General features: G+C 38.0%; 1 protein-coding gene across 3 annotated transcripts; it reads left to right on the top strand.

Annotated features, from left to right (window-relative positions):
* Positions 1-25,054: 25,054 nt before the first annotated feature.
* On the top strand, positions 25,055-143,795 carry ANKRD28 (ankyrin repeat domain 28). Of its 3 annotated transcripts, XM_069007224.1 has the most exons (29): positions 25,090-25,131; positions 49,240-49,333; positions 70,285-70,368; positions 91,300-91,378; positions 101,532-101,602; positions 104,444-104,644; positions 105,300-105,387; positions 108,509-108,651; positions 109,720-109,932; positions 116,522-116,600; positions 117,015-117,129; positions 117,552-117,634; positions 120,058-120,121; positions 121,417-121,485; positions 123,020-123,160; positions 126,366-126,477; positions 127,104-127,130; positions 128,032-128,106; positions 129,115-129,316; positions 130,747-130,834; positions 131,232-131,349; positions 131,940-132,159; positions 133,174-133,261; positions 133,358-133,441; positions 133,942-134,087; positions 134,258-134,340; positions 134,475-134,557; positions 136,810-136,901; positions 142,039-143,795. In XM_069007224.1, exons 2-29 carry the CDS (start codon positions 49,292-49,294, stop codon positions 142,323-142,325), a joined length of 3,177 nt encoding a protein of 1,058 aa, XP_068863325.1. In that variant the 5' UTR covers positions 25,090-25,131; positions 49,240-49,291; the 3' UTR covers positions 142,326-143,795. The 3 variants fall into 3 exon arrangements, with proteins under 3 accessions (XP_068863326.1, XP_068863325.1, XP_068863324.1); XM_069007225.1 differs by lacking the exon at positions 49,240-49,333 and having other exon boundaries at positions 25,055-25,131; XM_069007223.1 differs by lacking the exons at positions 25,090-25,131; positions 49,240-49,333 and adding an exon at positions 67,796-69,182.
* The last annotated feature ends 384 nt before the right edge of the window (positions 143,796-144,179 follow it).

Below are 144,179 nucleotides of genomic sequence, written 5' to 3'. Positions count from 1 at the left end.
AATACATATGAGGCATCCTTGTACAAACAAAAAGTTGTAGGCAGTGTCTGTACTACACAGCTTGAAATAGAGGTAGATCAGATATAAATGGGGTAAGGAATGAAGTATAATGCATAAGCAATGAGGTTCACAGGAATGATGGCAAAAATTAGGATGTTTGCTTCACAGGTGTTCATCCCCTCTTTTCTGAAGGGTTGAAGCAGAAAGAAATCAGATAAACAGAAAGGAAATTGTGAAATAAGGATGACTAAATAGGAAAGGTGAAAAAAGGAAAAGAACAGATCGACGAATGAGTGATACAGAGGTAAAACAATCATGACAGAGGTAGCACACAGCAGAGAAAGAGTGATACAAAAGTGAAACATCTTCCAGGAATCCATAAAACCTTGATTTGGTGGTTCTCATCAGCTGGAGTCTCAGGCTGGCTTCTTCTGGCAGTTTTTCTGTAAGAGTGGGGAAGGGAGAAGACCACCACCCAGGTCTTTTTGCCCTAAAAATTATGTGTGCTGAGGAAAGACAGATGGTAGACTCAGATGCCTCAGTTGTGGGTGAGGGTATATAGACCTATAAATCATATAAAACTTTGTATCAGTTTACTCTGCAAAGTTGTGCATAAAAGACAGCAATGTTAAAAATCAATAAAACCCTACTTCATACATCAAAGGATGGTGGTAACATTATGGCTTTTAAATAAAAAAAACAAACCAACCATTGTATATTAACCAATTGACTAAAATTTCCATGTTGGAAAGTAGATAATAGACCTTTGGGGAGGTTAATAGCCTGACAGAGGCTGGGAGAACCAGCAGCCTGGAAAGCTTTCAAGCTCTGTGAGCTCCTTTGCCTCAGGATACCCATGACTTTGAGCGCAGGGTATCTTGTTAAGCCAAAGAAATAACTTGACCAGTTACGAGAGAAGGGAACCAAAAAGGAACCCAGCTGGCAACACATCACATTTCTGCTTCTTCATCCATTTTAAATTTTACTTCCTGCTCCTTTTCTTTCTCCTCATTTTTTATGTGCCTCTTAAGGAACATGTTTAGCCTTACTGTCCAACATTAAATCTTATTCCAACAGAGCTCTGAACCCATGAGAAGAAATGATCCAAAAAACCCCAACAAAAACCCCTTTGCTTCAGTGGGATTAGTATATATTATGCAATGGATGAACTGACTGTGCTATGCCTTTGCTTTTCTTCAGCCTTTGACTGCAGGTAAATGCTAAATCTTTGAAAATCTGAAATACTGTCTTTGGAAATATTTGAAATCTCTGGTACCAGACCAGGAAGGCTGTACAGTCATGGTGCTCTCCAATGTTAATTAGTCTTCTTTAGACAGGTTACACTACACAATGCTGATGTGGCCTTAATGTCAGCTCAAAGAAAAGATCCCTTTGCTACCTGCACTTTCCTTTTCTTTGCCTCTCTTCCAAGTGTTTTATCTCTTCTCCTTGTCAAAACCAAACACCAAAACCTGAGTATTAAGAGTCACTTCACACTCCCAAAATAAATCTTTTACCATCTCCATCACTATCTAAAAACTATTGCACATCTATCACTAAGCAGAAAAAAATCCCATAAGGTGGTAAGAAAAAAAGAGGTATTGTTTAAATGAAAGCTCAGGTCCTAGTTCTTCCTTTGACTCCTGACTTGACTTTGACTCCTGTATCTTCCTCAAAAGATTCAAGGAATTTTGATGATGTGAGGAAGCAGCTCTCTCCAGCCTGACTGGAGAGCATCATGCTCAATCCGTACACAAGTCTGCTGTCAAGCAGCCATCTGGACTGCACTCCCACCCTGACACCTGAGAAACACCCCAAAATCCAGACTCTTTGCATCATAGCTCGATGTCTCGATAGTCTGCCCACAAGAGAGGGAAGCCTGCAATATTTCAGGCATTCACAACCATCCTTTTGTTGGATTGGGGCCCAGTGCCAGGATTTGTGCTATCTTCTGCTGGCATGGACCAACATTTGAATCCAACCCTTGATATTTAATTAAGAACAGTATTTGGAGCATCTGTTTGCAAAAGCAGTCAGAGTGTATTCAGATAATGAGCACTTTGCAGCATGTTGTGAGGCCCTGCAATTTATTATTTAGAGCTTTCATGGAACTAAATGCCCTGCAAATACACACAGGATGAATTAGAAATAGAGTCTAAATGTTCTTTCTTCTTCTGATCCCCAGCACAGTAATGCCTGTATGGAAATGGACACTGCAGAATCACAGGGAAAATGTCTTGTGGGCCATCTGATCAACCTAAAATTAGAGCACTAGTTTATCTAAAGAATTGGCTCAGGAAGTTAAATCACTTAAGCAGAACAAAAAAGTGTAGAAGGAAGGATGCCAGAGCAGTAAGAAACTAAAAGCATAGCTTGAATTATCCTTCCTTAATCATTATCAGAGCTTTGATTTGGTGGGGTTTTTTTCTGAGAAGTGAGTGATCCTTCTTCAAAGTACAAGAACATAATTACTGATCTACCCAGTGAATATAACGTTTTACACTATGAAAGTCCTACAAAAATTAAATGAGAGTTATTTCAAAGTACAAGACATTAAACTCACACATTGTAGAATAATGGAAATGGTCTCATCTAAGATTTTGTTTCTGATTATAGCTTTTGCTGAGCAACAGAACCTGATGGACTTGTGATCAACCCCAGAATCAGAAAATGCTGGTTAGTGGCTGAATAAACCCTGCTTACACCCTTAAATAGCTATTAGTGAATGCTCTTTGACATCTAACTTTGATTCTTACATTCATTCTTTGGGAAATTGTGGTGGGGACCCTTTTCTTGTGCTACAATGCATAACAAAAATGAGGAGCTGGTGAATAAGGTAAAAGAAATCTGACAGATGAGATGTAAAAACATTAAATGCTTTCAGACAGGACTTTCAAGAACTGGGTGTGATGATAAACAAGAGATGCAGTAGCATTTTTGTTAATGATAAAGGACAACCCATGATGGGAGTTTAATGGACTTCATATTCATTTCATCAGATGTTTTTATGTCCCCAGCTGGTCTCTTCCACAAGGCTGGCAGCTCTTTCAACATGCTGAGGGAAATCCAATCTGCAAAGACCAACCATTTACAGAAAAGAGCGTTGATGAGGTGCAGAAACAAAAAAATGCAGAAAGACAGGATGTAATGACTCCAGCTTCACGGCTGGGTAGGAGGAGGGAGGGGCGGCCATTATCCAAATACAGTTCATCACAAAGGACAGAATGAAAGTAGAGGGCCCGACCTCTTGGGAAGGACAACCCAGGAAGGTATCTGCAGGCAGGAGAGTATGGGACTGGCAAGTTTTTGGGAACACTGAGAAGGGCTCTTTGTGCACTGATGTCTGAGAACCACCTGAGTGCCTGTTCTCTACAAGGACTGCACGCAGTGACAGCAAGGGACCGCTCAGGTGGCTGCACTGCATCCTCAGTCTCCTCCAGGAGCAGGGGGAAGGCTGATAAGCTATGGTAGAGCCTTTCTTTCTGTCAATAAATTACAGGCTAGGATGTGGCATTTAAAGTGCTCTGTAGGAAGGAAGATGAGAGATCATTATTTTCAATTATGTGGAAATGCACACAGCAGTTTTCTTATTTAAACTGGCATACATTCATGGAGGTGGAGGAATAGGAAATTGAACTCCCATTAAGAGTGGCAGAGTACTTCTCTTCAAGGAAAATACATGAAGATGAGAATTCAGATAAAGGAGGTTGTTCTTGGAGTTCAGGGATCAGCAACATGTAGAGCAGCTCTTCCTAGGCCTAAATTTCATCTGAGGTTCTTGTTTTCTTGTATCTGAGAGACCAAAGAAAGCACCAGCTCAGTATGTTCATATGTAGGCATTCCCTTTTGCATGCCACTGGTCTGTATTCATGGTTTAATGCCAGGGAAACACTCCCTTGCACATAAGGAACTATTTTCTACAATAACATAGGTATCTGGGAATATAACTTCACGTTCCTTTCTCCTCTGCATGCCTTGAAAGCTGTATTTACTGTCAAGGTTAAACTGCTTCTTCTTTAAGCAAATCATCATCTGTGGTAAAAAAATTAGCTTCATTATGATGTAGTGTCAGTATTTGACCTTTTTATTACTATTAAAGTTATTTGCTTACCATTTGTATTTTACTTACATGGACAATTAAACTATATCTGCTACTTAATTTGTTTCCAATCGATTTAATTCCATGATGTGACTAGCATAACAGCATGTTATTTAAGGGTACACACTATGAAAGAATGGAAGAAAGTTCATACATTATTTAAAGATTTGTAAAAAGTAGCTCTATTAATGTAATAAAAGTTTTTTGGGGTTTGTTTGTTTTGTTTTTTTGTTTTTTTGGCATAAGCAAGCCTCTCAGTGACCCTGGAGGCTACAGAAATGAAACTACTGCTGGGCATCTAGCCTCTAACCTTTGAAACATTGAAATAAAACAGATGGTTCCCAGTAACAGGGCTCTTGATAACTCCCGAATTTCTTGAACTAGACCACACCACTCTTTTATAACTAAGAAACAAATGATAATAAAACGATGCATGCAGTGTTCCACTCCTCAGAAAACTTCTATTCCCATGTGCTCCTGTGTCCCATGAATAATGTGGTTTTGATAGGGGAATTACTGCTGGTGGACAACATAACTATAGAAAAGCTTTCCAATATGATGAGTCTCAGACTCACAGCAGTGAGAGCTGGAAAGGAGTCTGAGAGCTCATCTAGTTCATCCTTTTGCCTTGTGGCAGAGCCAGCCAGACCTTTCCCACATCCAGCAGATGTTTTTAAGGCCACTTTCTGGTGATAAATGCACAGCCCCTCCAGGCCTCCTAGTCCTGTCTCCAACCAGCCTTTACAGTTAAACCCTTTTTCTCCTAACATGTAACCCAAGTCTTCCTTGTTGCTCATGAAGCCCTTTAGGTCTCATCCTCTCCACAGGGAATATTCTAATAAATAGTACTTCATTCCACTTCTCCAACCACTTACACATTTCAGAAGGCATCACATTCCCCCTCTAATTCTTCTCCTTGCCTGACAAGATAATTCCAATTCTTTTAACCTGTGCTTATGAAGCACAGTGTCTGATAACAGAGGGATATATGTCGCTCTCATCCCCCAGATCCATCCTTTCCTCAGTCTGTTCTCCCACCACTCAAGAGTAAGTTTGACTTTTCCATTAAATTTGTGAGATATTTTAATTAGAAATGGTGCATGTTAATTAGTTGATTGCAATTCTTGTGGTATGTAAAGAATGTAAATTATTAAATACAAGTGATTATATGCAAAACACCTCTTTTTTGGCTCACTTGATAGTGGAACCTACCCTGTGGTGTTCAGTTTTTCTATTTGTATAGAAAGAATATGCTGTTACTTCAATACTTGAATTCCTGGGGCTTCTGAGGGCTGTAAATTTTTGTTTTCTCTCCTTTTGTCAGGGCAGATAGTGCCATGATCCTCCAAGTGTAATATCCCAGTAAGGATCTGCTGAAGTAGATCTGAATATTCTAAACTTATTCAAATTCATAATTCTTCTAATGTCAAAAAATATTTTATCTCATTCACAAAAACTGAGATGAGAAATAAGATATTTAATGTAAACTAGCCTGTAATATACTCGCTTAAAAGAGGTTTCCCATGTGTATTCTCATAGAATCAATCATAGAATCCCTTAGGTTGGTTTTTCTGTATTGCATCTTACTGCAAGCATTTAGTGTAAAAAAAAAAGCAGACAGTTTTTTCAGTAGATGTCTAAAAATAAAATGCATTTGGGTTCTTATGTTAAAAGATTCCGAATCTTCATGCAACTTCTTGGAAATATTAAAGAATCCAGACCCTAGTGGGATATTTCCAAGTGCTGAGCTGCCTAATTTCATGAGAATCAAGAGGAGCTTGGTAGCTAAATACTTAGGCATTTTGGAAAGTCTCTTTGGCACCTGTCAGTGGTCAGGGCAGATGTCCAATGCCATTCTTTGAGCAATTAGATTGTTTCGGTTCTGCTCAGTAAGATGAAAGGGCAAAGGACCAAAAGACTTTTCTTAATGATTTCTTATGCCTCAAAGGAGCATTTGGCCCAGTACTGCTTTTTTTTTTCCAGAACTCAGCAATACACTATACCTTACTTGGCGGATTCCAGAGAATTACTAAAAAATTCATAACCCAGAAGCATAAAAATGTAAACAGTAATGCTGAATGCTGCACTATGCATGAAAATAACTGATGCCAATTCTAAATGTATAATGCTAATCAACGTAACTAGATTTGTAGACACTAAAATGACATCTTTGTCTTTCTTCCAACATGGGAAAATGAAACTACAAGAGGCAAAACCATCTCACAGCAGAAAACAAACTCAGTGTTGAAATCGGTCAGTAGTGCTTTCAACAGTCACTTGCTTAATTGTTTCTTGCTTTCCTTGTGCTGCTGCCAAGAACAAAGGTCATATTTAATGACTGCCTAAATAATTTGCAATATTTTTCAGACTTGCCCTAGAGGTGGCTGATGTGGATCCTTTTGTACTTGCTAGGAAAGTCTCATATGGATTACTCTGTTAAAGAAGCATTATCCTTCTAAACTGATTCAAATCCCTTCACATCCTCCAAAATACACGTCTTCTTTTCTGTTTCATGTCAAATGCTGTAGTGACAGCTCAAACAAGGCAACACTGTTTGTTTCAAGATTATAGAGCACTCAGGACATCCACATCATCTTTGAAGTAAATTTTTGAAGCCATAATCCTCTGCCAAACAAAGAAGAATATGGGTCATCATAGCATCATTGTAATGGCATGACCTTAGCCAGGGGTCAGAGACAATAACAAAAACTGAGGACCTAAGTCTTCTCTGTCTTGTCCTTCAAGTAGAAAATGTCATGGCTCCATCACTTAGAAGTAGTGGTTTACCATCTCTGGTCTAGAAAGTGAAATTCAATGCAATCTCTTTTTTTTTAATGACAGGACACTCCTGGTATTTACACACCCTTCTCTTCTTGCTTTATTATGGGCCAGTAGTTGGGCAGTAAACAAAAGGAAAATATGTTGTAACAAAGCACTTCATGGTGAGGTGGAAACAGAAGAAAGAATAGAAGAAAAGGGACTATTAATTTCCTAATATCAAGGACAGCCTGAGAGAGACTGTTAGGTTCTCCCATCTGGCCCAAAACTGGGGCACATGTGCCCTGTTGAGGAGGGTTGGTAGTGGAAAGCACTGAGGCTCAAGATAATAATTTCATTCCATCTGAGGGACCTCGGTCCTATTACAAAGGTGATCCTGTACTTTCTGTATTTTTGAAAATACCTCATTAGGATAGAAAGTGATCACAGAAGTAATGCCTACACCAGCATTACACCAATGCCAAACCAGTTCTCTTCTCCCATAAATAAAGGTGTTCCTGCCCCAGAGAATTAATGGGAGTCCCACATTTTTTAATATTTCTTTGAAATATTAAATATATAATATTTTAGTATTTCTTTGAAATATTTCTTTGAAAACTGATCCTTGAAAACACAGATTAACTACTTCAATCTGTCTTGCTGATTAAAATACAGTGTTTAATGTTTAGTGCATGATGGTTACTTTTCAACACTGCTGGAGTCTGCCCTTGCTGTCACTGAAGTCCATAGCATCGCACCACCATAGAATCACAGAATCATAGAATATGCTGTGTTGGAAGAGACCCATCAGGATCAAGTCCAACTCCTGGCCCTGCACAGGACACCCCAAGAATTACACCACATGCCTGAGAGTATTGTCCAAATGCTTCTTGAACCCTGTCAGGCTTAGTGCTGTGATCACTTCCCTGGGGAGCCTGTTCCAGTGCCCAAACATGCTCTGGGTGAAGAATCAATTCCTAATATCCAGCCTAAACCTCCCCTGACACAGCTTCGTGCCATTTCCACAAGTCTTGTCACTGGTCACGAGAGTGAAGAGATCAACGTCTGCCCCTCCTCTTCCCCTTGTGAGGATGTTGAAGACCACAATGAGGTCTCTCCTCAGTCTTCTCTTCTCCAGGCCAAACAGACCAAGTGACCTCATAAGGCCTCCCCACTCAATGATCCTGATGGATCCCTTCCAAATCTGCATATTCCATGATTATATGATTCACTGTCCTCATGGCCCTCCTTTGGATGCTCTCTAATAGTTTAATGTCATTTTATATTGTGGCACCCAAAGCAGTCCCCAGCACTTGAGGTGAGGCCACTCCAGAGCAGAGCAGAGCGGGACAATCCCCTCCCTTGCCCAGCTGTTCATGCTGTGCCTGATGCCCCCCAGGACATGGCTGGCCCTCCTGGCTGCCAGGGCACTGCTGATACGTATTCAACTTGCCATCAACCAGGACCACCAGGTCCCTTTCCACAGTGCTTCTCTCCGGCCTCTTGTTCCCTGAGCTATATACACAACCAGGACTGCCCCATGCCACATGCAGAATCCGGTCTTTCGCTTATTGAACTTCGTCTGGTTGGTGATTTCCCACCTCTCTAATTTGTCAAGGTCTCTCTGCAGGGCCTCTCTGCCTTTGAGGGAGTCTACAGCTTCTCCCAATTTAGTGTCACCGGCAAACTTTGTGTCCGGTGTCCAAGTCATTAATGAAGATGTTGAAGAGAAGTAGGTGGAGGATGGAGCCCTGGGGAACCCCACTAGTCACTGGACACCAGCCTGATGTCACCCCATTTCCTATAACTCTTTGTACCTGACCCATGAGCCAGTTGCTCACCCATTGCATAACACTGTTATCCAGCTGTGTGCTGGACATTTGTCCAGAACGATGTTGTGAGAGACAGTTTCAAAAGCTTTGCTGAAGTCCAAAAAGATTACATCTACTGGTTTATGAGGTAATCTAAGTGGAAAGAGACCTCTGGAGGGCTCCTATCTAACCTCCTCACAAGGCAGGGTCCACTGTGAGTGTAGACCAGCGTCCTCAGGGCTTTGAACAGTCTGGTTTTTTAAAACCTCCAAAGACACAGACTGTACAATCTCTCTGGGCAGCACTTTCCCATGGTCAATTTGACTCATGATGTTTATATCTAGTCAGAGTGTCTCCTCTTTCAAGCTACACCTGTTTTCTCACATGCCCTTGCCATGTACCACCACCACATGAAAACCCTGGTTCTGTTTCCTCAAAAACCTCCTTATAGGCACTGGAATTAAATGATGTGCAAAAGCAGAAGTAAATCCTAAACAGGCTACAATTTGTCCAAAGTAAGATCAGACCTTCGTATCAGTGTCTTTCCCATTTCCTCTCCTTCTCAATCCTGACTGAGCATTAGCTCCCTATCCCTCCCCAGCACACTGATCCAGCAAGGTGGGACAAACACGGGTTCAGCTGCAAGGACACCTGTGCAGAGGACCACTGACTTAAGACAAACTTTCATGTGCGTAAACAGTGTCTCAGAAGTATGAGTGGCTACAATGTCACATCTTCATACACATCTTCGGTATCATTCTTGGCTGGGAGCTAGGATTAACCATCCACTATCTCTCCGTCAAAAAAGCTGGAAACTAAACTTGAATTTATGTTTTAAATGCAAACTGATATTCTGAAATCATTCCTTGGCCCGGGAGTATGTGCTGGTAACACATTAACCAATGTGAGAACTGGTAACACTGCATCTATACCTAGGCATGTGCTTTCAGACCTTGCCAGACAGAGGGAAGAGAGAACAGCTAAGCCTTGCATATGCTCCCTGCTTCCCTCAACAAGACCATAAACCAGCAAATTGTTACACTAACCTTAACTTGCATATCGAGACATTCCATTGAAATGATATGCTGTAAGCTTGTGATTAGCTATCAACAGATTGTCACTTAAATGTCATCCGTAACGAGTTATTTAAGATGAAATAAATTTAGCAGAGAACCAAGCCACACTGGGGGAAGTTTAGCCTGTAGAAATCTGCTGTCCTATTAGGTCTGAGCCACACTCATTTTTAGTAGTGTAAGTGACACATGAAACTTACCCACATTTTGTATGATGGAGACACAGCACATGTTAATAATTATTTAATTAGCCATTTGTAGTGACAGTAAAAATATCCACAATTACTCTTACTAAGCCCAAACTGGAAGACTGCCTTTCATTCCCAAGGGAACAGGCACACTACCAGATCATGGGAATTAGGAAGAATGTGCTTTCCAGAGTGCATTCCACTTTTGTTCACTGTTAATGCATTTTTCATCCTCAAAAAGCATGACAAGAGATCCAAGTGCAAGAGGAAGGCATAGGGGAGAGAGAGAGAGACTAGTCAGTGTATGCACTTGCACTTACTAGCACTAGCCTGGCACTTCCTAACACACATCCATAAATTCCACTGGTAATAAATAGTGTGAATCCTCAATCCAGAATTCGAAGTTTTACTTATAGGGGGCTCTTCTGAAGTTTGTTGTACTGTTTTCAGCAATGTCTAGTCTGCCAAGGAATGGCTTGCTTATTTCACATCTTTTTTTCTTGGGTACTGCCTTATCAAATTCCAGGTCCTTCTCACCCACGTCAGAACACAGGTTTCTATTTCAATGGGCGTTATTATTTCGGAAAAAAACCAAAATTGTGGTAACACCTGGTGGCAGCAGTGAGTAGCAAGGAAACAACGATGAAATCGATACTCAAGCTTCAAGGAGCATAAGGTATGGGCAAATTCCATACAACTGTCGAGTTTTCCATGCGCCCATCTGTATACTTCTGCATTCTTTATGTGTATCTTTGCAAGTCCAGGTCTGACTATGAGGTTTTTCTGAGGGCATTTTATCCCACAGTGTGTGTGTATCTGAATGCTTTCAGTGAGCAGTTCAGATGGTAGACAGAGAACCAGATGATCCTTAGAAACACAGGAGCAATGTAACACAGCTGTTGCTGCTTAGCCTGCTCCTCAAGCCTAGGTTGCAGCAACTGCTCTTATAATATCTAATGCCAGCTCAGGGCTGAGGATGGGACACTGAAGTCAACACTGAAATGCAGAGAGAAGGGTGTGCCTTGCTCTTCTGGGGTGTCAGGTCCTTGCTCCTCTTCTTCTAGAGTACTGAGAACAAGGCAAATCTAATTAAGTTAAAATAGAGCTGTATGTAAAAAATAAATAATAATATAGAACCAGTTAAGCAAATAATAACTGTTTAATATTTTCAAAATTTTTCTTGAAGAAAAACAAATATTAGTTATCTGAACATTGTCAGCAGCACTATGTGGCAATGTCAGTGTCAGGAGACTTAATTTTGGAAATTACTTTGTGTTTGGGACATCTGAGCACCCTAAAGATCAAGTATCAGAGCTAACGTCTCTGGGCTCTGACTCAAGAAAAGGCACAGTAAGTGTCATGAAACACGACAAGATTAGTATTTCTACCTCATTTTGGGACCTGTAAAGCTACATTTTCAAATGACAGGCTGCAAATGGCAAGGATTTAGGAACTGCTTCATGAACTCATCTGCAGCCTGTGGAGCAGGAGCGGAGCAGGTGACTCCTGTGAGCTGAAGGACCTCCCCCCTACTGCCTTTGCTCTTCAACCAGTGCCCTGGGAAGTCAGGGAGGAACATCAGCATGGATTTGCAGGCATGCCAAGGAACGAAGTCTATCCCCAGAAAAGCTGCCAGCCATTAACTACAACAGTAATTCCAAGCATCCCTCAGCTATCATGGAATTAGTGTCATTAGTGAGATGTCCCTTTGAAGGCAGATGAGACGATGGGAAAACATGACAGCATATTATTGTTTTATAAACTAAGCAAAAGGTTAACATTTGTAGGTTTTCACTGCTTTTACAAAAATGTCATGGACTGCAATTTTCATGATCCACAAAGTGATGACAGAATTAAAGGCAGATGCACTTGAAGCAACAATGATTTCAAAGCTTATTTGTAATAAGTGTGCATGAAGAAGGGATGAAGCGCTGTTGAAACACAGCAGTCCTGAAACCATAGGTGGGCTGATAGGATTTAATGTGGAAAAAAATAGTAAGGCAGGACTTCCCACTGATGAGAGAAGTAATAGCCCAATAATGTAGACTGGTCAGCCTTGCATTGCCATTTTCTTTATCCTGACTAATCATGTGTGAAAGCTCTTACTCCTGATGAATCCATATTCCTGTCTGTGTCTTCTCATGGTCTGTATTAACTATTCCCACCACACCCTAAAAGTGTCCTCAGCAGGATTTTACAATAGCCTTAATACTGCTGTTCACATTGGCTGATTGGTACCTTGGCCTGTGCTGTGCTGCAGAGATGATTATAACATTGCCAGGCTGTAAAGACAAAGGGAGGGAGGACACTTTAATATATAGACTTTGAACCCCCCACTTGCTGCCTGGGAAGAAGAGTCATCCTTGCCACAGTAGGGCTGTGTGAGAGAACGCAAGACAGGAAAGCAGAAACCACATGTGACTGGTCCTGCCTGAGACCAAAGAAATGCCTTGCCAAGGCACAAGTGAGTTTATCTGGGAGAGATCCTACCAGCCTGAAAAAGGAAATGGAGATGAGATGTTAAGGATGTGTCTTGGGTTTTCTCAGGGCCGCTATGTTTCCCAGTGCCTCCTCCTCAGGATGGAGCATTGCCTTGGAGGGAAAGAGGGAGCAAGAAAGGAGGGCAATGTAAATATTATTTGCATTAGCCTTGCATCTTCTGGAGATGTGAATACAGGACAAGTAGAAAAGTGAACAAAAAAAATCCCAGATTTTCTGCAGTTACCTGTTGCCCTCTTTGTGTTCTTAGCACGATTAGGTTTGGGGAACATGTGGCATCGCCTCCACCATGCAGCAAATTTCAGTGTTCTGTGAGGTTGTATGCTACAAAAATTTAGTTGCTGAGTGTGACAGTAATTTTACAGTACTGTTAAAGGATGGCAAGAACCACAGGCCCATTGCAGTTCCATTAGCATAATTGGCACCCGCACTTAGATGGATTCAGCATTACTGAAGCAGTTTCAAAGGGACTGATTATGTGCTGTATTCCTTGGAGCAGTATTTTAGCCGGAGATCCCACTGGGATGGAGCAGACACGAGAAAGAGCCCTAAATTTTATAGTGCTGTGTCAGTATTACTACAAGAAAAGTGTAGTAACTAAAATAAATTTATCACACACAGGCAATTACCAGCTTAATGGATTTACATTGTTCTTTTAGATTTATCTAGATCAGTTCTCTGTTAGAGCTTCCCTTGATCATCTAATAGGTTTGCTCTTTCCCTAGAAACTGAACTTCAGTGTTTTCTGTCACATTTGCATGCAAAATGTAGTCACTCACTTTGTGATCTAGAAAATAAGGTGTAGCAGCACTCTAACAGCATTAAACTACATGTTTCTGCTAGCAGCAGATTGCTCAGTTTCTTCTTTTCCTTTTTGAAGCAGATGCCAAAATGCAACTGCACAGCCAGCAGGGCAAACCAGCAAGCAGGGTACAACATCATGCACTTGCTTGTCCCTGAGTCTGAGGATATTGACTAGAACAGCCAAAAAATTTCTGACGATGGCAACACTTGCTGAGAGCTCCAACCTGTACTTGGATATTGCTCAAGTTTCAAGGATGTCCCCGCTACCTTACAGCTCTTACTCCAGCCAGTCTTGCAATGCAACATAAAATCATCAGGATTCTACACTTCTTTCTTTTTCTTTTTTTTTTTTTTTTACCCTGGATGTGCCAGAAAGTGGGTGTACTCCTCCAGGATAATTTTGCACTGGAAATCTAGTGCAAAGATGCAGAAGAGGGTTGACAAACCTGACTTGTACCTTTTTTTTTTTAAGCCATTTCAGTTGTTAGATAAATATAACATTTTTTTTAACCTATATATATTTATATACATACTTATATATCGGCTATGCAGATTTAACATCATAAAAAAGTGTGTGTATTATGCAATAAGGAATAGTGAAATTATGGAAAATTATGTTTTTGCTCGTGTTACAGTATGTGTACCTGCAGCTGTGCACAACCTATGAGACCCAATGGCTGCCAGCTCTCCTGCCCAGTTGGGGACAATGACAACCTACAGACAGTTAACAAGGACAGAAGCTAATCCAGTGCTGACTTAGGCTTCTGCAGGTAGAAAGGAACCCAGGTTCTCATTCTGGAGGGCAGCTGTGATATCTTTCTGGAGAAAGGTCTCCAACACCAGGTCCCTGCCATTCAATTACCCAAGAATTTCAGGGATCTGTCCTGAAGTCTCGGGGCTTAGTGGCTAAAGGATTCTAGATTTGTCGTGTGCTACAAATGAAGAGAGATATGATAGCAATGAAGAGCCAGTAGTTTTTTAGATAGTCCTGTATCCCTTGCCATCCCAAGTTAGTTTACCCCTTCCCATACCTTGACCATGCAATTAAATTATTTGAATATTATGTTTTCAAATTAAGGAGTTTGTATTTTTTCTTAACCCAAAGGGGATCAGAATACTGAGTGTCAATATTAAATATAATCACAGAAAAGACTACAGGTTCCCTTAAATTAAACATGGAGGAGAAAATTGTTTTCTCTGTTTTCTTCCTTAGACTGCTGTGGGAGACAGCAAAGAAAGCATCACATATTTCTTTTGATATACAATAGAGAGTAAGCTGTGTGGTGCTGTAAAACTGTTAAATGCAAATATATTTTGGGAAGGATGATTAGACTTAATAGGGGTATTTAAAAACAGCACTAAATATGTCAGTGTGAATACAAATAGTTCTGTTATTTTTAAATTAAACTGATGTACGTATTTACATTTCTTTTAATTTTTTTTTCCTTTTGGATGAAGGGAAAGAAAATCTAGGTTTGCATGACAAAAGGGACAGTGAGGATTTCCCTGTTTGCTCTCCAGAGTTTTCTTAAGCCTGATATTTTGAATCAATTAGTTGAACAGCAACTGGATAGCTGTGGATCACAAATGAGGAACTAGATACATGTGGAATTGATGAGGTGATTAATATCACTTTCCTGTACATTTCCAAGGAAATCTGTCGTGTCCTGCACAAAAGTGCCTGTTTTGATGGGAACACACACCACCTATCCCACAGCTTCTTTACATGGTTTCAGTAGGAAAAAAAAATTACAGTTTCTATCTATAGATAGTCATTAAAAATCACATTTAACAAGGAACAAAGGGCTTTAGGTCAAGCTGTGCATGCCCAGAGACATCCCAGCCTCGCTAACAGGATGTGCTTTCACACGTGCATTTGGGAGCAGCCAGTGGAAGCAGTCCCAGACTCCCACCCTTCTCTCCCAGCCCCGTGCTGTCCTTGACCATGCCTTGTAGGATTATTTCGGTGACTGTGCAATGAGCTGGCTCAGTGGACAGGTCTTAGTTAAAGATCATTCAGGGGGAAAAAAAAAGAAAAAAAAAAGAAAGAAAAAAGCCATTTTTCAGCCTGGCTGCCCAGGTAGCAGAAGCAGGTGCTTGGCAGGGCATCCAGGGATGCTCACATCCCCAGCTGCTTGCACCAGCTTCTGTGAAACCACAGCCTCACTGCAAAACTCCTCTGTTGAGGAACAGCAAAGAGTGAGGGTCATGCTGTTAGCTCACTTTATCCACCCCGGTGTTTCTTGACATGGAAAAGCACCAAGCTGGTTCAGGGGAGCTGGAAAAGGGACTGTGTGATAATGGAAATGAAAGCAGTGCCAGCCCCAAGCATTCAGAAATCCTGAGCTGGGCTGGCAGAAGTAATGAGGTCTTTGAAAATAAGAAAGGTAGTATTTATTTTAATTCTTGCTGCAGTCTTAACCTTTAGGGTACATGAGATACTGAATGCACATCTTCTTAGGCTTTTCAGAGGGGCTAGATTGATAAAATCATAAACTAAGATTTACATACTGCTCAGAAAATGTACTCAGCCTTTTCTTAGTGGCTCTTTATCTACCTAGCACACCCAACACTTGTGTATCAGAAAACCAAATCTGACCCTGATAACTTAATTAAAACTTACCAGGCTGCTGTGGTGGGCATGTTCTGCTTAGGGCTGGTCATGATTCCTCGCTGCCAGCTCCAGGTCCCTGAGCTGCAGGCACTGCTGGCATGCAGCACTGGCAGGTGAGCTCCTGGGCCACTGACCTGCTGGTGTGCCAAACACACCATTTTGGGTCACGTCCTGCTCTGGAGCCTGCCAAGTAAGTTGTCATCAGGAAATAGTTTTCCCCTGCACTCTGCTGATTTAATTTGCCAAATCCTCTGAAGATCAAAACCTCCTGTGAACCAGTAAAAGTTTCAGATTAAGTATATCTTCTCCTGGGCTTATGGGTGATCAGAGAATGCACATATGCATTATTTATTATGCAGTTGAAGTGTTTTGACAGAGTTAGAAAATCGACTATCAGGAGACCGTTCCAGCTCAGCACTGCTGATGGTCCAAGAGAAATCACAAGAATTATTACAATGGGTGAAAATCCGCAGCTCAGCACATGCAGACCTGCCAATACATACACACAGATCTATATCTGACATTGAGATATGAACTTTTTTACTACCATAATTTAAGTGCCAACTTTCTTCTTCCCTCCCCTCCAGTGTGTCCTCACACTGCTTGGCCTCATGCAGGCCTGTCCAAAAGCCTGCTAAAAGAAAGCACTGATTTCAGGTGGATGAATATGTGATTCCCAGCCAAAATCGCTTTGCCTTGCACAGTACTTCTGTTTTGCATTGTGAATCATTCTATGTACCTGTGAACAATGGGCTAAGCAGTCACAGCCTGTTTTATGCAGGATCTGGTCACATCAGTGCAGAGGACATTGCTGGGTTCCCATGGTGGGAGGGCAGTGGCGCAGTGTCCTCAGCCCCAAAGATGTAAATGTCTGTACCAGATGTGAGGTGAAGGAGTTTGTGACGGATTTTTCCATGGGGGAGAAGCAAAGGTATCAGACACTAAAGGGACTTTTAGGCTACATTTTGTTTGTATTTGTTTGGCACAAGGAGAAGCACAATTCTAGCCAGTCTATTAATAATCTATTAATAATTAATAATTATTGCTATTAATAATCTCTAACACCTGATACGATCATGCAGTAGAGCTGATCCACTGCTCTCAGCAGATGCAGCGCAAGGCTGGTTCTGGGTGGCTGAGGAAGGTGCAATGCAGGCTGCGGTAACCTGTCTTCCTTTTCTCTCCAAAAGGCTGCCAGAGATCTGTGGATTCAGGGTTCTTTTTGTCCTGTGATGCTCTGATGGACATATTTTCTGGAAGTGTTAAAAGCATAGCCAGATTCATTCACCTTGACTTCACTGGTTGCCCCCAACAAAAATGTCTCAGACGCCTGAAATCCACCTGGGTGGTCAGCAGCTCTGACCTTTGGCTGGGCGGTGATGTAGCCACAGCCTCTTCCATACAGACCCGCAGCAGGAGGCACCCTCAGAAGCCTCCTCTGCCCCCATTCAGGCACTCCTGCCACTTTGCCACGGGTATCGGCAGTCGTGGAGCCCTGCCCGTGGCAGGGAGTCCACTGAAAACTAACCCAGCCGTGGCCTCAGCCCGTCATCACCCCTGCGAGTGCCAGACACCGGTCAGGTTACCCGGGAGCTGGCACAGCCACCGCTGCTGCCTCGTCCCTGCATCCTGCCCCGCCGCCTTAGGCTTGCAGGGTGTGATCTCTGGGACAGAAACTGCATTTTTTTTTCTACCAAAACGGCCTCTTTGCAGCTGAAAGTGTGTTGCTTTGATGCTTACAGAAAGTTGTGAAAGAAATGAACAGCAGGAAATCTTAGCTGGAACAGTAATGCAAATAGTAATAACGCCAATAAAAAGAAAACTTCCACATACAGCAAAATGCCTGCTCTAAATGACAGCAGTAAGGAAATATATGTATTTATATGAGTATAACATATAGTTATGTGTGGGTGGATGTGTCTGAGCTGTAGCGCAGGAAGGATGCTACCTTGGATCCACGGCAGATCTAACAGCGATTCTTGTCCATGTGTCGTATTTTGGAGGGTGTTCAACTTAAAACCAACTGTGATGGTAACACAATTCCCCAGTATGACTGCAGGACATAATTCTCAGAAACATAATAAATAAATTTCAGATTATTTTATAGAATTGGAAAACCTGCAGCTTAGAAACAAAACTACACAGCGTGTGCAGCACTTTCAACACCTGCGCATGTTCTGGTTCACTTACTAATGGGCATGTGGGCAAATGCAAAGCCTTTCCCTAAATCAACACTGTGTTGCACAGACCAGTCGCCTGTACAGAACCATTGCCAAATATGTTACATGGAACTTTTCCAGTATTTCTGTTAAATTATGCTAGTTCAGGGTATGTAAATTTAAATTTAGTGAATTCACCTCATGGCAACGTAGTACTCTACAGTCAGTACTTTAGGGAGTATTTGGTGTTAATGTCTTCAGTAAAAGAGCTTTAATTACCTTCATCCCAATGCTGGCTGATCCGGAGGATATTCTCTCCACTTTTCCAAGGAAAGTATCATACTTTGCTATTTAGAAAATGAAAATACAGGTTATTCAGCATGCTCTACCAGTTAGAAACTCAGGCTGTGGAAGGTAAGGAGGGAGAGCAGTTCACCAGTACAGATTCTGAGCAGAAAACACACCATCTGCAGCTTGTTGGAGCTCAGGGCTCAATCTTTGTACCTACCAAAGGAAAAAACCCCCACTGATTCCAGCGCTGTAGCAGCAGACCCAACTATCAAAGAGCTGAAACGCCTTTCTGATTTCATTTGTTGTGGCATATGTTCTAGGGGAGGGCAGGGGGAGCAAGTTATCAAATCCTAATTAATAATAAAGTTGTAGGTATTTTAATGCATTCCCTCTGTGCACGTCAACTGTCAGGTCCAAAGCAGCTCCAGAATCAGTACTAATGAAAAATCTCAGACTAAAATATCCATATATTAAGTTCTCTAACTGCTGTGACTGACAACAGTACTAACCTGTACCTGTATGACTCCATTTCTTTTTAATATTTTATACAAATGGAAATCCTTTAGCATGAGAATGAAGACAACATCATGAAAACAGGAATAAAGTTGTCTATTAAGATGCAAAGATAAATGCAAACTGTTTGCTTCATTTTCTCTTCTTTGAGTTACAAATTTCTTGCTGTCATGAAAAACCTTTTCATCTTTCCTGAAATTCATCACTGTGGCACTCGGTTGACAAATGTATTCATCACAGTAGTGTATTTCCCAGAGATTCCTGTCTTCTGCCTCAAGCACTTTATTCCTTCAGATGATAAAAGTATTTTTCTGAGAAGAGTTTACATATATATCTGTGTGGCTGTAGGCTCACGCACACCATCAAAGCACTCAAAAAAAATCATACTTCCAAGAAAAAAATCAACTTTAAGGACAGATATTCTTTTTGACAGAATCTTATTTCCACAATGGCTACGCAGTGATCATCCTTCCACTGTGTTTGGACAGTGAAATGCTCTCTGCTGTAGCAATTAAGGAGCATGCAAGTGTATTTTATGAGCTTAAAAGTTTTGTTGGAGGTTCTCAACGTGTGGCAATGCAGCAGCATTACTACATTTGGATGTGTAATAGCCATTTACGTAAGATGGCATCAGGCAACACATTATTACTGGGTGAGGATACGTGTGTATAGCTACTGCATTTTGGTTTATATAGCTGTCCTGAGGGGAATGAGGTGAGAAAGCTGACCATTACTGCAGCAACTGTGGTATTGGAAAAATAAGCTTTTCTTCATCTTCACTTTTCCTTATAGAACACACTCTTCCCTTTTTAATGGCACCTACTTCTGGAGTATTGGGTGTGAAAGGGGAACTTGTGAAAGCAGTACCCCAACTTGTCCTCCTTTGTGAGCTCACACTGTGTTACATGTAGCTAATTTTCAGATGTTTCATCGCCACTGGAATTTGGCTAGTTGGAAAAATATCTTTTCCCTTGTTTCCCCACCCCTACCCTGATGACCACTTCAGTGCTTTATAGCCAAATACGTAAACTATACACTGGAATCACTTCCCCAGAATTGAAACCAAACCACTCTGAAAGCCAAAACCAGAGGATATAGTCAATAAGGGATCTTTATCTCATCAGGAGAGGAAATTTATGTACGCAGAAATACTGCTCTCTAAACAGGCAGCTGGTTGAGATATTAGAATTATATCATCCACCATCACAAAGTCAGGGGTTTGGATGCCCAGAAATTTTTCATTCAGAAGTCAGATCCTTTATTTTGCTTCTCACATGAAAATCAGCATTTTGATTTTAATACTTTCACTACTTCCGCTTAATACTTTGCTAGAGCACTGGTGAAATGCATTTCAACAAAGTATCCCTGTGTAGCAGGTGAAACCTCCCAACAAGACTTCTATGGTGTATAAAGCTTTCAGCTAGCCAAGGTGACTGACCAAAACTCATTCTCTCCTATGCTTCACTCTGAGTATTAGTCCTTAAAGAAGTGTTCAAGCCAGAAAAAATAATTTGCAAAATCACATCCCAATGGAGTTTCCAGTTAGTCAACTGTCCACTCTGATGTACAATGATCCTGAAAAAAAAAAAAACATTTTGAGGCATTTGGTTATTTATATAAACAGAGTGTTTTGTTAAATAAATAAAATATAAGTAAAATATTTTATTTTGTTTCTATAAAGAAATATGTAACAAAACATTCTAGTCTATAAACACTAATTCAAGGTAAGCTGGTGTGAGAATATATAAGGGTGCTGATATTCACTGTGTTTTAAGGAGGAATCATCTTGGGGTGTGCTAACATCAGAAAATATGTTATGTTCTTCTTTCTCTTTCCATGTCTCAGGTAAGTTTAAAGATACAGTTTATTTCTTTAATGGTTATTATATTCATTTTGGCTTTACAGCTACTCAGAACTAAGGGGTTTTTAAGATCACACTCCCCAAAGTATACAATTTCTTTTCACTAATGCTTGGACAGTTTGGAGACATTAAAAAAAGAAGTCATAAGAAGATTTTGGATAAAATTCTGCTCTGTGTCAGCCCAGACCCCAGGGTCCCGTGTACCTTTCTTATGCCTCTTTGAGACTCTATCTTGCTGAAGAAATTAAAATTAATTTATGGGGAAAAAAAAGTTGCATGTTATTCAAACTAGAAGAAATGTGGACAGGATTTCTAATATGCAATTCAAGATAAAATTGCTACCTTTGTAAAAGCCACCTTTGTATCCCCTTGCTTAAATATTTTTACCAGTAATACTGTAAAATTGGCAGCATAAGGACAGACCAAACATCTTGCAAACTTCCTGCAACATTTTTCCTATAAAAAAGCAACTGATGTAATTTCTTGCCATTGCTGCCTCATTCTATATATTCTTAATTTTCTGTTTCTTTTCACTTCTACTTGAATTTTCCTTAGAATACAGGACTGATAGGAACTTAGACCTGTTTTGCTGGCCCCTGTCCCTTGCTGCTTTTACAAAGGACACTCGTATTTGCCCTGCCCTCCTCTGGATATTAAATTTGTTCTTTGAGTAAGGAGGGCACAGGAGTTCTCTTTCCTCCTGTCTGCACCAGACAGGAACGAAATTGGTCAAATGAGCCACCATCAGCATAATGGTGCTTTAGAAGTGCCAATCGATGATATTTGATTGATGATGACATTATGATACTTAATATGTTTCCACTACAATCAGTAACTATGAACAGCCAACAATTCAAAATGTAATCTCTGGGACAGAACTACCAAACCTTGACTGTTTCAGATTTTGATGGATAAAATATGCCACAGAATGTGTAAAAATCTTTATGATGATGCTCCCAGCATACCATTATAAAATGAGTGTGGTTTCCATCTAGCTCCCCAGTAGTGCTGATTCAGGGCCATAAAGAGAAACGCATCCCTCTGTAGGGAACTGTAACATTTATATTGATTTCAGACACCTCGTATTCTGTGCAAAATAAAATTAGCCCTGCTTTAATTTGGGAGTACAGGGCAGTGTTTGGAGGAGAGCAGTGGCAATGAGGACTCCTGGATTCTATTCCTAGCTGCAGCAGTGACTCATGCCATGACCTTGTGTAAGCCTGTTGACCTCTGTGCCTGTTTACCCATGCTGAAGAACGAAAAAGGAATGAATATCTACTTTGCTGGGGTTGAAGCTCTCAGTCAGAAAGAGCTAAGTATACAGGCATTCCTGGCAAAGTAAATAAATCATGAGGATGTTTCAGATGGGTTCAAAAAACATCTCCAGTATGAGGTTTCTATGGTCTCTTCAATTCGATCCCATTATGTATTTCAGTGCAGCACATATGGTCCTATCTTTAAAACACTGGGTAGTGTTACACGCTGTGGGATAAGTTACAGCATGAAGATTTAATATTAACATTAATGGGAGCTGTGCAGTCAAAGCCTATGGCTCTCTGCTGACAGTGTGCCCTCAGGAGAGCCAGGCTGCTAATAATTTACAAATTGTCCAATTAAAAAGTGTTGTGGAAATTTCTAACTTCTGCAGACATATTTTCTGAAGACTATCAGAAATGATGTGGCTTTCAGCATGTTTGTATGTCAGCACTCAGACTTGTGTGAAATATTCTGTCATGTTCCTAAGGGATGTTTGGGCAGTTACTTACCCTTTAACACAATATTTAAAAGTGCTCATTTCCTTGCAGCACTGTAACATTTAACTTCTGAGGTTTCATTTCTGTTCTATTTCTATCACTCTACAGTCAAATACTATATTTTGTGGGACATTAGCAGATCAGACAATACTGTTGGTGATATTTTTGTTTTTCAGTTCTAATAACCATTTGGGCTGTTTTGCCCAGAATAAGGCAGTAATTTATATTGTGACTTGAGAAAAAATATCCACATGCAACTGATTGCTATCAGAGAAACAACACTCAGAAAATCCCCCACTTCTGTGTTATCCACCTGCACGTGTGCAAGCCATCTCAACAACCTCTTAGGCTTAAACTGAAACAAACAGGTATCTCCAAGATCCATATTTTTACTTCTGCACTTTACCACTAGAACTTTTTCATGCTATGTTATCTTATAACCCAGACAGGGGAAAAAACCCCCCAGATCTGTGGTCAGAGATCTGTTGGTTGATGACACATTTAAGTGCAAATGGTACAGCCCACAGGCCTGTCCCAGCTATATCCTGAGAACTGGAGCAAAGAGCTGGGAAACCAACAACATAAAGATCTATCTTCCCCCACTGAATCGGTACCTGGCTCCAAGCTGCACGAGGGGCTTGTGAGACAGGTGAGACATTTTCATGTAGGATGAACTGTCTACATAAACTTCTCGAAATAGCAGGTGAGCTGAAAGTAGATGTTTTTCTGAATAACCCCATAAACTGGTAACCTTCACAGGGGGAAGAAGAACTTTATCAGCTCCCAGACATTCTTTTCACTTCAAAAAGGAGCAGTCTAATTTGGGGACAGACAAAGGCAATATTTCCTGATGTCGTTTTCTTCTTCACTGACTGCATTGATAAAATTATCTCTAATTTCCACAACCATAGGTCTCTTTACCACATTGTTATCACAGTCCTCAACTGTTTTGCACAGGGTCAAAATCTGTTTCATATTTGCACACAATACACTTTATTCACAAACAAAAAAAGAACCACAGGTACGCAAATACACAAATAACAAATTAGAGGGCTATTTGAAATTAATTAAAATATTTACTTATAATAATCAGCATTTCTGGACATATCCAGATGTCAAAAACATTCATTTAGGAAGTGTGACAATGTTGAGGTTTTTTCCTTTGCCTGGTAAAATCGGACTGCAATTCTTAACTGGTTAAAATAAAATAATACAAACACACCCTATCAGATCACTGGTATTCAAAGCTAACTAAAATATCTGTCTCAGCTAGCACCTATCGAAAACCCTTCTGTTCTCATGTTGCCAATCTCCAAAAGAACATGTCCATGTGCCAGGCTCCTACTGGAATCAATAACAAGCACATGAGCGGGGGAAAAACCACACAAACGAGTGTTCACACAGAATACTCTCTAGCTTTATTATTTATTAATTTTTCTTAGGTTAATACCGAAGTCTAAGTAGATTTAACTGTAAGTGGAGCATTAAGAAGTCACAGTCTGTTTTGAAGCGACAAGAAAATCAAGAAACTTGAAACATTCATATCAGCATTGTCTGTAGCAGTATGCAATTCCAGAAAGCCTCAGTCTCTTCAGTCTGCTATTTTTTTGAGGGAAACATCAATATTCAGGAGAAAATAACTCTTCCCAATCATAGTTACCATGCTGGGCCGGCTGGCTGCAGCATTATTTTATGGAAGAGCAGCACAGTCTAATTTCAGTGTTAAGAACGCCGCTTCTCGTTCCTTTCACAAGACGTTTTTCAAGTCCCAGCTGTCCTACCTATCCTAAAATGTTAATTTGTGCTTGATGTACAGCATACAATAAGCCTGTAAATCATGTGTCAAAATACAGTATCACAGCTTTGCAGGTGACATCTCCGCTGGTCCTCTGCCAAAAAAGGTGAACACTGAATATATTGCAAAACCACCTTTCTCTTTTTCGAATTAACCATCTTCTGTATTCTATTTGTACATGTCTGCTCCGTCTGGTATTTTGTCAGAGCGTCTCTCTGTGTGTTTATCTGGCCTATTGACACTACCCAGGACGATGCCCCTCCAGCTCTCCTTCCTTCCTTCCCGGACCCTTCCACTGGACCAGGAGCTCAGAGTTGCCTTTCGTGCCGGAGGAGTCCCGCCTCGGGCCAAGCCGCCTATGCCGGTAACCGCCCATCCCGGGGCTTTCCGCCGAGACCTGGCCTGCGGAAAGCAGGGCGATTCCTCAGGGCCGTGCCCGGCTCCCGAGCCGGTCCCGCCACCCCCACGTGCCCATCCCACCTTATCTCCCCGTGCCGGGCCCGCCGCGCCCGACCCGCCAATCAGCGCCTCCCTTACTCTGCCCCGCCTCCCGAGGGCCAATCAGCACCGCCCTTACTCTGCCCCGCCTCCAGGAGGCCAATCAGCGAGGCCCTTGGTGGTGCGGGCGGGCGGGTTCATTCAGGAAGCTGCTCGGGCGCGCGAGCGGCGGGGCGGGGCCGGCGGGGCGGGGCGGGGCGCGGGGAGGCCCCGCCCCCAGCGGGGCACGGCGCGCGGCCCCGGCGCGGGGCGGCGGCGGCGGGCGAGGGGGGCGTGGCCGGGGGCGCGGCCGGCGCGCGGGCGGTGGCGGCGGCGGGGGGGCGTGGCCGCGCGGCGCGCGGAGCCGGGAGTCGTTGGCGGCGGGCGGAGGCGGCGGCGCGCGCTCGCCATGGTGTTCCTGAAACTCCGCGAGCAGGTGGGTATTCCCGAGCTTCCCTTCCCTTTCCCTCCCCTCCCGGTGCCGCCGGGCGCGCCCTCCGCCGCCGCCGCGGGGTGCTGTGCGTGCGCGGCTGACAGGCGGCGGGCAGCGGGAGGCAGCATGGCTGCTGCCGCCGCCGGGGTCCGGGCTGGGTGGGAGTCGCCATGTGCGCCCGGTGCCCCCGCTGGGCGGGCGGGGGTCGTCCTCCCTCGCAGGTACCGGGCCGAACAGGTGGCCGCGGCAGCCCGCCCGCCCCTCGCCTTGCCTCGCCGGCGGGTCCGTGCCGAGCCCCCGCCCTGGAGCGGAGGGGAAGCCCAGGACGGGTGATAGGGGTGGGTCTGAGGGCTCCCCCCGGGCCAGCCCTGCCTCGCGCCTGTTTTGGGAAGGGAAGGGTCTCTGGACGGGGGGACCTGGGCCTGAGGGACTGGCCGGTGGGAGGGGATCGACCTGGAGACTGCCGGCGGGAGGCGGCGTGCCCGGGAGAGGGAGATGGAGCTGGAGCTGGCGCCGCTCCCCCGGACCCGGACCCGGCCCTGGCCCTGCGCAGTTTCACGTGCCGGGAGCCGCCTGCTCGTCCCTGCACCTTTCCCTTCCAGGCCTTTAAAATCTTTTGTTCGGTCGCCGTGCCTTTCGCCTCCCGCGGTCTTGACAAACCTTCCCTGAACCCGCGCTCCCCTCCTGAAAGCGAAGGAGGTTCTTCGTGCCTTCAGTGGGTTGTTGCTCTCGTCGCATCACACCCTTCTTTGTCTGCCAGGCTCTTCGGTTTCCATCCCAGCTGGTGAAAAATACTTGTCTTGGCTGCTCTGTCCTTTCCTGATGTCTCCCCTGTCCTACCTATTGTCTCCTGTGCGGTATCAGGATACAAAGGTGGGAGGGTCTGCGCTGCCAGTTTGCCGCCTATGAAAAGATGTTTCTTAGGAATGGTGTTTTCTCGTGTTTTCATGTGCGTGAGGCCAAATTCCGTGTAAAAACTCATACATCCTGCTGTGGGTCTCCTTGTTACTCTTCCGCAAAGATAACCAAGTGTAACACTTGAAGACCTCACCTCCTTCCAAAAAAAAAAAAAAAATAGCCCCGAAGAAAAAAAAGCCTGTAGAAACTTGGGGGTGGTTAGGCAGCTGGTATCCTGTGTCTGTTTGTTATGCTGATCTGTATCAGCTCATCCTTACCTGCGAGTCCTTTCATTAGTTACATACTCATCTGTGTTTTCACACTTAGGTTGCATGGTGCCTTAGGATTTTGTTCTAAGGAACATTTGGCGATATGGGGCTGGGATCTCTTATATCCTGCTATATTGTATGTAAACTTTGTGAAGTCTCATGTTGTTTTAGAAACACATCTATGATTGAGCAAGAATTGTGGATCTGAAATATATTTACTGTCCCTTGAGTTAGGTTTCCTTTCAGGCTTTGTTGCTGTTCTTTTATGGGAGACTTTCCACAGAAATAAGTACTTGTTCATCTCTTCTATTTAACAAGCCCTTCTGTTAAAACCAAGGACTACAACTCTTCTGCAAGTAATCATTGTGAATAGTTAGCAAAAACCCCATAATCAACATGTTAACATGAAAGTACTGAATTTCAGAACTTTTCTTCTGGGAAGGATCCTGCTATTGACAAATGTTGAAGTGAAATACTGGACTTTGTGGGACCATTGGTTTGACAGAGTAATGCATGTGAGGCTTTCAGCTTCTGTCGTAATGCAAGTTTTAATCCAGAAGAAGTACAAGGTGAACTTCTTAGACGCTTCACAGATCTGTAAAGGTGAATTGATACACTGGTAATTGAAGTATTCTTTCTCATAAAGGAAGGGGTGCTAGGACAGGGAAGAGAAGGAGAGAAGGAAGGGGTGCTGGGACAGGGAAGAGAAGGAGAGAAGGAAGGGGTGCTAGGACAGGGAAGAGAAGGAGAGAAGGAAGGGAGTGCTGGTTTTGACCAGTCTTTTGTAGAGGGAGTGACTTTTAGCAGCAGCTGCATTTCTGCTGCTGAAGTGTCAGTTGCTTGACAAATCAGTTATTTCAAACTAAATTCTGTTAAAACTGTTTAAGAATGCCAAAAAGTCAGGAAGAATCATGTTAACATGAAATCCCTCAGCTTTGGTAGTTACAGAGCATTCCTGCAGGTCAGTGTTGCAGTGTGCTGCAAGATGTCTCGACTTGAGGGCAGGATGCTGTGCTGAGACTGGAGCACCACCTGCTCTTTATGAAAACCAGCCCCGTGGTACTGTACGGCAGTAGAGGTGTTTCTCTTCAGTAGTTCATGAAACATGCTTCCTGTTTGCTTGAACCATATGCTTTGCTTCACAGTGGTGTGTTTGGTTAGAATAAAACAAATTGTCTCGTGTGTTTGTAGTCCGAATAGTGACTCTGTTTCTTCAGTGGTGGCTGTGCTTCACAGGGAAATGCAAAGGCTGCTCTGTTGTTTGTACTGTTCAGCTAGTATGAAGAAGGGAAGTGATTTGCTAGTTTCTTTCTGCAACAGTCAGAGTAATAACTTTCTGAAACAAAGATTTTACTAAATAAAGTCTTACTTAAATGTAATTATCAAGATTTTTTTTCCAAATTCAACATAAACCTGTTGATTTTGTTTTTTGATAATGTAGAAGGGCTCTGCATTAAGTGTCAGCATTATGCTGTGGACAGGCAGACTTATGGGATACAAGAAGCTTAGTGTTTTCTTACACTTGCTTAGTTTTTCAAGTTACTGCAAGCCAGTGTAAAAGCAGTGCTGAGGAAGTTACAATGAGGTGAGAAATTCTGCTCTGAGGCTCTTAGTTGAGCTCGGAGGGTGAAATCCCAGTTCCGCTTGCTTGATTTAATTTACTTAGTACCTGATAAACAAAACTTTGATCCTGCAGATGCTTAATGTGTTTGTGAAGCTCAAATATTTGTTTGTCTCCGGAGGCTGATTTGACACGCTTAACCTTCACAATACAGGTTTTCCACACACTGAGAAAAGTAGGCCTTTCCTTGGGTTCAACAACCAGCCAGCCAGTACATTATCTATAAATTTGTGTTACTACTTGAGCTTTATTGCTTTGCCATCCTACCAGGTAGGAATAGATTTCAAAGTTTTGACATAACTGAGGGTGTACACTGCACTTTGAGAAGTGACTTATGTTTGCTTTCAAAATATATTAGGTATCAAAAAAAACTAATAAGCCATGTTTGCAAAAATTGCATTTAAAGCTAAATTGAATTGTATTGGGCAAAGCTGATACCTGTAATGCTCAATAGCAAACTTTAACTCAGTCATCCAAGTGTCGATTTAGAAGCTGTAGATTGTTCTCGTTGCTCTTGGGTTTTTGTGCAGTTGTTGCTTAATAAAAAGGAAGCAAATTTGCACATTCTGAAGTTTAAACTATTCAAGGTAGAGATGAAAAATATTGTAAATGTACCTCATGATTGAGGTATTTGCTCTTAAATTTGTTTGCCTTTGTATTATCTTCATATATTGATGCCTGTATGCCAAGCATCAATATATGAAGATGTTCTTCTAGATGAGATGCTGCTTTAACTACAAAAATGCTAAGTGAGATGAAGCCCATAAAAGTTTGTTTCTTCCTGAAATGCTGTGGTACACTGCTGTAAGAAACTGCACTGAAACTCCAATTTAGGTCAAGGGTCGCTAATCACAAAATTTTATCACAAAATCTTTTTTTGTTTGTTTGTGTTTTTGGTTGTTTGAGGTTTTTTTGTGGTTTTTTTTTGTTTGTTTGTTTTGTTTTGTTTTTTGTTTGTTTTGGGGTTTTTTTGTGGGGAGTGTGTGGAAGGGAAGGTATGGGGTGGGAAAAAAAGAAGAAGTAACTTAGCTTGTGGATATCCGTAGTGGTATGCCTTGGTCTTCTGTGTCAAAGCCCTCTCACCTCTGCATAGCTAACTGTGAAAGGCTGAGGGTCTTCGGGGGTGTTTTTGTTATGCAGTCATAGTTTCTAGGTACATTAACTGTTTCCCAGAACAGATAAATTCTTGCTTTAAGGGGTTGTGAATTAGTCTCTCTTACACCTAAGCAGTAATTGACAGCTTAGTTTTTCTTAGTGTGTAGGTGAAATTTGGATTGCCCAATAGCCCAGGGATTCATTCCTTTTCTGTTACAAGCCTTACCTGCATATGTGCCTACAGGTGATCTTTTAGGCTCACATAAGCCTACATCTCAGTTTTGTTGAAAGGTATGTAACTGATCAAAACTGGCTGATTTTTTTTTTCTTTAGTTTTGCAGCTATATAACTATTTCTGGCAAAACTCACAGGATGCAATGTCATTGTATTTGGTAAAGCTTTATTTTTTTCTTTCAGTGCATCATAGTTTTAATTATGTGTTTCCCATTTTCTCTGAATCTTAAATGTGCAATAGGAAGATATCTTAGGGCTAATAATGATGGGCATTTGAAGGGGTTTTGTATGGGATTTTTCTGTATGACTGCTAGACTGTGCTTGAAGCAGTGCATTTATTTCCAGAAGTCAGATATGAGTAGTGAGGATCTGAGGAGGAATAACTGCATGAGGATATTAGAGTGACCGGTTATCTTTAAAGTCCTTGAACAGTGAGAGCACTGACTTCTTTATTGCCCATTTATATCTTTCTCTTAGCTAAGATGGATCTTGTTCAATTGGCAGTTAAACAAATGTTTGCAGTGTCATAGTGAACGCTCTGAATGCCTCTATGGTTGCTATTTTCATTACTGCCAGCGTTAGACTTCATTCTTTTAGAATTCATGCCAAGAATAAATGTCCCAACTAGCTCCTTGTTACACTTAGAGGAGGAATGGTCTCCTGTGGTGATGAAAAGGAGCTGCTGCTGTTCAGTGAGGGAGGGATATGGTGGGAATGGAATTATGTGGTATTGCTCTACAAATTCTGTTCAGATGTAGACTAATGAGATGTGTGTTTTATTTTTTACTTTTTTGGTAGAAGTTACTTTAAAGTTACTCTTCTTTTAAAAAACGCAATAATTTCTTTCATGAGTCTTGTAATAGTTAAGAACCAACTCTTTGTGCTCTGTTGTCCATCATATGTTCTTCCTAAAATTTGCATCTAATATTTTTAAACTGCATACAAGATAATTAAATTAAGAAATTGTAATTTTTACCAAGACACCTGAAGTCATACTGTTAGTTCTCTTGTTCCCAGGCTAAGAACTTACATGTGCTGAGAAGATAAGTTTCTTTAGCTGGTGGACAACTTGGAGTAACTTGAACTCTGTTTATCTTGTTATATGCAGTAATTACCAGCCCTTCCATTAGAATGTGTTGAGAGAACCTGGTTCTACCACGTGTTCGTTTGGGGGGATCAGATTGCCCGATGATAACTTGGGAACTTTTAACTTGTGAACAAGCAGTTCTCTTCAGTCAAGAAAATAAACTTTTTAAAAGAAGAAGGAAAAAAAAGGTGGGGGAGAAACAAAGCAAGCCTTGATTCTGCAGTCGGATCCTTAAGGCAGATCCTGTTAACTCAGCAGCCTTCTGTGAGGATATAAAGGTCTATTCATGTAGATAGCATCGAAGGTTTCTGACCATTATTTGGAGGCAAATATCAGGGGAAAAGTGAGGCAAATGTGCACATCTCTATGAAGAAGTGACTTCCTTAGCACCCACAAAAAAAGATGATTCCTGTAGGAAACTAGTAACTGTTGAGACTGAACTAGCAGTTAGCTATCTGACATGGATTGTTACTTTCCCAGATTCCTATGGTTGTTCCATTCACTGAAATGGGTTGTGAAATAAGATTATTGAAATTAAGTATATTTGGTATTATATACTTCATTTCCTCTACCTCCTCTTTTGTCACTAGTTTGTTTCTCAGTTGCTATACCTGATATTTTTCTCTAATCGGATGGGCCATCCCGAGTTCAAACTATTATCTGATGATTTGTTTTCTTGCTCCTGCCAACTTTTTACTTTGTTCTTACCTCTATTCCTTACTCCTATTTCTGGAAAGTGAGTGGGAGACTCGTTGCCTTAGTTACAGTGACTAACTGTTTCAAAGTTATTTATAATGTTTGTGTTTAAATAACCTGTATTGCAATACAAATCACAGAACATTTCACATCAATAAAAAAGTAAACAAAGCAGTGCATCACTAAGTGCTGGGAGCATGCTTACAGTGCTGATTTTTGGGGGTTTTGTTTTCCTTTCATTGTTGGGGGTGGAGGACAAGTTCTAATCTGGCATTTGAAGATTCATCTGAAATAAGGTGTCTTGGTGTTATCCTTTGTGCAAATGAGAAAAGAATTTTAATGTTTCAACTCCAAATTATCAGGGAATGTTATTCTTTCCTTAGTGAAGACATTAGCACTTGCCCAAAGGGGTGGGAGTATACCCGTTTGACTCTGTTAATTCAGTTGTGATTCTGGTGTTGAGGAATTATACAGCACTGACCCATTTCAGCACAAGAAACCAGAGCTAATATAAGAGTGGTGGGACTGAGTCGTTGGGAGAGAAGGGAAGATGAGACTTGTAGCCAGCTGTGTGGGTGCACAGAGATAAAGAGGAAGCACCAGCAGTGATATGCAAATAAAAGAGGGGCAAAATAGTTAGTTCCTAGCATCCTTGTAGATTGAGAAACTACGTGTTAGATGAAGCACCTGAAGACTTCTGTCCTAAAATAATGAGATGCTCTTTACTGTGAATTGAATATAATCTGAGATTTTAATTATCTCCACAGTAATGTATGTATGTGAATAGAGTGAACAGTACTGTGTAAGTAGATTGCTTTTTACATGAATAAATTTTACCTATTTAGGGCAGCCTGAGCACAAATATTTTTCTCAGTAAATTACTGAAATTGTTTATAAATTGGAGAACAGTGAAGCAGAGGTCTGCCTATTCTAACACTTGGGGTCTGGTGAAACAAAAGGAAAAAACGACTTAAGCTTATGTTGTTAAACTTCTGAAATAAATTTACAGGGATAGGGATGAAAGTGTTTACGAGTAATTGTAACTGACTCATATTAGAACTTCCTGAATGTTCAGGTTTTGTGGCTAACTGCCTGTTTGCATGAGTTAAGTCTAATTCTCACTGTGTCTTGAACTGTTGTGAAGTCATCCAAAATGTTTCATGTTTCCATACTCCCAGACAATGAACTTCACTTAATGGCCTTTCTAATTCAAGATGATGAGCATTTGCTTACAAGTCATTCTTGGTCATTTTGCAGCCATGCAATTATACTTAAGGTCCACTCTCACTTTGTGCTGAAGTCTTGTATTTGCTTCCATCTGGTGCAGAGAAGAAAGTATGGATACATCTAGATTTTTTTTTTTACTTTGGAAAGTGAAGATACAACAGTGTCTTAATGAGGGAAGAGAAGGGAGCACAAGCAAGGACAGTCAGCATGACAAAATGAAAATGAAATTACAGTATTTAAAGCATTGAGACCATTGAGCCTTTTTTAGAGCTTACAAAATTTTTAGCAGTCATGAAGAATCCATGTTTTGTTTCAAGATTTTGCTGTTTGTCCTCCTTTTTGATTGTATTTTGATAGCTCCATCTATGCTGGTCCCCTTGATGAAGGAGGAAGTTGAACCTTCTATCAGGAACCTGGTCATCAAGCAGCAGGCAGCATAATAGACCAGGGATCTACCCAGCTCACAGCTGAAGGAACTACTTGTGTTCATAGAGAGCTCACCTGGGGGCAGTAAAAAACATTTTCAGGAAGTTCTGTAGTTATTAATATACTAACATAATCTATAACTAAAAGTAAGTAATTTAAATCCATCACTGCAGACTGAGTTTTGTACAGTGTTAGGGATAATTGGTATTCTCTCATTCCCTGTCCCATCTTCAGGTCATCTGCTTCTTCTGTTGTGAGAGTGGACGCAAGTCCTTTTTTTCACCCCAAGGACTTGATGTGTCTTTCCTGCCTCAGATCTCGTGTAGTGTCTGCTAACATTTCATTCACTCACCACTGTGTCCCCACAAAGTATTGTTGGTAGGTTCAAAAGAAGGACATAAAATCAGGAGAGGAAGAAAAACAAAATGCTAGCATTGTTTTTCTGGCTACATTATTAGTCATTGTTTCGAATTAGTGCAATGTCTCAAGTCATGGTGGAAGGATGCTACAGAAATAGCATGTTAATGGAATTCCCTACCCTTCTCCTCTGTCCCTTTGTAACTGCAGAGTTTTGTTCAGTTCTTGCTGTGTTTGCTAAAACATGAGGATCAATAGAAAGAGGTCTTATGCTTAATACTGTGTTGCTGTGCAGTCTCTGCCAAATCAGAACCCTGTGTTGATACTGCCTGATGGCTTTTATTTCCTTTGCTCCTGTCTCAGTTCCAGGAGCTGTATTTTGTTTTATAGGTCTGCTGTATTTTGCCTTTTTCTTTTTTTTTTTAAACAGTGCTCTTTCATTCTGGGGGATAATTTTCAGTATTAAGGAGTACTTGTAGAAGAACACTTTCTCTTCTTGTTTCTGCCACCTGCAAGGTTGCAAAGGCCATTAGTGACCTGCAACAGTACTGATCCTGTAGTACTGATCCAGCTCATTTATTTCTTCCACTCCTACCCCATGATATTGTTTGCAGTTTCTTTCCATCCACAAGCATATGGACATTTAAAGTTTATTATCCAACACTACGTAGATCTCAGAATGGTAAATCTATTAAAATAGAACCTTTCAAGTAGTGAGTAAGTAACATTTTATGACTTGTCCATAGACATTTCTCTATTCTTTTTACCATAAGTTTAGCAAATTATATTACTGCAAACAGGGATGTAAATAGTCAAGTTAATCTACTCCATAAGAAACAGAGCTCAAGAGAGGAGTTCTTTGAATGTTTTCATAATGAGAGTAAAAAAGAAAGGTGAAGAAGAGAGGATGTATAAAACACCAGGGAGAACCAGGAGGACAAAAATGGTTAGAGTATCACTGCTAATCAGCACCAGTGAACAGCAATACTCTTCTGATGAACTTCGAGTTTCATAGTCAAGGATCATCCAAAAATCAACAGGTATAGCCAGCTACCCTGTGGAGCTGTGTTTGCAATGACTTCAAGATCTTGATTCCTTTTTCTACCTACTGCACCTTTTTACAGCACAGGAAGGGGACTTTCACAGCATCTATAATCTCAAACTAACACTGTGAATAGTATACAGAAGAGGATGCTTCCTGCTGTTTTTCTACACCCAGAGATGTAAAAAATGTTTTTGGATCATGTATATCAAATTTGTTATTTTGAAAGCACAAATATAGCTGCATGCAGCCACATATTTTGTCTCTGAAAGGCATTTGACTCTTCACATCAGGAAATTGCTTCCTTTTTAAATTTTTTTAACTCTCAACATCTAGCAAGCCAGAATTATTTTAAAAATGTGATATTTTTTATAGCTTTCATTTGAACAGATTATTTATGGGGTTTTCATACCTGAAGGGTGATAAAATTTCTGTAATACTCTGCATGTGTTAAAATTGCTTTAGTAATCATTTAAGTATTAAGCTTACTGCATACATAATTCAAGTGCCATGGCACATGAGTCTGTGTCCACAAGTGTTAGAAGAATTTTGCAGAAAAATTGCCATGACTGTTAAAGACTGTTGATTATATCTTTGCATGCTAACCTGAATGATAAGGTCATCTGGAAGGCTCTCTTTTGCTGTTGCAGTTGCTGTACAAAATACCCCACTCATTTAGGATATCACACTGGTTTCCTGTCTCGACATCCCAATGCTTACATGGGGGAGCAGCAAGATATGTTTCCTTCTATAAAGCTCTCTGCTGGAACTTACATAAGCCGAAGAAACAGTATCTGTTTGAACGACAGGAGGAACAGCAATGCCAGCGGTGCTGTGGAGATTGTCAGAGAAGTTCAGCTCCTCTTCCCTGGAAGTTTGCCACACTGGTATTAGCAGTGAACTCTTCTCCATGTTGATTGGAGGTGTTGCAGCCATTTGGGAACTGTCATTCTGGAGTAAGTTCTTTAGAAAATAAGCTATTTGCCTCTGGAATGGCCACAAGCACAAATAAAACTTGTAGGCCTAAAGCTTGATCTGATGGCAGCAGTTGGCCACAGTGAACTGAACCCAAGGACGGGATGAATGTGCCTGCAGAAGAGATCTCAGAAGTGTCTTCTGGAGCTCAGCCTTCCGTGGTGTGGCAGCCCTTATTACCTCTACTGATATACAGGTGTTTTAGATGTGTCCAGAAAAGCCCTGTTGGGTTTTTTTTAACATGTATATAGTCATACATGTATGACTGTAGTACCCACTAGTGCCTCCTTTCTGATGCCTGACACGCCTTGTTTGTGGGAAAAGTAACCTGTAAAAGTGGGATGGATAATTGAAGAAAAGAGGAGGAATTGCTGGAATTACCTCATTTGACCTCAAGGTTTCGTGACCTGCTCTTGTGTGGAGTGCAGTGATATGTAGCCTGCCTGGGAAGTGTTGTGTTGTCATGGGATGCTTGTTCAGAATGCCAGGTTCTTACTTTCACTGTGTGGCATGGCTGCAGAAGTGAGGTGGCAATTCCTTTGGTGTATATTTTCACTGTCTTGATTTTGTCACTAGATAAGAAACAATAAAAATGATCTGTAACAAGCAAGCTTAAATACTGACAGAAACATTAAGATCTGTTTTCCTTGTAATTCTGTTTTTCTTTTGAGAGGTTAGTTAACAGCCAAAACTATGCTAATTATGAGACTTGGAAATTATCTACCACAGTGAAGGCCAACATTTTCAGCTGACAGATAGGAGAAGGAAATACAGAATGCAAATATATTTCTGGTGTAGGGTAGGACTGTGTGTGTGAGAAATGGACTACATTGCCTGAATCAACCCCGTTCTTTTAAGCCAGTGGTGTAGGTAAATTTCAATGAAAGCTTAGAGTTCAGTAATTTTAGGATGGAGTTTAATGATGTGCTTTTCCTTGAGTCGGTTTGTTTTTTTCTTTTTTCACTTGCAAGGTTTCTAACAATAATGGTTGAAACTCACTGGCTTCTAATCCCCTGCATAAAGCCATGGTTTGATATTAGGCGGTAGCTGAGCTTAAGCAGTCTCTCATTATTTTTTTCCACGCAGTGGTGAAAAGGGAGGGGAGAGGCAAATTATTGAGGTTAGCATAGGGCTGTAAAGTTGTTCCTTGAAAGTTTTCCTAAGTAGGAAGCAAAAAGGAGTGTTTTGTATCAGATAAACTTACTCTAATGTCTGTCTTTGTGTCAGAAGTCCTGTAATCACAGATGATGCATCTTGTGTGTGTCCTTTGGTTTGGGGGCTGGAGGTGAATGGAGAAACTTGAGTGTGGTCTGCCTTTCTCTCTGAGTAACTTTCATGCTGTTGGTCTTAAACTTCTTAGAATGTGTTTTGAAACTCAGAAACAGGCTTGATTTTCTTGTCTGGTTCCTGATTGTTCTGGGGTTTGTGTGTGGTTGTGAATTCCTCTTTAACTGTGGAAGAACCTAGGGTCTTAAGAAGTCTGCTTCTATTTATAACACCCCATGTTGACTTACATTGACTGAAAACTCCGAAAGAAGAAAAGTTCCTCTGTAACATACAGGTTTACCACATTTCAGGATACTCAGCTTTTTCCCATCTCCCATCTGACAATAGCATGTCGGTTTTCCTGCAGCATTTTAAAGTTGTTTCCCCTCTTAGGCTGATCACATGCTCTACCACTCAATTTTGCAACTGGAGCTCTGAAAATGACACCAAAAAGACTTTCTCTTGCCTTCCATCTCTTCTCAAGAGGCTACAGTGAAAGTATAAGACCGTGTTCGGGTAATCCAGTTACCTGAAAACCATATGCCAAAAGTAGTCTGAACTTGCTGCAGCCTTTTTCCTCATAGAAACATGTATGGATAGAAGGTCGTTCAACATTTATGCTTCTTATGTGTGCAGTTTTAATTCCTGGACACCATCCAGTGATGGCTTGGAGTCATGCCTATTGTGATTAGTGATCCCTCTATCTCCCTGCACAGAGATATGTGCCTGGGGTAGGGAAATATCTAGTGAGAAAACGTGCTCATAGAAAAATGCCTAAGTTGAAATAAATTCTACAAATAGTAATTAATAAAGCATGTCAGTCTAAGAGTAAACTGCAGCCTTCTGTAATAAAAGAAAATTTTTCATCTCAGCTCAATAGGAAATTGAAACAAAAAATAGTAGTTAGTGTTTTATATTCCACATATCACCTCATATAGTTGTATGGATACCACAACATAAGCATGTTGGTTGTGCAAATATTTTTATCAGCAGCTAAAGAAGATAACGTTTTGAATTGCCATTAATGAAAACGTTATCAAGGTGGGCTGTTCCTTACTTTATTCTGTTTCTCAGTTTGATTGTGCTGCAAAAACATTTAATTCAGCAGGTTATGGATGAGGCTATTCATTCATCTGACTGGTTTAATTTTCTGGAATAAGCAATGGTAAAACTACAAAGCTTCATTTAAAAAAAAACGAAACAAATTGGGCATGTCTTTTGACTGTGAGAATGCACTGGGAATAATTACCTTGGCAAATAAGGGTCTACTAAAATTGTTCTTAACAGTTTCCAAAAAAATAGTTGCCTACGTATCACCTGTATGCTTGTGAGGACTCAGGTTACAGCCCCTACTTCAGGGTGGTTCTTGAAGCTGGTCATCTGCGCTATTTAATTTTTTTTTTAAATTTTAGCCTGAAAGTCTTAGGCAGCCGTTCAGGGGCTGCCTTCTTAGTAGGTCGGCTGTGTCTGCTGTGGGCTGTAGGGTGGTATTATGCTGCTTCTAGTAGGTGTCAAAACCCACATGGGTGACATAAAAATGTAAAACATAAACAAATGAACACTGGAATGGGGGAGGGTGGGGAGAGGGAATGAGAACGACAAACATTAAATAAAGAACTATTTTGCACAGTGTTAATAAGAAACATATTTTGATATTTAAAACAGCTTACCTAAGTAACAGATTATAGATTTTCTTTGTAAGGGGACAGAATATGAGAGGATAGCAGATTCTTCTTCGCTATGCTGAAATAAATCAAGTTATTAAAGTTTTGAGAATACTTGTAGTATGTAGCTGTTAGTGTTTAAAAATCAGAGTCAATGCTGCAAATTAAATTACATTTATGGCAATTTTCTCGTTATTCTGTACGTAATGTTCCTTGTTTTATAGGAGATACAGAGTACTTTTTGTTGTGCTTTTTGTATTACGTTGTACAAAGGTTCTCAGTGATAAGACTAGACAAAAGGTTAATCTATTTTCAGTGTGGTTTATTGGCATGGATTGTGGGAACTTCAAGGGATTGTTCGAGCTTGAGTACGTAGAGAACAGGACAGGGAAATTTTTGATTTAAAAATTACATTAAGAAAAGATATGAATATAACTTGGCTAAGATTTAAGTATAGCATCTACTTGCTTTCAAAGAATTATGAAAAAATAACACTTAAGTAGTATATATTTGTTGCCAAAGGATTGAATTCAAACTGCTTCATGGACGGAAGTCATGAGCTAAGCACTTGGAACGAGTTTGTGAAAGCTTACTGTTTGAAAGCAGCATTAGACAGTAGCCTCTTCTGGAACAAATGGTATTTTCTTTACAATTACTCCTCTTAATTGGTCTGTTCAGTGCTGAAAACCAGAAGAATCTGGGAAAAAGAAAAGCTTCTCATATGAAGTCTGACAGAACTGTGCTAATCCTAAAATTTTGACAGACTTTGTGGCCAACCCCAAGTCATTGATTCAGCTCATTAACTGTTATTGTGTGAAGGAAATACTGTGGACTACTTAACTCGAGACATTTTTGGAAAATTTTAATTAGTGGCACATGTAATTAAAACAACTTTTTTTTTTTTTGTCTTTGTTAATTGCTCTGATAAAATCACAAATTAAAAAGTATAGCAGAAGTAATAAAAGTGAAGTAATTAGTGCATTAAAGTAATTAATGCGATGTTAAGGTTATCGTGTGCTATTTAAGTGCATCCAAAAAGAAAAAATAGAACCCAGGATAACTCACTTTGATTTGCCCACGTCTGCCCTTCTTCTGAACACAGGTAGAGATTAGCTGAAAAAGTGTTAGGAAAGCAATCAGCTGTCTGTTCTGAAGAGTGTTACACCTGGTGATCTTATTTAGTGGTAGCTTGCTTGTCTTCTCCCTATGGAGGGATTTAAGCAGTCAGGACTGTGAGAAATTGCTGCAACATTGTGTTGCTGTTGTGGAGAGATGCTACAATAATCATTTTATATGGGGTTTCTTTTGTGTCTGGTTGTGATTGTGCTGGATTACACCCTGTTTAGTGCACATCATTTTGCTGTTCTGTATTTGGAAGGTTGTCTTCCTATCATTAGGGTTGGAAATGACCTCTGGAGATCATCAGTCCAACCCCTCCCAAGGCAGGGTCACACAGAGCAGGTGACACAGAAACATACTCAGGTGAGTTTTAAATGTCTCCAGAGAGGGAGACTCCACGACCTCTCTGGGCAGCCTGTTCCAGTGCTCTGCCACCTCAATGAAAAGAAGTTGTTCCTTGTGTTGTGGTGAAACTTCTTGTGGTTTAGTTTATGGACATTGCTCCTTGCCCTGTCACTGGGCACCACTGAAAAGAATCTGGCACCATCCTCCTGGCAGGCACCTTTGAGATATTTATAAGCATTGATGAGATCCCCTCTCCATTTTCTCTAACTTAACAGGCCCAGCTCCCACAGTCTATCCTCATAAGAGAAGATGTATTCTCACAATCTTTTCTCATCTGGCCCCTATCTTCACCTTGAAGAAGTGAAAAACTTTAAATTGCCATGTGGCACAATTCTTGGGTTCCTGTCTGTCAAGAAAACATCTGACTTGTTTTATTTGTTTTTAAGAGCATTGCACCTAGATAATTGTAGGTAGCCAATGTACTTTGGAAGTGAATTATATTTAGTCAGTGTAATGGCACTTTAGATGAGCAAGGTCTTAGTTTAGTTTACATGATCTGCTTTAGATTGATGGCATTACTTGGCTGAGATTAATTTTCCTGGGAATGTCTGTGTCCACCATGCAAGTGAACTTAGCTGTAACAGTTAACCTGTCTTTTTTCTTGTCCCTTGAAGTGTTCCACTGCGAAATGTAATAATATTTTTTTTAAGTATTTACTCTTTTTTTTCTATAATGACCACATCTTGCTGAACTTCAAAACTGTGGTCTTATATGCAGCAGTCCTCAGGTCAGATAGAGAAGGTGACTGACATCTGGCAGTCAGAGGTACCTGATTTTCTTCCCTTTGCAGGCTGTATTGACGTAGTGGAATCTGCTGTAGCACTTGTGCGTGGCAGGTAAGAATGCCAGTTTTCCTTGTGTGTTTATGTGGAAGGGGCACTCATGATTTAAGCTTTAAGCAATTGACAGAGTGCACACATAGGAGATGTGTGGCCGTGTGTCCTGTCCAAGCAACTGGGTTCTTCCCTGGAGTAAGAAAGTCCTAAAGTGTGTGGTAGTACCCTCTATGTTTCTTGTGGAAGTGAACTGGAAAATGCGGCTCTTGTTTTTCACTCAAATATTTGACTTGCCATTGACTGATTTGGGCCTCTTGTAAGTTGAAGTGCTGCTGCATCCATATGTGAAAATATGTCTCTGAGTCTACTGGCCAGTTCTCTTTCAGTGTTTTGCATTTTGGGGAATGAAAGCTGTGTATCATTGAGCTGTGTTAAAAGCTCAAAGCTTTGTTTGGACACACCTATGTGGAATGCCTCTGTTCCAAGTGAATTCTGACTCTTCTCCTGTCCCATCTTAAAAACATGTTTTTGTCCTGTAACAATAGCCTCAAGGCTGATAAGGCAACGCCACCCCATGTGCACTAGCGTTTACAGGAATTTGCAGACTCTTATATCTATTCAAAGAGCTGCTTATTCCATATATTTTGTTATGTTTTCCAGTCTTTTTCTTAAAAGGCCTAGTCAATAGGATTAAGAAGACAACTGCTATTTGCTTTGCTGGCCTTGGGAATAGAGAAATGACCACATGCACTGTTATTCCCTGTGCTTCCCCATTAAAGATCCACTGAGGCCATTTGGATGTACTTCTAGTTTTGCTTTCAAAAATTAATCTAAAAATATTCTTTTTGAAGGTACTAAGGAGGTTTTTACTTACGATGATGATTTGTTCCTGTTAGAGCATGAGTTTAATGTTTCCAGGAGACATTCTTTTTTATGCCTATAACTTAAATTTTGCAAATGCATATGTTTTTGTTAGAAATAGTATTTATGTTTTATCATTCTGTCTGATGGATGTATGTTTTCTAAAATGCTCCTAACCCTTCTTCCTGTTTTTCGTACCCTTGTATTGGGGTAGAGTGGAAATGTTAAAATTCAGACGCATGAAAATTAAATAATTAAAACCCATGAATTAAGAAACAATTTCTTAAAGGTGATATGCTGGTAAAAGATTACCTCACAAACTGCTACCCTGCTATCCTATAAATACTATTGATCAAGTCTAATCTTCGTGCCTTGGCAGATACCTAAAGTATGCAATTCTTTATCGCTCTACTCAATATCCGTTTTAACTGTTGTCTTCCCATAGATGTTCTGAAATATGTCACAGCTGTGTACTAGAAAGTCTCTGTTCCACAGTCATAATCTGAGGGGTTTTAACTCTTCAGTCCTCTTGTGTTTTTTAAACACTGAGGTTTCTGTAAAGCCAGACTGTAGACTTTGAGAGGTAACCTGCTATGGACAAACATAGACTCAGGTAGCTCAAAACCTGTGCTTTCTTCTGATTTTAATATCTACGAACATCACTTCTTGATTTGTATTTCTCTTTGAATGTGACAGGCATCTGTTCAGATTGGAAAGCATTACTCTTTCCTGATCTTATGTACAGTGTTTTTGAAGAGTAGCTGTAGGTTCTAAAGAAGTCTGTCCTGGTTGTGAAGTTTCTTAATGGATTGATTGATATATGAACTGCTGTGACTCATAGCAGGCTACCTTATTTTTATCTAGATAATTACCTTGCTAAAAGATGTGTGAAATGTAGAGATTTCTTCCCTCAGCTTAAGGAGCAATGCTATTGTCTATCTGTCCTTTTGATGTTATGTTTGATCAGAATTCATATTCTGCTTGCTTTGCTTTTTTCCCAAATTTTTAAATGGAAATTATCTCTGAAGTGCTTAAAAAATTGTAAAAGTGAAAATGAAGACCATAATGGTGTCTGAGCTGCAGTAGTTTGTTTGTTTGTGGGTTTTTTTAATGTTGTGTCATTTCCAAGTATATCATAAGAATTTTCAATGTTGATACGGCTTTATGTGTTAGTAGTTATTGTTTGAAATTATACATGTGCACATGCTGAAACAACACGTAGATAAAGGTTTCTGGATTTGTTGGAGGATCTTACTGCTCTTCTGCTTTGATCATTTTTCATTTTTAACAGTGGTGTGAACATCAGAGGATCAACACGTGTTTTCACTTATGTCATTTGGGATGCTTCATAGGCTCACAAGTCTTCAGGCTTGTCAGTTCATGATTTCACCTCTTGTTTTATGCCAGGGAACTGTTCAAGCTCAAGGCTTTTATCTGAGTAGCAAATCATGGGGTAGGATTCAACATCAGGAGAACTATTAAGTCTTTTTTAATTTACTTTTATTTAAAAATGGTCTAATACTTTTGCCATGATCTCTGACAGTTCTGCTGATTCATAATGAAACAGCTTGAATTACTGCTTTGTTTGCCTGTGAAGCTCCTCCGCGTGGCTGTCCTCAGTAAATAGTAGTCACTGAGGAAATAGTATGGGATAGCATCCTCCTACCCCTCAAATCCTCTTCCCTCCCCTCAAATCAGCTCAGCTCACAGCTGCATGTATGTGTTAATGGTATTGATTTTATGTTAGTGTACCTACTTGTGAACTGTGATTATTGGGGGCAGACATCCTTGTGAATATCTGCTGCTGCTAAACCTGCTGGGAGTTGTAAATGCTGTTAATATAACCTCTAGAATGCTCTGAAATAATATGCCTGATTTTAACCAAAAAAACCCCCAGAGGATCAAGTAAATAAACCAACATAAGTGCATCAGTGATTTTTTTTTTAAGATCGTAAACAGTTTTCTCATATAATTAAAAGATGAAGGCATGAAAACAAGGAGAAAGTGAGATAACATTTAAAATTAATTGTACGTTTCATGTTCCTCAAAGCTTGGTATAAATATAAGCAAATCATCACAAGGATTTTGGAACAGCAGATGCATGTCTATTCTCCTCCTTCCGCCCCCCAAGATATCCAGGAATATCTTGGGAAGAACTTGTTGTCCTTCCTGTAAGTACTCTAGTTTATATGTAACCATGATAAATAAACTCAGTAAACACAAATGTGTTTGTGCTACATTGAAACAGTCTTTAGCATCATTTGGTACCACTGACTCTAATCAGATGTAAAAGATGGAGGGTTCAGTGCTAAATATGTTCAAATATGTATCCTGAGATCCAAAGTACAGCTTAGTTTTGTATTTTAAAATATATTGCTTTTATTACAACTAAAATAATGTTGGTAAGCTTAACCTTCTACATAGTTTGACTTTCCAGGACTTTTTAAAAGAAAACGGAAGAAACCTGAACTTGGCACATTTTTCTAGCATTAGTAAATTGTTTCATGATAAACCTTGGTTATGACTTCCATGAGTTTGGGTCCCCCACCCACAGAGCTGTTTTGAGAATAGCAGCTTTCTGTGGCATGTTGCTCTAGACACTGGTGATGGCTTTGTCCGCCCTCACTCAGATACTGCCACGATATCATCTTTTCTTGTCATGAGACTTCCCTCACCTTTGCCAGGGTTAGTCTCACACTGCATCTTTGTAAGCTCCTTGTTTCTTCCAATGTGGTCATTGCTTTTACTCTCCTCAGCACAACTTGCTGCAGAAGGCTGCTTGCCAGTGTTGACTCTGTTGTTTTCATGTTGTTTCTTTCTTAGTCAATGCATTTTGTCTTGTCTCTATAACAAATGGTTATCATAAATAGCTTCTCTCTGAATTATTGATGTTCCACAATGACTTCTTGCTCCAATCTATTTATACTTTGAGCATATCTGCATTTTTCTGTGAGATAGAAATATTAATGTGAAATACAGTGTTAATCAACCACTGCAGTTTTGTTATATGTGAATTTGTAGGCACCCCTGTACTATAGATTTCTGTGTAGAATTCTACAAATAATTATAAATTCACAGAATAAGGTGTTCAGTGTCTGTCACTGTAGGTAGTTCCTAGTTTAACTGCTAAGTCTTCCTCTACTTCCCAGCTTAACTGCATCCATAGCATTAAGAGCAGAGCGTCATATTGCTTTGTGTTCTTCCTGCTATCTTGCCAGACTATCCTTTGAATGTGAGTACAGATGGTATGACTCATTTACACTTGTCCTAAGCAGGCAACGTACTTAGCACCAAGTATGTGCTTCCAGCTTTTGATTGCTGTGAAAAAGAGTGTTTCCCTCCCCACCCCAACGAGAGTTATTTTGCTATGATTTAATCAGATTTTAGTTCACCTTCCTTTTAAAATTAGGGAAGCAGTCTCTTTTTTTGTTTCCTATGACTAAAATACAATTGACACTGTTTTTAAAAGATGCCAGACCTCTGCTGATTTTGCTGAGGCCACTTTTAAATCGGAGAAATGAAGATGAGCAAATGAACGGCTCCATCGTTTGGAGGTAGAAGATACACTGAGGTACTGTAGACCTACTCTGATACTTTTTCAGTACCTCTGTAACATAGATAACTTTTTTCTTAGTGTATGAGGAAGTTAGTGTATTCTGCAACTTGGGACACGGGTAAATGGGCAAACATTTTCCTTTCTGAGACAGAGTGGGTCTGATAGCGCTTCATTGTTGTCTAGACTTTGTCTGGCAGTCTTGAATATGCTGAATGGTTTATCTTCCCTCTATAGGAGCAGGGATAGAAAAGAAATCTTAGAAACTTGTATGTGGTGGTGAGGGAATATTACTTCTTTTTACATGGAATCATTCACCAGTCTTTTCTCCATGCCTCAGCTGAGGATCTGCTCTTACAGGTAATGTTGAGGAGCATGTAGTGTGTTGAAGGCACGTTTGGCACTGAACAGCACCAAAGTGGAGCTGAGAGTTTGGGATAAAGTGCAGGTTGATATATAGTCATGTGCCTTATTTGTTTAGTGTTTCCCTTTTCATTTCAGTCAGACCCAAAATCAAGCTCCATGTTGCGATACAGAATGCTTTTTTTTTTCCTTTTAAGATATTAAGTTTACTGAAAGAAAGGATCCAGGAGCACATTTTTCCTAATTTTTTTTTTAATATTAGTAATTTAAATGGGCAGAAGTTTGAAGTTTTCATTGTTCCATGGCTATGTCTTTCTACATATAAAATAGTATAGCAGCTCTGTTTTTCAACAAAAACTTTGTTTTCTTGCAGCTCTTTCACATATATGCTTTTTCTCAACAAAAATTTGGAGGACCAGCCCTCCCTTAAACCTGTGTAGGTGTTCATAATTGCAGCAGAGCTGTGTGTCTGCTCCCACCTGGAAGCTGACCACTCTTGTTCAAGGCTCGTACTCCCTCTGATGGCAAACTGCTGTGCTTCTCTTGTCTTCTGTGTTCACTTTTATCTCTCTCCCTTGGTCTCCATTTTATCTTCTTGCTGCGATGCTGGATTAGGCTGTTGTTTCGTGTGTGTCCCACTGAAAGTGCAGTTTTAATGAAGCTGATAAAATTAAAGGGCCCTACCAGCCTGCATGTATACTAGACAACAGTAAGCTGTTTGGTTAGGTAGGGGGAAAGGAGGGAGAGCTTATCTCCTCTACTTGAATTTATTATCGCCATCACTCTCCTGTGATATCAGTCACACTTACTTCCTAATGTTTGGCTTAAACTGATGACTTTATCTCCCTGAAGCTTGAAAAAGAGGACTTTCCTCTTTTAAACTCAAATTCTTTGTTCCAAAAAGCAATTGTTTGAATAATATCATCTTAGGTTTGGTACAAAAACCCCTCAGTGCTATAAAGGCTTTGTTAGTTGCTTTTGTATGGGATCATTATTAAGAAATGACTGTTTTAAATCTTGCAGTTAATACTAATAAAGATCTAATATATGGAAAATAGAACTGTGATTACAACTTGTGTGTTAATGATGTGGTAGCATATGGTAATCTTCTATTAGCCATTGGTAAATTTGGCATGTAGATTACAAATAGGGCAAAACAAAGCTGTTTATCGTGGGGTTACAGAAATAAGACATTGCACAGTTTGTATGTCTTTGTACATCTGTGTGTAGAAGACCAGTTTGAGAGAAAAGATAGCGAGCCTGTTGCCCCTTGGATAAACGAGCCTTTGCTACAACATTACTCAGAGAAGAAAGTCAGCAGATATTTGTGTTCTCATTACATCTCTTTCCTGCTTCGGTAGTAGTAGTTTCAAATGTTTCTTGACAGTGTTTGCTAAATTATTTAATTATTATTAAATATTACTAATTTAATTAAATCTAACCTTTGGTTAACATCAATTATTTAAATGGGTAAAGACTATTGGTTCTCGTTCATTGTCACTGACTACAATAGCACTGTTGGGTACTCACTGCATGTGGTATTGCCTTTCATGTGTGATGCTGGCAAGAGTTTCAGCTGGTGGAAGAGATGTTGGACTGTAATGAGTTCTCTGGTGTGTTGTCAGGCCTTTTCTGATGGCATGAAATCCAAATCGATGGTGCATCTGACTCAGAGCCCCCTATTTTGCTCAGTTTGTAGGAACTGTTGGGATGTCAGGCTTTCAAGTAGTGCTTCTGTTTGTTTGCTCAGCCCTGCACCTGTTTGGGAATACTATTTAGCACGTTTCTGGCAATTTTGGTGGAGGTAGGTGAACCTGTAAACATGTCAGAAAGACTGAAGTAAAGCTCTTTTAATTTTGAGCCTTTAGTATCTCCTTGAATCTGAAGTCAGTAGTCTTAAAAATTTAGATGCCTACCTTAAATATGTGAAGGGACTAGAGCCTTCCAGGAATTCTGGAACCTGTAGGAGAGATGTTAAAGGAAGGTAGGTAGGTAGGTGCTGGGAAGAAATTTTGTTGTCTTGCTCAAGTGTTTTGGTTTTCTTTGGTGTGCTGCCACCAAGTGACAAGGCTTGATATTGCTGCTCTTGTTTTTTGTTCGGGTTTTTTTTTTTTCTTTTTAAGAGTGATTTCCACTAATCACTCTCTTTTCTTTCTTTCAAACTGAAAACGTTAGAATATTACTTTACACCCTTGGTACATTCACGTACAATATTCCCAATTATTATTCAGAATGACATGACTGCTTGGAAAATCTGACTGAAAATTTTTAGGATAAAAGAACTGTCAAAACTAAGTTTGGGGGTTTTTCCAGCATTCTGCTGTTCAGTTTAGATATTCTGGATTCTGTAAATTATTGTGGAGTCTCTGTCACTGGAGATAGTCAAGAACCGTTTGGATGCAATCCTGTGCCATGTGCTCTAGGATAACTGTTTGAGCAGGGAGGTTGGACCAGATGAGCCACTGTGGTCCCTTCCAACCTCACCCATCCTGTGATTCTGTGATTGGAAATAATCTTCAGTCCAAAACAATACAATGTAAGCGCACGTCTGAGCATAAACATCAAGCAGAAAAATGCTGAGATCAAAAAACAATATTTGGCAGATGAAAATGTATAAGAGAAGTAATGTTTGAATCCTACATTTAGACATTTCAGGGTATCTTTTGATGAACAATCTTTTAAAATCGGTTTATTAAACCAATACTCTGAGCAATACTCAAAGTGCTCCAAATACTTCACTGTGCTAATCTATGCCAAAATTGCTTTGCTTGTTAAAATAAAGGATGTCTGTGTGTCTAAGGGGAGAGTGTTGCAGGTGGAATGGGGTGGTCATGGGGTTCTGGGTGTGACTTCACATCTGTGCAGCTCACACATCTGAGGTGCGCTGTCTACTCGACCTGCTGGGCACTGTGTGTGGACAGGAATGATGGTGGGTGCAGAAATTAGAGAAAAGATGATGCATTGCCACTGATGGTTTATACTCTTTATCTTCTGATTCTTACAGACTTGAGTGCTATAAAAATTGCTTGGCAGTGAAATTATACTTTCTTTCTAAGAAAGTTAAGATGTTTAAGACTTTAGTTACAGCTTTATTTGGGAATACGATTAAAGGTCTGATTTGTAGATGAGACCAGTAGCCAAGGCACATTTGCAGAGATTAGCAAATCCATCCTAAGTGCTGTTTACAAAGATTTCAAGCCCTTGCAAGAAAAGGCATCTCCCTTCATATCCCTCCCTTGGGAGTTTCCTGGCTGTTTTCTTGCACTGGTGTGCAGCAGATCTTACAGTAGGCAAGTTTGGGGGCTGAATTAGCAAAAAACAGTTTTAGCTTTCTGCCCGTTGGTCTCTGTAGGTCAGCTTATGGGACAGTAAGGTAAATGCAGTGACAGCACAAAGAAATCACTGGGGACACGTAACTACAGCAGTAGTCCCTCTTTGTTCTTGGCTCTGGGGTTGAATATGTCACGTGCTATTCCACCCAGTTTGGAAAGGTGACTGAGGATTGGTTTTTGACCTGAGAAATTAATTTTTTGTTAAGACTCATCTAAACAATGTTGTAATCATGCAGTTATTTTGGATGGTTCTGTAGCTGCTTGCCACAGCTGTTACCTTTCCATTTGCATTCTCTATCCCCTCCCAACTATGAAAGCTGAATCTTTTGAGGTTTGCTCCCTGCTCTCCCCTTTTGCCCCTCCTCAGGTGGAAGAGAGGCATCCATGAAAGCTAGGCTTTCTTTGTAAATATTGTGCATAAGAGGAGGAGGGGAAAAGAGTGATTCATTTGTTTTGATCCACAGAGAGGAAATCCGTCAGTAAAACCCAATAGTAATGAAGACTAAAACTGTTTATATAAATACACTGAAGCTTCCAGAGATCTCCTCTCTGGCACAGGAAACGTCACGTGTTGCTGACTGTGCTGCCAGTTCTGTCCCAAAGTATTGGACTATCAATATGCCAGCTGTGCTTCTTATTTTGCAAAAGAAAAAATTAATAATTACCCAAGGTACAGTTTTGTTTGCCTCAGTAAACCATTGCAACAGTTTTAGCATACTTAAAACGTTTACTTCTAGGGTGACAGTAGTTGTTCCTGTAAAATATATCCAGCATGTGATATTTTGGGTTATATTTAAACCTCGTCAAAGAGGATTTAAGTTCTGAATTTTTTTTCCTGTAAATTAGGAATTAATTTTGCCTGTGGCCATTTCAACTCCAGTGTAAGTGTTCCTGTCTCATGATGCGTAAAGGCTACTACAGTCACATGGCATTTTACAGGGTAAGACGCTTCTGTATAATTTCAATTAATGTTCTGTTTCCTGTTTGTATTTCCTTGTTCTCCTAATGTTCTTCAAGTGCTTGTGTTATTTATAGCAAACTAAGTAAATTCAATGAAATCCAATGTGGGTTCTATGACATAAGTTTCATTGGTCCACCTCACAGAACTGATTCATAAAGGAATATCCAAAGTGTTTAGAGATCTTGGGGAACTGGTATTGTGGATAGACTTCTTAATTAAAAAACACTTATTCCCCAACTTACAAAGTAGTAGGGGTGTGTAATTAAGCACTGTCTTTATTCTGTTTAAGGTAAATATATCAAGGTTGTATGTTACCTTAATTCTGCCATTTTCTAGCTTCGTTTGATCCCGGTTGGGCAGCTCAGCCCTATGCAGGCACTCTCTCACTCTCCACCAGTGGGATGGGGGACAGAATCAGAAACATAAACATGAGAAAAGTCATGGGTTGAGATAAAGGCAGTTTAATAAGGAAAGCAAAAACTGTGCATGGAAGCAAAGCAAAACAAGGAATTCATTCTCTGCTTCGTTCACCACTTCCTATGGGCAGGCAGGTGTTCAGCCATCTCCGGGAAAGCAGGGCCCCATCACACATAATGATGACTTGGGAGGACAAATGCCATCACTCCAAAAACTCCTCTCTTTGTCCTCCTTCCCTCGTCTTTATATGCTGAGTGTTATCTCGTATGGCATGGGATATCTCTTGGGTCAGTTGGGGTCAGCTGTCCCAGCTCTGTCCCTTCTAGCTTTCAGATCACCAGCCTGCTTGCTGGTGGGGCATTGTGAGAAGCAGGAAAGGCCTTGGTGCTGTGCAAGCACAGTTCAGCAGTAACTAAAGCAACTCTCTGTTATTGTTTTCATCACAAATCCAAAACACAGCCCCATTACAGCTACTGTGAAGAAAATTAACCTCTGTCCCAGTCAATACCAGTACACTGAGTACCTTGAGCTAGTGTTTTGTATGCAACATTTCTGTCCTTTGTATGTTTGGACAAAGGTAACAACTGTAACTACCTATTTTGGCATGTTAATAAAATGGATAAGCAAAAAAAAGTGAAACTTGTCAGTATGTGAAGCCTGTAATTTAACTTTGATAGCGTGGAAACAAGTAAACTGTTTGAGGTCATCTGGATTGTGGCAGGTTTTTGTTAACTGTATTTATTTTGATACTGTCTGGATTTTAGAAGGCCATGAGAAAAACTGGTTTAGGTTGATACAGCAGGTGACTGGTGATGGAAGCCTTTAAGAGAACACAGGTAGACTTCCATTACTGTTTTAGTGCCATCGGTGTTTTAGCTTTGTACCTGAAGTTTCATTCACTGTAATTTCTTATATGTTGGGGTTTTTTTGCTTCAGATTCTGAACTCTGTTTTATATGTCCCAGTTTCAAGACTAAACATCACTGTTTAATTTGAAATGACAGATTTTTTTTTTTTTTAATGAAGCTTTTTTTTCCTGTTTAACTGCAAGAGTGACTCTTGACTGGTCTATTGCCTTTTGGTTTAGACTAGTTCAGCTACTTTCTTTCTTCCTCCTAGCATGGGAAAATAGATCAAGACTCTTTACACATAAAAGTAGTTCTGAAACTGTAAAAAGAGCATTAGTGTCAAGCTCTCCCCTAGGGCTAGAATCTCCCTAGAGGAGATTATCCTATGCTACTATTGCCAGTGTAGTATCTATGGATTCTCTGAACAAAGTAGTCTCTGTTGACAAAAGTCTAATTTAGAGTTTGCTTGCATAACTGCTTTGGTGGTATAAAACCACTGTTCTTCCCAATTTACACAGGTTTTCTGTAAAGTTTTTTTTATGTGGGTCTCAAAGAAGTAGTTGCTTTGCTCTTGACGAGGGGCAAAACACTTTTAAGCTGTTACACTCTTTTTTGTTGATTTTTTCTTGGTAAGCTGAAACACTTATGGAGGGAAATATATGTAAACTTGGCATAGTGAAAAAATCATAAGAGCTTAGAGAAGATGTCAGTTCCATCTTTTTCACGTCTATTGAGGAAGAACTGATTATATGTAGACTATTCTGGAGTTTTGGAAAAGTGTTGCAGTTTTTAATGCTTAACTTCAGAAGTAAATTTACTCAAACAGCTAGTGTACGTAATTTGAGATTATTACTGTTGAATAAAAGCTGAGAAGGCCAGTTTTGACCAACAGGCTGCATGTTCATGAGTTCTAATTAATTTGGGTTTTTTTACTATGCTGGTTCTGTATTGAAGAAGACCTCTACTTTGAAAGAAGCAGCGCTTGTGTGGTTTTTCTTCTGTGTTGCTACCACCAGGTTAGAAAATTGGAGGCTGTTGTCACTTAGCATGTTCTTACCCTGTTGCACTTACCTCCATGTAGACTGCGACATAGAAACAAACAGCAGTAGTACTTCTTGCCAGTAATGAAAATGCGCATTGTTCATATTATTTCAGTTTGAAAGCACCAGGTTCTGGGAGCAGTAACAATGATTTTAGGACAATTTTGGTAGAACTTTGCATTCTAAAAGTTCATGATGATGCCTTGAGAGGCCTCCTAGAAACAGAGACTAGACAGGAGTAAGGAAATAAGGTAGGTATTTATTTGAAAGGCCTTCAAAGGTACCCCTTTGGTGGGGAACCAGAGGCTATTGCCAAGATGGACCCCAAGATGGACAGCAGGTCACGAGTTCTTCACACTTTTATAGGTTTGGTTCATTGGCATATCAGGGTTAATTCTCCAGTTAAAGCTTCAGTTTAATGATGAAATTCCCCTCTGCTTGCCCCCCTTTAGAGGCCTTTTGGTTTATACTTTTTGGGCCTAGGACGGTCTGGGTGTCCTTGAAGAGCAGGCCGGGAGAGGCTTTGTTATGTCTACCTAACACAAGAGAGCAGAAATTAACAGGCTACAAGAAACTTCAGAGTTACACACTAAGCAGTACAGAATTTGAAAAATATAAAAGTTAAAACCTAAGGCATCAATGATAGTCTGATAGATTTCTAAGTGGAGGAGTTGTTGCTGGATGTAAGAGGAAGTAGTTGCAGTGCTTCTCTCTCCAGTCATCAGCTTTCTTGTGCTGGATGAGGAAAACTGCCATGAAATGGTGGTTTCAGTTGCTGGAAGTTTTTGTTTTAATGGTGTGGGACATGAACCTTGCTTGGTTCATTAAGACTTTTCATGCTTGTATAGTAATCCTTCTTCATGCATTTCTACTGCTTAAACATGTGGCTTTCAAAATCAAACCCAAAAGTTGTGGTTTGTCTTGGAACTCTGTATGGGCAAGTCTGTTTATAAAACTGAAGCAAGTAGTAGTCACGTGTTTTTCACAGCCCACCCAGAGCTGATCTCACCCTCTTGGGATCTTGGACAGCCTGGCAGTCCAAGTCCCCAGGAAATGGGATACTTCTGGTCCTGTCCATATAGGGCCTGGGTTTGGCTGCTGGGGGCTCCCCAGTAGGGGTGCAGTGGAAGCCATCTGCTTTGTGAGTGATGTTTTGCCAGACCCTTAAATCGCAGTGCTTAAAAGGGTCTTTGGTTGGTAAGTGTTGCTTGTGGGTATTCCTGACTATACTTGCAGCATTTGCAGCAAAATTGTTAAAACTGTTTGATTAAAGCCTCTTTTGCAAGACACATTCCTGTTGAGATTAGATGGGACTTCAGATGGTTCCACTATACTCCTTTTGTTTTGTCTGAATGTTTCTGTACTTGCTATGATTTGCACGGAAGTGTTCAGTTTGTGATAGTTACCATATGGTTAGGATGATTGTCTTTCCAGGGTTTCAAGGTAAATTATATTCAGAATTTCATTTCAGTTTGTTTGTCCAGGAGCTCCTTGTTCATCCATGCAGACTTTCTGGTGTTCTGAGCCTGGAGGAGACAATCTTTGAATATCATCCTGCTCTCTTGGGCTTCCCTCTTCCCTCTAGGGCTCTATCCCATGGCACTCTACCAAGGGGATCCTCGGAGAGACCAAAGTCTGCCCTCCTCATGTCCGAGGTAGTTAGCTTGCTGTGCACCCTCCTGGCTGCCCTGAGGATCTTGAACTCAAGCTCAAATGTACTTTATACCTCTTTAATCATGCTGCTAAATGTCTTTTGGTAGTAATAGTAAAGTGGGTTCTGTTTTGTACTGCTAGTACCAGTTGTATTTTTACAGTTTTGAAGAGCTGTATCTTCTCTTAGTTCCTTAACATCACATGCTAGAAATCTGGAGACCAAGCTGCTTTGTGATGTAGATGTCTCCTATAATTTGGGGCCTGTGTGAAGATGAGGTTCCAGATCTGTCCCCTCATCTGATCTTTACAGTTTTATATGTCTGATGGTTGTTTTTCTTGACTGACCTATCATGGAATCAAACTAGAGCAACTTTAATGCAAATCACACTGTTAGAGGAAAGTGTCCTGACAAACGTCCTGTGGAGAAGTGTTGATTTCCCCCTCTCTTCCTCACATCTTTCTTGGGGTTGAAGTGGCTGTGAAGATGATGGCTTATAGTGGTTTAGTTTAAAAACTGAAAACCATGGTAGCTGGTAAACCTTGTTTTGCTCTTGTGCCAATACAAAAATGATGCACGTCCTTATTTAGAAATATTGGAAATACAGTGCTAGCTACAGTATTTCCAAAATGCACTTGCTGAAAGATGGATGTTTGGGTGTTTACACGCTTTTTGGGTGAAGCATGCAGTCCACTTTTTACATGTTATGGGAATTGTTTATGCCTGGAAATTGTTCTTTTGGGGTAAATTATTCAGAAAACTGGGTCACCAGACAGCTACAAGCTATCCAAAAACATTGGTCATGTACAGATAAGAGACTTTAACAAATCCATTATTTGTGTGTAATGGGTACCAGAATGGTGCATGTTTCTTTCTTTGACCTTTCAGAATTTCAGTACCAGCTATAAAATGCTGTGCTGCTGTATAACACTTAGGGTGCTATAACTTAAATTACTGTAAGTGTGGATTAAACAGATGAAGATAAAATTTATTTTTCTCCTAGTCTTAGTAATACTGGGTGGGTGGAGGTTCATTGTTGGTTTGGGGTTTTGTTGGTTGATTGGTTGGTTTCTTTTTTATTTTTTCCCTTGATTCTGGTACGTGATACAGAAAACCTGAGTCTGAATTTTGGCTGAATTTAAAAGCTGGATGCCTGTGGCAGTTAGTCTGTGTGGTCTAGCATTTGTGCAGATGTTGTGGTAGCTCTTTAATGCAAATAATGCAGAGCAGAATAAGTTTTATTTTTAAGTGTGTTACCTCAGATCCTTTCTCCAGTGTGCACTTCAAGATGACCTCATTTTAATCTTTTATAAATGTGACTATTTGTGACCAGATGGTGATAGTAATGACTGAAAAATAAGCTCCGTTCCATGATGAATGGCATTTATCAGCTGCTGCTTTTTGGCAGGGGTGGGAGGGAATGTGTTGTAAAAGTATGCTGATTGGCAGTTTGCTTCTTCCACCTCTGTTAAAGCCAGGAGTTCTGTGGGATGAGAAGTGGGTTGGATGTTTCTCTGGTATGGAAAGTGAATTTTTTTGTCCTTCTTGATTACGTTTTAATGCTGCAGGAATTCCATTTCAAAATATGTAAAACAAAGCTTGTATTAAGTAAAGAGTAAATGCTTGAGAATCTTTTCCTCTTCCTTCAGGCTTGGAAAAGAGATGGAGTAAAGGCTTATTTTTACATTTGCTTTTGAAAATTTTATTTTTTTAATGGAAAGTTTTGCAGATTTTTCCAAAATATTAATATTGTGCTCATTGATATTATAAATACTTTAGAGAACAGAATTCAAGTGTTCTTTCTTAGAAGGTCAAGAAATTTGAAGTAGCATCTCTAAAGAAATTATATCATGTAGCTGCTTTTCATTTTTAAGACCTAACAATACCATGTAAATGGCTTTGTCTTGCATATTTAGGTAAAGATAAATATTTCAAAATAATGAGTCTTTTTTTCCGTAGATTTTAACATTTCTTGGATAATGTTAATTCAGTTAGCTCTACAGTATTTTAAAAGAGTTGGTAATACCCCTAGCAAATAACATTATAGGCCTATTACATCTAAATTAGTTTTTATTTTTCACAGTTGAAGACTTTATAATTTTGGTTAGCAAGGAGTAGTTTGTCAGATTATCAGTCTTGAGATATGTAGTGTGTGACTTGACTGTTTATATAGATTTGCCACAGAGTTTTTCCTTGATGTGTGGTGTTGGTTTTTTTGTTTTCCTGCCTCAATCAAGAAGCAAGAAATGGCAGAGGTTTGGTGGGTTTTTTTTCATACATGTCAGCCTGTTGGAAAGAGTGAGAAGTAACACACTTCTACTTCCAGAATGAGAATCTGGAGAGAAGCCCACCTTTTGCATTTGTTTTCCATGGTGCAGCATTGCTAAGTAAAGCTTGTTGCTACTTTGCTGTAAATTGAACTGGAAGTAGTGAATTTTGTTAATATTCTTAGGTAATCATGTGTGTAACTATGAAGGTTTTCATGTACTTCAAAGAGTGAAAGGCTTTTGCTTAGTGCCAGAAATTTATCCAGAGGCTGTTTCTGTCACTTGGGGAGGAACATTTTGGGTCTCATTCTTCATATGGCAGTAGTCCTGTTTATCTTCCTGGTCTCTGTTCTGTGAAGAGTTACAGCAGCTGTGGTTGCTTCTCTGCAGTTTGGAGGGTCTGAAGCTGGAGAGAAGAGGTACCTAGTCCTTCTGTCTTCCATGATTCAGTGTTTGTGGGGGGGCAGAGTTCCTTGCTGCTCATCAAAAATTAATGCTAAGTCATTTCTTATTAAGAGAAAATGAGCAATAGACCAAATAATGTCATCTCCATTTCCAAGGAGGACAACGTTTCATTAAAAGAAAAAGAAATTAATTGGAGTTTTTAAAAAAGAGAGGAAAACAGAACTAAGAGAGTGTAGACTTTAAACACTTTTTAAATGGCCATGAGGTGTCAGTGTACCTCCAGGAAGAAACTTGGAGAGCAACACTTCCTTCTGAAAAAATAGTAGGTTGCCCTTATTTTCTAGGGCCTGAAATAATCTCCAGGGGAGAAGGCTACAACAGCTGAGTCAAGGCTACAAAAATTTGTATCTGCATGACTTAAAGGTCGCATTTTCATAGTTGTGTGGTGTTTTTTAAACAAGATGTGTAAGTTTATTGATGTATTTCTAGACTCTGATTTAGTTTGCAAACCAGTTCATGAGTTCAGTGGTATTCTCTCTTCATTGCTCTACATTATGAGCATGCTGGTTGCATGAGGTGTTTTTTGGGGAAGACACTCCACAGCTTGGTATGTAAGACATAAACAAATATAACTATTCCTAACCATATTACTGACTTCTTGTTACTAAATGTTGAAGTATTCCTAACATACATATTTTTTATAGAAACCTGGTATTAGTTTTTCATAATTCTTTTATAAAATAAAAGTTGCTTTTCCAAAAAGTGGTAGAAAACAATTGCATACAAGATGTCCTGTGGCCTCATTTTTGCCACAAAACTAGACCAAATACTTTCCCTTTTTATACCCACTTACTTACTGGATGGGGTTTGGTTATCTGTAGGTTCTAAGATACCTAATCCTAAAAGAGTTTTAGAGGCAAGGATGTATAGAAGTTAATTTTCTTAATATTTTGAATAAGTAAGATGCAGCTCACGTGTATTGTGTATTTTGTATTGTGTTTTGATACAATCTTTCTGATTCTGTATGATAAGATACCTTTATAATGCAATTTGTTGGCTCTTAGGAATGCCAAAATTTACTTTACAAGTTCTCCTCTAGGTGTCGTCTTAATTGAATAAATCACTGATTGAAGCCAGTGATAGGGAGATTTTGGAAGAAATGAAGCCCAAAATAATCCTGATTTAAAAAAAAAAAAAAAACAACCACAAAAAAACCTCCCAAACTCACAAGTTTTAACTCATGTATGGATAATTGTTTAAAAGTTGTAACTACCTTGTTGTGCTTGTATTTAATACATAAATTGCTCGTGTGTGGATTCTGGATACATAATGGGTTTTGTCTGCTTTTTTTGAAGTCTGACCCCTAAAATTCTCTAGTATTTTCTTTATAAAGCCATATGTTTTATAAATACTGTTTGTACTGTAGGGACAGTTTGATTAACACAATATGTGAAATTTCTATGTTACAAAATGCTTTCTTTTTTTTTTTTTTTAAGGAAATTTACTAGGAATAATTTTCATATTGAATCGTGGGAGGAGAAACTTGAATTCTTTGCATAACTATGGTTTTGTGTAATTGGAAAGAATTTAACGAGTAATATACTTGGTTGTAATAGTGTCCAAGTTGGGCAAACTTCAGGTGTCATTAAAACTGTTTTGAGATATTTTAAGGAATACAAGGAATGGAGTAGTTCTGATACATGGTTGATGAAGGGAGCTCAGTTGATGGGTGTGGGTCTGCAAAGCCATCTGTCCGCTGTCTGTTGCAGTGAGCAGTTTGAACGCTCCCACTGCTCTGTGTCAGTGCAGGCCCATGGGGAGCTGGCTCACACCAATTCACCAGCAAAAAAAAAGTAAATAGGGGCAGTTGGGTCATAAAAGTTGCCTGTGCTGGCTCAGGAAAGGGATGTGAATATGCAAGGATCATGTGGGGAAGGGAGGAGTGAAGAGTCTGTCTGGTGACCAGCAGTTAAAATCAGTCACACTTTTTCAAATGTCACTTAAAAAAAAAAAAAAAAAAGGCAACCTACAAACAAACATATTTCTAGGCTGGTAGAAATTTAATTAGCATTCTAAAGTAATGCTCTGTTACATTTTATAAAATTTCATTTGGTAATAGACTTTTTAAGCAAAGTGCTTTTTAATCTTCTAAATACAGAATTGAAAAATTGATAGGAAAAGTAATTAAGGACTGAAGGTTGTGTACATGCTCTTACCCTGCAGCGATGTGTAAAAGCCCTCCTGAGAGCTGTTTCCCTGGTGGGTACTGTGGGGAGGACTTCTTGGAAGGTTTGAAACAGGCAGAGAAGATTCTTGTCTGCAGCTGTGTTTCTCCTTGCTCAGTTTAGGAAAAGTCACATCTATTTTGGCAGCTGCAGAAGTTTTAGATGAGCTCTCTCGTCCTGTAGTAGTGCCTGTATGTGTGCGTGTGAATATGTGGGTTTTATCCAGCTGTGTTTTCTAGAGTGTTTCCAGTTGCCAGAAAGGAGCTTTTTCTTGGACATGAGGGAGGTGTAAGGGGTTCCTGAAAACTTCTAGGAAGTTTAGCTTTTCCCAAGCAGCAAATCCTGATGCTTGAGGCGGCTATTGACACGCACTGTTTTAAAGATAATCAAAATAATTTGTGTACAGTGATGCTGATTGTTTATGTACGGAAGACAGACAAAAAATATGGTAACCATAGCAACTGGGATTCATTTTGCTCACTTATGTATAGTATTTTGGGTTCCTGGTATGTATATGGAAACCAAAATTTCACATGTGAGCAAGCCAGCTGAACTGTGGCTTCTGTGGTCACAGTCTATTCATATCTACCCCAAACTGAATTTAAAGTATTGCACTAGTAGGAATGTTATATGCATAAATATTTATTTAAAAGTTTGTTGAAAATTAATGTATTCAGGACCTTTCTCTCCCAAACTCCGTCCTGGAAAAAAAGCCCTCAACACTAAAGTGTGCCCCTCTTTTCGCCTCCTCTTTCCCCGAAATGACACTCATCCCTGGGTGGAACAGGGAGGGGGAGACTGGGTTGTAGGCATATTGTACCATCACATGACTAATGAGTAGGAAAATCTGAACAGAAACTAAGGCCACAGTTTTAATGTTTTCTTTTGGAGCTATGAAATATTTCAGCCTCTGACTCCCTCAACTTTCTACTAGGAGAGTTTCATTAATGACAGAAAAACAGAATAGGTGTTTTGAAGGAGTAGATTTTGTAGTCTTTTTCTTCTTGACAAAATCAGAGCTTTGTTTTGAATAGCAGAGATTGTATGGTCCTCTTAGAAAATTAATGCTGCTATCGCTCTGTCATTCTAAATAGTTTCCTCTAGATAATGCATTTTAGTTCTTTTACTTATCAGGCTGACTGAATAGCAGACATACATTTGAAGCTGAGTAAACTTTCCTTCCCTAAGATGGTCAGATTTGGAAGTGTTCTCTTCCTGATGCCCTTCTAATACAGGTAAAGCAGCCTGTACTGTGTAGTTGCTCCTACTTAGGGTTTTACCTTTGTTCCTCAGTCCAACCTGTGTTATTTCACCTTATGGTCATTTAACCACTGGAAACCAGTGAGTGCTGTATAACACTTCTTTGAATGCATTGCTCTGCTCTGGTTCTTAGTTTTTCACAGGGTGTTCATTACTTCTCACTCTTAATTGGTTATATCGTCTTTCTTCTGTGATTGGATTAGCATTTTGTTAGTTTTTGCTGCTGAAATAACACAACTGTGAGTTCAAGCAAAACATGGACGAAGATAAAAGCCTGCTAATATTGCTGAAATGAGACAGATAACGGACTGTTTGCTGTAGCAGCATTTCCAAGCTGATTTTTGCAAATAGAGCTAAAATCAAACTTAAATAAGCATAATTATCAGTTGGAAGTCAGTGAGCTTTCTGACCTTGGCTAGCAGAGATAGATCCACTGAGCATCTTGAGTTTTGTGCTTGGGGAGTGGGCAGTGAAAAAAAAATCCCAACTCTTTCCTTTTTACTAATTCTGATAGCTGAATGGTTCTGTTGAAAGCGGGTTGTCAGTCTTGTTTATTTTTTTGAATAGGCAACTGCTGTTTGTTACTTGAGAAAAGCAACTGGTTCTGGAAATGTTCTAAATTGATGTGAGTCATCAGTGAAGGATTTAAATAGTTGAATATGATGTTTGTTTCCTCCCTTCCATGGCTCAAAATTGTATGAATCATTTTTTTCAGTGTTTCCCAGATAATGGTCTGAGCGGAAGTGGTATGCCTTTCTGACTCAAGTTCCTAAATGCTGGTGGAGCACTCCCAACTACTGCTGGTTTTGGTCATGTGGGAATTGCATAGGAACTACTGACAAATGTATAAAAGCAAACATTTTGTAACGATGGCAACTTACCCATGAGGATTGATGTGGTTGGTGACATAAAACCTTGAAACTCCTCTTCTGACTGGCATAACTGACTTGACTTTCCTGCCCAAAATGTGTTAAGTGGTATAGGATAAAAATTCAGTCATGAGAATCACTTTTCAAGTGTGTAGAATGTCTTGTAGAACACTAGAATTTGTGTTGGATTTTTATATAGCTGCCTGCTATTCTTATCTGCTAAAATGGAGGTGTTTTTAAAGAACCCACATCTCCTCTGTGGTTTCATATGCTCTTAGCCAATTTCATGTTTCCTTGTTCTTTCTACATAACTTGGAGCATCAAAAATGAATGCATACTCCAGTGTTAACTGAAAAAAATTAGTTAGCTAATGAATTTTAGAGGGGAAAGAGAAGGGGAAAAGGAAAAGAATGGGCATATCTGTGTTAAAGAACAGTATTAGGAGGGTAACCTTGATGTGACCTGGAAAGGACTAACTGATTTGTCTGACATCCCAAGCTCATCAAACATGCTGCAATGACAGCTTTAATATGTCATCAGTATAGTGGAGATTGGGATTGAGTCAGAGTGGTCACTCACTGTAGGCAGCAGAGCAACTCTCATTTCTAGAAATCTGATTGCCATTTTCTTTTTCAGAAGCTCAGCAGCACAGCAGTCCAGCAGAGTTTTAATGAGGAAATGATAAACTTTTTGCCAGATTTCTTGGCTCCAGTAGGAACCTTCTTCTCATTTTCAGTCACAACACCAGCACTGTCCAGTGCTGAATCTGTGTGTTTTGCTTTGTGCTGCCTTTTGTTTAAGGGGGTTTCCAGCCTTCCAGTAAAGAACCAAGGTTAGAAAAAGCAAAGTAAGGATGAAGGTTACTGGTTTATAGCCCATCCAGCTAAATGAGCTTCTGTGGGGAAGCTGACTGGCCCTACAGACCAAATGTAATGTGTTCCTAATCATCTGCTGGAGAAACAGCAGTTTGTTCAAAAACAAACCAGAAAAGCATACAAATCCAGGGAAGTTGGGACTTGTTTTTTTCCCATGTAGCAATGAAAGATCACACTCAGGTCTTTTTTTGAGTAAGCAGCTGCCAGGTGAGAATTGCTTCTTTTCCTTGGGATATGAACATAGAGGATTGGTTTCAGTGCATCAGAGAATATCATACGTTAGAAAATCCCAAGGAGTTTTTGGTATTCAAGAATGCAGTCTCTGAGAGGCTTGTGGTGCTCTTGTGTGTTATAGAGTCTGTCCTTGAATCCCAGACCATACACTATTCACAAACTCCTTAATTCCTACTGAAGAGGGAAGAGCAAACCTATTGTATGGTGAAAAATAAGGCAATGTTATGTTGACCTTCTGTGATGTAGGCTAGTTTTTCTGTAATGAATAACAAGTTTGATTCTTTTTTTTCTCTGCAGGAACACTATTGCAGGAAGAAATTTTCAAAGAGGAAATATGTAAAATCAGCAGTTCCTCTGTTCATCTTGAGCGTGACTACAGATCAGTAGAAAAGTAGATCAAAGGAGATGTACTAATTCTTCTCAGCGTATGCGTGCGCCCACAGGCCCAAAGGGAATTCTCTCAGTTGTTTTACCAGTTGCCCTGATATAAATTAGTAGGATCATATTTTAGTTAATTTATAGGAGTGAGTACACTATTGGTATAAACACTTTCAAAGCAAGGTGATAGATGATGTAAAACTATGATTAGGAATTCTGCAGTCATTCTTTTGCTCCAGCCAAGCTACCTGTTTCTTCTCCTTGGGAAAACGTAGTAGCATTGTTTCCTGAAGCATCAGGCTGTCAGTGCCAGCTGTGACAGTGGGCTGGTCTTCCAATGTGTCTGGGTTGCTATTTTTGCCCTGCTCTTGTTGATGTTCCTGTCCAGCCTCACCTCCCAGCAACTGGCTGGGTGTGCTGGGAGAGGATGGTTGACATGTGAAAGAGCAAACAGGGACTGCTGAGACTGAGCCTTTGATTTTTGTTTTGTTTTCATCGACTCTGCTTTTAGGGCTGGTGTGCACAGCTGAAATTGCTGCCCTCAGTAATTATTCCTGGAAGAACACTGTGGTTATTATTACAACTGATGCCATTTTCAGTGCCAAAAACCAAAATTGGCTGTGGACGTGATCTGAGCTGGAAGGAGCTAAGGAGGCCAGAAGAATTGCTCCTATCAGTGTCTTTTCTGGCTTTCCTCTGCCGACAGGTGGAAATACTTTGAACAAACCTGTGGGCCTTGCTTTTTGTGTTATGAAAACATTTTTAAAAGCTGTCATACTTGCAGAAACCTTAAGTGTACAGCTAATAATTTTGTGTTGTGTGGGTTTAACAAATGCTGAAGTGTTTTGCCTTCTCTTCTCTTTGACTAAACTGATATTTTAAGATGATATCAACTCCATTTTCCAACAGAAGTCATCTTCTCTCAGTTACCTTCTCCCAAAAAGAAAAATTGCTTAAGAAACAACCTGTCTTCTGTCTCAAATCCACACCACTGTACCTAAAGCAGTTTGTCAACATCTTTCTTTGTCTTCATGGATGCAAACTTACCTTAGCTATTCATAACAATATATGTGGACAGGTGCATCTTTTTGTGGTCTCTTCCCTGAAACAGGAGTTGTTTTGACTTCTAGTCAATTTTACAGACTGACAATACCACCATCAGACTTGTATGGTTGTTATTTAGAAAAGCTGTTGGGTGTAATAGTTGCCTTCTGTTTCTCGAAAGACAGAGAGGTGGCTGCTGTTGGGTGCAGCTGATAAATCTGAGCACACACTTTTTCTACAAAGTACCTTGAGACTGTGAAGTCAGACAGACTGGAGGACTTCTTTTATGTACTGTTTGTTAAAGTAAGAATGAATTGTTGATTTTGATTACAGGCTTGGACATTGAAAATGCACAAGATACCTCCTCCTGCCAGTGAATTTAAATCTGGCCTGAAAGGGAAGTACGCTGGGTGATATCCTAGCTAGGAAACAGTGTTGGATGATGCAGGACCCTAATATTTTTACTTTCTTTTAAGAGAAATAGGATTTACATTTGCTTTTCTGGTTTTTGGCCTGTGCACAGTTTGATTGCTAGACTCTGTATTTTGGACATCAGAGATAATTTTTTTAAGGTCTTTATTTATCTTGTACTATATGGTCCTTCAGCCAAGAGTTTGTCTGCAGGTGTATTGTTCAAACATACAAAATAGAAGTCAAATAAAAAATTGCTTAGTAGACTTTTAGCATTTTTAAGTTGTTTTATTGCTCTTTCATCTGATGATATTTCTGAAATATTTTTAAAATGTTAGTTTAAGTATACAACTGAAGTTTATGTCTGAATCACAGACATTTTTTATTATTAATTTTTCTTACTTTGTTCCAATTGAGAAAAGTTAGAATGAATGCTGGATTATTTTTCTTCTTTGTATTTGTGTCTCAGTTTTTGCTGAAATGGCTATTAAGATACTGGATTTTATTAATTGCAAAGTCTTCAAAGATAATATGTGACTGCATGAAATAGTTCTCTAGATTAACAGAAGCAATATAATTGCATGAGAAAAAGTAGGAGTTGCCTATGGTATCCTGAGGTGCAAGCAGAGCTATTTTGCTTGTCCTTAGAAGCAGAAATGTGGAGTCCAGGGGTTAAAACTATTCTGCAGATGCAGATGCTCTGGAATAAAAACTGGAAAGAAAGGTAGTAATTCGTTGCTGTAGACTGTTGTCTTTCGTGACTCCACCTCATTCCCGCAGGAGCAGGGAGGAAATAGCAGAGGAGTTCAGATGAGTGACTCATGAGAAGTATTCTAGAAGTATTGTAACTTATATTCGTGGTGATGCTGAACACTCATCTCTGTCTATATGTGATAAAACCAGCTTATACTGGGGCATGCCTATTTACTTAGAGCTGTAGCTATTATAAGCAATCTTTGTCTTCTGAAGAAATACAGAGATTAGGTATTTGCCTGGCAGAGTTGATATATGACTTACTTGGTTCTAAATTTTTTCTTTTTTACTGGAACCTGACAGAAAAATTTTCTTCCTTTCCCAGATCCTTTTAATCATACAAAATATTACATGAAACCAGTGGATTAACCTCAGCCCAGAAAAGACTTGGTAAATGCCGACTGGCAAGGGAGAAATTTTTATTTGGTCAGCCTTGATACTGAATGTCCTTCAGTGAAGTTTTTGGTGTCATCAGCAGTGCTGCTACAGTCTTCTGCTTATTTGTTCCTAGAGAGGAGGACAGATCTATAGAAAAGGTTGCTATTTTTAGCTGATTCAGAGTTCATGTTTTTTCTGTCTGGTGTAGATGGCTGACATCTGTGTTATAACCTGCAGTTGCATTCTTGTAATATATTCTCTTTATATGCACCCATGAAGGACTCTTGAAACTTGATTTACTTAAAGACAAGTGTAGTTTGAAAATTACACCACCTTTTTTTTTTTTGCTTACAGCTATCATGTCAACACAAAAGCTTTTATTTTTGCAAAAATACTTATCATCATTGCACTCCTTAGAATTTGAGAGTTAAGTGTGGAGATCTTACTTTGCTAAGAGATCTTGTGGAGGCTATCAGATCCCCACTCAAGCCCCTGTAGACATGGCATTCTTCCTTTAAGTTAGGCCATTTTTGAGTCTTCTTTCCTACTGCTCATTTCATAAGATTTCTTATTGGAAATAGATGACATTTGGAGAAGATGGATGGTGATGACCTGCTGTTTTCAGTTATTTTAAGTTTTATTAATACAAACTGAGATGCAATGTTCTTTATACCTTCGCAAAGTTCTATTATGATTCCTAAATTAGTTTGAGGAACAGAAGCTTAAATTAATCATCTTGAATTTACTCTGCTTTCATTCTCTGTTACTGTTAACTCTTCTCCTACACAGAAAGTTGTTAGTCTAGATAAGCTGCTGAAAAATTGAAACCTTAGTTTGGTTTCTCACAGTAGAATTCTGAGCAGCTTTTGATTTTTAGAACACCTGTTAGGTAACATTAAAAACTGCATTTTGCACACCAGAAGATACTTTGGATGGTTTTTTGAAGTTGAAAGAAGAGGTGATTAGAAGATGGTGTTTGCACTGAGGTGAAAGCACAGCTTTTGGTTGAAGGGGATGGGAGGGAGAAATGCTAGTTCATTGTGAGCAAAATTTGAATATCTAGAACTGGGTTTTCCTTTGGTTATGGAAGCAATTGTGCACACACAGTCCTATCATGAATAGGGTGTTTTTGCTTACTTAAATGGTTTAGATTGCTATCAAAATCAATATAATATTGACTCAGTTGTGTTGGTTCTCTTTCTTATGCAAACTGTGACACACTGGCTTTTAACTCTCTGTAGTAATGTCACAATTCAAAAATGTGCAATGTTAAGCGAGATGTAATGTGTTAACTTGCTTTTGGAAATAGTTTATATTAATTGTATTATAATTATATCTAAGATCAGTAGAATAATTATCAGAGTAAATTTAAATGTTCTGAATTTTCACAGTTAACTGAGTGTGAAGACGTACTTTTTTAAGGTAACTTGAATTTCTAGCTGATTTTGGAGCATTAATTGCAAAGGTAAAAAATGGACCACGTTCAGATAATTTGAACTAAGTTAGGCATTATCTCTATCTAGCAATGTGTCCAGTTGGTAATTCCAAAGAAAGCATATGGAACCCTTGGCATTTGCTTACTGTATAAATGTACTGACTCTTGAAAAGTGTTCATTTACACTGAACATATGGGCTTAGCTGGAAAACCATTATCTAGCAAGTGTGTGTGTGTGTGTCATATGAAATTCGAGTATGCATTTTGTCAGTATTTTGCTTTTACACATAAAATCTGATTTTTAATTTTTTAAAAAATATGTGTTTAGTTATGCAAATAAGCTACAGTGTCTGTTCCTTAGGGCATTTTTCACAAATAGAAAGCAAGCTATTTTCTATGTTGTGGTTGTTGTGTTCCATAGCAGACAGTAGGGTGTTGCAATAGCTGAGCTTTGAGGATGTCCATGGTTTATTAGAACTGGTTCTGCTGTGGCCAAGAACACAAGTTGTCATATGTACTTGTGTGAATCTGTGTTACTGCTTTTTAATAAATGGCTGAAATGCTAGAAGAAAGCTCTGTGGTGTAACAATCATTGCTTTTTTGTAATTAAGACCAAAAGTATGAGATTTCAAAACAACTCGATTCTGTGTAATGAACAGAATGTATTTATGAAAGTGTCTGTTAGCCTTGAGAAACTTTAATCTGAAATTTCATGATAGATCAGAATGTGGTGCTATATTCTGCCAGGCCAGGACTCTTGAGGTCAGGGAGCCCTTGGCCAAGGTACTCTTTTGCACTTAGAAAACTTTTGCCTGCATGAAGTGTCAGGGGGAAAGGGAGGTGTTTAAGCAATTTATTATGTTGCAATGAAGCTACTGTAGACATTTTTGCTAAAGAGTTCATATGAGCTTTTCCTGCCTGTGGCCCCCAAAGGTGGGAATTCAATATGTCTATTTATATCCAAACCATTTACACACCATTTAAACCTGTCTTTCTCTCTGCCCGGGTTCCTGTGTGAAACCTGAGTGCAAATACTTTATTGAAGAGCTATAAACTTGCTCACCATTGACTAATTCTGCTCTTAGCAGCCACTGAAGGGCATCCGAATTGCCTTCATGCTGCACAGCAGGAGCAAAAACCCCTCCCTCTGTTCCTGTAACACTGAAGCTTATCCAGCAACTTTTGACAGAAGCCATTTACATAATACACCCACGAGCCAACACCATTTAGGCAGATTCAAGCTGAAGTATTTATTCAGCAAGTTGTAGGGCTTCATATTATACTTTATTATTATGGTATATTTTAATAATACTATATTTAAATTATACTTAATGTGATTTTTTTCGAGCTGAGCTTGTGTTTGTCTGTACTAATTGCAAAAAGCCAATGGGTTTGGTTTAATAGCTGTTTTTTTAATAGTCAGCCTATTGCTTTAAGATTTTACTGTTCATTTAATTTTCAGAGGATTTTTGTGGGGCATTTGTTGTCTTCAATGAGTTAAGTATTTTGCTACTCTGACCAGTGCCATATGAAAGCAGTTAGAGTGCTGGAATTGTTTACTGCCGAAAGTGTGGTTAGTCAGCAGAACCAGTGCACCACATTTCTTTGCGGCTTTTAGTGGAAAATATTAAACAGGCGTTCTTTCTTCAGTTATAGAATTTTTACGTTTTCAGCTGCGTTAGTCACTGAACTAGCGCAGACTGCAAAGACTGCCCCCAAAAAAAGAAAAAGGCGGGTTTTTTCTGGTGCCAGAGGAAGTTACCCTGGGAGTGGTGGCTGGGTGCTCTGGTAAGTGTGACATGTGAGCATTACTAGGCATTTCACCCTGCCCGGCTGCAGTCGCTGCTCGCCAGGCTGCTGCTCAGGGGGAGTGCTGCCGTGGCAGGGGTTTGTGCGCCGCTCCTGCCGACTCGCACAGCCAAGCTGGTTTTTGAGCTTTACAAAGCTATCTGCTGATTGTATAATTTAATTTGTCAAGAAAAAAAACGGATAAGCAGAAGCTCTAACTGAAGAGGAGAATCAGGTTGGCGCAGTGACAGATGTTCGGATAAAGAAGTTGGCTCAGAGAAGATGTACAGAGTCTGATTTTTTTTTCCTTTTTTTTTTCCTCCCCCTCAATCTGAATGAAGACTATCATGGGAACTGCATTCACATGGTGATCAAAAGAAACACTTTGAGTGATGAACTGCTTTTGCAGAAGTCGTCTAAGGCAGTAATTTGAGCTTTTGTGTGCAGTAGCTAGCTTGTTTTTCTGAAGCATTCCTCCTCAACAGTATTTCTGCCTTACGCGCATTCCCTGATGGAGAAGCCACAGCTACTGCCTGGTGAAGGAAAAATGAACGCTCCGCATTGCTCGTGTCCCTGACAGAGTAACACCGTCTGCGTTGCTGTCGTTTGGGGAGGCTGGATTCAGCCGGCAATATTATTCAAGGAGTTCATTGTCCCTGTGGTCTGACTCATCGCATGTAAATGTGCTGCAGCCGTGCTGCACGTTGCAGCTATTTTCTTGCATGGGAAAGAATTATTTTCCTCTGAACAGGTCCTGAATAACTGCTGGAACCGAGATGTGTTTTTCTCTCTGGACTGTTTTTGACATTGAGAAAGGAAGCTGTAGAATGGCAGGATGATCGGGAGGCGCGTTTATTTTCAGTCACCAGAAAGCCTGTGAGGGTTGATTTAAACTGACCTTGCAGGAGTGGGAATAGCTGCGGCCGTCTCTCTCGGGGCAATTGTTCCTTGTTCCGTCCTCTGCAGGACGGAGTCGTGTCTTCTGCAACAATGATTTCACTGTGGGGGTAGGAGGACCCTGTGGAAGTTGTGACATTAACAAAGACAAACTTGCTTGTGAAAGGACAGCTGTGTGCGACAGTGAGTGCTGTTCGAATGGAATTGGATCTTGGGGTATTTTTATCAACTCTTCCACAGTTTTGTTATTTTCGTTTTGATGCTTAGGGAGTTTTTACTTTATAAAGGACAACTTTTTTTCAGGAGTGTCTTGAACATCTTTTGGTGTTTAAGTGTGAAAAATGAAGTGTGAGGGGGGACTGGAATGTCCCTTTCTAGATGCTAACACACCAGCAGTAGCACTCACAAGTTTGTGAGGGCATGTGAAACAGGTGAAAGTATTTCCTCTATGGTCCCTGTTGTGATACCTGCAGTCTGCTTCCAAAAATACCATTGCTGGCATTTTTTTGTTTGCTTTTGCTTCCTCAAACGGATCGAATGAGTCGAGTCTGTATTGTTGTTTTGGAGGAGGAGGAAGATGATTCTCCCACATTTATTTCCAATTTGCCTCAGGAAAATGTATCTGTACATCCATCGCCCTCTGGAAATGTGCTGGTAAGGCATGTTGTTTGTTGGCATATCTCCTGCTTATAATGCTGTCTGAAATACCATTAGCTATATTCCTAAGATTAGGGTGAACACGTACAGTGTTGAAACAAGACAAGGTGATAAAATCTGCGTGTAATAAAGATGGAAAAAGCTGAAACTTAGTGGTAGAATTTATGCTTGCAAGGGTCCATTCTTTTTCATGTAACCTTATTTATGGTGCAGCAAGAACAAGTCTTGGTTCTTGTGTAATAGGAGTAGGGTTTTAGAAGGCTTAGGGAAATGTGTTTGAAGTAAATGGGTTTTCCCTGCTCCAGTTCTCTCACTCTTCAATGGTACATTTATGCAGTGCCACTTTAGAAGCTGATGTGATCATTGTATTATAATAATATTCTGTGTTTATTTTGACAACTGATATAGTTATATCAAACAAGAGCAATTCTAAGCTAAAATAAAAATTAACATAAGTCACAATCTTGGTATAACTGTTAGATTCAAGCTAGCACTTTCAGGAAATGATCAACACTGGGGACTGTGCTTGTATTGCTTTAAATTATTTTATTTTGTCAAGTGACTGACTTAATCTTGCTACCATACCTCAGCAGCTTTTCTTACTTACTAAGAAATCCTGCTATATTTAGTAATAGATGTGTGTGAATTTGTTACCATACTTATCTGATGCACTTTGCTTTCCCACTCTGTCTAAACAGGTGAAAGACTTCCAGTAACTTGAGTCACTTGCTAATGTAAAAAGGGATTGTTTGCTTAGACGGTATAGAATTTGCAGCATGTAATGACGGCCCTAATTTTATTATAAGGCATTCTCTTTTCAGCTGTTATAAGCTTGTCTTAAGCTTGTCTTCTCAGCTCCTTTTTTTTTTTTCTTTCATATATATATACTTCATTGACTTAGAGGATGTCTGTGTGTTTGAGGTTTTTAAAACCGGCAATTTCTTTGATTCTAAATACTGGTGCTGGTTTCTTTGTTTTACTGCCTGGAATGGGGTTTTTTTTGTCATTACCTTGTGTTTCTGTTATGTATCGAAAAAACTGTATGTGTATCACTAAAACCTAATACAGGGTTTAATTTTGTGTTTTTTCTTCATTTCAGCCACCATTGGTTCAAGCTATATTTAATGGAGATCCTGATGAAGTTCGAGCACTAATATTTAAGAAAGAAGATGTTAATTTTCAGGTAAAATCAAATATCATTGGCTTTGAATGCATTTTAATTTTTAATATATTTTAATTTTGTTTGTTATATCTTTCTGCTGTACTAATCTCTTTAAAACCTTGCTTATTCTTGAGCTGTACATTTTATATACTAGGCCAAGTAAAGCCTATGCATACACTTCATACTGGGAATCAGGTGTATAGCTTTGCAGATTTGTGTGAATAGTAAATACCTAATTTTATATTCCTTGTAACTCTTAGTTCTGCAGTGCTTGGGTAACTGCAAAGTTTGTGTATACAGTTACATCAGACTAATTTACAGAAAGCTAGACTGGTTGAGTGTGATGCTATGTATACTTGAATTCTTTTAAAATTGAATATAGCATATAGTATACATTAGACAATTATAAGAACATAGTCTGGGGTTTCAGTAGGTACATTTAACAGTGGATTTTAAAAAGGGAAACCTAATGATTATATTAATAGGAATGAGAAATTGGGTTTATATTTTTGTGGTGCTTCACACTCAGGCACTGCAGACATAAAAATTATACTGAAATGATACTAAGTTTATTCCACTGTGTGATTTGAACAGCATGCAATTACTGTATTTCTGTTAAAATTCTAATATGCGTGTTTGACACTATGAAAGATAATACAGCAGAAACACTTTACATGGATTAGAAATTGCTTTGATTATTACAGCAGACTGACACAAACCATTTAGGGCTTATGCTACAGGAATATACGTATATACCTGTTTCTCCTCCAAATCATCAGAACAAGAGTGATGCTAAAAGGCAAAGGCTAAGATCTAGTTGCTACCTAGGGGCCCATTTAAGACCATGGTAAGTGTTTACACTTTCTTCTGGGGAGATGTAGGCCAAAGGCAAATATTTAGCTTGGTATGTCTCTTTTGACATTTAAAAGCATTCTGCCGAATTTACAGCTGAGAAATGGCAGCTGAAAAGTCCCAGTATAAGGAAGCTGTCCTATTGTCTTGAAGGGCTTGAGAAGGACCCTGTATGAACAAACTTTCTGTCAAATCTGAAGCTTTGTTTGATAAGGTTGGACTTTTTTTCCTCTTTCAGGAGTTTTGTGTGTCCTTAAGAAAGATTGTATGATTAATTATACCAAAAGACTTAATATTCTGTTTAGTTATGAGAGCATTAGTTTTATATCCTTCCAGTGTCTGCATCTATGTGCTCTGGTCACATTGCCATTTTTATTTTTAAAAGATGATTAGTTTGTATTGTTACTTTGTATTCATTCATGTTTCAGGTTTAGCATTCATAGCTATAGGACCTTGTAAACAAAGTTAGGTTTACTCTCTGCCTTTTTTTATCATCTATTACCAAAGCCTCTGCTATATTTCGGTATGTATGTGGGAGTGGTTTGGAATTGGGTTTTGTTTTTTCTCAAGTTGTGTCAAACACTTGCAAATAAATAGGAAGATAGGAAGTCAACTGATGTGCTTAAATAGGAAAGCTTGTAATTACTTGCTGTCTTTGAAGAGAATTACTTCAGATTGCCAGGTACTTATCTTGTAGGTAGAATAGTCAAAATCTGGAGGTTTTTACATTTTATGTTTTGGGGTTTTTTTGTTTTGTTTTGGTTTTTTTTGTTTGTTTGTTTTTTAATTCCTTTCTGTGGATACATCTCTCTTTAATAGAACATGTGTGCGTCTTAGCCTACTAACACCCAAAGTGTGGATAGATAGTCCATGCAGGACAAATATGCCATTTTTTCAAAACCGCCTTCTTCACCGTTGGGAGATACTTATCACTCATGACCACTGTTTCTTATCATGGCAATCCTAGTCCTACTGCAGTATCAAATATTTGATTTACATTTATCCTTTAAATGCTGTTTTTTGGGGCTAAATGAGCATGTAAATTCTCCCATTGGCTGGTAGAAATGACGTAGACTGCCTAGTATATTTTACTGTGTGTCTGTGAGCATTTTGTTCTTTTCCTTGGGTTTTTTTGTTGAAGATGTCCTTGGCTGGAGGTAACATATCTCTACATAAGTCTAGATCCAGACTTGTTCCCTGAGTTACGTGTTACAAGTTGGTGTGGACAGGAGGGGAAAAGTGAAGAAAATGAAATAGTTATTTATATTCCTAAAAAAGAGTAGGATCGGGATAAACTGTTTTGACCGTTGTGGTTTGTATTAGACCAGTATACACACTGGATTTTTTTCCACTTTGCTATCCAAGTGTTTCAGTACAGTTACTTGAATTCCAGAGTCATTCCCTCCAATGCCTCGGCAGAGTCATTTCCCCCTTTCAAGAGCAACTAATTATTTTGCAGTTTGTATTCGAATAGCTGAGATTCCTTCCGTCCTCCCTTCCCCTGTGCATGGGCTGGACTCTGTAACTGGAGACCCAGCAGCGTTCTGTGAATCAATTTTGCCCAAAAGTGAACTGAAGATAGAGCTGTTGTACATCTTCTTTGTGACATTGGCATTCATCTAGGAAAGTTTTTTATGATGAAACGGGGGTATTTTTTCTTTCTGTTTCATCCAGCTTCATTTACCTTCTTACTTTTACGATATGTTATCTCTGACATTAATCACAATTGGTTTGATACTCTTTATAGAGCTAAGTGAGTTGAATCTGTGTATTTGGCTTGCCAAAGCTAGGCTGTGGAAACTGATGTTATGGTAATACCTAAATATTGCTTTGAGTTTGGCCTGTATTAGGGCATTATTCCTAAAACAGATGATGTCTTCTGCCATAGTGTAATACTTAGAGACATTCTGAAATAGGTAGTCTTTCAGAACAAGTTGCTGTGTGTGACTGTAAGATAATGTACAAATAGTAAATGGGCTTTTTTCAGAAAGAAGATTGTTGTCTGTTCATGCCATACCAGCCTCGAGTCACAGGCTCAGTTTAGATTTAGAAAGTATGTATTGTATTCTGTTTGCTGTTGAAATCTTTTGTGAAGAAAGAGCAAATTGAGTGTATCCCTAGCTGCTTAAACTGGGGTTCAAAAAGGCTTACCCTCTCTGCAAGCTGGAAATGTGCAGCTCTTTATAGACAAAACTGATTTATAGGAACTTTGTTCAAATAAATTGTTTGGAAGGTGAACTTTCCTGAGGTTCTAGTTAATGGAAAAAAAAAAAACAAAACAAAGGGGAAAAGGGTTCTACAGGGTTCCATTTCCCTCCCATTTCCCAAGAAAGCTTAAGTAACTGTAGCTGCTTGTTTCATGAATCAGGCTTAAATCACGTGCATCACATATGTCAAACAGTATAGAGTTTCTGTTACAAGCATGGTTTTTACTATGCTCTATGTGTCTGTTTAAAAAATTATTATTATTTCTTGGTACCATCCTGAGCTTTTGAGACTTGACAGAAAGGAAAATCTTGCATGATAATGGACACATTTAATATCTATTAGTTAATGGAGGTCTTCAACATTTCCTGCTCTTGCTGATTAGATTAGTGGGGCTGGTTTGAATTCTGCATACTTTTCAGCAACTAGTTTTGGCTAACTGAATGCTTTCAGCATTGCATTTTATAAGTGAGTATTGGTTTGGGCTTTTTTTTAAAGATTTTGAGACCTGTTACTGTTGTAAACTCTGCCATTTCTGTTTGTAATCAGAACTCGTATGATGTATGTTCAGTTTAAAGGATCATGAAAGTGGAATATATCATCTCAGCTATTAGTTAAGAATGGAATTCTCTCAAGGGAATACAGCTCACTGTCAAAAGTGATTTAAAGGTTGCAAATCTGACTACTGAAGTGATTGTTCAAATTCAGAACAATTTTTCCTCCTCCTAGACCTATTAGGGTAGTATTTCTTGCCATGAAAATTGATACTTCAGGTAACCCAATATTTTTTATAACTCAATTGCACTTGATCTTAGCCAAGGGGACAAACATCTGATCCTCTCTGGAACTGGTGTCAGTGTGCCCCTTGCTCTTCTCATACTAAAGCCAAACAGGCTCTTTTTTTGGAGGATTCCCAAGACTGATCTACACTAATCTCTCACAATGCTCAAAAATGCTCACTGTTCCTATTTAAAGTAGTAATATTGACATATGTGACAAGAGACTTAAACATGAAATACCTGGATCTTACTGTATACTGTGCTTTGTGAGATTAAAATAGATTTAAACTATGAAATGTTCTAAAGCTACTTTATGTGTGAGTTGGTGGTTTTTTCCCAACATGAAACGTAATAATGGGAAGTGAAATTCCTCATACTGTACCATTACAGCCATTGGTACCCTGTAGCAATCAGGGTTCTCTGTATGATTTCTATTTTGAATTATTGGCCATCCAGCACGACTCTTAATTTAATGTCTTTTTTGTATGGTAAGTAACCACAACGTAAAAATTCACCTGTGCTGCTGTTTTGGGAAGAAGGGAAAAACAAAACAAAACCATAGAACCAAATGATCTTTTGTCTGCCCTCCCTAACCCACACCTGTATTAGATAGCAATGAAGTGTTGCCCATAAATCCCAAGTTTTGCTGGTGGAACTGACAAGGGGTATGATCCTGTAGCACCAAAGTGCTGATACAAACAGGATAGCTAAGGTTGTGTCTGACTGGTATTTTGAGCAGTAGAGTTCCAGTAGCGATGTGGGCTCCATTCCCAGTCCTGCCAAATGTGGGTTTGTGTGACCTCTTCTTTGTGTTTTTTGCATAGTAGGAGAAAGCTGCTGGATGTTGTTCTAGGGTAAGACAGAACATTAGTTTATCTTACTCTGCAGGTCACTATATACTGAAAGAGGAAGAAAATTGGCTTGTTAGTCTAGTGACGAGGCTAGGACTCCTTACACAGCATCGGGTCTGGGTACCAGGAGAATTAGATTATTGAGGGTCTCAAAGATATTAGTAATTTAAGAATGAATAATGAAAATTTAAGTACAGTTCAAAAACCAGGAAAGATCCTTTGAGATTATGGTATTGGTCAACAAAGTCCTAAAAGAGTTAAATAGAAAAAACAGGCAATGTATGTATGATCACCTGGCTTTCATCATTATACTTTACCTTGTTGTTTGAACTGCTGGAGTAACAGGTGTTTTTGTGCATATTTGTGCAGTGTAGAACAGGAAAACCTGAATTAATTGGCTGCAATATGGAACATTCTACAAGATTTAGTCAAGTTTGATGTTCTGATCATACAAATGAATCCTGTGCCTATTTCATGCATTAAAAGAATTTTTGCATGTGTTGTTCTGTGGGAAATTGTAATTGCTCTCTAATTCAGCAATTACATTGAAATATTTCTCCATGTAAAGAACATTACATAAGTAAATATGGACTTCCTTGAAAACAAATGAACAAGAACCCATAATTTTAATGAGGTAAAAATAGTCGTTAGGTATTTTCTTACCTTTGTTTTCACTATCTTTCTGTAGCCAATTATTTTCCCGATTACTAATGTAGGTTTTCTTGTTTGTTTTCTATAAAAACATACATGCGTACTACAAATGTAAATTCACTGTAGCTTGACTTATCTGTGCTTCTAGAAACTTTTCTGTGTTAATTGATATGTGTAGTGTTTGAGCTATGCCTTTTGTTATCAGTGCCTTTGTAACTTGGAGTCACTGTTAGTGTAAAAATTTGCTGGTTGGGACAACTGGAAGAAGTTCTCAAAGCAAGTTACTATGGGATGCTTTTAAGCAGTGGTGGTTGGTGTGTAGTGCCATGTTCTTGTGCTTTTGATGAGGGCAAGACTCAGAGGCTGTTTTTAACAGGGAGTGGAATAGTTTTGAGAACAGGGGAGAGGACTTTGACAGTTTTGCAGAGATTTGCATGGGCCAGATAAAAGCAATGGGAAGGCAGGCATGTCCAAATAGTACTCCTTTCCACTTCAGGAATGCTGTGACTACTGATCAGGAAAAGGGGTTATTCATCGTGGTTTGTGATTTGGTCCACTCAGAGTATGTTTGCAGGGAAATAATTTTCCAGGCCAGTTCATCTGTAACACCTCTTGGTACTAGAGAAAGCTTCCGGCAATCACAGCAAAGCTACCCTCTGGTTTTTGCCTAAGCTGGTGAGAGTAAATAGTGGTTAAAAACTAGTGTAATGTAGCAAAGTCTAAGCAGGAGTTGTGAAGAGTTTTTAACTCTTCAAGCTGTTCTTCTGAGGAGGCGAGATTATGGGTTTGCTAACCAGTCTATTTGTCCCAGACATGCCTCACACCCAGTGTTGGTAACTATTTTGTCAGGTTCCTGCAGGCAAATCAGAGGATTTACATGAAGGGCTTTTTCGTTGGCAACTGGAGTTGGCAACCAAAACTTGCTCTAAAGTATTTGTTACTGTGGAGCAGCATCTCATTGTATTCCTTGGCAGGATAGACATAACGTCTGGTTTGCTCATTTGAATGTGAGGAAGGAATTAAAAAGTTGCCCAGAAAATTGTAAAATATTCTGAAGAGCACAATTTATTTATTTTTTTAGATCCTATTTTAATAGGTCAGGTTATGCACTTTTTGTTTCTTAGTTGTTGCCATTGCTAAAGAGTTTCAATCTGTCATTAATTTTTCTTCTCTAGAAGTAACAGTCACTGTTTTTTTATTTGATCTTTTGCTAATTTCCAAATGCAGACAAGCTTTTAATAAAGAGATGCTGTAGTTATTGTAACTTGAACCATCTCGACTGACATTGTGAAGGTGTAGCTGCAGTAGTATTTTGGAGGAGTGCACAGTTTAGACCTATTAAAATAAAACTTGAATTTAAGGCCTTCTTTCCAAAAATGTTGTAATATCTTGAGTCTCTAATCATAGCAAAGAAGTATTTAGTGAAAAATGGTGAGTTTGGAGGTATTAATGAAGTGCATAGAAATATTTGCATGGTTTTTGCTGTATTGAGAACACTTACTTTTCCTCAGAGATGGTTAGAATACAAAGTTTGCCATCTTTGTAATGTGCTTGTTATAGCTGGTGTTATTCCTAATACTAATATCTTCACATTTTAGCTATCAAATCTAGAGGAAAAATTGTTTTAAAACAATTTTTAAATTTAAAACAATTTTAAAACAAGCTTGCTAATTTCCCATATTCATATTACTTATCTATTTAAAATTCTGTTCAAGCTTGAAGCCCTTTCTTTCTCCACTAGAAAGGTTTCTGGTTGGTTGAACATTATTTGTAATATGTTTTTATCTTCAGTTTAGAGTGTAGTAGATTTGGGGGATAAAATGACAGGTATTTGTGAGTAACAAAGACTTCTTAATATGATGAAAACATAGAATATAACTTAGAGCTTGGTGCTAGTTATTTTAATTCAGTTTCATCCTTTGGATTTTTGAGCAGTAATTCCCCCTGAGTTTTCCTGCAAATAAGAAGTATATGTTGAAAGAACACAAACGTGTATGCCTGTATATAAATGCATACAAGTTATATAGAAAATGTGATCTTATTTTGTTTTTAAATGGTCACTTATCTAATGTTAACAACAGTAGGCATATAATGAAATGACAGTGAGAACAGTCCTTTGAAATAACTGCAGGAGGTTGGAAAGGAAATAAAACATTCCTGTATAAACAAACACTAATAAAGAGAATTCCTGCAGTAAAAAACACTGCTGAGAAACTCAGGGCAGCAGCTGCTGCCTGGCAGCCTCTGCCTGGAACCCAGCTTCAGGTGCTGGAGCAGAGGCCAAGAAATCTTACACTGGGCAAGTGAGGGGCTGTGAGACTTCACAAAGCACAGGTGAACTCAGGATGGGCATAAATCACAAAACAAGCTGTGTGTGCCTTCAGGCCGTTCTACTGCTAACTTCTAATAGAAGAATTTTTATTGCCCATTTAAATAACATTAATTATACCTATCTCTTACTCAGGATAGATCTCTAAGAAGAACTGAGAGCTGTTGTAATTAGGTAGAGGCATTTTAAGTAGTTAATGGCTTTAATTTGGTATGTTTTCATTTTGTATGAAGTATATGTAAATATATTTTTTGAATGTAGGGGCGAGAAACATAGTGTATAATCTCAGAGATTGATGGTAGTTATCTTCTGTGTTTGTTTGCTCACATACTTCTAATAAAATACAGCTTTCTAATGGGAACAAGATGTTTCTTTTTCTTCAAATGTTTGTTTGGATTTTTGACCAATGCGCATCTCACTGTATTGTATTGCTTTCTGCTTCTAGATAGTCTCTGTACTAAACTAAGTATTTCCATCACAAACAGGAACCCCCATTTTCTGTGTGACCAGCCTGATGAAATGATGAGTCATATGAGACTCCTGCTTTATAATGTGTTCAGTTAATTGAAATTTCTTCACATCTGAAAAATGGCAAGAAGATTCTGTGATGAATTCTGGTTTTGAGGGGAGTGTTTGTGATGCCGAAAAAACAGGAGCAGGTTGTGCCTGCTCAGAACTCGCATCTATGCATCAGCTTTTACTGTGGAGCTGAAGTGTCTTGCATGTGAGACAGTCCAAGAATTGGTTTTTAGAAGGACATTTTGTGAATAGCACAGGCCAATGTGTGTGGTGTTACATTAAAAAGAGACAAAGCTCGTGAAACACCTTGTCACTAAGTCTGATCAAGTTTTAGTGAGGTGTTTTTAAAGGAGGAAGTGGAATGCAGCATTACCATATGGGACTGACCAGGAGTTACTTTGGTAAAGAATTAAATCCCTTCTTAAATACATGAATATTCATGTTATATATCTAAAGAGATAAGAAGAAACTTTGCTGCAGGAAATGTACAGAAGCTCTTCCTGTATGAAAGCTGATTTTACTTCTAAAGGATTGGATATTAGATTGTTTGATCCATTGATGTGAAGCCTGACTGATTCCAGAAATTGAGAACTTGGGAGACTATTTCTTCCAGGTGTAGTGTAAACTTGCTGCCAGTTGTATAGTGTAAACAGTATCCACCAGCTACTCAAAGATGATTTAAATTCTTCATATAGAAGTTGTTCACTGTAACTTAACTTTAAAGCTGAGCATTTCCTGTTCATTAGTGCGGGATGTTTCTCAGGCATGTCATCTCTAATGATTAATCAGATATCTTAGTTCCTTTATAGAAGTTTACAGTGAATCATATTTTTCAGCCTCAATATAAAGTGTGTCCAAATGGTGTTGAATTCATCTTCTGGTGTAGAAATAGATTCAAGATGTTTTAAATACAAATCTGTTTAATTAGGCATTTTCCTTCAAAATTGAAATGTTTAATGAGAGAAACTTGCCAGTCCAGAGAGGAATAATTCTTTTCTTCATGTTAATAACACAGTATTTAACCTCTGCAAATGAGATTTTCAGATGTATTGAGTTACCACTCTTATTAGAGTGGTACAAACAGACAAACCTTCAGCAGAGTTACAGGATAATCTGACCAACATCAGCAAACTGCTACTTGGTACAGCAGGCTTATGGGCAGTAGCTCTCAAAAAGTTACCATTGCAAAGGGTAGAACTGAGAAGAACATTCTGCTTACATGGCATGGTGCTGCCTTGAACAGGAAATGAGAATTATTCTTTAGAGACTTTAGTATGAATTAATATTAGTGTGCTACTCAGGCTAACACATCCTCCTTCTCATCAGGCTTAGTAAGCTCGCCCAGTACTATGCTAATGTGGATTTACTGTTTGCTAAACTGGGCAACTAAGCCTGGATGTCTGCATGGCAGTGGTTTACTGTATCAGCCAAACACTGAATTTCTTTTGCAGTAATTGGGAATTTGACAGACAGCTTTTGTTTTGGTCACTCTTATTTCTTTAACATTGAAAAATTCTCATTGGTGTAGAGAGCCATGAATAATTACTTCAAATTTAAAAGTGTGAAGAGTTTTTAAAGTTTCAAGGGTTTTGTGTTTGAGTCTCCAGTATGATTCTTAGTGATAATGATTTTGTAGATCGTGTCTAATTTGCCATTTTACTTTTAGTGATCATTGCTTAAGATTGTAACCCTCAAAGTATAATTGAGGTTCTGCATTTCCTGCTGCTTTTACAAAACAAGCTAGAGGCAAGGTCTTGAATAGTTAGAGCTTACTGGAGTTATTCCTGGCAGTTGCTGTGCCTGACATGCAAAGGATTGGTATTTTAGAACAGAACATCCTCACTGAAAGAGCAGAGAGAAGAAAAAAGTTCAATAGTCCTAATGTGCATTGGCTTCCAACATGGACACAGTCCTTAAAGAGGCTATTGCTGGGAAAAGCAAGATAGGATTTGAATTTACTGATTATTTGTAGTCATTTTCTGGATGAAAACCCTTTATGCATATGCAACATACCTTTGAACAAGACAATTTTCTCTACTTTGCAAGTGGTTAAAGCTACCTTACTGTGGGATATCCAATATGCTATCAGAAAACATAATTTCCTTTGTCCAGCTTGGCCCTTGTACACAAGCTCTGCATGAGGTAGATGTACCTTTTAAGTTCTTTAAATCTTCTTTAATAAAGGATGGATGGATATCAAAAACAGTGAAGAGAAAGTGTTTCTCATTTGTTTGCTACATGATGTAGGGAGGGCTGTCCCATAAGTACCCAAGGAGCAGGACTCTTGTCTACTGCCAGTAGGACCTGAAAAGGCTCATACTGGTGTCAGGTATCAGGACAAAGGAACTGGAAGGTCACTGCAACGAATTCTTGCTGAAGAGTGTGCTCCAGAAGTTGAGGTACAATGTCTTGATTATGAAGTATGAGGAGGTGTTTTCTCAGTCCTGTGATATCAGCCTGTAGCTTTCTGTCTCCAAAACCAGTGAAATTCTGTTCTCTTCTCAATCTTTTAAAGTCCTACTTTATTATTATCATCCTTCCTGATCATTAATTTAAGTTCTGTTTGAATTAGCATGAATTACTAGTTACATATATATGTATATGTGTAATTATGGTAACTTATAAATAAATTACATGATGCTGACTTGCTGTTTCAAAGGAGTGCAAATATCTTGCCTTAGTTGTTGCAAGCTTTTCCTATAATGACAGTCATCTTCTAAGCTTATCCCATGTCCACTTAGCCTAAGAAATAGTGCATATAAGATACTTTGATCCTAAGGTAATCGGCAGTTTTAGATGAACTTTTATCCTCACTATCAGAGGCTTGCTGTTGGGTTTCTTTTGTGATTTGTGATCAGTGTGGGGTCTTTTCATTTTCCATTGCAGACTGTTGTTGGGTGGAAGTTGTTTTTACTCTCATTTTACTCTTGTTCTTCAGAAGAGATGTGTTCTGCAGGATTTTTCTTACCTAACAGTTAGCCTTTTAATTAGCATAAATTGTGTTGTATGCTGTTTGAAGTTCAGAATGGCGCAAGGGCTTCTTAACAGAAGGGCTTTGCATATTCCAGCTAGATGACCTTATTTTGTAAAGCTGTTTAACTTAACACACACCAGGAAAATGTTTTGGCTTGCTCCAAGAAGAGGTGCTAATATTAAACATACTACCTGAAATGCACATCTTTTCCTGTCAGCAAGACAATGCAGTCAGTGGGACAGATATGTTTTACATCGGTCATTGTCATTCGAGCACTTGCCTTTGCAATGAAAAGGGCAGAAACCCCAGCTTTTCTGAACAAAAGTGTCAGTGGCCCGAATGTAATGTGCTGGATTTAAACTGTGATGGAGATGTGCATACCTTACCTAGTGTGGTGTGTGATCTTTCACTGGAGCATAAACAGAGCCTGTATTGTTTTCTCTCTTGGCATATTTTCTTATTTGTGTCCTCAAACATTTCAGATGATGACACTGTAAGATGAGGCAGTGCCCCTATTCTAGCCCACTCTGTGAGCACAGGCTGGGTTACATAATGTGCTCCACAGCACTGTACTCTCATTATGGAAAATCCATTGTTTCCTCATACTGCTTTTTTTTTTTTTTTTTCAGAAATAGTTTCAGAATTATTTATCATTTTTCTTACCAGCAACTGCATTCTGATTAAAAGCAGGGGTTTTCTTCTTTCTTCTATCATACATACCAGGTAAATGTTTACAAATCATATAACTGGTGTTTGGGAAGGATAAAGCCAAGGGCAAGTATTTTCAGTGATGTATTATTGGTTTGGGGTTTTTTGTGTTTGGGTTTTTTTGATGGTTGTTGTCAGGGTTTTGTGTGTTTATTTTTTTTTAATATAGCAGAGTTCTGAATGCTCTAGAGGTTAATGGATGGGTATTTTTTAATTTCAGTGAATTTTTTTTTACTCTCTCCCCTACAGGGATCTAGCATGCTAACAAATACTCTTGGCCCTAAAAGTTGCTCTTTTTTTATTCCCGAGTTAAAGGAAGGAAAAGACATCCAAAGTGTCTCAGCTGCACTGTGAGATCGAGTTGCTCTTACCAAAGGGTACAGAATAGCTCTTTATTTGTTTTATGTGTTGGGCAAGAATTCAGTAACCTTTATTAGTGATAAATGGGACCAGTTCTTGATGTTGGAACTTTTCCGTGAAAGGGAGCAGCAGCTCACAAAACCTGCTTAGTTATTCAGGTCCTTATCCAATATCCAAGTGAATGCTTGAGTTTGCTCACAAGAAATCCTGGCCTTTATAATCCAGCCAGAAGCATTTATAAGTTGTGTAAAAATGTCTACATAGCATGTAAAAATGTAGAAACATGTTAAACCCTGGGTTTAGCTTTTCTTACAAGCTTTGCTTGTTCTGTACACAAGTTCTAGAACCTGACCAGCAGAATTATGATAGCAGTATTACAAAACCTGCATGGTACATAAAGGTTAAAGGGTATGAGAAGATGTGCATTTCCAAAAACTACTCTGACTCAGTACTTTCAAAAAGAATAATTGAAGATAAATGGTTTTGAGCTGAATTACTTGGAAGTGGAAAAATACAGAGATGCATAGTTGTTTCAAAATCTGCTTCTTGAAATACTCGACAACGAGTCAAAAAGTCTTCTTGCTGTGAACCTCTTTAGTTAAGAGAAATAACAATGCAATGTCTACCAGAACACCTCAAGCACTCCTTGTTCTCGTATGTGAACAAGACATACTCAAGTACTGAATCTCACTTTTTAATCATCTTAACCACATCAAAAGAACTTGTTGGGGTTTTTCTACTGTACATATTTAAATGAGAATTTTTTACTCTCATGTTCTGAATGAGGCATTAGCTGGCTGTAAGGTCCAGCAATCATAATCATAGATGGAGTTTGGTGCTTAATAGCTGTTTCTTGCTCTCAATATGCCTGACTTGCTTTTGTGTGTCTTTTGGGGCCACTATTTAAGAGGAACAGGGCTTCAAACAATTAACACCTGAATGGTGTTTTGTACCTAATTGTTGTGATGTAGGACAGCATTTGAAGTTAACTCTTTTAATTAAAGATGTCTGGAATAGTGTTATTTAACAACATGAATTGTTCTGAACTTCAGGTTCCTTTTTTATCAGTCTTTTTTTGTAGTGTAGTATCAACTTATATTTGAAATATCACTTTGCTGGGTTTCTATGGACATTAAGGTTTGGGATTCAGGAAAAGTTAAGCCAGCTAATTTTCTCCTGTCCTCTTCTTGTCAAGTTGTTCTACTCTGTGCCAAAGTTAAAAACTAGATTGTCTTTTAGACAAGAGTAGTTTGGATCCGATATTTGCTCACATGACTTGAACTCTTGTTATTTATTATACAGTTTTTGTAAAAGGTATTTTCTGGTGTTATTTAAAAATACTAGAAAGATACAAATGAGCTATCTTACTTGCTTATAAAAAGGAATTTTTAATAAGAAGTGGTTGAATGTAAGTGAATGTTCCAGTACAATATGTCACTATCATATATATATATATAAATATATGTATAACGACGTTTTTCTGTACAAACTTAATTTTAAATTATTCCCACCAGATTGCTTTTAGTGTTCAGCATGTTAGAAATTAACCAAACCTTCAATGTGTTTTTTGTTTATAAGTTTTTATATTGTGTTAATTGTATGCAGTGGTTCAGTAAGGATAGTGATTTTATCAGTTTTATGTTTATTATTTGACTAGAATCATTAGCTCAATGGGAAGTAAATTATTTTCCATGGATTTTAGTGCTTTTCTGTGAATTTGAGCTTTAAATTCAGTCACAAAAATTCCATTTTAAAAATGCCCAGAGGCATCATGCTAAACAAGGATATTTTTGGAACTGCAGAGTATGTCCAGACAATAAAGCCATGCAGTGTGAATTCTTCCCTGCTTCCTTCTTGGAGGGGAGTTGCACTTGTGTGCATGCAATGTGGAATGGTGTGCAAATAGTGTCATTCTGCTCTCCCCTAGATAAAGGTGAAACTCAAATGTTTCACTTTTTTTCTATAAATCTATAGCTATTCCTCAGGTTTCATGTTAGGAAAGGAACTTGGTTGCCTGGGATGTTCCAATGGTCAGAAAAGGAAAGGACAGTTGTTTGGTTATGAAATACATTATAGTTGGTCATTGTTTTTATAGACGCTAAAATTCCAGTTTGGCATATGTGATACTTTTTTCCCCTCTTAGGCTTTCACCATGACAGATAAATTATTGTTCAGGAGAAGGAGGTTTCCTGACCAAGGTTCCCTGTTGTTGCTTTTACTTATTCATTTCTCATGGTGGAAATGTGAATATAGCTTGATAGTTTTTATAGCCAAATTTCTTAGCCAATTAAGACTGCCATAAGTAATGACATCAGAATAGATCAGATTTTTAAATTTCTATAGTTTTTAATGCCACTCAGCTTGGATTTCTCCACTTTTGCTCATCTCATTCACCTAGACTCAAGTTAAACTTCTGTCCTGTTTCTGAAATATGCCCATATGCAAAATCTGACCATATGCAGTTGCTGAGTGTTTGATTTTGATATTTGGAAAATCAGATTTTGGAGTGGAAAGTAAGTGTCTCCTTTGCAATTATATAGCTAGTAGTCGTTTCTTCTAACATGCTACAAGTATGGTGCTTCCTGGTTGTTTTGTGGGTCAGTGTAGAACTGCTCAAAATTCTTACTGTGGGATTTTATTTTTTATTTTTGTTCCTTGTGGCAATTTAGAAAATTGTGAGCCTGCGCTCTTGAGGAACGCAAGTGTTTAGAATGATTTATGTTCAGGTAAACTCTTGGTTTGTCATAAAATGGTGCTCTGGTGACCTTTTTCCAGGCTACTTTGTAGTTCTCTTCTGACTTACCTTTTATTTTTTATTGTAACCTACAGCTGCCATCCAGTTTTTTTTAAGGCCTCCACAAACTCACAGTGCCACGAGTGATAGTCATGAGTAAATGATTTTGTGGTTTAATCCATGGTGTGTCAGTTTTTATTATTGTTGTTGTTAATATTATCATTATTATCAGCTAGAAACAGGTAAAGAGAATGCACTATTAAACTGGTACTGAAGACCTTAACCAGAAACAACAGTGGGGTTTGACAGATTACAGCTGGCGTGACCCTTGTTGCTAAAACCACTTCTTTTCTGCTACAAGATAAAGTCTCTTGAGCCAGTGATTGCTCTGTCTTAATGAGCAAAAGGGCAAAGATTCCTCCCCGGTTTTTTGTGATTGTTTGGAGGTCTAGATTTGCTCTGCCCTCCTAATAGATGGTTTGAAGAGGGTATATCTTGAAATGTATTGAGAAGTGATAAGGTCTTACTAGTGAAAGTTTCATACTGGGCTTTCAAAAATGTTTCTTTCATATGCAGTACAAGTGTTCATACAATAGGAGCCATGACAGTTAGTTCAATAAATTAATGTAGTCAGTATGACAAATCTAATAATTTCAACTAAAATGTATCTATTGTCTGACTTCAAAGGATACATTGTGGTTAGCCATGTAATATGTATTATTTTTGTGGTTACTGTCATGCTTTCTTCATATTTTAAGCATGCAGGAGACCATTAGTGTAACATTAGCTTGCTCTGTGTATTGCATATGCATCTTAGTTTTGAAACGTGGTGAGAAATATGGTGAGAAAATTTTTGCTTCCAAAAATTATGTCAACAAAATTAGTTAGAAAATTGTTAATTTTTGACAATGCAAAGTTCTGAGAAATTATTTAAAAATACAAGAAAAAAATCCAAAGAAATAGGAGATGAATTACAGTTAAGGTAGGGTAGGAATACAGTATTAATTTCTCACATATTTACAAGTCTTGAAAGTCTGGTACTTAATCTTTTTCTTCTAGTTTCAATTCACTAATTGTCAAATGCTAGCTATGCATTTTTAAGACACTGTTGTGATTGAACATACTTTCAAAGAGTTAGTCCTCATGTCTGGAATCAAGTACCTAAAGTAAACTTCTAAGAAGTTTAAAGTTGGAATGTACAGGCCATATATTTACATGAGGGGTTTGTTTTCATGTGGGAACAAAAACTTTAGTTAGACAGTTATTCCACCTGAGGAAATGATTCTTCTAAAAACTGTAGTAAAATTTGTTTGTTCTTATGACTCCCAAGAGTAGCACTGGGACTTCACACTGTGGTACTGAACACTATCAAAGGATTGGAAATGCTTTGTAATAATTTCTTACACATTTTCTACCAACTCAGGAGTTACACATCATCCTGGTTGAAAAGTCCTGTCTCTCCAAACTAACTGAAAAATCCACTAAGAATTACATTTAAACCCAGTTTCACTTAAAAGGAATGTTTGTTAAAGCTACTGCAGGGTATGTTGGAATTGAAACTCGTTTAAGATTTGTGATTGTGTATTTAGGGTTGATTTCTACCAGGAACAGATGGTACTAGAAGCAGACAGATGACAAGTCCTACAGCACAAAACACCTATTAAATGATATTTTGTAAGTGTGATCATGAAATAATGAGAGTGGATAAAGTGTTATTGCAAAATTTGGTTTTGAAGAGCAGATAGGCTATAGAGTTTTTATGAAGGGGAAAGTTGCATTCAGTCTATTTCAAAAAATACTTTAACTCAAAGATTCCAGATCAGTAGAGGTTGAACTATTTGAAGGGCAAATTGAAATTATATTCTAATATACTCTTGGGGAAGTCATAGACTGGTTATGGCAGTCTTACTGGATATGCATGGGATAAGGGATCTGCCTTTAAGTCATCTAGTTCTTGAAAACTCCCTGTAGTTGTATGTGGTTACTCTAAATCAATTACTGAGACAGAACCCAAGCCAGGAATAAATTGTTTTATCTCAAAAGACACTTTAAAAAGAGGTAGGTTTGAAACCTGTATCTTTAAACTAGCATAGATTTGTTCATTGTAGAAGTTTTGATCCATTAAATAAGCAATGAAGCAATTAAAGCTTTTGGTTTAGGTCGAAAGAGACAAAGGTGGCATTACCATTGTTCTAGGTTAGGAGAGTTTATGAAGAAGCTCACAGTGCCACTATCCATGTCACTTTATTCCAGATTTGGTTTTAGCAGGGTCATAAGGCCTTCTCCTATGCATTTCTCGTGTTGCCATCTTATGCAAACTCCTGTGTAGATAAAATGCTTGTGAAACTTGATAAATGGAGGTACTGGGAATGGCAGGATTATGTATTTTTCACGTAATGCAGCCCAAAGGTACATATAGATATGGTGATGGGGCTTTTGTAACTCAGAACTATCATTCTGAAAACTGATTCCTTAAGAACTGAGCCCCTTTATTGCTTTTTAGTTTAATGACAGCATTGACCAATATCTGGAATTAAACTTGCAAGTTTCTTTTTGGGAATATAAATTCCTTTGTTGTTTCTACTGGAAACAACAAGTTTAAAAAAGTTGAAAGTTCTCTTTCAACCATGTATAACCTGCTTAATACAATCAGTGTGATCTTTTTCCTTACTACCATTACAGCTGATTTAGAGCTGTAATAGTCCCATTTGCCTTGCAGATTTTTGAGCTGGAAAATGTTGGTGCCACAACACTTGCTCTTCTGTGTTGTCAAATATTGCTGCAACACTGCAATACTTGGAATTAAATAGTACCAACAGTGTTAGATTTTACAGTCTGTGTAACAGTGACTATTACGTACAAAATCCCTTCTCTAGTGAAACTTTTCTTTTAGTGTCATTTAAGTTTATGAAATTAAAGGAAGAATGTTAGAGCCAGTATTTATATTAGTATGGTAATATCAGTGCTGTAAGATGTCGGCTTCCAAAGTTCTTTGTTAAAGCTGAAAGCTATCTTAGTGTTGTTTAATGTAGTCCTTTATATGCAGCAGTTTGTATCTGCAGATGAAAGTCGTTCATCAAATGATTACTTTTTTAATAGAAAGTAGTTGATCTGTTCAGCAGTACTTTAGTAGCATTTAAAATACAGAATTCTTTTAAATTTTACTCAGATTTCATTTATTAAAATTCATTAATTAAATGTAAGTCTTCAAATGGAGCAAAATGAGAATTTTCCTTTAGTGGAAGTAAAAACTTCCTCATGGGAGGTTGCTGAATGCAGCATGTCTGCTTTTTTTAACAAGTTCTGAAAACTGAGTTTTTAAATACAAAGCCAAAAACTTTTGCACAGAGAAGTTAAATTTTAAAAATATTGTTTGGAAGCATCAAAAAAATGCCAGCTATGAAACTGGAGGGGAAAGAAAGGCCAGGGCTTCTGTCAAAGCACCCTCAGCATGTGGAATATTTGTGGTCGGTAGATACCCTGGGGCTTGTGATTGTTGAAATACCAAACTCCGGAGCTGACCCAGAAAGTGACAAGCCCCGAGTGTCCCAGCAGTGCTGCCCTGGTGCTGCAGAGAGCACGGACATCGCCAACCTCCTGCATACGTATGCTTCCAGTTTGTACTCCCTGCTGCAGAAGTGGGAGCTGGGCTTTGAGTATTTTCAGTTTCCCACCTTAAGAGCAGCAAAACTGAAATATTTGCATGACTGGAAACTCACAGCTTGGAAACAGGAGTGGTGGAGTGGAAATGTTTCTTGTGCTTAAGCTGCTTTTATGTTTGTATCTTGGTGATTTCAGGATGCTCAACAATTTTGTTAATAGAGGTTGGATTTTTTTGAGAAATATGTCTGAAATTCATCAGAAGTTTGGACCATGGATGTTTCAGGGGAATACATTTGTGGCTTGGTGATTAGTGTATTTCTACATAAAGATCTCCCTTCTGTCCACTGTTTTATTGAAAGATTTCTGATTTGTTCTGTCACATTGGTTACTGATAGGACTTGTGTCACTGAGATGTTAAAAAACCCCCAAAATATAACAAAGTTGCCAACAACACAAGTGTGATGGAACCTTTTTATAATAATCAGTTTTGCCCTTTGAGTGGGGAATGCAGTTTTTGCTCATGTTCCTGTCTAAATTCTGTCTCTACAGAAGAATGTGCTCCTGGCCCATCTTATTTTCTCTAATACTATGATGAAATTGCAGACAGGGTACTATCATACTCATTCTTATGTGTTCCTTAAGCTCTAGTTTATATGCTCTTTAGCATTACAGAGCTCTGTCCTCCGTACTGGAGGAATGAAAACAGATTTTCATTGCTGGCTGGTCTTTACTGTCTTTCAGCTAGAGAAGCAAGTCTAATATTTGTATTGCTTTTCTTTTTCCCTTGTGCTTCTAGTATTTTTCTTTTTCCTTTCCTTTTTCTTCCCTGCCCCCCCCCCCGCCCCCCCCTTTTTTAAAAATTTTTTTTTCAGGATAGCAAGTCCTTGGTGCCAGGGGCCTTTTATTATCCTAGATGTGTAAGCTGCATTTGAGACATCCTGGCAAGAAATTGGTGAGATACTATGTGGTGTTAGTGACAAGTGTAGCATTAATTCCTTTGGGTGCATCAGTGTCAGGTTTGCACTGCTCAATTTGGAATTTCTTGCATCTCATTCAGAAAATTTTGTTAGGAAACCCTGCTAATATGGTGAACTGTGTAGCTTTGACTTTTTCTGAGCAGGGACTAAACAGGGAGTAGGTTGGTTGGGGCAAGGGGTTGTGTGTGCGGTGGTGTTTTCTTAGAGGGGGTGGTTCAAATGTTCGGAATTCTGAAGTTGTCTTTTAAGTTTCAGAAGAACTTCTTGGGTCTCAGCTCCAGTTTTGCTATAAGATCTTTCCTGCCATGAACTCTAATTTTATTCTTCTGTGATGCTAGCTCTTGAGTCGGGATTCACTAAATAAGGTTACTCTAGCAAGGGAGAAGAATGCTTTTCACAATAAAATGTCAATAAAAAATGTGTGTTAATTTTATGATAGTCGTGACACAACCGTTGAATTAATAGAAATATCTTGTCACTTAAAATTTCTTGCTGCATATAATCTTGATCCCTCACCCCCAGTGTATTTGAAACTCTACTAAAAAGATCCACACATCCAAGCAGAGCTTAGACCAGAACCAGGATGCTGACTGATTATCTGTCTCTTTTCTGATTTCTCACTAGCCTTCCCTCAGAGAGCAAACTGGTTGGTTCTTGTTCATTTTTATCACCCACTGTGATGTGATCTTATTTTTCTGATTTAGGTGTATACTGGTGCTGGGAAATTGGCACTCATCCTGAAAGAGTTGAGAGATATTTTTTGTTAATCTTTCAAAAGAGAATCTTCATTGGTATATATTGTGCATTGATAAATAAGATCTCTTACCTTCAGAAGGACCTTAGATCAGCTTGAACTAATTAAAAGTACTGGGTGTTACTTGCAGAGTGGGTTTTTTGCAAAATAAATTTCACCTCTATCTTTTCTTCACTTATTTACAGTAAATGAAAGAGTTGAAATCGGATTCCACTATAGCTTCTTTTCTATTTTCTATTAAAATAATAACTTCTGAAATTGCTTTAAACTTCACAAAGAAAATGTTTCTCACTAATTGTTGCATATGACAATAACACAGTTTCTAACTGTGTAGGACAGACTCGAGTTCTTGTCTCTGGAGACAAGTGAATGGTGATTTTTGACTGGTGGATTAATCTAAAGATGTGATGAGCATCCTGTGTGTGTCAGGAAAACAGTGGTTGACTGTATAGGTGTTAAGAGCTCCTTAGGGAGAAGCATGCTTGTCCTAGTAAATGTGACTGATGTCTTTAGAGTAATTATGCTTTCTTAAAAATATAAAATGTACAGTATTTAGAAGATGAACTTTTATGCAGTGTTTTTTCATAACATACAAAATGCTAAACCATACTTTTTTTTATTTTAAATAAAACCTTTTTTCCCCCCTCTTACCACAGGATAATGAGAAAAGGACCCCTTTACATGCTGCTGCCTATCTGGGAGATGCAGAAATTATTGAACTACTTATTTTATCTGGTATGTTCTGTTCCTGTTAATGGAAAACAAATAACTATGCACATCCAAAGAAGTATTTATGTACATCTTAGTTTGTGTAGCTTTTATTGAGATATTTAATGTACTTGAAAGTAAAGATGCTTGTACTGAAATTTTGGGTTCCAGACTTATTAGTGTTACAATACTGTGTAGTTGTGCTCTAAAATACTTCTTTGTAGAAAGCTTTCTCGGTTGTAGCTATTTTTATTTGTAGCTTGATCAGCTTTCAATAGTTCAACACTAGTTTAAAGAAGTAGTAGTGTGTATGTTATAGGTAGATGTTAGCAGCATTGCTGTCATTCTGAAATGCCCTTCAGAAATGCAATTACATTTGAATGTAGAAGATGACATCCAGAGTTGGTTGTATTATTTTAAGTATCTTTGCTTGTTGGCTTAAATGCACAGAATATGATTAGGACCAGCTGAAAATGTTGAAATCTCATCTTTTTTCCCTATTTATTTGTACTAAGAAAAATTACAATTTCTGTAAAACAGTATACTTTGGGGTTTTAAAAAAAAAAAACAAACAACCAAGAACCTAAACCAAAAACCTGAAGAAGAACTTTGTGACTGAAGGAAGGACTGAACTGATTGTCTTACTTCTTGGACAGACAGGTAGCTTGAGGCTGAATTCATAATACAGAGCTTCAAGCTTATATAGAAAGATGAAACTTATAGCAGTCCCACAGAACTACTTTAATCTCCAGTCTGCTTAATTGCACACCTTACCTATGCAAAGCTGGCTACTTCCACTACCCCATCAACACTTTATAACAAATTCTGCTTTAAGGACATGCCACTTTTAGGATTATAGGAGTTGCTTCCAGACCTTCAACTGAAATTGCTAGGCATAATTTAATTTGTTACAATTTTAGGATGATGTAATATTTTCATTATATATATTAGTTATATTCTCTTTAATTATATATACATATAAGAAATATACATTATGTGATATTAATTAATATAGCTATCTTATGAACATACTCTATAGTGACATTTTGTTCAAAAAAGTTCACTTTTGAAGAGGGGCAAGGTTTGAAAATCTAAAAAGGTGCTGTTTTTCCCTATCAAGAAGAAAGGCAAGTTCTGATGATTCTTGAAAATATATAGTGACCCCTTTCAACAACTAACAATGTTACAAACTTTGCAAAGTTGTAGTCAGCTACTTCTGAGAGTGAATCTTCAGTGGTTTGGATGAGTACAGTCCATTTACCAGAACTGTCATAGAACAATATACCCCTCTCTCAGGCATAGGCCTTATAAAGAAGGGAAATTCTAGTTTAGATGGGAATGAAACAAGACCCTGACTGGTGGGCAGTGGTAGGAGAAGAAGTATTAGTCCTGTTATTTGGGCACATGGCATGGGTTTAAGTGTAAGGAAAAATGGAGAACAAAGAAGGGGGAGGGTAAGAATTAGGGCTGTACAAATAATCCAAAATGGAGCAGTTACATGGAGAGCTTATGGGTGCTGCAGTGTCTGCAGATTGTTCAGGGAGGATGTGAGACATTGATATGTCCCAGATAGCATTTTTTTAAATGAAAATCAAGATTTGCTTACAGCAAAACAATGCATTGGACAGCTGCAAATCCAAAGATTTGGAAGCTGTGGCAATGTCAGTCCAACCTTGCTGTGCTCATGTGCTGTGCTCTGGACTTCAGTACCATGTTGTGCCTTGCTGGAGAGGCACAGCCTCCTGAAAGTCCTAGGGAGAGGCTGCACTGGGAGTGAACCAGGGTGGTACAGTGAGGGATGCACAGGTAGGTGTGAGTTGTTGACACGTTTGTAAGTGAGTGAAGAGGGGCATCAGTTGCAGGATGAAAGTGATGTCTGAGTGTTCAGGCTGTTCAGTTTGCAAGGCTATGCTGTACTATGAAAACAGTAGTTTTAGGCAAGCCTCTTAAATCTTTAAAAAGCAGTCACCAATTTAGTCTTCTTCATTTCTGGATGCTGGATTTGAAATCTTTGTGGTTGGTGAAGTGTGAGCACTCAGCTGTATCAGAAGTGCTGAGCCAGCTGCTTCTCAGAGAAATCAGGTCTAAGTGTCTCAAAATGCACAAGCTATGATTTGTCTTTTAGCTCTCTTAATTGAAATATGGGGAACAGAGGTTAAGTATATTTATCCTCTCCATTTCATATATTTATCCTCTCCATTTCATAAAGATAAGGAAAATTCATCTGTTGTGTTTCAGCCGGAAATCAAATCTCTCCTTTGAGACAGATGTATAATGTTACATACTAATAGATGAGCATTAGGGAGCAAATAAAGAACATCTATTACCACAGCAAGGCTTGAAAACTGCTGTGTTGCAAGACCTCTTTTTTAAAATTGAGGAAAGTGGTTTGTTGAATAAATAGCATTTCAGTGCAACCATCTCCTCTGTGCAGTAGATTTGCATGTAAAAATTGTGTGTGTGACTTCAACTGACCTATTGTAACATACCTGCACAAGGAATTGAATTAAGTGTAGACTGCTTTCATCCTAGCATTTCTCAGCTTGCGAAAGCTTGTCTTTGCAACTCATAATGTCCTCTAACATAGCTTTGCTGGGATGTTCCTAGGAACCACTTTATAGTTTTTCTGCTGTGGAAACTATTCTACAAAGACTGTTTCCTTTGATGTTTTTATTCCTTCTTCAAACTGGTCCTCAAAATTACTGAAGTCACTATTAATCTTTCCACTATTCAGTGGCTCTTACTTGATTCTTTCTCATTATTCTCTATTCTTAAAGTGTTATTGTACACTACTTACACATAGGGTTTTTTAATTTGATTGGAACGTCTTTTTCATCCTGCTCCAGGGGGTCCACATTGCTTTCAAATATATATTGTGGATCATATGTTGCAGTCACAATGTCTTTATATTGCTTTGCTATAGACCTAAGTAACCCATATTGCACATGCTGAAGATAAAACTGATTCAGCCTTTTTGCTGACCTTTTTGGAGTAAGTTTTCAGTCTTTAGAGCATTCTTACTTGGTTGTTGAATTCTTGAGATATTTTCCTTAAATCTTAAGGTTGCTCTGTGACCTTTCCCATTGTCTTTTCACCTGGACAAGGGATCTGAAGGTGATGGTTTGGATACAGGCTCCAAACATCAAAGAAAATTGCTTTACCCAGTTTGGGCCTGGACATTTAGATTGCCTTTTGTTTTTTATTTCGAGACACTGAACACTAATAAACTTGTGCCCTGTAGATGTGAATGTCTTACCAACAGATTTTTCATACTACTGTGGTCTGTGGAAGTCTAAATTTTCAATAATCTCTCACTGCTGGCTTGTAGCTTGATAAGCAATTAACATTCCTAGATTTGTTGTGTAGGGAGGTGACCAGTAAATAAAGAGGAGGCATGAAGATTATTTATAACATCCAGAAGGATAGAACAGAAGTTTATATTTTAGTCACTTGAGAATCATAATTTTAGAAGCCTTTTCCTTTTTGTATTACTCTGGGAAGAGTAGTAACACTCATCACAGTTGTTTTTTTTATGACCTTTGTACAGCTCTGCATCCTCCTGCACAAATACATCTTTCTACTTTGCATAATTGCACTGACTTTAAGAGTGCAAACAATGGGAAACTACTGAGAAGTAGAAAAGTATAATAGTTAAGTCTCAATTAAGTGAATGTCCAGCTTTTTGTTCTTTCCAAGAAGTCCTGATTTAAAAAATCAAACTCTTCTTTAAGTCCTGCAAATGAACTGTTCTGGAGAGGCTTCTTGCTTTATAAAAGAATCATTCTGTCCAGTTGTCCCATGATTTTTAATACCATCAGTCTACTGTGCCAGGAAGCGTCACATGAAAAGCAGAACAGATGAGTGTGATCGCAGAATGTGTTCTTTTGATTACTAACTTTTTCCACTTATTTTCTAAAATTAACATGCAGATGATTATTGCTTTCACTGAAAGCAATGTAATTCACAAAAATCAACATTTGAATTGTTGGTTGTTTTCTTCTGAATAGATTTAGTTACTATATTGCATTGATACTTAAATACTTACATAACACATTGATGTTTGCTTAACCCAGTATTTTCTCTGCATGAAGCTCAGTGTTACATGAGTATGGCCAAACTCAATCTCATTAAGGTTTGGCAGCCCCCGAATTTTTGTTTCCTCTGGGTCAGCTGAAAAATGTAAGAATCATGCTGATGCTGGAAAGCTACCATTACAGTAATAACAGATTTTGGAAGACAGTAAAGACCCTTCAGTGTTACACCACTCTACCTGTATTTCTTCCATCTAATTATGAATCCCTGTGAGTATTAGAGATCCATGCAATGACAGTCACACAGCTCAGCTGTTGAAAGGCTCTTGCTATGTCAGCCCCAGCCGAATGAAGCTCCCTTTGTTTGGATTGCAGATGTACCCACGCACTGAAGGCATTTCACAGGGGCCCCTTTGACACTCACTGGATCTTTCGACCTCTTCCTCTTCTTTTGACAGCGATGTTGGCTGATGTTTTTCAAGCTGGCCTAACTTCCCCCTGGCAGCAGTAAAAGTCAGTTGCTGTGGAGAAAGTAGCTCTGATGTTCTTTGGGAGAGAAAATTAAGCTGACTCAGGAGAAGACAGAATTTCTCAGTAGCTTGAGTCAGAGAACCTCATGTTGCTCGCTGAAGCTCAAGGGGATGGCAGCTGAGAAGCAGCAGAAACTATGACATTCTAAAAGGAAATTGGCTTATACTGACATCAGTAAAATCCTGGAAGAATGGGTTTGACTTGATTGTGGATTTCCTCCCTTCTGTGGCCAGCGTATCTCCATGTGCTTTTGGTTTTTGTTTTGTGGGGTTGTTTTGGCGTTTGGGAGGGGTTTTGTTTGTTTGTTTCTTAAGGAAGAAAAATAAAAACTGTTCTTGAAGTATCATTTTGTCTTGACAAAAGATTCCAGACCTGTTCCTCTTAGATTTTTTCACTGTGCTATAGATCTACTGCTATGCATTTAGCTTTGAAATAGCAAGAGGCTTTCTCTCCATAAGGTCTTACTCATTATTTTTGCAGCAATGATTTTCCATGTATCCAAGTTTTCAATAGGAAATGACACCCAATTTCTATTACTAGTTATTCCAATTCATATCTCAGATCTTCTTTTGCTTTAAAAACTTCTTTGTCTCCTCCTGACTGTTTGCATATTTTTCTATCTAAGGAAACGTTTTCTTCTCTATCTATTTATTCTTCAGTAGAGTCTGAGAATTTCTGCTTGCCAGTTTGAGTACTTCCAAGGTCTCTAGATAAAAAAGTGAATCATTCAAAAGGAACTTTTGAAGAACTTCTGAACCTATTACTACCTGTCAGGGAAATAGTTAAATAGAATCTAATTACAGTAAGACTAGTGGTTACTTTCAGGGATTTACACCTGAGATGTTCCTAACTTCTCCAAAGATAATTCCTAAAATTATTACAGTATACTTGTTTTTAAGACAAAGTTTGTTACTTTCTCAAATGCACTCTATAAAGATCTTATTTACATCTTTTATTCCTAAATAGACATTTCAGAGCTTCAGATACTGAACATTGGGTGTCTGTATTGCATAACTGAATGAAAACACTTTTGCTTTCTTTGCTTATGTTATGATACTGCTCAGTCACTAGCACATCTTGTACAATAACAAAGGAAAATACCATCCTTGAGAATCTAAAAATACAGACTGCAAACAGAACAGTGGAATGCAGTTGACTACTTAAGTCAGTACTGTGAGCAAAGATGAAAATGTCTTGTCAGTTCTGTTGTATTTTTTAATCTATTTCCAACTAGTGACACATAAGTAATTCAGCCACTGCATTCATTAGTCTTCTGAGGACATTTCCAAATGGGAAGAGTTGTGGTGCAGAGGAGCAGGGGAGGAGTGTCACAGCAAGAGTTTTTGTGAGCGGAACACAGAGGTGGTGTGAGACACAGGGCAGTGTTAAGAGTTGTGTGGCGGTTTATGGGTGAAGGAAGAGATGCGTGGTTGCCCCTTGCAGCACTTCCTGCCCAGTCGTTCCTTGTCTGTCTTTCTAAGAGATGGTTGAGATGCTAGCTCTTACTGCAATGTAAGGATATGGACGCCAAGAAGTATGCAGAAACGTATGTTTCAGGAATTGGTGGCTAATAGCACATTTAAATGTGCAATTGCCACCCGTGGACTGGTAGAATTAAACCCTCCAGGATCATTCTGTAAATCAGTGCACGTATTCAACTGGAAAATGTGTCTGTTGAAACATAAATTTGCTAGAAGTAAGCATCACAAAGCTTTTCAGTAGTTTCTATACTTTATTAAATAAAACATGTCTTTCTAGTTGTCAGTCTTGTGAGTACAACTTGGCAAGATGAAATGTAAGATTCAGGGACAAGGGAAGAAAATTATGTAATACTTCTCTCTCATTCCCTCCCCCAACCCCATGTTTTGCAGAGCAAAAGTCCTGCTTTTATGTTTACTTAGATGTGTAAACTTACTGGGCTGTACTAGCAAAATTAGTGATGAAAGGGGTGATCTTGTTTAATGTTTTGGCTTACTGCACCAACATGGAAGAATAATTTGCTTTGTTTGGAAGGTGATGTTTTAGGAGAGGGTCATTTACATGATTGGTGCTTAAGTTCAAGTTGACTATTTGTGTTCCAGCATTGTGACTGCTCTCTCTGACAAGCCCCCTAATCCTTTTCCTGCAAACTCTACGGCATTAAAAGAATGGAAATGTAAGAAATCTTTGAGTAAACAAATGAGAAGTTCTAATAAACATGTTAAGACCAGGCGCTTGAAGTTTGGAAGATCCAAGGGACAGAGGCAGGGAGGGGGGAGAAGAGCAGTTTGTTTGCGTTGTTTTTTGTTTTGTTTTTTTTTTGTTTTGCACAGTGGGGATTAAGATACACTGTACTGTGCTTTGAAAAAGCAAACTGCTCATAGCTGGCATTTGAAATGTGAGAAATGCCCTGGTTAACATGTCAGCAGGTTGAGCTTCACAGGGATAATATTGCATTGGCAGTACTGTGCAGTAGGTTATACACATGCATGTGTTCAGACTGTCTTTCAGCAAACTGTGAAGCAATATCTTAAAGCAAAAGTTATTTGGTAGGGGTGTAATACAATTTTATAACATTTATTTGCAGTGGTATGGAGTAGAGCTTTTTCTCAGATGATCAAGACTGTAAACTCCCTCACTGTTGCATGGTAGGACTGTGATAGGTTTGAGGAAGCCCATGAAGGGTCAGGGAGGAACAGTGACATTTTCCCCAAATCATGTGCTAGGCAGTAAAGAGCAGCTGAGAGGAGAATTATGTCCTCAGATACAAGGCTGTTTGGAGAAGCTCCTTTATGAAATTTAAATGATTCTTGGCAGCATGGCTTCTTGGAGAAGTTTAAGGGCAAAGTATCTCTCTATTAATTTTAAAATGTTATTTTGTTTAATGTATCTAAAGCTGTAGATTTCCCAATTCCCACATTAAAAATGCATATGTGTTTTTGTTAGTACATTTATTCTGATTATTGCTTGGTGGTTCTTTCTTAAGTAAGTCCATCAGAGATTCAGATTGGTATCAAAAGTCAACTTTGGCTTTTCCTGTGTCTGAGAATCTACAATTCTTTGTGTATTTGAAAAGTTAACTTAATTTAGTAGCTGTATATGACACTGTTTTAATGTGCTAGACCTAGGCTTCCTTTTTTCTTTGGGTAGAAGGTGACTTATGGAATGGGGGCAGATATTGCTGTTGATTTTTGTTCTTTAGAAAGGACTGTATTACTTTTAGATATCACTTCAAATTTCCTTAGACATTTCTCTGGCTAATGCTGATTTTCTTTCTTACTTTCACATACTCTTTTCTTTTAGTCTTAGCAAGTGTGGTTAACTTATCATTGTGAAAGTCTTTTGTATAGTATCTTTTCATATTTATTTCTTCTCTCTTCTGGTATAGTTTTTAGGCCATGTTAAAAGTACCAGAAATGTCAGTAAAATCTTAACACAGAAACACTGCTTGGCCTCTAAGCACATTTTCACTTAGAGCTAGAGCTTAGGTAACTGCTGCTGTTTTGGAGTGGAAACGAGCATTTCTCCACTTCTGATGGTTTCTTTTCCTGTCTTGGGCTTCATTACCTGGATGGTTCTGACCTGACCCCAAGTCTTGCAAATGCATTTTCCTCAGGAAAATCGGGATGGTAATTAATGACTTTCTAACTCACTCAAGTTCTTTCAAATGCTTTAAAGACATTTGTATCCTAGAGTTAGAGATAGAAATCAGACTATGAAAGTCTTTATTCTTTGTTTGTTGGCTACATGTGAAGTCAGGTGGAGCTTGGAGTATGAATTTGGCTCTTGCTTTTGTCTCATCTGCTGAAAACAAGATGTGGCCAACAATTACCTGGAATATAATCAAGAATTACAGATACTTTTGAAATATATTGATTACAGTTTCACTTACCAATCATTACTTCATTATATTTGTGATGTCATTCATCACTTACTGTCTTTTGGGAAGGATTTCTAGTGACTTTTAGAATACTCAAATTCTTTCTTTGCTGGAGTTCTGTGCAAGACTTGATATAGTACAGTACACTATGGCACATGATGTGGTGCAGTGCACCACTGGGTCCTTAGGATGTTTGACAAAAACAGATACTTGCAGTATCTCTTAAATTTCTTTTAGATTATGGGGGTTTTCTTCAAGTGGACTTGGACTTTCTTCCCTATTTATTAGCCTTATTTTTCAAAAACCTTTGCACTTAGGAAAATAGGATGACATCCTATTCTGAAATTTAGATAAGGAAAGATGGAAATCCCTGAAATTGCAGCCAGCAGTTAGACCTCAGTCTCTGTCCAATGCCTGGAAGACCTGGATCAAACTGTAAATTTGGATCCTGCATCAGCTTCTGTGTTCTGTTCTTATGACTGAAAGGCATTGATTGATTAGGAACTCAAGAGAATTGACTTCAGATATTTGGTTTGCTTAGTATGTACAACCATGATTTTGTACACAATGGTATGTTTCTTGATCAGGTGGACTGGGAGAGACTTCTTTGCGGGTGCAGGCCTTGGATCAAAATACCCTGTCTCTCAGTTGAGTGTCCTGACTTGACCTGCCAAGCTTTTGGCATCTTGTTTCTTACTGGCCTTCCATCCTTTTCTGTTCTTTGCATAGAAAAAACTGCAGTGGGTTCTGACATACCAGTATTATGTTTAGCCTGAGAAGTTAATCAGCATTAATGTTACTGTTCTTTCCAACAGTATTTCCAAGAATGTAAGATTCTTGGAATGTAAGATTTTGTCTAAGCTGTCCCTGTAAAATCTCAGAAGTTTCAAAATAAAGATGGATAAATTTCCAATCAGGGTATAAACATCCTACAAGGTTATATATGTGTGTGTATCAGTAAGAGATTAAGTTATTAACCTTAATCATTAAGTTTTCTTGTTTGTTGGAGTTCACTGGAAGTTAAAATGTAGTTCAGCTGCTTCCTTCAGGGGAAAGAAGTTCCCAAACCCTTCTTTCCTTTTATTATTAAGGAAAAAATTAAAATCCAAACCCAGGCTTGTGTCCCTTAGAGATGTTTGTGCAGCTTTATTTCCTGGGGACGGGGACAGCTGTTCCTTGAGTGTGCTTTCAGAAGTAGAGAGGTGTGGCTGTCATGAAGGGAGGACCAGGAGGTCCTGGCGGGGGTGGGGCTTGGTGACCTGCTGGAATAGTGAAGATTTGTTCCTAGAGTAAGTCCCAGTAGAAGAATCATCCTTATTCTATATACCTGTCCATCAGACATGGCAACCACAAGGAAACTGGAGGCATGGGGAGTAAATGCAGCATCTTTCTATATTTTAATGGAGAATTTCAAGTATAGTGGGAAACAGAGATTTTTGTTGCGTATGAAGGCAAGGAATTCATGTTTCTTACACAGCAACCTTTTATGTGGCTTTGGAAGTGCAAAAGATTATAGAGGATGACCTAGTGTAAAAGTATATTTTGATGTGGAAGAGTATTATTGGTGCAGTCTTAAAAGTATTTCCTCAAAGAGTTGACTTCAGCTGGAGAAAAGATTCCTTTTCATTTTTTTGCATGAAAATTGCAAAGAAATGCCTAGAATAAGTAACTTCCAGTAGTTCTGTCTCTGTTCTTGAAAATATTTCAGTCAATCTGTAAATATATTTTAAATTTCTGTTATTTTTATTTTTTGTTACAGGAGCTAGAGTTAATGCCAAAGACAGCAAATGGTTGACTCCTTTACATAGAGCTGTAGCATCTTGTAGTGAGGTATGTTGCTCTTTTTGACTACTTTGTGTTAAAACAAGACATCTCAAATTACCTTCTGCCCATTGTTCATTTTTTAAAATGTGAAGCTACTCCAAATGTTTGGAACTGCAGAACATTTTTGCAGCGGTTTGGCCTGTTGAGGCTATATGTATATATGTATATCTCTTGCTTGAGCAGTAAGAAAGGAGGACAACTATAAACTTTGAGTTCTCAGCTTTGCTCTCTGTGACTTCCCTAGCAGAGGACTCTGCGTGCAGCATCCTCAAGTCCAGTTTACTTCTCCTAAGGTAACCAGAATGGCTCAGCAGGAGGGAAGTACAGATGAATTAAGATTTAGAACAACTTTTACAGCATGGTCTTTGCATGTCTTCATTTTTTTTACATGCTTATCTGTTCAGGCATTGAAGAAATAAAAGGTTCTATAAAGGCTTGCCAGTGTCTTTTTAAAAAAGTGATTAATTAATAGTATTGAATCTCACTTTAAAAATTTTAAGTGGAATGTAGACTGTTTCTCGAAGTCTTCCAGTTATACAGTTGTGAGAATATAATAACGCAAGAAATCACTTTGTTATTGTTTCTCTGTGGTGGTTGTCCTAATAAAAAATTTAAATGCCTGTAGAAGATCAAAACAAACAGAGAAATGCTGAGCTTGTTATCTGGAAGAGTTTATGCAAAACCATCTCCTTTGAGATCCTGAATCAAATTGATGCTCATTTCAGTACGTCTCAAATAAAGGTTTTTTATTAGTAAATTTTTGTTTGGGAAGATAGAATTGAATATTTTAGTTTTGACAAGCATTGAGCTTCAAGCGTTTGATCCATGAGCTGTCTAAATAAGCCTTGTTTCAGTTTTTGCTTTTGAATTCCCTGGATAAATAGCAGTATTTTGTCACTAGCATTAATAGCAAAGTTATGTAGAGATCATGTTATTCAAAAAAACAGCATTTGAAAATGAATCTTCAAGGGCGCCTTATTCCCAAATGCTGTTTGTTCTTGGGATATTTTTAGGCTGTTCCTTTGGGAGCTGACCAAAGCACCAAATGCTGCGTTCTTCAGAGCTGAGGAACAATAAAAGCTCTCCACATCAGTAATGCTTGCAGAGGCAGAGGAGTGCTGCAAACAAACTGGGTTTAAATGATAACTTCAAGAAATTCAGCTACGGCCATAGTTATTTTTAAATATGGAAGATTTTAAACAAAATATTAGTCAAAGGCAAACAAGACAAGTAAACCAGTCAGATGTTTGTCAGAATTCTCTATTTATAAACACAGTGAATCATGGGAGCCCATATACATGGTTGATATGTGTAAGCACTGTATTCTAGCTGACAGACCTATATGGGTTTGGGGCACTGGATAAAAAGCTGTAATAAAAATACTCGATAATGATTTCATTTAAACTTCTGGACTCTTGAAGTAAGGACAGCTGCAATTAAACAAGGACACTGAAACTTAAAAAATAGCTGGAGTTACGGATTTAGCTGTCAGCTGCACAAGTTCAGGCAGCTTCATGTCAAGACAGTCCCATTTTTATTTGTGTATGCCTGTTGCAAATTAAAAAAAAAACCCTAAGTAGATTCAGTCATAAAATTCATTAATGCATATGCACATAAAAATGAGATTCATTATTTTTCTACTAATGTTATGGTGCTTCCTTCTGCAAAAAAGGTAATAGCTGTTCTAAAATTTCCTTGTTCTGACATGGTATTTCTTACTATTTGGGTTAAAAATACGAGAGTTAAAATATAATTAGTTTTTCAAAGTACTAAATCTACTTCAGTTTCTCAGAGAGAAGACCTATTCAATTTTCTTATTCAATTACAAGCCTGTGATGCAGTATTTTCACTTTGATGTTTGTTCCTATGTAATTTTTTATTGACAGTATGAGAAATTTCAACATTTTAAATATGATTTATTCTAATATAAATAGGATCAATAGTGACTTAGCATTCTGCCCACAGCTGAGAATAGTACTTTCTATTGTACCACAGCATTATTCAAAAGCTCTAGTAACAACTTGTGGTAACATGTTTTAAGTTCAAAGTGGTAATCAATTATTTGTATGCTCAGTGACTGAATTGGCAGTCACCAAAAGCAATTAGTGAATTGTGGGAAGGTCACACAGCTGATGCAAAATGCAATATTCATCATCATGTTGATACTACCAACACGATTATTTTTTTATGCATTCCAATTGCGTGCACATATTTTAATGGGATTTGTTTATCTTGCTGTAAGAATTACAGTCTTATTTATCAAATTTTCACAGCTTGTAACAAAAGGAAATGAATAATTATTTTGAGAGATGGAGTTCAGTGGAATATTTTGAAACGGTTTTCATGAGTTTTGCAACAGTGTATGTTGAAACTTCTTGTGACCGTGCACTGTTTTATCTGTGATTCTCTAAATGTACATTTAATAATCTGGGTTTTGCCATTTGTAGACTTGGTCAGTTGAAAAATTTTGCTTGGCAGATAGATGAAAATTCATTATTAGTTCATAGTACTTCACTAATCCTTGGCTAAGGAATCCACTAATGGAAGAAATCCTAGGGTGGTTAATTAAACTTTGGAAATCAGTTGTGATGACAAAACAATTTTCCATGTGGCTTAAGGAACTGGATTAAAGACCTGGAAATGGTTGATTTGGTTAAATCATTCATGTCCTTGAGAACATCCCCAAGTTTGGATTTATGATGAAGTACAAATCCCAAAGTGTCCCAAAGATTATGTTTGCAAATGAACAAATTGTAAAGAGTTGTTTTCCACTGTACTGTCCTTAAATCCAAGGCTGTCATTTCAGATCTTTACTAAGTGGCTTGGGTTTTTTGTAAATGCTTTCAGGATGCTGTTCAGGTGTTGTTAAAGCATTCAGCAGATGTCAATGCTCGTGATAAAAACTGGCAGACACCCCTCCATATAGCAGCTGCAAACAAAGCTGTGAAGTGTGCTGAAGCTTTGGTGCCTCTCCTAAGCAATGTAAATGTGTCTGATCGAGCAGGCAGAACTGCATTGCATCATGCAGCCTTCAGTGGACACGTTGAGGTAAAAGTTAATTTTCTTAACTTGTTTTCCACTCATCATTCTGTCCCTCACATTTCTGATGTTTCACTTTTGAGTTTAAAACCATTTCTCCCCAATTCCCTCAGAAAACCTCAATGCCTGTTTTGTATTTGAATTTGTTTTTTGTATTCATCTCTGTGCAGAAAGGTTGTGGAAAATAAATGTTATGTCATTTAATTGGAAGTTTATTACAGTATTCACTTTCCTTACGACAGAAGCAAATTTGTCGAGTTAAGTGGAATTAAATTAGTAACAGCTAAATTTAGAATGGAAAAACCAGGATATTTTTCTGTTCAGTAAATAGTGAACATAGAGAATATGTTGTCACAGAAGTTTGGAGGAAATACATGTATTAAGCTCTGACTCAGTAGTCCCTTAGTAATAACATGAAGATTTGAAAGATTTCATGGCTTTGCCCTATTTAGCTGAGAAGTGTTTTTGTTGCCATCAAGTTTTGTGTTCCTTACAGTCACTTCATTGTGACAGCCGTTTTTTTCAAACTTACAGAATATTCAAAACCCAGCACATTTAAATGCTCTGAAAATGCATAAATTTTTGTTTTCTTTTATGGTTTTCTCGGTTGAAGCAAAGTTTTCCATTATGAATAGAAGATTTCTCTTCTTTCTCTTTATCTCAGATGGTCAGCTTACTGTTGTCTAGAGGGGCCAATATTAATGCATTTGACAAGAAAGACAGACGAGCTATACATTGGGCAGCCTATATGGGTATGTACATATTTCAGTTGATTAATACTGTAGTAATAAAGAAAAATCACCTCATGTTTTGTGGTTTTACATATTTCTAGGAAAAATATTTGTATTGTAAGCATTTAGGTTATCTGTGTCTGCCAAAAAAAATCAATAGTATAGTTGAAATTGTCTTGTAAATGTGTATTTTGTGGTGAGGAAAATCAATTTGTTGGAAAAAGAAAAGTAAGGTAAGTAGTTTCATTCTTCAGAAAGGAGGAACTATGTGTTTCAGTCAGCAAGTCTAGTCACAGGTGAAAGAATTTTGCAGTAATGCTAAATAAAAAGTAAGTAGGTAATACAAGGGGCACCTGAAACAAGAGGATCGTTGCAGCATCCTTGGGGATTGTATTTTCAAAGAATATTTGATCTCTGAAACAACAAATTCTTGCCTTGCCATTCTTAATCCAGGAGAGGATAATTATTGTTCTCATGGTCTTGATCAATGCCCTGGCAATACTGTCAGAGTAATGTTCTTCCTTGCCTTTTATCAGACTTGAAAAGAATTGAATGTGTCATTGAATTATGAAGTGATCATCACAGCATAATGTTCTTAATTTAATATTTGAAGCTGGATGAGATTGCACTTCAGGTACCGATACCAGTACTTGAAACCTCAGAAGTTAAAGAACAATCTTCATTATTGATCTAATGTTCACTGCAATATTTTGCATTAGTGTTTTTTAATGTACTTACATCTGCAAAGCAATGTCTGTGACAATCTGTCCAGCCACCTTACTGAAGGTGGTTATTTGCAAAATTTTGTTGAATGAAATTGGTGCATGAAATGTCAGCAAACTGACAAGTGTCAGTGAGAGGCCAGAGACACCTTCTGGCTTGTGCATACCTTGATGAGAGAAAAGTATTCAGTTTTTCAGATAAGCTACATTTATTCCAATTTTAATCGGTGCTGTTTTGTAGGCCATTGACAGGAAACTCTCTTAATGAACAGTCCATGGGCACGAAAAATTTAACTGATTTCGATCTACCTAAATATCCTTATAGACAACAGAGAAGAAAAACCTTTTGAAAGTCTTCAATCAAAGTAAAAAAAAAAAAAAATGACATTCTCTCTCACAATTTAGAGCCATTGTACATTGCTCCAGTTGTTTGGAGAACACCTTAAAAGCTTTCCACCATGTAAAACTGACCATAAAATAAAAAAGTTATGCTTTTTGTCACTCTACTATAAATAACTTTCTAGGGTTATATCCATTGTTTCACTTCCTTCCTGCTTTTCACCCGGCTCCATTGCTGTCCAGCTCAGAGCTGCGACTCAAATGGACTTACATTCCTGTGTGCTGGTGTTGCCCTCATTGGTGCACTGGGATGTCTCTGCAGCACTTCTCACATCAAGTACCTTGCTCTTCTCTCTGAGAGTCTTCCACTGATTGCTGCTTGCCTTTTCAGTGCAGGTCAGGGGGTTTTTTTTTGGTTTTTTATCTTCTCTTTAAACTTTTTTCTGCCACTGTTCTCTTCACTGTCTCTATTCCTATCACTGCTTTCAATATCTTTTGTACTTCTGTCTCTCATGTAGGGCTTGTTTTCATTCTGATCCCCATTGTATTTGGGTCAGAAGATGAGTATCATGTTTGCATTTCTCTTTCCCTTCTTTCCTACTGTACTGAGGTAATTAAAAAGTGAAATATTATTGCAGCACTTCACATTGCACTGGTAAAGTCTTACGATTTTTGTTGGTATAGCTAGGTGAAATGGTGTTTTGTGTGCTGTTGGGTATGCAGCATAAAATGACTATCACAGTGTCTGCATGTTTATAAAATAGCTTTGTCTGTATTCCTTTGGGTAGGCACTTCCTACTCAAACTTTTGCAAATTCTCTTAACTGCTTAAAAAGCAAAGACCCACTCTTTGTGAAGCACTTAAACTGAAAGCTGGATTTGATACTTTCTACTTAGATGTCTGACTGGATAAGTATAAACCTAAGTATTCAGTGTGCCCCTCATCACTTCTTTAACTAAGGAAAGGGTGTCTCTTGAAAGGTAAAATAAAGAGGCCCCATGTGTCTGTATGGGTCAGTTACAAAGGTAAAGCACCAAGTGTATTGTGGTCTGTTAAACTCACGTATTTCTTTATTCTGCGGACTTTGTCATGACTGTCCATGTGTTTTCAGTGATGATGTGGCAGTTAAATTAACTACGGAGCAAGAAGGACAGATATTTGGTTACCCAGTTTTCTTGGCTTCTTAGCAGGCAGTGTCACAAGTGCCTACAAGCAGAGGAGGAGCATGTGGGCATGGAGGGGGAAAGCTCATTGCCCTTTGCAGCAGTGATGGGTGTTGGTGTTGGGGTCCCTGGCCCAAAGCTGACAGTGAGAGCTACTGCCCACCACTTGAGGGTGGGCTCCCTGCCCTCTCTTCTCTTTTCTGCCTGAAACTTCCCCACATCACTCCTTCCTCATGATCCCAACTCGACTCTTACTCTCCTTCCATTGTCTTAGGAGAGCAGCTGATGCTTTTAAAAGGCTGCAGCTCCTCAAAGACCATCTGAGTCAGTCTTGAAAATAGAGCTTTACTAAATCCTGTATGATGTTGCTTAACATTTTAAACGTTTTATGAGTAAAGGAAGTTGGACTGGAGGGATATATTTTTATGTACTAGTAGAGTATTTTCTTCTTTTCGTATTTGCATCTATTTTTCAAAGTGTCTGCCTAAGATTTAAAAATCCTAATGGGCATGTTTGGAATTGGGGTAATGGTGGAAGATTGACAGTCACATTGTCTCTCAAGTTGTTAATGTAAATTTGCAGTAAATATTTAATAATGGCAAAGTTACTTTGCCTCTCTAGTTCTCAAGTCTTAAAAAAAACCCCTTCTGTGTAAGCAGAGGACAAGACTGTGTTTTGAGTATACAAATTTATTTTTGCAGTGTAAATGCTATGATTGGGTGTGGTGTGTAGAGATGATAACTTTATGTTGCTTTTATAGTTTATTATAGGATTAGGAAACAGGAACAATTCTTTGTTTTTCACATTAAGGTCCAAAGGAATAATGTCTTGATATGTTATAACAATTTTAGAATTATTAAGTTTGCAAACCTGTTAATAAAAAATGATGCTTCATTTTATTTGTCTTTATTATTTTAGGTCATATTGAAGTTGTGAAATTACTCGTGACCCATACAGCTGAAGTGACATGCAAAGACAAGAAATCATATACACCCTTACATGCTGCAGCATCTAGTGGAATGATTAGTGTAGTCAAATATCTTCTGGATCTTGGAGTTGATGTAAGGAAAAATAAAACGACATGGGAAATAATTTTTTTAATTGTTTGAAATGCTCTTGTTAGTACTGTAGCACACTGTTTATTTAGGGACGGGTTATGATATAGTGAAAGTATGTGAGTGAAGATCTCTGGAAATACTACTTTTTCGTTTATAAACCCTCATTTCTCCATTAAGAGAAAACCTCCTTAAGAGCCTTGCAGATTTTGCACAATAATTTGAAAATAAGTGTGTATTTAATAGGGCTTTTTGTTTATTTGATATTTCTTGCTCTTAATTCATTGGACTGGAAGTCAGGAAATAGGAATTCCGATCCTAGCTTTGCCACACAATCATTTTTGAAGTGCAGGAAATCCAGTGCTTTTGCTTCAGTTGGTAAAATATAGATGGTACTGACTTTCTACATAAAGGAATAAATGTTAGAAAATACTAAAAATGGTGAGAAACTTCAATACTACAGTGAGGCCATATTAATATTGAAATGTAAAATAAATTAAAAGGTTCTACAGTACCTGCCTGCAGAAAGTGTGTTCACAGTGAACTGTGAAACTGTGTAAGAAATCTACATTGTGAGTCACCATCTTAGTCTTGCAAGGCTGGAGATTGCAACTCAAGCTCTGTATTGAGAAGTAGATCAGAATTTAGTGTCATGTTGTGTACAACAAGAAATTCTGTTTCTATATGCACATACACACAAAGCCTCTTTGACCTCTGTTTTTAATGAAAACTTGCAATGCTGTTTTATATAGGTCTGGGCTATGCTTTGTAGCATCTGTGCAAATTACCACAGTTGATATTTTTGGCATGTGTGTGCTCTCTTAAGCTGCATACAGGAAACTGGTGTGGAGACAATTGGAGGAGGTTGGCTCGCTTGTAAAGCAATCATACTCTTCCCCAGGACACAGATCTCAATCAAAATGCTATATCCAGAACTTGCTTTTAATTTGTGGTCTTGAAAAGTTCCAAAACATAATCTCATCACGTGCAATTTTTTCCTTTGTTAGAATTAAATGCTGCATTAAGTACAGCTTTTAGCCTACTAACTAATCTTGGGGTTTTTTTCTCTTACAGATGAACGAGCCAAATGCCTATGGAAATACTCCTCTCCATGTAGCTTGTTACAATGGGCAAGATGTTGTAGTGAATGAACTCATAGACTGTGGTGCTAACGTAAATCAAGTGAATGAGAAGGGGTTTACACCTTTGCACTTTGCTGCTGCGTCGACACATGGAGCATTGTGTTTAGAGCTCTTGGTCTGCAATGGAGCAGATGTAAATATAAAGGTAGGTGTATCCAAAGCCATCCATTCACGCTTAAAAGTGCTGTACATCTTTATCAGAGGTAGTTTTTTCAAAAATACTTGTTTTGATAACATGGAGTGGTTCCCACTGATAGATGGAGTATTTATATGAAAAGTACTACAGTGAAAATGAGCCAGTATGTTGCTTCAAGAAACTTGATCTGAATCTGGAAACCTCAGTGGGATGTATTATATAGCCCAAAAGCATGAAGGAGAGTGACAATACTGTCTGATCAATCTCGATTACATTTAAATGTCAGAGTTCTGTATTATTTGTTTTCCCTAGTCTAGCCATATAAGTAAGAGCAAATAGTTTTAAAAAATGCAAAAGTACATGTTTTTCTTATAAATAAATAACATGAATCAAATCAAGGCTATTTCAGGGAAATGTGTATGAACTGGCTAATTGCTGGAGCAGTTGAAGAGATGATAATGTTAGATCTTAGAATCTAATTAGGGAGATTTGGGAAGGGTGTATTAAAAATACAAGTATAAGTAGATCAGGCCTTGGAAAGTAGATGGAAGGTCTTAAACAGCTGGTGTTCTAATTACTCCAGCAAAATTGTGTGAGCAAAGTCACATCTCTTTTACATCTCTTACTTGGTCACAAGTCTTTGACTGCAGAACATTCCTTAGAATCCAGCCTTATTGTAGGTAGAATTTAAAACAAACGGGTTTCAAAGGAAACTATAACCTATATCTTCTATTGTCTTCTCCAGTGCGTAGGGTAAGGTCTTGAGATGTGTAAGAGAGATGTAAGACCTTCTGTTTTGTATTATGTTGATTTTTACTCTAGTAATGAAAACTTAACTGTATTCAGAAATATTTAGTAGCAGTATCTGGTGTCTTGGCAGGTTTTAGGCTGAGGGAAGTGGGAAATGGGTATATGGAATGAAGAGTCCAAGTGTTCCTTATGGCAAAATGCCTGGTTGCCTGAACTGTCACCCACATGTAGTATGAAGAGAATTATCTGTTGTTTAATTTCTTGAGAAAAAAATGGGAAAAAAAATCTGCTTAATAGATTTATGCTTGAATTTCAGCACAATCTGTGCAGGAGGTGAACGTTAGAATAACATAATAATAAAATTTCTTTTAAAAATCTTGGGATTTGTGGTTCACTTCATGAAAGCAGTGATTTTTACAGTGATTCATGCTGATTTTCGGCTAACTAATTCCAAAATACAATTTTGTATCTATTGTTAGTACAAAACTCAGAGCCAACTGAAAATTTGGGAGTAGTTTAAAAATAAGCTCTTTGATGTGGAAAAATCCTAAATGTATGTTCGTGCTCACTGTAACATATATTTAGGCATGCAGCTCATTTAATGAAAACGTATATAACTCAGTTGTGGAAAAATTCATCACCAAAGTGCCCTGCAGAAGTAAGGAGGTGTGTTACAGGGTTTATTGCCAACTTGTCCTAAAATATCCAGGTCACAGTCCATTTATTTTTGTTGCCAGCTTTCTGCTCTGCATAATGTCCAACGCTGCATATGACTGAGTGTTCAGTGTTGCAGGGCTGGTTGACTTTTGTCCTACACTCTTGAAACATCATTTTTTCAGTAAAGTGTGGTCTGCCATGAAAATAATCCCACAATGTTAAATATACTAATGATTATATTTGTGTGTTACTCACACAAATAAGAACAAAGGAGAGCTTATAGAACCTTCTAGGACCTGAAGACGGCCTACAAGAGAGCTGGAGAGGGGCTTTGCGCAAGGGCATGGACTTACAGGACAAGGGGAAATTGCTTCAGACTTTGAGGGTAGGTTTAGATTAGATATTAAGAAGAAATTCTTTACTGTAAGGGTGGTGAGGCACTGGAACAGGTTGCCCAGAGGAGCTGTGGATGCCCCAGCCCTGGAAGTGTTCAATGCCAGGTTGGTTGGGGCTTAGAGCTACTTAGTCTAGTGGAAGGTGTCCCTGCCCATGCTAGTGGGGTTGGAGCCAGATGATCTTTAAGGTCCCTTCGAACCCAAACTATTCTATGGTGCTATGACAAATATTAACAACCCAAGAATTGCTGTTTTTCTAAATGCGAGGCTGCAAGGGTTCGTGACTTTGTGCATATTTCTGATGTGGAAGAAAGAAGTGGGCAGGGCTCCATTTCAGAAACAGCATTTAGGAGCTTTAGCTATAGGTTGGTCGTAATTAAAATGTGTTAATTTTGTACATATCAAAACTCTTAAGTGCAAAATTAAGCAAGTAGGGCTGTGTAGGCATTTTAATCAATTATAGCTTGAAAACAGCATTTATCTCCTGTTTCCTCATCAAGGTGTTATAATTCTGTTAGTAGCATTTCTGTGGTTTTATACCAGTATGACTGAATTTGGCCTGTAAATTTGCACCTGAAGGCGTGAACAGCCTTATTTTGCATGTGAAAACTTGGCACTTGCACTGTCGAAAAGTGCAAGAACTGAGGCAAAAGAAAGCAATTTCCAAGTCAACTTCTGCTTCCCTGGAAAGGCCTATAAAGATAAATCTTGGATTTAATCAGAAGAGCAATCCCTAAAAAAAAATAGAATATGTTGTGTAACTAAGAATGAATTGTGGATTTAAAATGAGATGGAATTAAGATGTTCTTACTAAATATTTATTGAAACCAAACCTGTTCAGTTTCCAAATACTGAGGCTGAAGTTCAAAGTAGTTCTTAAAATGGTTATATGATCTATTTTTCTTCATAATTATATTGCTTGTGGAAGCTGATTCAAACATTTCCTCCCATGTGCAACTGTTCCTGTGGTTTCAGAGGTAATGGAGTGGATATGGATGGTAATCTAGGTGCTGACTAGACAGTACTATTAAAGCACTTCCTGCTGTGGATGACTTAGTGGGGAGAGCAAAATGGAAATACTCTTATTCTTGATGGCAGATAGAGGGGAAGTTCTTGTGCCTATCTGTGAGTGCTGGCCTCATTTTAGGAAGGGATTATGTAGCAGAAGATAATGGAACAGTAGAAATAAACATATTTCTACATTAAAACATAAAAAGCCCATATGCCTTTTATCACCTCTGGACATAACTTCCTGCTTGTTTTCATAGCCTTGTCAGTGTCCACTGTAGAACAGTGAATCTTGTTAAGTATTGCTCATTACTGCAGCACTCCCTCTGCACTATTCAGGATTTCCATGCATGGAAGAACACATTGAAATGAGTATGTAATGGGACAGTATTAATTGTTTTATGGACCCCATTGCTGCTTGAAAATTCAGTGACCTAAATAGAAAAAGTTTTTTACTTCCATTGGTGGTGCTAGAACATAAGAATTGTTGCTAGGGGGAGATTTCATTTGGAGGAATGCTGTGACATGATAGACCCACATTTCCTCTCCCTCCATGAAGTTCAGTAGTCTGAGTACAGTTAATATGTGAGTAATCACTCAATAAGACACCATGTGCTGTGTATCATGTCTGTCTAATTGCAATTGCTGTTCTTTGCAAATTTTCTATGATCTAAGTATTTTGTGGATATATTTTCTCTAGTGATAGAAGAGATTAGGGTGATTTCTTTCCTATTACCACATTTAGCTGAGTTTCAGTGAAGACAACAAAAATTATCATTAGCCCATAGCTGTCCTGTCACGTACTGTGATCCTGTCTGATCTCATTAAATCACACAGCTGTAGCTAGCTTGATATTTAGATAGAAGATCTTAAAGGCATAAAGAAAGGGAAATTGAAGCAAAAGTTTTGAAGATACCTCTCTGCTTACGCAGTCCAGCCTTCCGGCATCTCAGGAAATAGTGATTAGCTTAATAGAGCCTTGATAGTTCATTGCTTAAAGAAATGTTTAGCTACTGGTTCTGGTCCTATATATCCTTTTCTAGTGACAGTGTTTTAGAATGGAATTCTGAATGTAATCCTATACCTAGAAGTTCAGCTTCAACATCAGAATTGTCTTCATTTAATTTTATACCTGTTCTATACTTATATGTTTATAAACAATTGCATGTTGTGTTATTCCTGGGCTGGAAAGGAACCTGAGACTGTTAGACATGAGAGAGGCACTCTCATAAAATCCATTGTCTTAGAAATCTATGTTAAGTGCATTTTTAAGTAAATTTGATCAGAGTAAATCTAAAAATCTCTTATTGGTTGTACTGTGTTTTTTCATTTATATGTGGAAAATGATTTTGTAGTTTATTTTGCTGTTATTTGCAAGATCTTACTGAAGTTTTCTTGTGAGGTTTCTCACTTAACCACAGTGCTCTTCAGTTTCTAATACTGTCACGGTTATTCTATGTCTTTGTGAGGTGCATTGTAGATGTATGTTTTTTCAGCTCCATCTTCTTCCTCTTCATCAGCCTATCTTTGAGATACAGAATTATCCCATCTAAGCCAGTGAGACTGCAGGCTACTTTTATCTGCGCCCTGAAATTCTTCTGTTATTTCACTAAGCTTATTTTATATGATAATTTTTCTTTAAATCAATAGATTCTATAGATTCTTCAGGTTAAAGAAGGATAAAAGTGAGGGGGGAAAGTCATCGGATGTCTAACAGTTGTTTTAAATTTCCTGGACACAGAGACTTTTAATGGTTGGTGTACTAGTTTGAAAACAAACCAGTGGGAGGCACCAAGTCAGAATAACAATTTAATGGAAATTAAAGAAAAGGAAAAGAAAGTAAAAGAAAATACTGACAGAGTCAAGATACAACCTGAGTCCCTGTTAAGCAGGGTGGTGGTAGCAGTCTGGTAGAATGGTGGCTGCAATCCTCTGAAGTGGTGATCCTGTGGTAGAAGAGGTCTGCTCTTCCTTAGAAAGTCCAGTGGTGGCTGTGTAGCTCCTGTCCTCTGGAAATCCAGTGGAAAGAGTGTCTCTGGTCTTCAGAGTCCCAGATGATATCCACGATGGGATGCTTGGTTCCTCCCTCTGGGTGGAGCATCTCACAATGGGGTAATGAGTCATGAGGCCAAGTGTTGATTAGGCTCCTTAACAGAAGATAGTCCGGAGGGAGTTATCTCTGAGTCATGCGGCAGGACAATGATGGGCCATTAACAGAAAGATAGTCTGGGGGGAGGAGGCAAGGAAACACTGCCCCACCTGATTTCAACAGCTCATGAGGATGGTAATAGAATACACCTCAACCCAGGACAGTTGGATAAAGAGATGAGAACTAAACTGTAGGGAAAAAGATGAAAAAAAATCGGAGCACAGAGATTGCTTGGGGAAGTTGTGACTTGTGGTGTGTTTATTTGGCCTCTTCTTAAGGCCTCCAGTAACAGAATTAAAATTGGTTGTCTAACTGCTCACAAGGATTTCAACCCCATTTTCTGTGTTTATTTACATCTGCTATAGATATGTGGATGTTGTCTTTTGGATTATTTATGGACAAAGAAATCTGCTAGCTGGAAGATCTGGAGATAACTTGACTTTCCTTATCGAGCATTGTATTTCTTCCAATCTACGTTTGAGAAGACAGTGTTTCATGTAATTGTGTTGTTATGCTGCTCTAGGCAGTGACAAAAGAAAAAATTCCACATCCATCCCTAAAAGGGTTTCCAGCAGACTTTCAGTGTCCCATCCATAGAACCATGTCCATTTGGTGTCAAAGGGAGAGTAAAGATGGGATGACACTTCTGCATATGACAGCAATTTGTGATGTTTCAATACATATGTTCATATCATATGTTCCCCTACCATCTTTGTCTAATTTAACTTTGTATTTTGTGAACATTTCATACTCTTCAAAGCCATCATAGAAAATGTAGATGTGGTATGCATGTGCATTCAAGGGTCCTTTGATTTTCTGAGTTCGTGTTTGCAATTTTTTGAGTGCATGTGTAGGAACTTTTTTCTGCAGTAAAGCTTTCCCATTACCTGTGATAAGTATGAGGGGAAAATCCTTCTAAAGTGAAACAGCAGAAAAAATGGGTTTGTGAGTTCATTGAGACTGAGCTGTTAAAAACTGGTTTCCTTATGTGTTACTGTTGGCCTGCTTCAAGGATGTCTACTGGGTGAATGACTGAGTGCACATTTAAGGTGTTCATTTCAATTGTGTGGTATCTAGTAGGGTTGAATAGTTCTACCCTAGGTTTACTTGTGGTTTATGATAAATTGCTTACAAACATCACTTTACAGAAATTTCCAGTAAACATATGAGCTTTGTAATGTGTTGTCTTCTAATATAATATGTAAACCTCTCTAGTAAATGCAGCTACTTTCTTTCAGGAAACAAACTTAAAACATTGTTTTATTTTAGCCTTGGGAAGGAGAGGAGTTGGACATAGACTTGTTGCTGGAATTGTGTGCTGTCATCATCCTCTTGAGAGTTATTATCTTAAGGACATAGGTGTGAGTGAGTGGGTGGGTATCCCCGAGTTGTTACTTGCAGCTGGAAGAGTGACTAAGAGCAGCTCTTGGGAAAAGCTTGCCATGTCATGCTGACTTGTCACTGCCAGCATCTGTCTGGCAAAAGTGCATAGAAACAATTTAAAGAATGGAGTGTAGAGAGAAAAAATAAAAAGAAATGTCCTTTTTGTTGTTTTGGGTTTGGGGTGTTTTTTTTGTCAGTTCTGATTGATTGCTGTTACTGGCCATAAGTAAACACGGGATTTCTTTTTCTTTTCCAGAGTAAAGATGGGAAAACACCTTTGCACATGACAGCGATCCATGGTAGATTTTCAAGATCCCAAACCATCATTCAAAATGGTAAAAAGGGGGAGGGGGTATTTTTGTCAATAAGCTTTCCAGTTTGGATATTTTCATCCTTTTGTATTGGTAACATACTGAATTTTTTTCATGTCCAGTGTTCAGTAATAGTGGTGGAGTACGGCATATCTGTTTATAAGGTTTGATAAGTTACACTGATGAATCATTTCCTTTTCAGAATGCAGGAATATATGTAGATTTGTTTTCCATAATCCAGGTTGTAGAGAGTTTGTCCCATAAGGTTACATAATAAAATGCTTTTCTCTACCAGTGAAATCTATATAGGTTTTAAGTCCAAAGTCATCAGTCATTGACAATCAATAATGTTGCTTGAAAGATCATCAGTGCTATTTTTCTAACAAAGTATCTGTATGCCTACGTATACTCTTACTTAGTAATCACTTTTTATTATAGGAGCTGAAATAGACTGTGAAGATAAGAATGGAAATACCCCTTTGCACATAGCAGCTAGATATGGCCATGAGCTATTAATCAACACTCTGGTTACGAGTGGTGCTGACACTGCAAAGTAGGTAACTTTACTGACATGAATGCAAGCTGACATAATTCAGAAGTGTATTTATTAGATTAACGGAACTAGTACAATTTTTAATATCATCCTCAACTTGCAATAGGAAATAGTTTGTATATTATCCTGTATTGTACTTGTAAGTAGCTAGTCAGTATATCACAATTTGTACCAAAACAAAGAGAAATAGAGTTTTCTGTAATCTGTTTGAAGTAAAAGCTCTGAAAGGTTTAATAGGCTGTTGCACTGATAATGCATGCTGATAGCTTGGAAGGAAGTGTTTAAGATGTTAAGTTAGCTCAGTATTCTAATTAGGTGGTTTGCTGAATGAACCCACCATGCATGTGCACTTTGGCACACAATCATGTTTGTTTTATTTTAATTGTAATGAAACTGTGATACCTGATTATGGTGTATCTTAGGCGGGGTATACATGGGATGTTTCCTCTCCATTTGGCAGCATTAAGTGGATTTTCAGACTGCTGCAGAAAGCTCCTCTCATCAGGTAGGATACTCTATTAAATTCTTACAAGGTGCTTTGTACTTCATTTTTTATTTCACAGAGTAGCTTTTAATTAAATCCTAATTTAGTGATACATAGAAATCCTTACAGTTTACTGGTACCTTGGGGCCAGTGCTTGCTTTTTAATGGGCAGTGCATAGTTAAAGTGAATGCAAACTTTTGCACACTTAAGTTAAAAAAAAATTCATCCAAATTGTAATAATGCGTTCATAATTTCTTTAATATTGTGTTTTGTGCATTTCAAGTTGGCCATAGAGGTGGGATGACTGATTCAGACCATAATGAAACTTCAAGGAGAAAGATTGATAGTCTTTTTTATTACTTCATAGAGCATCCAATTTCTATTCCATGATGTCTTTAGCTTAATACAGATCATCTATTCCTGTCTATTCCTGTAGTGGGCACCTAATGGCTCTGAATACTCTGTGGACTGCTACATTAAGAAGCTGTTGCATTGGTAGCATATTGTTAATCAAATGCAATGCAAACTGCACTTTTCTTTCAATGTTGGACTCCTCCCTGAAGATGTAGATGTTGGAAGGTCATTACTTCTCTTGTTGGCCAGAATCTTATGTGAATTCTGAGCTCTTTGAACTATTGGAATTCTGAGAAAGTAGATTTGTCCAAAGGAAGCTTCTGGAATAGAAGAAGAATAAGAATGAACTAAATGGTTCTATATTAATCTGAAGACACTTAATGTTTTTCAAAAAAAAGATGAGTGGGGGGAGGAGAGAGTAGGGGAAAAGGTAGAGTAAGAAATTGCTTTCCCAGATTTATACTGTTTGTTAGGGAAGCCTGGGAGAAGAACTAGAGAAATATAACTAAAACTACCTACTGGTAAGGCTTTTATTTCCTATCCTGTCATGGGCAAACTTGCAAGGATTCACTTCAGGAAAGAACTGCTCAATAGTTGACAATATTTCAATTGGATGTGTTCAAAATGAGGGATACTGGCACTTTCTCCTTTCTGCACTGGATGTTGTGCTGGCTGTGCCCTTACTGGAGCTTCAGTATGGCAAAGGAAATCATGTGGAGGACTTGCAAGTGGTTTTTGTGACTTTTATGTGAGTTGAGAAAACATGTATGCAAATCTAGCCTGGAGCAGATAAGGACTTGAAGAGTATGTCCAGCCTTCAGGCTAGAAAGACTAGATACTGCTAAGAGCTTTTAGGATGGGCTCTTGGTGTGGGGATTGGTATGTGCAGAGTATGTATCCTTTTTGGGCTTGGGAGATGTCTCCTTTATGTAAATTAAAGATCTTTGATTTTTAAATTCATTATTATTCTTGTGCAAACCTTAAGAAAATGTCACCAATCTGCCTTGTCCCGATACTGAATGACATTCAAGTACTTAGTGATGGTAGACGAGCAACTCTGGGATGTGGAAAGGCATCAAAGGCTATTCTTCAAACTAAACTAGTAAACTCTCTTAAATTGTTTGTTATAGAGCATTCACTGTTGAAATGGGATAAGAGCATAGTGGCACATACAAAACCTGTTTTAGGGGACATGAAGTAGGAAAACAGTCTTGGAATAATAGTATTCTTGAATAACACATCTTGTGTTGTTCATTATTTATTGTTGAGCGGTTCTTAAAAACTAAAAAAACTGCCAGCATTCCCAGGTACCACAACTGGAGATTTAGTTAATAAGTTATATTACACAAGAACAAGACTCTTGTGAGAGCATAGTAGTTTTCTCAAACCAAAAATGTAGCTTTGAAACCTGATTTAAATAGTACTCTTTGCGTCAAATATATGGTTAGATATGGAATTGCACAGTGAAAGTTTTTGGTCTTGGATTTGAAGTTCCACAGCTGAGCCTTTCTGGAAACAGAAAACTACAATGTTCTGTAAAGAGCTCCTCTGTAAATAACTGCCGTTTGCAGCCATCACTCCAACTCACTAAAGTTCTTTCTTTGGGACTAAAGCACTAAACTCAAGGATAAAATTTAAGTAGCTCCTATATTTAGTGATACTGACATCCCCAAAAATTAATAATCTCTGCACAACGATGATAAATTTTAGCATATTCTTAAATTTTCATATAACTTATGATATATATATATATATATCTTATATATCTTATATATCTTATATTCATATATCTTATGTTCAGTAGTAAATTGCATTGAAATATTACCAGGTAAGGAGTCTGAGACAGAGCACAGCCTCAGTGCAGCTACTTGTCTTTTACTTTATCCCTTTCAGTTTCATTTAAATGCCTGTTTTTCAAAACATTGTAAATAGCAAGGTCACGTTCCAAACGAAGTAATTTTTAATGCTTGAGTGCTCTTTGCAAATAGCTGTTAAGTTTGCTTAGCAAGCATTTCTGTTAAGAGCAGATGACAGCAGTTTTGTGAAAGGTGATGTTACATAATGGTTTTACAAAATATTTGCTTTGTAGGTTTTGACATTGACACACCAGATGACTTTGGCAGGACTTGTCTTCATGCAGCTGCAGCTGGAGGGTGTGTAAAAGAGCATTCATGCTTTCATATTCAGTGTTTCTTTTTCAGTTGCTGATAATTTCTTTTTTCTATTATTTCCTCTCTGTTTTTCCTGCCCTCTCCCCTTGGAACTTAAGTAAACATGAAAATAATTTCAAGATGGATTCTATCTGCAAACAAAAAAATTAATTAACTGTTCAGCTTAAGAAGTTGTTGATGGAGTACAGTGTCCAAGTATCATCAGCCTTACCTTAGGTTTATGTTTGGGGATGAACTGATTTTTTTTTTTAATTCCCATGGATGATGATAAAATTTTTAGAATTTACAGCATTCAAAGATGGCATGCCCACCTCAGATCACTGTGGGACATGAGATAGAGAACAGCAACTTTGGGAAATTTGTTTTTACCAAATTCATAAATAAAAGGTCAGTCTAAATAAACTAAAAGCAAAAATTAAATTCCAGAGATTAGGTGGATGAAGTAGTCAGAACTACTTGCTCATCACTTGAGTTGTGATCCATATTGATTATTGTTATTGTATTGTAGGTTTTCTATAGCAGCTACTCAAAATTGCCTGGAAGAATTGGGTAATAAATTTCATGATACACTTTGTGGGACACAAGAACTCCATGATATTGATATTTTCATTTTTTCTGTTTGAATGTTGTTTAAGTAATACTGTTAAGTAATCATTCTAAGTCAAAAGTACTTGATAGATACATCCTTGTTGCAAGTGATTAAGGTTAAAATGCTATCTTTTCCATATAAAAACCAAATAATTTGTGACACATTCACTCATCTCCAGTTTAGGAAAGTTACCAAAATAGTGTTGAAACAATATAATACATCTATTATGATGATCATATTTTATTGAAAATTGACTACACTAAAAAGTAAAATATATATGTTGCAATTTACATTTGACCTTAAAAAATATGCAGTAAAATCTTGCCTCTGTGCTGGAATCCTGGTAGCAAAAGCATGTGACATGCAGGTGTTATTGTTTGTTTGTTTATGAGAATTGAATTTTTTATTGAATTAGGTTCATGTTTATGTGCTTTATGCATGCCATTTGGTATCAATTAAACTTATATATGTGGTCTTGAAATAATTTATATTCTTTATTGGTTTGGTCCAGAAATTACGGAATCTATTTTACATGCAGAAATGTATTTATCAAAAGTTTCATAATTTAGTTCAGTTCCATTAAAAATAACATTTGAGATGTATATGCGTAGCAGTTCTGATATTTGTAGAGGCCAATATTAAGGAAATAAAATTTGCAATCACAACTAATAGCGTATTAATTTAATAGGAATTTGGAGTGCCTAAATCTTCTGCTAAATACTGGTGCAGACTTCAACAAAAAGGACAGATTTGGAAGGTAAGACATTCTAGATTTGTATATTTTAAAGGGCTGTTAAAAGTGCTGCAGAAGCAGCTTACTGATATGTGACCAAGTCTGTGTTCCGGTTTAAATGGTTTTTTGTGATATGATGTCTCTAATAAACTGTGTTTCAGCAAATGTTCTCAAAAGTCACTAACATATTTTGTTCATCGTGTTTTGTTAGGTAGGTGTTTAGTCTTGTTTTTAAAGACTGAGTTTTATATTAAGCTGTAATTTTTATGAAGCTTTTTTCCTTATAACGTGGATCTAATGTGTTTAAATTGTTCTCATCCAAGGACATTACTAATGTTTTCCAAATAATGTATTAGTCAAATCTATAAATCTGTTGCTATTTATATGCTCTTTTATTAAAATACACAGTATTTTATTATAACTGCTTCACCTTTTTCCTTTCTTGATATCCATCCCTTTCTGTTTCCCTGTTTGAGGTCTGAACTCTTTTGGAATGACATTAATTTCTATTTTTAGTATAGGATTATTTAAGTTTAGATGGCAGGATCAGTACTCATGTAAAAATCTCACATCTCATAATGGAAAATATTATTTTCCAGGATGTGAACAGCAGGAGTAGGACTTAAGGAAAAAGTTATGGATCCAAAGTTGTATTTTGCTTTAAATTCCACTTCCATTATTTCCTGAGAAAGGAAATATCTGTCACAACTTTTGTCATCAAAAGTTGGGGTTTCCTGTTGGTTTGGATTTTGATTTAACATTCATGTTATATAGAGTAATTATTTCAGGAGATGGAAAAAATTAATTTAAAAGGGAGAGAAATGGGAAAAAGACATTTTAAGGGAGAGGAAAGAGCCTGAGTATCTCCTCAAAATCAAGATATTTATAGCAGCAGTCTCTCTTTAAAAATAGAAAATTGAATTCTGAGTCATCTTGGTCCTTTTAAAATTTTAGCCAAACTGGCATACTTAGAGAATTGTTTATGTATTTGAAGCTGGGATAAGTTTTCTCTGAGATTATACATCAGTACTAATATTTCATGGATTTGTTCTAAGAAAACAAGGTATATTTAGGAGTGCCTCTGCTATGTCACTATAGTTTTCCTCTCTTAGGCAAAATTCTGATCTGTTTATTAAAAACATCTGTTTGTGCAATGGTTGTATTTTATTTGTGCTATGTTTAGTTGTTGTGCAGTTTTTAATTTGTCCATATTTTTCCATGTGGCTTAAAATTGCTTAACAGAAAACAGTATTTCTAATGTAAACTGGATTTCCCTCTATAAGTTTACACACGAAAATTCACATAAAGCTTCCTTTAATACAAAGTTTGTGCATATTTCGGCTGGCAAATAAATCCTCTATATATTGTTCAACATTATTAAGTGGTGCCTAGAAAATGGCCCTATTCTTTAGTACTATAATGATGCATTCTTCACCAAAAATACTTGTTAAAAAATGTAAGGAGGATTTAAGTTTCACTTTATTTTGCTTTTTCTGTCTCTGTAATATTACTTTGCTGTTATTTACCATTGTACTTTTTATTTAAATGTGTACTAAAGAACTCCACTCCATTATGCTGCTGCCAATTGTAATTATCAGTGCCTGTTTGCCCTTGTGGGATCTGGAGCTAGTGTGAATGACCTTGATGAGAGGGGTTGTACACCTCTGCACTATGCAGCTGCATCAGACACAGATGGGAAGTAAGTAGCATGCTTTGTACTAAAGCCTTTCTCATTAGGATCATTTGAGCTGTGAATTTTGTGTGTGTTCTGCCTTCAGATTTGCTAAATGCATTTCTTGTATTTTTAAAGATGAAACCTGATGGTGTGTGCATTGTGTATAAAAGACTTTATGTAACAAGTATTTCAGAAGAAAAAAATTAACAACAGGAAAACATACTGTAAAAATTTCATGTCCTGTAATGCAGATGTCCTAATTCAGGAATTAATTTGGAATAGAGTTCTTAATCCCATCTGCTGTGTAGAGGTTGCATAAATATCCTTTGTGGGGGTTATTAAGTTAGTAGTGGGCAGTAGGGTCATTTCACCTTAAAATCAAATTCTGATGAAGGATGGATATTGACATTTCAATTATAAATGCTTTATCTATTTGATGTTTGAGTAAACTAGAGTTGTAAGGCCAACCATGACTATTTCTAGATAGTGTAAATTTTTATTATATAGTTACACTTTTACTAATGACATGCTTCCAGAATCTTTCATAAATCCATTGATCTCTTACATGTGTTTATTTTCTAACAAATGGTTATATTTGAAATATTTATCAATGACTTAAATGCTTGTATGCAAAGTGTATATAGGTAGCACCAAACTGATGAGTTTACTTAAGCTCCAGACCTTGTATATATTGAGGGGACAAGAAGAGCATCACTTGCTTGTGCACACAGCGACACCTTCCCTGGAGAAGTGCTGCTTCGTGCCAAATCATCTTGTTTTAATACAGCACCTTTTAAAGGGTGAGGGAGCAATAGGAATGAGGTGGCATATAACTTACAGATTGGGTTTTGAAGGCTAAATAAAGAATACTTTCATGGCCATTTAACTTATATTTGAAGAATGTGCTTTTTTTATGTAAAGCCAAATTTCAAAATTAAACTGCTGCTTTTTAGAAATAATTTCAATTCCTGCTGGAGCTTGCTGGGATAATTTTACTTTAATTGCTCTCTTACAAGTTGAGCTAGGATTAATTTTAGCTTCACAGTTGCTCTGAAAACCTCCAAACTATAATGGTTCTTCAGATGACATCGTTTTGCCATCTGTCTTAAAAAAGGCATGAGCAGGAATGATGATGACAATACTGCAGAGCTTTGTGAGGTAACTCAAAGCGTTGTCTATGGAGCCCATGGGCTGTTGCCCTTCTGATTAACATTTGAGTCACTGGAAGACAGGCTGCAAAGAAGAATGTCCTGAGGGGAAGCTTTTTATATTGATGCAGCAAGATGATTAGTAACAGCTGGAAAATCAGTAGCAGCTCATTCAAAACAGGAATGAAGTTAAAAATGATTACTGGAGTTGGAATATAAAGCCTGGGAAAAATCATGTCAGGAAATCATCTATATAAAATTCTAAAGATATTTATGTGTGTTTTTATGGTCTTTGTTCAGACATCTTTAAAGACAGATTTTAAAGACAGGGATGTTTTTGTTGAAAATTATTTTCTGGTTTATTCCTGTTTGAAAGTATTTCTTTTGTATCTTTAACAAATGCCTTTCATCCGGAGCAAACACCAGTAAGCCCCATTTTGCCAAGACTAGAGAAAAAAAACATGATTTCAGAATGAGATAGAATAAGCAGCATCTTAGGGGAGAAAAACCGATGCTGCTTCTACGTTAGAATTTTCTAATGGACAGTACACCAATAAATATATGGGAAATAAATTTAATTTACCTGGGCTTTCAGAGAGTTTGATTAATCTCCTATTTAAGAGACCTGTTGAAGACAGTTAAGTATGAGAAAAATGCAAAATTAGTCTCTCCTGGATGCAGAGAAACATCAAAAATAGTGGTCTGGTTTGCACTGGAAAGATTGGATGCATGAGGATTTTTTGTAGACTTGGCTCCATGCAGTGTACTTAGTGTATTGTAGAAATTTAGGTAGCCAAAGCCAGTGACATGTAACATTTATTAATCAACCATGAACATTAACACAAAATTACTGATTCAAATTAAAAACAAAGTTAGATGATTGGACAACTGAAATGTAAGAACTGTAATTCTTATTTAATGAGACAAATTGATTTCTCTTTGGGTTCTCAGAAATCTCATCCCATTTGAATTCAAATAAAAACATGCAAGCACAGTTGTCATTAATGAAATCCAGGTATTTGTTTATTGGGCAAATCAAACCTGAATTAATTGGTTAAAAACGTAGATATGCTTTACAAGTAGCTTTTTATTACATACACTGAACTAGTTTTAAAGTTACTTGCATCCTATGTTACATATGTTATTCTTTAAAACTCAAGAGATTTTACCTTTTTCACTACATACTAAGTCCTTGTTTATGCTGGGCAAAAAATGATGGAAGTGAGAGTGCACCTCTGATAAAGAGGTATTTAGTGACCCCAGAGAGAAGAAGGGATGGTGACCTGTTGTACACTTCAGAATAACAAATGGCTTCACCAGCAAGTTCAAGGTCATGATAATGACTTTGGAAAATGTTGCTTAAATGATAGACAACATAAAATTATGAAACAGCAGAGCTATTGCTTGCAATCATGTAGTGTGCACGCATGGAGTCTCTTAAAAACAGAAAACTAGGGGGAGAGTGAGCTGACTTGAATGCCCCTTTTCCATCCTCCTGGCTGAGTGTCTGTGGTTGAAACTGGGCTGATCATGTTCTGCCTTATAAATTTGTCTAATGAAAGTAACCAATGGTAAGATACAAGTATGACAACAATAGAGTATTTACTGTATAAATAAATCAAAAAAATAGTGTCAGGTAGTGGAAGTGTGTGTGTGTGTGTGTGTTACTTGTATGCTACCATGAAGAACTCAGCTACTGCTTCTCTTCTTTCCCCATGACAAACAGAAGAAGGGATTAATGCAGAAACACACACAAAATAGTAATCATTGATGTTAGCAAAGGTAACTGCAGTTAGCTAGGAGAAAAAGAGCCATGAAATACTAGTTTTAACCAAGTCAGATAACTCAGAAGATGCAGGATGTCTGCAGAGAGGGATTATTTAAAATTTTGAAGCTTTGTGATTGACCTTTACATTTGATGTAATGAGGTAGGTTTCTCTAGTCCTAGCCAATATTGTACATTAAATCAGTGTCCCTGTGTGCTGTATTCTATTTTCCAGTTGAATTGGAACAATTTATCACTTAGCATTAAGTTGAAATTCAGCATTTAGATACATGGTTGCATATGTCAATTTGAATAGGTGCCTGGAATACTTGCTAAGAAATGATGCCAACCCTGGGATCCGCGACAAACAAGGATACAATGCAGTTCATTATTCAGCTGCTTATGGTCATCGCTTGTGTCTTGAATTGGTAAGAAAACATCTCATAGATGAAAGGTATAAAAGCTGCTCTTACAGGGTGTGATGGAGAGGCCAGGGGATTCCTTCACCTCGGCTGTCAGCCAGGTCAATACTGTTTTTCAGCCTCTGTGCAGATAAATTTAAGCATTTGGTATTCCTAAAGTAGAAGCAAGGTGAGGAGCTAAGATGCTAGATACTGGCTTAAAAAGATGAAAACTTCTCAGATGAAGAGATAACCGGTTGAGGGATGTGGGATATTAGTTTTGGTTTGTTTCTGAACTTAGACTACACTACTAATATTTTTTGCTAGTGGCTGAGATAAAATAACCACAACTTATCCCATTGAGAACTGTTAAGAAATTTCATTAATGTCATTTGAAGGGAGCAAATGAAAATGTGGGGAAAACCTGTAAAGAAAGGGTGCCTTATAAAATAGTTCATGCAGTTACAATAACTGCTGGCCACATAATAGAATTTCAGATAATAAAGCCATAGTTAGTTTTTTATTGCTCCCTTTGCAAAAATATGTGTATGTTATTTGATATGCTGTGTTATACAACTTCAGTCTTTTTATTAAAATTTCACTTTTATATTTTAATGTATTCAGACATGAATTGTGAATGTTTTTAATTACAGATTGCAAGTGAAACGCCTCTAGATGTTGTAAGTGTATTATTTCTCACTTTTTAAGTACTACTGTGGAGCAAAAGGGAACATGTAGTTTTTGAAATACTGCTTATTTTTTAGACCTATTCAACCATTTCCTCAATGTGTGAATGTATTATTTAATTTCAAATACAATTTAGATTTAATTGGAATTTTAAAACAGGAAATTATTTTTTAAGCCATGTGGTTTTTTACTTAAACAGTTGGATGACCATGATATAAAAGTGTGATAGTGAAAATGTAATTTGAATCTATTTGGTGTTCTTCAAACACTTCAAATGTTTTAATTCTACTAATGTACTTAATTAAATATGATCTTGAAAAAGAGCCAGAATTAAAACTTTAGAACACATCTGAAAGTCACAAATATAAATGTATATACATAGATATTTTAATGCTATAACACTTTTGCTTTTCTTGGGTCTGTTTTTCTCTCTCAGAAAAGTTTTCTTGTTCTGAGAAATCCGTCCTGCCTTCTGGTCTTTCATACTGTTTTCTTGCTGACTTATTGCCCAATCAAAATGCTTACTTGGATGATGTTTGGGGCTTGGTTTTTTCCTACTGCTGCTACTTTCACCTGTCCTTGTCTTCCCTTTGTATTCATCTTACATATTGCTACTTCAGAAAAAAATAATAATTTTATTTTAGTTTCTGATTGAAGTATTGCATTATTATGCAAAGTTAAACTACTGGGCTTGGAACATGAATATGAGGGAGGTGTTGCAGTTGATTCAAACTCTAAAAGGTTGACAATTAGGAGGTGTGTAATTCTATACTATTCTTCCTATTTTTTCCCCTTTATTTTTCGATCTGTGTGTATGGGACACTGTAGCAATTACTGCTGAGTGTTTTCAAAGGTGAGGGGTTTTTGCACTCACTCTGACTTTCTCTCTCTAAGCTGATGGAAACATCAGGTACTGACATGCTGAATGACTCGGACAACAGAGCGCCTATAAGTCCTCTGCATTTAGCTGTAAGTGCTTAGTTCTTTAGTGATGACAGCTCATCTGCTGGCAAACAGTTGTTGCACGGGTTTATTCATTCTGGATTTTTTCAAAATGGGTTAATAACAATAAACAAAATGCAAACATATGTGCTAATATTCCTGGATGAAATATACAGGATGGTTTTTTGCATTTCACTTGAAACTTGCTTCATGGAATAGCTTTCATGTGGAATCTTCTGATTAAAATTTATACTAATGAAACTTTTATAAGACTTGTTCTGTGAGTAATTACAACTTTTTTAATCATTACACTGTTTTGCTCTCATAATTGTTCAGTATGAGAAATGTTTGTCCTCAATACTTTAAGAAAGATTTGCACAAAGAGTAATGTAGGACAGTGATGAAATTCTGTCTATACAAAAATAGTCAAAATACAGAGTAACCAGTTCAATGTGTAGCTTTGATCTTTTCAGTGAATTTAAAGGAATTGAAAAACCACACTGTACTTTCTGCAAATAGAGTAAGTCTCATGCAGCACCATATGTGTATATCTACATATCTCCAAAGTAAAAAATAATCTTTGATAGTGGTAAATGAAAGCTATTTGTAGTGCATTCTTCTTACAGGTGCTTTTATTTTTAATAATTGATGTAAAAAGCTAAAAGGAATTACTTAAGTTTGCCTATGTTCCTCACTTGAAGTAATCTGAGGATGATGTAACTACAACATAAAGCAGTGAAGCGTGCAGTAGTCAAAATACTGTTCTTTATGCAGATTGAAGACAGATGATTTTCTGAGAGTAGTTGCAGTTGCTGACTGAAAGGATAAAATAGAAAAAACCCACCAACCTTCTTGCTGAAATTGTGGGGTTTTTTTAATTAGTCGTAACTGTTGTAACTACTTATGTGCTGCATCAGTTACTCTTCTACATGCTAAAATAAGAATAGTGTCTTTACAATTTCATTTATGTAGTTCTGGCAAGAAAGGGAAAAATGCTAAGGATGGGAAAATTGAAGGATTTTCTTCTTCTTGTAGGCCTATCATGGCCACCATCAAGCTCTGGAAGTGCTGGTACAGTCACTGCTGGACCTTGATGTGAGGAATAACAACGGAAGGACACCACTGGATCTTGCTGCCTTTAAGGGACATGTGGAATGTGTAGATGTGCTCATTAATCAGGGAGCATCAATCTTGGTGAAAGATTATGTTGTAAAGAGGACCCCAATTCATGCTGCAGGTATGTGCTAGCCACTAACCTCTAAAATTTTGGTTTTTGAAGTGGATAATTTGTTTAGAAGTCTCTGTCATTAGTGTTCTAAGAAATAATGTTTAGGAATAGAGGATGACTTTTAAGGTATATGCTGTGCTGAGAAAGGTGTAGCAAAAGAGTTGCAGACAGGAACCAGTATTAATCCAATAAACCAGCTGAGCCCGAGGAGTGCTGTTCCACACTTCCCTCTGGAAGGGTGCATTGTCCTTGTCCATTCAGCTGGCTGTGCTGACAGGTGTCACTGACGTGTCCCTGCCTCTCTCCTCGTCTTTCACGCAGCCCGAACTGCAGGGCCAAATTTAGATAGGCAAATTGTGTTGCCTGTCTTGCCAGTAAAATACTTTTAAAAATTACTGGAGTCTTGGAGAATTTTGACAGTTTGAGAAGAGACATGAAAACTTACTTTGATTTTTTTTCCAAGGATTTAAAGGACTCCTGAGCATTTTCAAAATGACAGCAATCCTTTGCAGTATTTTCTTGCTGACTTTCCTAGAAAACATCTCTAGGCCTGCTTTTCTCTGAGTCTAGAATCCACACTATAGTCTTATTTTTATCTCGTGTTGAAAACAGTCTTATTAAATTTGACATTTATAGTAATGGTGTTACAGAAGTGTTGCAGTTAAAAAGAGCATTATGTACAAAACACCGTCATTCTAACCACTTAATTTGTTGTCCATCAGCACAAGCTGCATTCTTCTATTTGATTTAGCTTTCCTAACTTGTGTTAGCATGTCTGTCAGCTACAGAAACATGAACTGTCGCTGTGCTTCTGTGGGCTGAATACTGCAGCTGTAGGTCAGAAATAATTTCCTTTCCAAGAAGCAATCATTTATCTTTCATGAGTTGCATTCAAATGAGATTTCTCAATTTTCTGTTTGTTCTTTTTCCATTTTTTTTAACTGCTTGGTTTATTACATCGATGCGTTACATTTCCTTCCCCTTTCTAAATGTGATTTCCATTATTATTTTATAACTATACACATGCTACACTTGCTAACAAAATCTGACTATGATTTGCTAGGTATGTGTTTACCTGTGCCTTAAAACAGGCAAAAATTATGCTAATTCCTATACTGAAATGTTCCTTCTTGTGTATGTTGTATAAGCATATATTCCAATTACTTTTAATATGTGCAACCTCATTTATATGTAAAAAAAAAAAATCTGTTGGCAACTGATAGTTGGAATCAGTTGCTTCTAACACTGTACAGTTGAGAATACCTGATTTCTGAAATTATTTTCTATTGTTCATATTTTAATTTAAGTTATAACAATGGTCCAGCTGTACAGTGGGTTTTCAGGCTAATGGGTTTTAGTCTGAGCAGGTTGCCATCCTGTTTGAACTCTCTACTCAAAGGCAATTAATGTAAACCCCATATTTTTATAATGTTTTACAGCTACAAATGGTCATTCAGAATGTTTGCGGCTATTGATAGGAAATGCAGAACCACAGAATGCAGTGGACATTCAAGATGGAAATGGACAGTGAGTTTCAGTGATGGACATTCTGTTCTACACAAGTTATTGCATTTCATAAAAGAAAAAACCAAGTATTTTACAGTAGTTATTTTTAATTTAAAAGGAGATTATTGCAATAAACAAAAGTTGGGAGTGAAAAATGTTCTTGTTCAGTTGGAAGGAAACTAAAATGTGTCTTACTGCCCAAATACTGAGAAAATGAATTCTAGTTACTTAATCAGGACTTCTGAATTGGGGTGTTAGTTTGTTTTCTTGAATCTAAAAAGCAAATGAGTGGAAGGTCATTGATGATGTAAATCTTAACAGTGTTGCCTGGAAGGATAGCAGTTGTTATACTTGAGCTGAGTGCTAGTCTGTTAAATTTCCCAATGTAAATATCCACTTCATTTCTGTGTCTGCTTAGGACTCCTTTGATGTTGTCAGTTCTCAATGGGCACACTGACTGCGTTTATTCACTCCTTAACAAAGGAGCAAATGTAGATGCCAAAGATAAGTGGGGAAGAACAGCATTACATAGAGGGGTAAGAGATTATTCCCTTTCTTTCTTTTCCAGTTTCCTACATGCTAATTTCAAATAAAGACTTCACATGTAGTGTTAATGAATTTCTCATTATTCCCATCTTGCCATTTTAATTTTTAGTTATATTTTTAGTTGCATTGAAAAGATGGCTTCTGCCTGTTTACTACCTACCCTCAGAATTCCTTTGGATTTCTAGAACCTCCTAATCCTGCTGTAAAATGTTGAATGGAGAGGTCCTAGAGTAAGCTTTTTGTTCAGGGGAAGTAGTGTTAATGGGAGGAAGAAAAGCATGATGCAAGTCACATGCCAAGTATTTTGTTTATAGTGTCAGCCAGATAAGACAGTTGAATGAGCCCTAGAGATTAGTAGTTCATTCAGTGTTATTCCAAGAAAATATTCTGTTATCAGTATTATAATACATTGCTATTTTCCCAAGAGAATGGCTGATTTCAGAAACAAAACTTATTTTGCTTGCTTTGTTATGCCTTAAAAATGCAAGAATTTGCCTGAGGTTTGCTTGCTTTAGTTCTACACCTTGGCTGATATACATGAGTATTTTCAAACTGGCCCTTTCCTGTCTCCCTCTCACAGGCAGTTACCGGCCATGAGGAATGTGTGGAAGCTTTGCTTCAGCATGGTGCTAAGTCCTTACTACGAGACTGTAGGGGACGGACCCCCATCCACTTGTCAGCTGCGTGTGGCCATATAGGTGTTCTGGGAGCTCTCCTGCAGTCAGCTACTTCTGTGGATGCAGCACCTGCAATGGCAGACAATCACGGCTATACATCACTGCACTGGGCCTGCTATAATGGTAAAATGCATTAAAATACAGCTCTAAATCTATTTGTTGATATCGGGGTAGAAGTTATTAATACTTACAAAAGCAATGTATAAAGTCTGTCCTCTTTCAGTTTGTTTCAGTGAATGAGAGAAGGTAACAGGCACGATGTCTTGAAGAGAAATGTATTAACATCTAATACATAAAAAGAAATGTTTGCTTTTGTCCTTCATTTTTTTCATATACTGCCTTAGTTTTATGCCTCAAGGAGTCTTTAAAGAAAGTCAGCATAGTACCTTTGAATAGAAATGTGCCACACATCCCAAAAAAATAACCTGCATAGGGAGGAATGGTTTCAGATTAAATCTGTCTTTAAACTTGCTTCATATCAACTATGGTAGGCATAAGAAACTCAAGTATATAAAAGCGATTCAATAAGAATTTTGTTTTTTCTTCACTGATCATTTCATGGGTTTGAGAGTGAGGGAGGCCTTAAAATGTAGAAAAATCATTCAGTTACTTTGCTAAAGATTTTGTTCTGTGTGTTCATTTAGAATGTAGCAGAGGTTGTTTTTTATTTCATCTCTGAGTGACATGATAAAGAAAAATCAAGAAGTAAGAGATTAGACCTTCATTTTACCAGTTATTATTAAGTGAATAACTACTGAGCTGGGTGATAATTTCAACTAAATGTGGAACAAAAATAAACCTCAAATGGTGGAGTTGTTTTCATGTAGACAAAGTGGTGAATGTACAGAAGAGTTTGAAATGCGGAGGTGTAAAGAATTAAAGTGTTCTGGATGTTCTTCAGACAGCATGAGATACCTTCTAACTTCATAAAGTTTAGAGTGTTACATGTCAGTTTGATTTTCAGGGTTCTAAGAATGTATTGGTTCCTAAATGTAGCCCTGTTGAATATAACTAGCCTTTCTTTGAAACTTTCAAATACAATACTGCTTAATCTAATATAGATGCATATTTTTCATTGTAAACCATAGTTAAACCATTTCCTTTCTTTTCAATACCTAACTTTTACATTTGCTTTAGGTCACGACAGTTGTGTAGAGCTGCTCCTGGAACAGGAAGTTTTTCAGAAAATGGAAGGAAGTTCTTTCAGTCCCTTGCATTGTGCTGTGTAAGGAAGTGCAAAATTATTCTTCATAAATTTCATTGCTGTATTTAACAAAAGATTTATCATTCTGTAAATAACAGTCTGTTTAATTCATTATAGGATAAATGACAATGAAGGTGCTGCAGAAATGTTAATTGATACACTAGGTGCTGGTATTGTCAATTCCACAGATTCAAAAGGAAGGTAAGAGTGTAAATGCAGAAAGAATGTTTGTAATGTGATACAGTGGCTGTGCTAAACTCTTCAGTCATTTGGGGTTTTGTATTTGCCACTTATATTAATTCCTCATTCCCCTGGTTTTATTCTTTGAAGGTTTTTTTATACTCTGTGCTAGAAATAAATTTTAGATTTTTAAAATCCTGTTCTGATTCAGTAAACTTGAATTGGGTTTTTATTCTACAGGCAAGTTAGAACATGTTTTAAATTTTATCCCTTTGTGGGTACAGTTTTATGCATCTTTTATTTTTTCTGAATTAAATTGTATTTCTGTTATAAACTACGGGGGTGGAGTTATTTGAAACCAGAAAGGCAGCAGTCACAACTCCAGAAATACTGATTGCAAAGGATCAGTGGGAGAGACTTCCCAGTGTTCTTTATTTGTAGGATCACAGCCAGGGATGCCCCTTTGAATACGGCAGAAAACATGGCTGAACATGGCCATATTGTCTTTTGATCTGTTGTAGAACTCCTCTGCATGCAGCAGCTTTTACAGATCACGTTGAGTGTCTACAGCTTCTGCTTGGTCACAGTGCTCAAGTAAATGCTGTAGATTCTTCTGGGAAAACACCTTTAATGATGGCTGCAGAAAATGGACAGACGAATACAGTTGGTAAAGAGAAAGCTTTATCTATTTCTGCTCTTAGCTTTATTGATCTTACTGTGGGTGAAGTAGCCTTCATATATATTTTTGTCAAAATACTATTTTAATTTTGCACAAATGTAAGCCATTTAGATTTTAAGCAATATGCTTTCAGTTAATACAAGTCTTTATTTCCCCAGAGGTGCTGGTTAGCAGTGCTAAGGCTGATCTGACTTTGCAAGACAGTTCTAAGAACACAGCGCTCCATTTGGCTTGCAGCAAGGTGTGTGCGTGGTCTGACTTATCAGTGCTGAGCTTTGTGTTATCAAGCACTGTGTGAAAGTACTGTTACTTTGAAAAAACAAAGCAATTAGTGAAGAATATTTGGTGTGTGACAGATGTTTGTTCTGTGTTAAGGGTCATGAAACTAGTGCCTTGTTAATACTGGAGAAGATTACGGATAGAAACCTCATCAATGCCACCAATGCAGCCTTGCAAACGTACGTATCAGCAGTGAGGGTATTTGAAAGATGAGTTCTTGGTGTGTATCTTGCTCATAAAGAGGAATATTTTTCAGAATTTTTTTTTCAAATTCATTGTTAATAGGTACCAAGAGTTGAACCCACTTGGAATTGAAATGGTGTTTTGCTCCTATTTAAAGCTCTAAATATTTTGTTTCTAGTGGGTGAATGGGATGATAAATAAAACTTACATTATTGGGATTCCTGTGTGGAGTTACTGCAATCCTCTGAGATTTCCTGTAAGCCAAGATTTTTCTATTTTAAAAATTATCCAGTTTTTCAATTAAAAATCAATTTATTTAACAACTTGAGGCAAACTAAGACTTGGTCTTCAAAGATAACTCCTTTTAAAAAAAACTGCCTGAAGTGTGCTTTTATTCTTCAGCATGCTTTCTGTTTCATGTTTCAAGGATGAAACATTATTTCCTATTAAATATCGTGGAGAGTACACTATTCTTAAACCTTCCTGAAGATCTTCTCTCATTAAACCTACTTGGTTAGCCCAGATCAGAAGGAAACCTTAGAAATGTATGGTATGTCATACCAATCAGGATGGGTTACTAAAATGACTCTTCTGCATTTTTTTCCTTTTAGAGAATGCATTTGTGTTACAGGCAGTACTTGACACACAATGTGTAGCTGAGTTATGCACATGAATTATTAGACTGCTGTAGTATTGCCATCACAGACCATTTAGGAAAAAGAAAAAACCAAAAAACCCTTACACTGGAACTTGTAAGCAACTCACATATTATTCTGGCCTTACAGCCCTTCTGGACTCTTGCCATATTCACTCTTACAGTGCTTCCAAGTATTCCCTGAGATCTGCTTGAATTAAGGAGTTAAAATAGTAAGAATTCTTCCTTTGCTTTTGCTGCTCACCATGGAGCACCTCAGGCAGCATGAAATAACCAGAAAGTAGGAAAGGATTGATTGCCTCCTTTCTGGCTTGAAGCAAGGATGTCTTGAGAGAAGGAAAAGCAAAAATGAGATGAGAACAGTTGTGGGAAAGTATGCTACCACAGGCTCATGTAATTCCACCCACGTGCCTTGGCTCAAATAGTCTGATCAAGAGATGTCATGGGATAAAATAGGTACACATTTGCACCTCCATGAAGTGTTTATATAAATTGCAAGGTTTTAAAAGTTGTTTTAAATATTACTGCTTTAGCAAATGTTTAATAATTAAGTTGACTTTCTGAACAGCTTAAACAAAGTCCTTCTTTGTGGCAAGATAAGCATTAAAATTGTTGGTCTCTACATTAAAATTATTTTAATTACAGTACACTTTTCAGTATGTCTGTGGGGTGTGGTAGTTCTTGAATTTTTAATACTTTAATGTAAACACCATAGGTACAGCTGCTCCCGTTTGTATCTTTTGCATTTCTGATATCTAAGAAAGGCATTTGTTTCCAACTCAAAATATAGCTTATAGTTAATTCAAACAACTTTAGGAAACTTAGAATGAATGAAGAGCAATATAAAGCAGAAGGGAAGTAAGCTGAATATTCTGTTTCCTGCTGAGTGATGGTAAGGTTTTATTTAAGCCAATTTTGAAAAACTGTTGCATTTGAAAAAGATATCATTAGAATATTTAAGAGAAAGCTACACTTTTCGTTTATAGAGCAAGTCAACACAAAATTGATATATGGTTAGTAGTTTGAGGCTTTGAAAAGTAAACTGCTTTTCTTGCTTCATGCATTATACTGTGAGATATATTTTCATCTCTAATCACAGTGGAATAGGGTGGTTTCTAGAAGGCAGATTGATGAAGTGCTTCTGCATTTCTTATGAGTATTTGCATGCAGTAGCAAACGACTGCCATTCTGCTGTTAGAGCTGCAGTGACTGATGGCAGTGATATGCAGTATCTCTCAGATGTGACAGTATCTGTTACATCAGTTGAGTGGGGGATTTATCAACAGTAGGGTGCCAAGTGTTTCTGACTTTTTAACATGATAAAGTCCATAAGCATGCACATCTTTACTAGCAGCTGCTTCCTCACTGTGTGCTGCCATGGAAAGAAGAAAGTTCACAACTGGTATTGTAGAGTGTCTTTGCAATAAGAAAAGAGATTTGCTGAGTTTCCTATCTTAGTTATTACATCTACAGTATTTATATAATGTATTACATACATAGAAATATAAGTATTACATTTAACTAGATGCAAGCTACCTATCGTACTTAATGACTTGTTCTAAGGTTTATATATGAGTTTGCTTGTCTTCACAGACCTCTGCATGTTGCTGCTCGAAATGGACTAACGGTTGTAGTTCAAGAGCTTTTAGGGAAGGGAGCAAGTGTACTTGCTGTAGATGAAAATGGTAAGAAAAATCTAACTTTGTTTCCCTGTAAGGAACTGTGGTTCTAAACTTAACTCCCTGAAAAGCAATAACTGTGGAAACTTCAGATGAGCCTTCCAGTAGGTTGCCCTCAGAAAAAAAGGTGTTGGCGGTGAACCATTTTAGCAAAGCAGCAGTAGAGAGAGTGAAAGCTTTCAGAACGATGCAGGTCACGGCACAGAAATGTTTGGTTTGCATTTGTAGTTTTATGATGCACTATAAAAGTAGTTTTATAATGCACCTATAAATGCAGTAGCTTTGGCATACCAAAAATGGTCAGAAAAACATAATGCTCAAAGTAAAATATAACTTTCAGCTGTTAAGAAGCTAGATTGAATTGCTATTCATTTTGTCACAGTAGGTATATCAGTGTTAGCTTTTAAAAGCTAGTATGATTTACAGCTCTCAGTTACTTTTCTCAAGCTTCTGGCTCTTCAGAGTTTTTTGGCACATGGAAGTAAGAAGAAGTAACTGCTTTATTACAAGAATAAATCCTGCACCTTGTAAGAACAAAAGAAAATTAGATTTACTGACTAATTTGCATATTTTCATGTAAGACGTCTGTGGTTCTTAGAAGCTGTGCTTTTAAAAGTGTAAGGCTCCGTCTCTCATGCCATGAAAGCAGTAGCTGGGATTTGGGGAGGGGTGAGGGAATGGCCTTGGATTGTTTGCTTTTTGGCTTTGTTTATTTGGGTTTGTTGTGTTGTTTTTTAACTCCAAAAGTGATGTGCCTAATTCATAATTCTAATTCTATTTCCACTTTGGAAAGTTCTTCCTCTCTTGATGTTCACTGTGACTTTTTCTATGTGTTTCTCAAATTACACTGCTTAAAGTGACATGGGTGACTTAAAGATCATTCCTTGCCTAAAATAGGTCATAAGAGTAAGTGCTAAAAGCAACTCCCTAAAATGAAAAGATTGGAAAACATATCTTTTTTATTTTTGTTTCTCATCACATGTATGCTGGCTGGAGACATTTGCCTTCTCATAGGCAGCCCATCAGTCCCTTGTTAGGATGGATCTTTGACATAACAAAGGAAAACATTAGGAAACACATTCGTGTCAAAGTACCCTGGCAGCCTGGGGATCTAAAAATCTTCTTTTTAATTCTGCTCATATTTTAAATTTTAAAGTAACTCTTGAGCGCTATCTAATATTTTTCCTCACTGTGGTTCTTTCTAATAGCAATTGCTTTGTTTACAAAATTTTAAGCAGCCTTGCGGATATTCACAATGAATTCTTTTTCTGATTTCAGAAATAGGCACTGGAATATTTTGGATCACAATACTGACCTTACTTTATCATAGTCCAGATAAATTCAGTGATCTGCCACACAAGATTAGCATTTCATATAGAGTTAGATGAGACGGGAGTTTAGTTTTAGTTTTAGAAAGTTTTAGTGTTTTACAGGGAAGTCTGTCTTGATACATGAAACATGCAACCAGCAGAGCCTCAGCTGTTACAGAGTGATGATCAGCTTTTTGTCTTTGAATTTGTCCCTTTCTGTAAAAGCTACATTGACTTTTTGCAAGCAGTCTCTATTTGTATCTATAGCTGTATAAATTGAGTCCTCTGCTGCTCTATCTGAGCTATAGATCATTTTTGAAAAATGAGCTTTGAAAAAAATCAGCATCAGTCCAGTTACCTGCATTTCAGTTTATATAGTTTATAAGATTTTTAAAACTCTAGATTTGAAGTCATACTGTTTTTGTTATAGAGCATCTCTTAATGTGGTGAGATTGTTTTTGTTTAAGAATTAATGTCGGTAGAAAAAATTTAATCCTCTTGGTTCTTAAAAAATTAAATGCAGCTGAAACAGCAAATTAACTCTCCAGTATACTTCCCCAAAGCAGTTGTGTTGAGGGTTCATTCTCAGCTCTGTATCCGTTCTTACTCAGATTTCAGTTGTTTTCCCATGTTTCCACACCAGTCATGATGAAACTGCCATCACCTTCATCTACAAAAATTCTGTTGAATTGGACATTCTTAATGTAAATTTGCCTGTCTTAAAAGAAATTACTGGCTTTTTCTTTCATTTGACACCATATGAAGTTTTATTTTGTCACTCAACCAACTTTTCAATTTTTTTTTGTTTGTTTTGTAGTGGTTTTTTTCCTGACTATTTAAGTTGTATTTTAGTTTATATTGGAGATGTCCAGTTTTCTGGAAGGAATTTTTCTGTAAGTGCTTACAAGATAAATTGTGCCTCAGACTCTCATCTCTTTCCCAGTGTTAACACTTCATTCAGTTGATCTTGAGAACTCTCATTGCACTGACAACAACCTTCTGATTTTCCTGTAGACACCTTCCTTGAAACTTTCAAGCCCCAGGGAAGAAGCAGCTCTGCATTTGGGCAGGGGGAGCCCCAGCCTTAAGTCAGTGTCCATCACGCAGACTCTGTTTTTGTTGTGCAAGGAGGCTGCCCCACCTCACTCTGCTTCTATTGCCCCACTTACAAATGAAGATAGTAAATATTTTGTTGTTATTGTTGTGTGAAGGCTTATGCAGGTACAGCTGCATATTGTGGGGACCATTACAGGAGAGCTGAGTGAAGAGTATTTCAGTGGAGTCAGTTCACTTACCAACATCATCTTCAAAGGAAATATCAAGTATTTATATCTTTTGTTTCTCTAACTTATGAATTATCACTCTGCAGTTAAGTGACATAAAATTACAATTTGTTCTTACAAATTTGAATTGATATAGTGGAGTTAATGTAAGTTAATATGGTGGAGGACACAGATGTCAGTCTTTTGTGGTGTAAGCAGTTACTTCATCTTGCTATGTCTAAGGCAAGAATAAAACTGTGATATTTTATTCCTGCTTATGAAAGCCAGGAGCTCGAGACCAACAATTGTATATTAATTACAAACACAGTTTTTAGAGAACAGAGAACTTTTAACAGAAGCAAGTATTTTGTTTAATCCTTACATTGACCTTTTTTTTAATGAACTGAGTTGCTCTGTTCGAGAAGGAACATGAGTATTTAAGACCCTAGAAGTCTTTAAAAGGGGGAGGGGGAAGGGGGCAAACAAACAAATAACACCTTAAAAATAGCAGGTGCCTGCTTGTTTTTCTTCTTTGAACTTTTTTCAAGTCACATTAGTGAAAGAAATGGTGTTGAATATGACCAGCTTGAATAAACTTACTTTGTGTGTCATCTTACCTTCATACAACCTCCAGCAACTGTAGATACTAAATGGTGTGCATCTGAGTATCAGTTCTGAGCCTTCTGTTCTGCCTTACATGCCTGAAATGCAGTCATGATCCAGGTGTGGCAAGCTCTGGCCCTTGCTTCTGAATCCTCTCAAAATGTATCTCTTCTGCAGACTGTCACTGTTAACTCTGAGCTGTTTAAGTGCTGTGGTACCTTACTAACAATGAAAACATCTGCTGCGCTGCACTTCTGTACGGCCCTATCGCATGGTCAGCTGGTGCGTTCTGTGCTTGAATTATCTGTGTTTCCTTGGATTGTGTGCTCCCTTGGGCAGGGACTCTTGTCTTGCTCTGTTCAAAGCATCAAGCACAAGGTCTGTCCTGAGCAAGTAATACTTCAACTGCAAGTCCCCTGCTTGCTGTTTTCTTAATTTCTAGCTACAGTTATTTTCCATAATGTGCTTACTGGTTTAATACTTATGTGCAATTGTACAATACAGTAACTGCTCCTGGGCTCTATCCTAAAACTTGATCTGGACCTACTTCTGCAATAAAGATGATTCCTTGGTAGTTAAAACACTTGCTGGTAGAATGAGCATTGCCTGTTTTCCCTGCCTTCCTAAGGTCTGGATAGAAATCTATCATGCACTTTGCGTTAAAGCCATCTATTATTTAAAATTACTCGTGTACTTTTTATTTGGATGTTGTACACCTTTAAGCTCTGGACTGGGGGTAGTGCGGGACTTCAGACTCCCGAATGTACCTGAATATGAGTCTTCCTTTTGAGCTCACTGTGGGCATTTCTGTCCCATGCAGTGAGCGATGCTGCAGGGTGACCTGGGCAAACACTGCCAGGTGGAGCCAGGGAGGGGGAACTTGTCCTGCTCTTGGCAGCAGAATTAGCTGTGGTCTGTGGTTGTACTTAGGAGACTGCCCTGCTTTTAGAGCTGCCAGTGGCACCACCAAGTGCAGTCCCTTGGTGCTGTAGGTGCACCAAGACCTGTGCCAGAATTCGCCCTCAGGCGCCGTGTGAATGGTTAAGCCTGAGACAGGAGCAATGCACATATCTCCGCTGAGGAGAATTTGAAGCATTTTTCTTTGACATTGAATGAGTAGAGGCAAGTACACAGAGAATGGTAAGCTGCAGAAGGAACAATGTTGGAGGATTATTAGAGCCACAGAAACCCAGAAGAGATGTCACAGCTACGTGACCTGACTTCAAATCATTCCACAGCCCGAGACCTGCATTTGGGGGATGTCACAGCAGCAATGCCTGGCAGAAGTTTGGTTGGACAAGTTGGGCAACCAAGAGGTGTCTCTGCAAGTCCTAGCCTGCTAACCCAGCTAGCATTTCCTCAGCCTTCTCTGGATTTCTTAATTGATACCCTGAAATAAAAGTTAGGCATTGGCTTTATAATTTACATTATTAAATATTGTAATAAAGTATAGGTTAATTGAACTTTATACTCTGCCTTTTCAATTAACTGGCCCTAATCCTTTAGCCAGCTTGTTACTGAGATAGCACAGTGTTATTAAAGTAACTGTGTGTGATGAACAGCTGTGGTGGAGCCTCTGGATGAAGAAACATTTGAGCTGTAGTTTCTGCAGTAGCTCTTTAGTAAATACCATCACCTATCACTGCTGTTAGTTGTCTCTTCTCAGCTAGGTGACTTCCTCACCATTTCCAGATCTGGGCTTTTCTCACTGGCCTAGAGTGTCTGGCTGTGCTTAACAAAACAATTACATCTTTTTTGCAAAGCCCATTAATTTCAAGATTGTTTTTGTAACCAGAAGTTTAAAAATACTAATTGATAATGCATTTATTTCATTTTTTTTTAATTTTTTGAACAGTGTGGAACTAAGCAGTGTAAAATACTTTTGCAGCTGAAAGATTGTATGAACTTGGAGAAATTTGTACAGTGCCTTTATTTTAAATGCAGCTTTTGTTTTCCCTTGATTTCTAGGTTACACGCCAGCGTTGGCCTGTGCGCCCAACAAGGACGTGGCCGATTGCCTGGCTCTCATCCTGGCCACCATGATGCCTGTTTCATCGAGCAGCACATTGCCCTCCCTCACCTTCAATGCCATTAATCATTACACCAACACCTCTAAAACTGTCACCTTCGATTCCTTGCCAATCATGAGGAGTGACCACAGCTCCTACTGTACTTTCAACAACATTGGCAGGGAAGGTGGCTACCCCTACACAGAAGAAGACGAGCTCAATGACTCAGATTCTGAGACCTATTAGAAGATACTTTTTGTAGGTCTGAGTGAACCCTCACGCTGGAAGGTCAGACTTGTGTTATCAGAAGGCTGTTGCTGTTTGAATACAGAAAGAGGACACACCTTTGAGAAGATGTTTTTTTATTGTGGTTGCATATAAAAAAAAGATCTGTGAGACTCTAGGAAGATTTTTAAGAGCATATTTTGCAGAAGAAGCATAAATTCTTGAATAAATACTTGGAATCCATGGCAAAAAAAAAAAAAATAAAGAATGTCAAAACTGTTTTATTTAACTGTATTCTACCATTCTGTTTCTGGTGCCGGGAGTAATTCCTGCAGACTGGGCACCCAATTCGGTGTAAATGAATAACACTATTGTACAAGACAAAGGATGCTAGATTCAAATACTCTCAATAAACCTAAAACCATTTTGAAGGCAATAAATGAGTTTGGTACAGTAGGCATTGTTTGTGCTGCAAATTGCCAAAGGACCAAATAACTTAAAGATTTTTTTAATTAAATACGTTTTTGTGAAAACTGGAATAGGTTATTTGAGAAGTTATTTCAACCAAACCTTAATTACTTCTGGAAAAGAAGCTTAGATTTGGGTTTAAATGTTGAATTTTATTTTTTTTTAATCATCTGAAAGCCTTCCGACACTATTAAATGTACCATGAAAGAAAGCAGATGTGCTTTTAAGTTTTATTTTCGTTTTCTTTTAGGTGAAATGAAAATGATCTGTCATACTTTTATAATACTAAAATTAAACCAGCTAACAAGGTGAAGTCAGGGTGAAAAATGTACAGTGTAATAAACAAGGGAAGCAAGGGGTGGGAGTTGTGGGAGGGAAGAAGTAATTGTTGCACAGTTACAGATTTTTTTTTTAACTTTTGGGTTTTGGATTGAACTTTTCTTAATTTAAAAATACACGAATAACTTGGAAACTATGAAACTGCATAAAAAATTGAATGAAATGTCTTGGTAACCCTGTTGTGACTGAAAGATTTTTTCAGTAATTTATCTACTTCCTTACATCATAAATTTGTGTGTAAGATTAAAATTGTATATCACTGTCACCTTTTTTTTTTTTTTAATCCCAGATTTACAAAGGGGGGAGGGAGGAGGGGAGGTGAATTTAAAAGTATATTTCCCTATTAGAGAAAAAAGTACAGTGTCTGGTCTGTGGGAAGAGCTGTGTATCTTTGTTGTGCTCCATTTAGAAAATAAACAGCAGAAACAGGTCCCTGTAATGTAGTTCAGACTTGCCCAAATATTTTTGTTAATTTATAACAGACTACTGTGGTTTTTTTAATTGCCTGAAGAATGAAAAACTGACATAAGTAAGCTGAAGTTTTGTCTGTTAAATATGAATTTACTTTATTTGGTTCTGCTTTAACTATAACTGTTACTTTTCAAGTGAATTTGTTTATGTACATGCAAGGAATCCTTGCATGTCCTGGCAAAGTACCAATAAATTACTACAAGCTGATTCCAATTTCATTTTTATCCTTTTTTTGTATTTTGAAACTGGAAATCTTTGATATTGTAAATTAACAGCTGCTTTTCTGAACAAAGTGTGGATACATGGGACAATATTTTGATCTATTTGATAATTTTGTGGGATTTTTGAAGAATTAATGAGCATGTACATAGAAATAGTGACTGCTTGAATACTGTATTTACCTGCACTCTTTCAGTACTTCAAGATTCCTGTATATTTTACAGAGTATAATAAAAACCCAATTGTGAATTCTACTAATGAATAATTTATCTGTATGTACTAAGAATTAATGACAAGGTCTCTTGTTGAACTGTTGGACTCTATAACATCTTCATGAAGGCTTTGCCAGCATTTTAATTCTAAAGTGAAGGTGAGCTA

Source organism: Aphelocoma coerulescens, chromosome 2, assembly GCF_041296385.1.
Source record: "Aphelocoma coerulescens isolate FSJ_1873_10779 chromosome 2, UR_Acoe_1.0, whole genome shotgun sequence".
NCBI lineage: Eukaryota > Metazoa > Chordata > Aves > Passeriformes > Corvidae > Aphelocoma > Aphelocoma coerulescens.
This window is presented reverse-complemented; position numbering and strand designations above follow the sequence as displayed.

What these genes read in the sequence shown, in the direction of transcription:
- ANKRD28 (XM_069007223.1), top strand. Translation starts at nt 69,066, where the DNA reads ATGAGTCGAGTCTGTATTGTTGTTTTGGAGGAGGAGGAAGATGATTCT. An exon ending in GAGCAGATGTAAATATAAAG is followed by an intron (nt 109,933 to 116,521) that starts GTAGGTGTATCC and finishes TTTCTTTTCCAG; the next exon opens with AGTAAAGATGGGAAAACACC. An exon ending in CCAAACCATCATTCAAAATG is followed by an intron (nt 116,601 to 117,014) that starts GTAAAAAGGGGG and finishes TTTTTATTATAG; the next exon opens with GAGCTGAAATAGACTGTGAA.